Raw genomic sequence first — 138308 nt, 5'->3', positions numbered from 1 at the left:
GTGACATGTGGCCTGGTTTGTTAACCTGTGTTCATGCAAATAAATATCACACAAGTGACAGTTAACTGTGATGTTTAAGTGACAGGTGCTGAGAAAGGTCCCTGGCCACCTTCTCAGACAGGAATGTGACTTGATGATGACTGGCCAATGACATCCAAATTAAGGTCTAATAGAGACAAAATGATTTGTCCCAAGACCAGTGAATGCTCTTAACCTGTACATGTAGATGAAGCCCTTTGGTAAATTGTGTTTGTGTGCTGTATATGTGTATGACTATTATATAATGTCTGCTCTGCCCCTCAAACTAATTCATGCTAGGGGACAAATTGTTGATCAGATTCTTTACTGTCTTGTATCATTTTAAGAACATTATGACATCACATTGTTGGCTTTATGAAGAGGTACTCTTTAAATCAGTGATTCTTAAAGTGGGGTCCTGGGACACCCATAGGTCCTTGAGGGGGTTCCAGGTGGTCCACAGGAAAATGAAGAACAGTTTAATTTCAATATTATTTCAGTTTAGAAAACCTTTTCAAATCAGGCTCCGTGGCCTAATACCATTTTGGGGGTCCTTGACATGAAAATGTGTGAGAACCACTGCTTCAAACTGACTACAAAGTAAAAGGCCTTGGTACTAATTTAACTGTACAAATGCAGCCTTTTGTACACTCAATTAAAACTGAGGATTTGACTGTGCAGTGTGTATCGTGTCATACCTGTACAGTATGCTGATTAGTTGACAGTTTATCAATCACTGTACATTTTATGGGGTAACACGCCATTTAAAGTGGTGTACATAAGACTTACATGACACTGTCATAAACATGAAGCTTCATTAAGTGTCATTCTGTCATTTATGTCACTTTAAATGCAAAGTTGACAATATTTGGGAAGTCTTTGTTACGACAACATGATAACTAAGCCTGCTAGGTCATGTTTATGACAGGTGTTACTGTTGTCAGTAAAGTGTTCCCATCATAGACAGTCAGGAATCAATCTTCCTTTTGTGACATAATGCAGTAACTAGAAACAACCACCAGGTGTCTCATTCATCCAGTCTATGAAGAGCAGAGGATTTCTGACTGAGGGCCAGAAGATGCTTTTAGAACATCAATCACCGTCACTAAAATACATGTAGCATAATACTGTTACAATATATGGATGGAAATATGGATATCGAGTACTCAGATCTTTTACTAAAGTAAAAGTATTACTACTGCAATACAGAAATACTATGTTGCAAGTAACAGGCCTGTATTCACAATATACAATGTTGTCCTTGGCCTCAGCAATGAGCTTGTCCTTTAGTTCCTTGGACATCTGAGGGTAGAGGAACTGTTTGAGGGCTCTCTCTATGGTCAAGGTCCACTGGTGCCTGAATGAACCCCTGCAGAAGAACTGTTTGATCTCATCTAAGTATGTCTGGTCACCAGGACGCCCTTTGACACCAATCATATCAATACAGATGTCTATGTTGAGCAGCCCCTCCTCCTCAGCCAAGCACATCTTGAGGAACTCATCCCCATTCAGCTCTTTCACAGGCTTATTCTTCAGGTACTTGAAAGCGTAGGCAAAGTGAGCCTCGTCTCTGTTGACCTTCGCCCTCTCCTGGAACGTCTGCCTGAGAACTTGTCGAACTAGGGGCTCCCTGGCGATCTGCATGGCCACCATGTGTACCTTGTAGCTTCAACCACTGCCTCAGGAGTGGTGAACTGATTGCAGACATAATCTTTGGCTGGTAGCTGTGTCGCAAATTTTCTCCGAACTGCTCTGGTGTCAAGCCAAATTCTTTGGCCAAGCCATGAAGCCCCACTCTCTGGCAGAAGCTGTACATGTCCCTGTGTGAGGCCTGCTTCCGACGATCCTTGACCAGCTCACCTGATCCTTGAGCTGCTCTCCAGCTCACCAGGCTCATACAGCTCAAACACGCTCTTGCTGCTGTCAGCCACAACGTGAGCAAAGTCAAAGTCCCCACCAAAGGTCTCCTGGGCCTCCAGCAGGGCTGCATCAACCCTCTTCTTACTGGTGAGGGGTTGGTCGCCATCGTCCACAATGAAGTCGTCTAGGTCGGACTCCTCCTCCTCCTCCTGCTCCTCGTCATCACCGTGCTGAAGAGGCATATCAACGATCTCTTCCTCCTCCAGCTCGCCCTCACCATCCCTGTCACCACTCACTGAAGATCTCATCTGCGATCTGTTTCTTCAGATCATTGGATGAGGATGGTGATGAGGACAATGACCTCTTCCTCTTCTTCCTCGCCGTCTCCTCCTCCATGAAAACATCAATGATGTGGCTCCCTACAGGATGAGAAACCATGAAACCATGAACCTACAAGCAGTGGTGGATACAAGTACTCAATTTCTTTACTTAAGTAAAAATATCAATACCACAATGTAGAAATACTCTGTTAGTAAAAAAAAATTTGAGTAAAAGTACAAACGTACTGCATCAAAATATACTTAGAATACCAAAGTACAAGTAATCATTATGAATGGCCCACTTCACAATTTCTTTTTAAAAATTGCTTTCTTGAAAAAAAAACACACAGCGCACCGTGATGCGTTGTACATGTGAAGTTAAAATCAGGCCTTAAGTAATCAAAGGTTTTAAATAATTGTAGTTGAGTAAAAAGAACAATCTTTGTCTCTGAAATGTAGTATAATAGTATAATAAATTGAAATACTCAAGTAAAACTAGGCTACCTCAAAATTGTACTTAAGTAAAGTACTTGAGTAAATGCACTTAGTTAGTTTCCACCACTGATGGAGATACAAGGTTTCTGCTCAACAACAACAATATACTGTATGTTATGTTTTTTGGGCTGTCTTCAAGAAAAATATAATATGAACTATTAATTGAATTGTACACTTTATTCATAAAAGTACTACGGTATGGTAATTAGAGTTATTATTTACAAAGATTATTTGCAATGATTATTTACATTGATTAATGATGTATCCAGGGGTGGTGCAACAGGTCCTGTAATGTCGCCCTGTATGCTGGATCTTTGACTAGACAGCGGGTCAAAAAGTCCTGGCCACCTGAAAAGATAGAATTAAAAGTTAGTGAAAAGATGTGTGTGTGTACGCACGAGTGTGTACTGTGAGAGAGAGTGACAAAGAGACTGTGTGAAAGCAAGCATGTTTGCATACATCCATAGTTCCATACGCATGTCTAAATGTAACAGTGAGAGTGTAAAGTGGGTGAGTGCGGGTCTATGTGTACAATCATTTCATAGTTTATTTTATTGTATTGAATACTTTATTAGTCAGAAATGTAAACAGCAGTAAGACATTAAAGCTTAAAGGATAAGTGCAAATAAATAAAAGGAAGTATTTTGCTGTGTACTCGAGTGTGTGTGTATGGCTTACGTTGGGACAGCTGGTCCATCTCTAGCACTTGGAGGGTGATGTCAGCGTACTGGTCGAAGGGAAATTCTCCAAACAAGGTGACGTACGTCACCACTCCGAGTTGCCACACGGTGAATGGGACTGCCCTGTAGCGCGGCGGCCCATCTCCGTAGAACTCTGGAGGGTTGTAGAGGAGGGTTCCTAGAATCCACACAGACAGAAAGAAAGGTTAATAGCAAGCGAGACCTAACAAGCAGGCATTGTAACCTTATGTTATGCCCGTACAATGTCCAGAGCAGACAGAGGCAGAAATAGTCAAACAAAGAATATTGTGGGAGGGAAGCCAGTCTGTGTTTTTTGTCACTGCACTAGCAACTCCTACAGGTTGATCAAGAAGGACTCCTGTCAGCAGGCATGTTCAACTGTGAGGAATAGGGTGGTTCCTCCACACACACTACTTCCTCCCGGTGAAGCTTCTCACTGGCACATGAAAAGAAGCGGCAGGATTCAGAAATTTCTATTTTCTATGAATTGATTACAAAGGACCCCAATGGAAACAAGCCATAGTGCTTTCTTGGGTTTCAAATCTTCTTAGCAGATCTTGTATTGAACTGTACTTTCCTGTGCTTTTTTTTGTTGCAAACTGCTAATACAATATTCAATCAAAAAAGGCGATTCCATGTGTATAATAGGAGGAGGTGTGATATCATCCCTGGGACCAACCAGTAGGGGTCAGCAGTGACAAGATTACACACAAGTAAGTGTGTGGGATATCAGGGAATTGCCATAACGACTATATTGGCAGATAATGGGGAAAGTTGGCACACAAAAACATATTGTACCAGCGATGTCGGTATATTCCTCATCTGTCTGGGCACAGCTACAGCCAAAGTCAATGATCCTGACTACTGGACCCTGAGAGCCTGTCTGCACTACGATGTTCTCCGGCTTGATGTCCCTGTGAAAAACACCTTTATGCTGGAGTTCCATCAGTGCGTCCACCAGCTGCTTTATTATGGCCTGAGAGAGAGAGAGAGAGAGAGAGAGAGAGAGACACACAGGGCCAGGGGATATGACAGAGAAAGACATGTTATGGGACTGTTGGACTACTGTCATGACCTAGATTGATCTATTGAAAGGACATAGTACCTCCCCCAACACACACACACACACGGTTCTGCAAAGCAGTGTTCTTTTTTTTATCTAATTATCTACAGGGCCCCTGGGCCATCCATCCATCCTCTTACCTTAGCCTCATGCTCCGGCAGGCTGCCTCCTCTTTCCATGACGTAGTTCAACAGGTCCATGGAGGGGACAGGTCTCTCCAGGACCAGGACCACCTGCTGACCCAGGTCAACCCAGTCCAGCAGGGTGACGGCTGCAGACTGACCAACAGAGGTCCCTGCTACCTGTCTCTGCAGCAACACCTCCATGGGAATCCTGAGCAGGTTCCCGTTCACAGTCTGAAGTCACAGTAACAAAGACTCTATTACATCATGATCTACTAGTATATTTTATATATTTGACTGTAAAGGTGCATTAACTAACAATGGCCATGACAGTGACTGGTTTCAGGTAAATGTATTGTCTAGAATAGATTCTACCACATAATATGGGGAGAGACACTATATTATAGAGAGAGAAGAACTGGTGAACATTTCAAACAACTAAAAACAACTCACCACTACTGTGAAGGTCACCTCCTCCTTTGGGATGTACTTTATCACCACCTTGAGGAGAGAGACACAAATATATCAATCATGGCTTCATCGATGATAGGTCAATAAATAAGGTGTGTGTGACTGTGTGTGTGTGACTGTGTGTGTGTGACTGTGTGTGTGTGTGTGTGTGTGTGTGTGTGTGTGTGTGTGTGTGTGTGTGTGTGTGTCTGTGTCTGTGTCTGTGTGTGTGTGTGTGTGTGAGATCCTTACCGGTAGGCTGTCAGCTCTACGGTAGCCTCCAAAGACGGTCCCTTCCTCCAAAGGCTCTTGTTGGACATATTTATATGTCAAACATATATCTAAAAGAGCTAAACAGACATAAAAATACAAGTTTAATCAACCAATCAATCTCTCTATCTATCTAAATTATATGGGCTACCTGACACTATCAATAATTTTCTTAGCGATTATTCTATCGATTACTTTCTCGATGAATCAAATCGTGTTTTTTGCGCACAGCGGTGTCCTGCGAAAATGGTGAAAATAACAGATCTACAAGCTCATAACACATCACAATGTGACGTGTTACGAGCTTGTGGGGCGGCCATAGCTGAGTGGTTAGTGAGCCCGCCTAGGGAGCCAGAGGCCCTGGTTGCCCCAGGTACGATTCCAGGCCACGCCAGCATATGTGTCGATGAAATGAAATTTGTCCCTGAGCAAGACTCTTAACCCCTAATTGCTCACAGGCCCTCATTGGAAACAAGCCCGCAAGGACTTTCATGAACGTCCTGTTAAAAGGAATTATCCTTATCCTTTTTTTTGTAGATAGAATTTTTATCTTCTTTTGAAACGTTTAACCTATAAGTACATGCCCAAAATAGGGATCGATTATTAATAGATTATTTTTATTAAAGTATCCATTATCTACTTTTTTTATACAAGCGATTACTTGGATTAAGTGTTGTGCGCTTACATTCTATACTGCATAGCTTACCTTTAATGGATGTATCCATCTCTGGATATATGGAGTCTGGGCTGTGGCTGTGGGAGGATGACCACCCCGATGCCCATGATGAGGACGATGAGGACGACAATGAGCTGTAGCCTTGGGAGAAAGACTGGGAGGACGTCCTCTTCCTCTCGCACTTCCTCCTCTCTGTCTCCTCCAGAACTCCTCCAGAACTCACTACAGGATGAGAAACATGAAACCATGATGAGCTTTTACTGCATTTTAAAACTAACAACAATATAACAACGTGTTGAATATCTATCCATCTATCTATAGAGATGAACCCATACTAGTTTTTCCTTCCCGATACCGATTCCGATGCGTATCGGTCGATACCGAGTACCGATCCGATACCAGTGTGTCAAAAATAAAAAAGGTCTAGGACAATGGTTCTCAAACTGGGATCCGGGGACTCTGAGGGTTCCTTGAGGGGGTTCCAAGTGGACCCTTACAGGTCTGTAACTCTGAGTGTACAAATGGAACCAAATGGACCCGTAGGGTCCTTGAAGTTATACGTTTGAGAAGCACGGATCTAGGAATACATAGAAATTCTAATTATAATTGTTAAATTGCAGCTACAAGTTGGTAAAATAATAATAACGGAAAGAGTACAGTAAGAGTATAAAACAGTAGTGCAACATCAACTGAAACATTCAAAATATCTATCTATCTATCTAAGAGGTTATGTAATAAATCATTTGAAAACTGTAGCAATGCAGAATAGCAGGCAAATTTCAGACGATTAAAGAAATAATTTATTCAACATTGTTTAACAAAAAAAAAGAAAAAGAAGAAGAGGCCTAGTGGAAGGAACAGGTTATCACCTATTTCGAAATTGCACATTGTACACATATAAACACAACTCACCAGTGAAGGAAGGCTGGAAGATGGGGGCAGACAGCAACGTTGTCTCATTGTCCTCAGAGGGTTTGCTAGGTTTCCCCCCACAGCGGCCGTGGTCCAGTGTGAGAGGTCGCAGGTCACCGGTGGGTTCTGGCAAGGTGAAGTCTGCGTCCACGGTGGTGCTCTCCTGAGTGTACAGTAGAATTGAGTAGATTGAGAGATAACATTTTTGTTAGTCATGTTCTTAAAAAAAGCCCTACAGATGATAAACAAGTGAAATATCATGTTAATTCTGTTTCAGTTAGTTCTTCAGAGGATGGTCAAGTTCACTCTGAAGAAACAGAATTATTGGGTTTGTTGCTCATAAACACTTTTACACAACAAAGCAGTATGATGCAAAAGAAAATGTCCCCAAGGGGTACCTGGTGGTTCAGACAGCATGTCCATGCCTTGCGAATCCCACGGATCCGCTTTCCAATCCACCGTGCAACTTTAGCAAGCCTTTTCTTGCTCCGTCCTCCTGGTCTCTCCTCTCGCTGTCCTCCAGGCATCTCCTCTCTCTGCTCTAGGATCTAAATAAAGGATAAAAATGACAACAAATAAACCCCAACAGCTCATGCAACCTAAGTAGGAAAGTTCAGTTCAAGTCCTTCTGGTGTTAAATGTATTACATTATTTCAGTTTGAATGTTAAAACATTGTAAATCGTACAAAATTAGGATTGACACAGTATTTAAAAACCTAGAAGTCCCACTAATGAAACGTCTCTGTTGGGTTGGTTCAAAACTGTTACTTTTCAGGATTCTAATTAGAAAATAGCAAAAGCAGCAGATCTACAAGCTCAAAACGCGTTGCTTTGTGCTGTGTTTCGAGCTTGTAGATCTGCTACTTTTGATGCTTTTGTGTGACGCTGTAGTATTGTGAAGTGGGGATTTAATTTAAGAAAAAATAAAAAAAAGTTAGAATATGGAGATAAGAGGTTTCTACCCGACAGCAACGAAAAGCAAAGCAAGCAAATACATACAAAACGTAAAACATTCATATTAAAGTGCTACAGTGCAACACTGTACCCTTACATGCATGCCTGGAACGTTGTCCGCGAGGAACTGTGCACACCTATCACACAAACAAGTACAAAAAGTCATTGATTAGACAAATATTAACCGATAAAAAATGTTGTAATCAAATGAGTTAGTGATGTATCATGTAAACATTTGTTAAATGTACTACAACTTTATATATATCATGAAATAAAAAAAAGTTTGTGGGTAAATATCCCAATTTATTTTAAACAAATAACAGGTGATTATCATTAAATTACAACCATGGCCAATAAGCTGCCCTAATAGCATATACTTCAATAATATTTAGCAGAAATAGCATCTAACTGTGAGCTTGTAGATCGGCTATTTTCAGTGACAAGATTTGGTGTAGACTCTAGACTTTTCCCCCTCTACACTGTAGAAGTACTCTGTTACAACAAATTAACTTGATTAATAGTATAAAAGTACCAGTAGAAAGTACTCATTATGCAGAATGTTTTCAAATGTATAATTAATAATATCAAAAACATATTTTGAAAATAGCTGATCTACAAGCTCACAATGCATCACATCGCGACACATTGTGAGCTTGTAGATCGGCTATTTTCAAATGGCCAAAATGTATATAGGGCTAAAGTGGTTACTATTATGTTTTGTAATAATCAAAATCTACAAAGTAACAAGTAACTAAAGTTTTCAAATAATTGTAGTGGAGTAAAAGCACAATATTTGCCTCTGAGATGTAGTGGAGTAGAAGTAAAAGTATTGAAAATTGGAAATATTCCAGTAAAGTAAAAAATACCTCAAAGTTTTACGTAAGTAGGCTACATAGCCCCATTTGGAACCTCTCCCTTGGAGCTAAATAGCGGAGGGAGAGGATCCGATTGGAGCTATTAAGTACAGTACTTGAGTAAATGTACTTAGTTACTTTACACCACTGGTTGCAACAGAATATTTCTACATTTATATTATTTGTATTACTACTTTTACTAAAGTCAATCAAATCTGAGTAGGCCTGTTTCTCCCACCACTGAATTAAACATCTTGAACTGCTGGTACAACGGTGTCCTGTGCAAAAAAAAAGAAGGTCTAAAAGCTAAGCCCATACTACAGGTTGTTAGCTTGTAGATCTGTTCTTTTTTCAGCTAGCGTTCCGTTGATACATTCAATTGATTCAAACAAAAACAAGCTACAATCAGACGTTTTAAATGTAACTAGTACAATTATAGCATGTTGTAGTGAAAAGATAGTCTGTTAAAATGACATATCCCCCTGTTGAGAACGATATTTTTTTTTAAATCAACGTTGTTGATTAAAAAAAAGACGTTATAACGTCTACAAACAAGCTTTTTCTGACAAGCATATGGTAGCTTCTAGACGTTAACTCAAGCTGAGATGAAAGTTTTAAATGTTCAAGCTAGACTAGCCTTGGATCAACGGTCATCGGTCATATATAATATAATATATCACAGTCTTGTATCAATAAGGCTAAAACCTAGACTATGAAGCAGGTGGGTAAGGTAACAACACAACCAAAGTAAACAGATCTACAAACCAGCTGTCGTTTAGACAGCTAGTTTAGACAAGCACCACCATGATGATGACCAACGGCCACCGGGCATGTTATTATTGTTGTAGCTTCTAAAGACATATTAACTAACTAAACAATCAAACACACACAACAAAGGCATTTTAAATAGCATAACAGTTTAGGAGGAGATCTCTGATGGTTAAATCAAAGAAGAGGACCCGCACACTGTCAGAAACATGCAAAAAATGTAGCTTTTTATTCGACGTTTCGGTCGTTAGACCTTCATCAGGAGTCCTGAAGAAGGTCTAAACGACCGAAACGTCGAATATAAAGCTACATTTTAAGCTAATAAAAAGCTTTTTATTCGACGTTTCGGTCGTTAGACCTTCTTCAGGACTCCTGATGAAAGCTTGGTCAGCTTCATCAGTGGTGAAGGTCTAACAGCCGAAACGTCGAATGAAAAGCTACATTTTTGCAAGTGTCTGACAGTGTGCGGGTCCTCTTCTTTGATTTAACCGTCAGAGATCTCCTCCTAAATTGTTATGCTATTTAAAATGCCTTGTTGTGTGTGTTTGATTGTCCTTGATCTCCTAAATTGTGCATGTTTTACTTACACACCTGTCGCCAACCTTTGGCTTTGAGGTGTGCATCGGCCTCGTTTACAAAAAATAGCATAACAGTGACATTTCCCCTTAACCCCAAGACCCGAGCATCATCAAACTGAACTCACCTAGTTGTCGTTGAACGTTAGAAGTGAAGAAAGGCTGGAAAAAAGAAAGTGAACACCAAAAAGCCCAAAAAAATCTGGTAGTTGGTGAAATAAGTCCGTTGTGCGTTGTCGGTTGTCCGTTGTCCGTTGTCCGTGGTTCGTTGTTCGTTGTCCGTTGAGAAGATGTGTCTCGCAGGTGGAGATGCAGCCGATCGAAGTCAATGTCACAGAGCATCTGAGGATTGTTCGCGCTGCGGGACATTTAAACTCGGTGTCTTGCGCGAGCTGCGCGTCCATTGGTCAGCGTTCATAACAGCTCCTACGTCACATGTGCGTTCTGTTCCCGTGTCTCGCGAGAATGGTCTGAACTGGCAAACGACGCCCTGGCCGTTTTTCATTGGCTGCACGAAAGCACCGTAAGCCAATGAGAACAGCGTGTCTAGAAACTGCGTAGGCCGATGGACGATCCTTGTACCCAAGAGGACGGACAGGTGTTTGTTTTTGATGATTTTTCAAATCAAAGCAACTTTTCATCAACGTCACGAAAAGTACAAGCCTGGGATGAAGATTAGTCGTTACAGTCAGTGTTGCCAGATTCTGTGAGAGAAACAAGCAACCAGGTCTATGAAAACCAGCCCAAAAGAAGTGACTATAATGGGCCACACCACACATGTGCACTTTAACATGTACATACATCAGCTATTTGAAAATAGCAGATCTACAAGCTCTCAAAGTGTTGCATCGCGACGCGTTGCGAGCTTGTATATCTGCTATTTTCAAATAAAATCTTGCGAGGAAATTATAATAAGCAGATCTGGCAACCCTGGTTACAGTTACAACCAGACTGTAGAGATGCAGTGAAACAGTGTTTGTAACATCATTGACCAACAGTTCTACACAACTGAGTAAGTCATTTAAATGTAATGTTACTAATCTATGCTACATTATATCAGGATTATACACTCATTATATACGTTATATACACTCCTGTTTCAGTGACTGTGTTTTAAATCCATGTATCATCACCTGTCTCAAGAGACTTTTGGTATGTCTTGAGACAGGTTTATTGATCTTATCTTTCCTATATGCACCTGTCAGATACTTTTAATCTAGGTGTGCCAAAGCTTTTAGTTGTTATTTGAATGAACAAATGTATTGAGCAGTATACTGTAATGGAGATTATGGAGTAGGCCTACATCAACATCATAGAAAAAACAACAGGCCTAACGGTAGCTCTGGTGCAGAAGGAGTCCTCCTGCTTCTAATGCTATGGACCAGAGCCAGCCTAACAGATACATAACTAAAATTAAAACAAAATCAAAGGAAAGCAACATTCTAGTCCATTGGTTCTCAAAGTGGGGTCCGGGGACCCCCAGGGGTACTTGAGGGGATACCAGGGGGTCCCCAGCTAAATGATTTATAGGAACCAAATGGACCCTTAAGTGTCTGTAACTCTGAGAGTGTACAAATGGAACCTAACGGGTCCATTTGGTTCCATTTGTACACTCTCAGAGTTAAATTAACATTGCTTTTACAATGGGGGTCCGTAGCTTAATGCATGTCAAACTAGGGGGGTCCTTAAATTACAATGATTGAGAATCACTGCTAGAGCCGTAAAAATCTTCTCTTATGGGGGTCCCTGGCTTATCTTTTCAAATGGGTGTCCGCGGGCTAATATGTGTCAATTTGGGGGTCCTTGAAATGAAAACGTTTGCGACCCACTATTCTAGTCCGACAAAGCAAAGGAGCAAACGTTAGCCTAAATAGATTGAATGTAGTATTACTTAGGCTTATCCATTTTTTTATTCTAACTCTTTAAAGTTGACTTAACAAAGACTATCAACCTGTACATACTGTAAGCATTTGATCTATATCAGGGGTCTTCAACAGGGGGTGATGTTTTCATGGAGGAGGAGACAGCGAGGAAGAAGAGGAAGAGGTCATTGTCCTCATCCTTATCACCATCTTCATCCTCATCTTCATCCTCATCCAATGATCTGAAGAAACTGATCGCAGATGAGATCTTTAGCGGTGACAGGGATGGTGAGGGCGAGCTGGAGGAGGAAGAGATCGTTGATATGCCTCTTCAGCACGGTGATGACGAGGAGGAGCAGGAGGAGGAGGAGGAGGAGTCCGACCTAGACGACTTCATTGTGGACGATGACGACCAACCCATCACCAGTAAGAAGAGGGTTGATGTAGGCCTGCTGGAGGCCCAGGAGACCTTTGGTGGGGACTTTGACTTTGCTCATGTTGTGGCTGGCAGCAGCAAGAGCGTGTTTGAGCTGTATGAGCCCGGCGAGCTGGAGAGCAGCTACATGACCCACCAGGACAGCAAGATCCGCTCCACCGACATGCCCGAGAGGTTCCAGTGGAATCCCTGTGGAATCTGCTGAGGATGACAAGCTGGAGGAGGAAGCAGAATGGATCTTTAGACACATCTTCTCCACCCCAACTATTTCCAAGCAGGTATTGTATCAGCTGTAAAAACTGACCAGACATATGCACAAACGCACACGCGCGCGCGCACACACACACGCACACGCGCACGCACGCACGCACACACACACACACACACACACACACACACACACACACACACACACACACGTGTCATTGTGTGCTATACATTTTGTCTACCCAGTTGCACATCTTTGTTGAGACATGGAACGATATTACAATTCTTCATATGTAATAAAAAAGAATTGAGGCTAAACGTTTGTTCAGTGATATTGCATTAGCTTAAAATTAGTTACTGTACATATTAAAATATTTCCATTTGTATTGCCTAAGTAAATAATTACCAGTTTACAAAAACTTTTACTCACACACCATTTTCTTAACCCACAACATCTATTGATTAAAATATAATGCAAGTTTATGTACGTGTGTTTCTTAATCAGGAGAGCACAGATCACCTGGACAGAGAAACAACCACAAGCAGGAAGGAATAATAATAATAATAATAATGCTATTATCTTTTCCTGTCATTCTCAGGCTATTGATATATAAAATCTGAAGAAGTTTCTGAAATGCAAGAAACCTCATGTGGTCGCTGTTGCTGGAGAGAATAGGTGAGTGTTTGATTCCTTTCTTTGTTCTGTTTTGTTTTGTTTATTTTCAATCAGCTTTCTTATGAGTGGTTTTCTTAGTACTGATGCCAAACCAGTTTTTCGTATGTCTGCAGAGATGCTCTTATGATAACGGAGGACAACAAAATGACCATCAGTGAGCTTGCAAAACAAACCTCTCTGCCCCCCGTGGGAGTGGAGCTGGTCGACATTGAACTGGCTACACTGTACACGAACAGCAAGAAGTCTGAGGTAAATAATATATTTGTACATAGTGTTTTATTTGTTTGTGACATGTATTATCGTGTAAATGTTCTATGCTATGTTGATGAATTGAATACATAGGACCACAATGGAAACAAGTCCCCAGGACTTTTTGGGGTTATCGTTTTAGCCTTAATGTCTTACTGTACCATGTGCTGTTTACATTTCTGACTAATAAAAAGAACACACAGCACCAGTGTTTCCTAGGAGCCTATGTAAAGAGCCTATAACAGCAGGTTTTAACATGATAGAACTGTGCCCTGTATGTAGGCAGTCAAGTGGCTCACAGCAACTCACCATAACAATCTGCACCTGAACATCTCTACACTTTAACTGCTATGATTGTGTTTCATGTCGGCCCATCTTGATGAACACCAACATCCACAGCATAAACACACTGACACCGCTAAAGGAGAATCTTTCCAGATGTGTTGTAATAAATCTGTGTCCTCCGTCTGTCTGCCCCTGTGTTCAGGTTGATTTCAGAGACTACCCTCCCCTGCTGCGACAGGCTGTGTCCATAGCCAGGAAGCTCCAAGATCCTCTGGTGGAGTATGCTCAGGTCTGCAGCAGTGACGAGGACATCCTCTGCCTCAAACTGCACTCCACTACAGGTGAGAGATGGGGGAATGGTGGGTGGAGGGTCAGGAGCTGCAGTGAAATGTACAGTATGTCATGTGACATCACTTGGGCCATACCTGTGGTCTGGCATCTTTAGCCCACTGACTCCCAGTATGCTTGACATTACTGCACTTATTATAGCACTGACGAAGGTCCTGGGAGGACTGAAAACGTTTTGCTTTTTAATTCACTGAGCACCGAGCACACTATGGGCATCATAAAATAAAGAAAAACATTTTCTTTAAGTCTCGTCTAAGGAGTTTTTCCTATACTTTCATGCAGTGAGCGAGTCTCCTTGTCAGCCTATCTTTATGTTTTTCGAGACCACCGCACCTGCAGTTAATCTTTACCAAAAGGACAAAGCAAGGCGCAACAGTTCTCCTGTTCTTTTGACATTACTGCAGACCATTTTCCAAAGCTAGTTTGATTGATTTTAGAGGAAGCCAGTGGATTCCATACATTTCAGTACTATATAGAAATCAACGTGCAGAGACAAATAAAATGATAAATAATCCACCACACAAAATATCAATGATACAGATATTCTTTGTTAAATTGTTATTATAATAGTATTATTACCCTTGAATGCATTTTAAAAGGAGAATTACATTGAAAAGACAAGCTGAATATATAGTCCTTAGAGAAAAGATTGACTTTCAAAATTCAAATGTCCATGACTCGCAATGATCTTTAGCAAACATTAACTCAGTTATTCAGGTAAGCTCTGTAACGTAATAACTTTTGAAAAATGTAAACAAACGCGATGAGAGTCGATCTACAAGCCCACAACGTGTCGCAAAGTGTTATGAGCTTGTAGGCTATTTTTAAAGAATGGGTTAGGGAAAAAATTGGAATTTTTACAACACAAATCTTGTACAAGGATCTCAGGCACAAAATATTTTCAGATGGTGGGTCTTCGGCCAAATACATATTAATTTGTGCACTAACAACAATATCCAGTTAGACAAGAGGACAAACCAATAACTGTACTTCATTTGAAAGGGTGAACAACACTGACCATGAAACAAATACATTTCATCCAGGTTAATTGCACTCTTGACAAAAGCTTGCATTTCAAACCGGTATGATTTTGCTTGAGCGAGACACACAACCCCCAACATCTTTGGAGATCAATTGGAAATGATTGTAACAGGAGAGGATTAAAACATGTGACCACGCCACCACAGAGGTTGTGGGTTCAAATCCACGTGGTGCATCCGGCTTTGTGGAGCGTCTACACAAACACAATTGGCCTGTGTTCGGGGGAGGGAAGCCGGGCGGGGAGGCTGATATCTGTCATTGCATGTAATCCTACAGGCTGGGGCGGAACCTGTAAGCAGGGAGTGTTGGGCAGGAGGAGTAGGACAAAGGCTCTATGTCCTCCTGGTGGGGGCTCCTCGCTGGTAGCTGAGTCAGTAGGACGCAACAGCAATGACTACACAGAAATGTGTGAGGGAAGAAATCAATTGGCATAATGACTAAATTGCTCTTGTGGTCATGTGACCGCAAGAGCTGTAACTTATCTTTTGTCCCACATGTAGTTTGTGAAAATATTTCAGTCCAGCTTTAAACTAAAACATTGGTAGTAATTTAAAATGTGAATCTGCTCTTCATAGACTTGATGAATGAGGACACCTAGTGGTTGTTTCTAGTTACTGCATTATGTCACAAAAGGATGGTTGATTCCTGACTGGCTATGATGGTAACACTTGACTGACATGACACCTGTCCTAAACATTTCACAGAGGAGATTGTGTGCACATCTTGTACCTGTATTTAGGCCAGGTGCTGGACATCAAGGCAAGAATCATGGAGAAGAGGGTAAAGCATCCTCACACTGGTTTAAACTGGAGGACTTGATAACACTTGTTGTAATGGTGGATACAGACAAATCAGTGGGCTCAACAGAGATGGTGCTGGTAGACTAAATCATGTGGCTAATCTTTGGATAAAAGCGCTATATAAATGCACCATTTACACCCCCCCCACACACACACACACACACACACACACACACACAGGTGTAAAGTAACTAAGTACATGTACCCACAAGTGCTGTACTTAAGTACAATTTGTAGGTACTTTTCCTTTACTGGAGACTCCAGTAAAGGAGTATAGGCGCCGGTCTGGAGTATTTCCAATTTTCTATACTTTTACTTCTACTGGAGTAGATTCCACTCCACTACACCTCAGAGGCAAATATTGTACTTTTACTCCACTACAATTATTTGGAAACTTTAGTGACTAGTTGTAGACTTTGATTATCATTACAAAACATACATTTTAACCAGTAGAGATGAGAATTAAGTCTTTCCTTTAATCATGGTACACTTGAATTCCTTTCAGTGTGGCCTTTTATTCCATTTTGACATTAAATAAATTATTTATTGAAATCAATCTTTTGCAATGCACATACAATAGCAGTTAATACAAATTTAACAATTGTATGTCTCCACCTGGGATTTGTTGCTTTGTATTGTCATTGTAGAAAACTGGGGGGGGGGGGGACAGTAGCGCACTTGTTCTGGGCATGTCATAATAGGTTAAAATAGGCGAACATTCAGCGAAACTTCATCTTTCAACATGCATTGCGAGCGGGTTTAGACACAAACAAACCAAAAGCTAAAACCCAAGCGCTCCAATGCATAGCTCCACCTCCCGTATTTACAACATGATTGCTATGAACCTCCTTAAGTAGCTTTGACCAGTCGGTTCAGAAATGATCCAGTGACAGTTTTTGCTCCGTTTCTCAGACCTGCAGCCCCACAGCCCCTGGTCAGATGTTCTGTGCCTCTCTCTGGAGTCTCTGTGATGTTGTCCTGAGGTGGCTCGCCCCGCGCCGCCGGCCGCCGCCGGATGCTCCGCCAGGACGCAATGAGGTTGGCGTAACCCCGGGAGTGGGAGAAAGTGTAGGCGGAGCGCCGGGAACGTCTGCCTCGCTGGAACGCAGGCAGAGCCGCAGGCTTTCTCTTCTCCTCTTCCATCTCGTACTTCTTCCTGTTCCGCTGGACCTGGGTGTGCGTGTGAGATAATGATGATGATTAAATGTTACATATCGTTGCTTTCAGGTGGAAACAATGCATGTCCAAAACGGGTACTTTTCAGGAAATGTATTTTTTCCCCCTTATTAGTTCTTTTTAATACTTTTAATTGGTTCAATATTTATAAAACGCATAGAAACAATAAACCAATTTCACTTAAAAAATTTTCGGAAATAGCAAGAATATCAGATCTACAATATGACACGTTGTGAGTTTGTTTGATATGCTGCGTCTTAACTGAGCTTCTCAACTTCAATTAAGTTTACTTCAGTATGAAAACGTTATAATGAATATAAATGGTATACTATAGAACACTGGTTTTTAACGTGGTGTCCTCAAAATCCCCAGGTGTCCTTGAGGGAGTTCCACAGGGTCCCCAAGCTAAATCATTGATAGTTGAAACTAATGGACCCTTACAGAGTCTGCAAGTCTCTGAGAGTGTACAAATGGAAATAAATTAACACTTGAGGATTTTACAGTGTAGTTTGGGGTCCCAGGGATAGAAATTATCAAACTGGGGGTCCTTGACATTAAAAGGGTTGAGAATCACTGCTATAGAATACAGTTGGATACAGAGGACAGGGAGGCTGATCCCTACAGTCAGTATGATGGTCAGCCACAGGTAGGGCTGTCGGAGGGCGTTGGACGCTGCCCCTGTAAAACACATAAAAAGCATTTATATGAGCGTCACTGATAAATGTCACGAGACTGACACGAGTCCGCCTGTTCACATCGTCTGCTTCATTTAAAACAGACTTGTGTTTCTAGAACGGTCAAACAAGTGGAAACAAACATACATAGATTGCAATACAAGTTTGGAATAAAAAGAGGTTGCCTTTCTGCATTGCTCCAACTCGTTTTGTATGGTCTGTGCCATACCATGCATCGATGCCCCAAAATAGAACCGAGCTCTGAAAGACGCGTCAACAGGTTTGGGCGCACTCACTTGATGCCTCCAGTGTGGGCTAAGGCAGTTATAAACAATGTGTGAGTTTGATGACGCGAGTGTCTGCCGCTTTCAGTGTGTCAGGGGCTTTAGTTCTTTTAAATAAGTAATTTAATTTTAAAAAGTGAGTGGCTTCCTGTCGGAGTGGCTTCCGGTCGGTATTTATACAACATGACAACTGTTTTAAAGTATTGCACAGTGACAACTAAAGTCTCGTTGTTTACTTTATACTATTACTAAAGAGATATCTAAAATAAAGTGATTTAAGATCATTAAGGCTGGTCTGTGACTAAAAGCACTGAAGTGTTATTAGCAATTCACTGCGTCATAATGTAGGATTGAGGTTGTTAATCTGTTTCTCATCCGTCGGTCTCCACACCCAGCTTAGCGGTGGAGCTAGCAGGCTGCATCTGACTCTGGTAAGGGGAAAGGTTGCGCGAATAACAGTTGGTGTTTTTCTCCTACAGAGCAGCATTACACCACATATGATGAGGATCACCTGAAGCTGATAATAAAGCACATCGCTAAGAATGTCGTTGTCAACGAGGGGAAAACAAAGTTCCACATATGATATGATGTGGTGCAGACTCCTACAGAGCAGCATTACACCACGTGTGACGAGGATCACCTGAAGCCGATAATGAAGCACATCGCTAAGAATGTCGTTGTCAACGAGGGGAAAACAAAGTTCCAGGCGAGTAGGCAAACGAAGGCATTTGGAAGTTGATGCAGTAAGATGTGGATGTTTGAATAGATGAAAACTAATGCTAAGATTCCCTCCTCTAGGATTTAATAATAATAATAATGAATAGCATTTTTATAGCGCTTTTCCAAGTGCTCAAAGCGCTTTACAATGGTTCATTCATTCATACAGGTGGGGGACATTGGGAGGTGGAGCGGCGAACAGTCGACGCCAGCGTCCCCACTTTTCCCACATTCACACACCAATGGTGGCAAGCGAGCACCGACCGAATCATTGGAGGCAATGTAGGGTTCAGTGTCTTGCCCAGGGACACTTCGACATGTGGTCAGGAGGAGCCGGGATTCGAACCGCCGACCCACGGATCATTGGACGACCTGCTCTACCTCCTGAGCCACAGCCGCCCATGATTTAGGCTTAATTGCTTACTGTAAGTTGCTCTGGATAAAGTCTGCTAAATGCCTAAATTGTAGAATAGTCTAATGGAGTAAGATAGGGATGTTTGCATAGATGAATAGTGAATACTAATATAAATGTTCCCTCTCCACTAGGGTTAGTATAATGTAGCATAATATAATGGAGTGAGATATAGGGATGTTTAGATAGATGAATACTAATGCTAGTTTTCCCTCTCCACTAGGCCGTCAAGATGAAGTACTCAGGGAGCAAGCTGATGAATGTCACTCGCCTTTCTGAGCTGCAGTCATCTACTGTGAAGAGCCTGCCTTCTCCCCTGCTTGACAACCCCTGAGGTTGAATCAGGCATGCAGACTTGTTGCCTTTCAGCTACATTATCTTTTTTTTTTCCAGATGGGGTGACGATTGAGCCTGCTCAAAATGAAAGGATGCGTGTGACTCGACAGAAAATGGCCAATCTACAAGCTCACGTGTTGTGTTGGGACCTTGTACACAGCCTATGACAAAGGGTTGTCTACTGTTTGTCTGTCTACTTGTCATGTGAATATTTGTTTTTTGTACAAAAACAAATCATGCAACATCAATTCTGTTAATGTTGTGTGCCATCAAGTATGTGTATTATGTAAAAAGCAAACTAGCAAAGGTCTCATATATCCATCTATACATTATGTAAATATCCATTAGTATAATAAAATGATCAGTTTGAACCATGAGAATTGTTGGTCTGACTCTTGAATTGGAGGTCTAATATGACGAGGCGAGGCGGAGGCGCACCTGAAGCCAATATATGCAGCACATCACTAAGAATGTAGTCGTCGTCAACCAGGGGAAAGTTCCAGGTGCAGTTTTGGCAAACGAAGGCATTTGGAAGTTTGTTTTCTGGCCAAGAGAGATGTCGGCAGCTTTTATCATAGCTCTTAATAGGCTCTACGCACAGAAGCCATATTGTAAAGAAATTGGGCCTCTTTCTTACTTCCTTCACAGGTCTTACCAATGATACTAATGAAGGCTCTGTTACATTCTGGTCAAACAGAGTCAGGGTGCTGGTATTGTGCATGTTGGCTCACTAGAAACACTCTGGTGCACCAGTGGGTTCCTTGGGGGGGTTCCAAATGGACCCCTTATGGGTGTGTAACTCTGAGAGTGTACAAATGGATTTGGTTCCATTTGTACACAGAGTTATGGGGGCCTTGGAATTAAAACGTTTGAGAACCACTGTGCTACACTACAGTAAATGGAACAGAGCCTTCATTAGTGTCATTGGTAACACCTGTGAAGTAAGGAAGAGGCCCAAAATCTTTCTAATATGGCTGCTGTGCATAGAGCCTATTATGCTCCTCAAACGCCGGTGTCAGATGTTCGTACACCTCCCTCGTCTCCTCATCTGTCCTGAAGCTCCTACAGGCTGAGCTGCACAGATGTGGAGTAAAGGATCTGTGGGGAGAGGAAGAGGGGAGAAAAGAGGAAAAGATAAATCATGAAACCACCTTCACCACTTCAGAAACATATCACTATCATCATCGTGTTTTCTGTTATGATTACCATCATTATCATCATCTGAATGTTTAAAGCCTCCTGACACTCTTCTTGCTCTGAGCACTTCCTGGATCTGCTGTCGCTCTCTCTGGACGGGTGAAGTTCACACAGGCAGTCTGTGCAGAACTAGCCTCACTACCAGCTTGGCTGCTTGATGAGGATGCTGTACTATCATGAGCCAAGTCCATTGAACTAAAACGTGTGTCTAGTGAAGGCCAGGAGAGGCTAGAGATTTTGGTGGACACAGAGGCCTACATGGACGGGTTGATCTTTTGATATTTATGACAGCTGGTGTTGACTCTGGTAAACCATCCTGTTTACAAAAGAAAATCAATGTTGCACAGTAACGGTATATACGGCGGTATATACACCATTAGATATGTCCAGTAAACTATTCAACTTAAAAAATGCAGTATAATACATACAACATGATCTAACATGTGGCCCCTCAACCTCCCTTTCATTTGTGGACATCTCCAGGCTAGTTGATGCATACATACATCTTAGAACACATCATATGGAGATATACTTCAATAAAAGAGACATTTAAAATAAAATGGAGTGCATCTATATTGCCAGCATATAATTAAAAAATACCTTCTCTTGGTGAGCTTTGCTGATACCGTAGTATGTCCCCGATATGGATTGACATGGACGTGCCATTGATGAAGGAATGTCTTTTTCTGCAGGACTCATAATCGAGGCCAAAGTAGGAACATGCGTGTTTTCAGAACCAGGGATTTCCTGAAATAAACAGAGGATGGGTTATATATGGACAAACTGTACTGTATTCCAATGGTTCTCAAAGTGGGGTCTGGGGACCCCCAGGGGTCTTTGAGGGTGTTCCAGGGTGGTGAAATTGTTTAATATATAAAAATCTGTTTAACCACTTTAACTCTATATGGTTGGCTGTTTGAAAATAGCAGATGAACAAGCTCACAACACGTTGTGAGCTTGTAGGACGGCCTTTTTCAAAAATATCTTGAAAACATTTGACAAATAAGGAATATTTATTTAACAAATCTTGTATAGGGTCCCTGGCAAAACATGTTTTCAGATGGGGGTTTGCAGTCAGATATATGGTAGTCCTCAACATGAAAACGAGAACCACCGCTGGAGTGAAAATTATAGCTACATACCGGTACACATACTACATATTGTCTGGATACCTGATGCCAAGAGTTGAAGAGACGAACTGGCGTAACGCCGTAGTATGAGCCAGATCTGTGTGGTCGTGCCTGTGTAGAAGAGGCCTTTCTGAGCACTGGACTGTACAGCTCAAGATTTGGAATACAGGATGGGAATTCTTCAGATATTGACTGTAATGAAATAAACAAGAGAACAAGAAAATTAATCGAATTAGCAAACAAACACTATTAGGTTGTGTTTTACTGCACTATCATCATGTTATAATACACAATCACACTATAAGACACATTCAACTATGAATCCAGTACTAAACACTATGGATGAAGAATGACTGTATATGCTAAAAAGTGTTTGTGGTTCAGGAATTTCCTCAGTAATTTATGGCTGCTGTGAAAAAAACAAAAACAGAAAAACAACTAGTATTCAACTTATCAGGCTATAGGCTCCTTTGGCTTCCCCCACCCAAACATATTATCTAGCTAGCTATCTGCTTTTCAAAATATCTTCTTCTAGGATGTTCCTCAGGTTATTTTTTTTCTCTGCATTTTTTTGTTTTGTTTGTACATATAGTGTTATTTTTTCTGTATTTTTGTGTTGATATTTGAACTGTTTTGTTGCTACTATAAATGCCTATGAATTGAACACCAAGGACCCCAATGGAAACAAGACAGCAAGGACTTTTTTGGACAGACCTTTTAGGCAAAGTATTATAAATGTAATTGTGCTGTTTACATTTTTGCTTAATAAAATATTTAATCAATCAATCAAAAGGAACCAGTTTACAAATCTAGCCAAGTATATGAAGTTAGCTTAGATAAAAGTACATAAAATACACAAATCCAACAGTCCTGTGGAGGTGGTAGGAGAATGGAGAATGGACTGTGGACTGGCAACGTCCTGCTATGAACAGAGGGTGGGTTAACCAACTGTACTGTAATGCAGTGGGTTCCACATGATATACTATACAAAATTCTGTTTTTGAATGGGATGCTTTCCAAACATACACATCCACCCCTTAACTTTAGCCTTGGTCCTACTCCTTGAACCAGCTCAAATGAACAAAGATCATATCTGAGTACAATATAATGACAAATGTCAACTGGAACTACGGTTAATTTATTTACTACAAACTATATACTATTAGCATGTTAGCTAGCCATGGATCGCGTCATGGCTGAATTTCAACCTGGTGTTTGCACGTTCTCCATTTACAGCCCGTACATCTACATAAACGTTAAGATTTCAAATATAAAGTGCTTACCTCATGGCCACGGATGTTACAATACTACTCGGGCCCTCAAAAGTACTCGCATCTTCCGTATTGTTCAATAAAAAGCATTTGAATCCGATCGGTGGCCATTCTTTTCATATGCTTTCAACTGCGCGACCCTATCGGTTGGAAGGTGTATTGCAGTCTGATACATTATAACTCTATGAGAAATTGGCCACCGATCGGATTAACATGTTTCTTATTGAACAATACGGAAGATACGGGTACTTATACCCACCCGAAGTGAATTGAAACATTCATGGCCATGAGGTAAGCACTTTATATTTGAAATCTGAACGTTTATGTAGATGTACGGGTCGTAAACGGAGAAGGAGCGAAAACCAGGTTGAAGTTTCGTCATGACTGTCATGTTTCAGGGCTACATGTTAGCATGTCTTACCTGAGAAGCTGTTGATCGATCCAGAAGTAACATGCTCTCTGTCTGGAAAAACTGACGGTACGGCTGTACTTTTCAACAGTCGTCTCTTTGGAAGATACTTGTAGTCTGTCTTCAGAAAATGACCACTGCACACATACGTTTGGTACGCTTGCCTTGCGTCTGTAATGGCGTGGAGCGCGTAGGGTGTCTGTAGCGATCAACCATAACTTCCACAACTCTTTATTCTCGAAAGGAAAACGATGTAAAGTTTTGTCTCCACAAAAATCACGAGTCCACAAACTTGACTAAAGACACTAAAGTTAGTGTAGGTAGGCTGCTTGCTGTGGGTGTGTCAGTGAGTCAGGGAACAGCGTGGTGGGTGACTTTGTTTACAAACCAAACCTCGCGAGATGTGAAACGTTTCCCCCGCGAGAGTTGAGGCCGCATCTATCATTATATAATTTATATGTTTAATTATATATTTTTTAATCATAAAGTTGACAAAAACTCGTTTGTTCGCAAACACAATATATAGGTAAATTTAATATAACATACATTTTTGTTTATATTTTATTTTTGAAGTTTAAACCTACTGTATTGTGTGTATAACATTGTTAAATAAAGTTAAAACCTCTAAAATGCCACGGTTTCGCTGTGTGCGGGAAAGTTGCTGATCTACAAGCTCACGACATGACTCTGACATGGTGCTTTGTGAGCTTGTAGATCGGCTATTTTCCCACACGCAAACGCGCGCACCTTCAAATGACGCAATGTGCATCCCTTCAACCAATGAGCGGCGTGCATTCGGCGGGCAGCCGGCCAATCAGAGGAGGCACGTGCGGTCTGTGGGCGTTGAGGTAGGTAGCAGCTGAGAGACCAACCCCTCAGATGCTCTGTGACATTGACTTCGATCGGCTGCATCTCCACCTGCGAGACACATCTTCTCAACGGACAACGAACAACGAACCACGTACAACGGACAACGGACAACGGACAACGGACAACCGACAACGCACAACGGACTTATTTCACCAACTACCAGATTTTTTTTGGCTTTTTGGTGTTCACTTTCTTTTTTCCAGCCTTTCTTCTTGACAGTTGCTTACGGTTTTATCGTATCTTCGGTGGAGTTTAGCATTATGGTGAGTACAGTAATTATGAAAAATATCTAGAGTTAAGCTTGTTATTCTCCCGTTACTAAACGTTAACGTTGGTGTCGCTCGCCGAACTGATCTTCCAAGCTTATAACCGACGCTTTGTCAGCTTGAAGATCTGTTCTCTGCTGGTCGACAAGCGATGTTCATTGAGTTTCAGTCTTTTGCGTTGTGGTGTTTGTGGCTTATTTGACGTTATTTGGTTGTGTTCGTGCTGTTTTGGTTGCTGTTTGCTCATGTTTGCTGGTTCAACGGCTTTAAAACGTTGGTTGTTGAGAGCATTTTGAATATTTTGAACGTTGGTGAAGTGTGTTTTGAACCTTCGTCGATCGTTGCTTTTTAACTAAATTCAGAATTGAACGGTTTTATCTTATCTTCGGTGGAGTTCAGCGTTATGGTGAGTAAAATAATTATGAAAAAAAACTAGAGTTAAGCTTGTTATTCTCCCGTTAGGCTAAACGTTGACGTTATGGTGTTGGTGTCGCTCGCCGAACTGATCTTCCAAGCTTATAACGGACGCGTTAACTTGTCAGCTTGAATATCTGTTTTGGTTGCTGTTTGGTGATGTTTGCTGGTTTAACGGCTTTTAAACGTTGGTTGTTGAGTGAATTTTGAATGTTGTGAACGTTGGTGAAGTGTGTTTTGAACCTTCTAAATAGTGCTGCACGATTCTTGCTCAAATGTGAATCACGATTTTCCTCCATGAGAATTGAGATCACGATTCTCACACGATTCTCTTGTAAATATAAAAATATTAAGCACAATTTTTTTTTTTTTTTAATGTTCTTTTTTTTTTTTTTTTTTTTTTTATCGCCATAATTTAAAATCGAGATTGCATAGGTGTCTGAATCGAGATCACGATCTTTTTTTGATTAATTGTGCAGCACTACTTCTAAACGTAAAGTGCAGTTTGAACGTTGCTTTTTAACTAAACACGTTGTTTTTAATGTCTGTTCTGCTCGGCAAGCGACATGAATTGAGATTGAGTCTTTTGGGTGTTAATATGTGGCTTAATTTATGTTGTATTTGATCCAGTATTGGTTTTTGGTGAATCTTTTAAACCTCAAGTGCATTTTTAACGTTGCTCTTTGTAACTGTTTTTGTTTCTGTTTTTGAATGTTAGTTTCAACAGTGGATGAACGTGCAGAACCCTGCATACATGGGGAAGACCAACAATGCTCCAAAGAGAGCTGCTCTTGGAGACCTTTCCAACTTTGCCAACAAGGCTTCTAACACCAAGGTAATATTTAAACCCCTTATTCTCAACCTTTACAATTTCACAGTCCCCAATTTGATACTTTTTTTCAGATCCCTACACTGAAATCCTTTTGTTAATTTAAACTGACTGTTCATTTAAACAATTACGTTGTTTACATTTAATTTGTATACCTCTAATGTAAGGTTCCCTTTGTAAACTCTCAGTTCAAGACAGTACAACAGGACAAGGCCCTGGATGGTGTCTACACAAGAATCCTACAGAGGATCCCTGATGTACCATGGGTGAACGTGGACCACATCAGAAATGTGGACCTCTGCAGAGGCCTCCCGAGAGTCGCAGACAAGGTCAGGGAGAGAACGGTGGCTGGGCACTGTGGCAGGCACCTGAAACTGATGGCAAACAAACATACACAAGGCACAGCTAGGAGGGGAGAGAGGCGCACCACCTATGTAGACACACTGCAGCGTGACAGCAGAGCTAACAACACTGCAGAGCTCCTGACGGGGGACAGGAAGGTGTGGAGAGCGTCCATCCTGGAATCCCGAGTAAGTTTTTGCTAGTCTGCACTGTAGCACTGCATATCATCGCTGTCGGGTGGAAACATTCTATCTCCATATTTCAACTTTATGTTTTTATATAAATGAATGAATGCTCTACGTTGTCGTATCATGCAAAAGTAATTACTCGACTAGTCACAACGCGTTTTTGAAGATGGCCAAACCTATTTAGCCCTGAGGCAGATTTCTTTTATAAACGGCCTCTAAATGCTAACCTTCTGAAAAAAAAATCTTCTTTATTAAAAAAAAGAAAAGAAAACTAAAATCATTTTGTCAGTTGCTATACAGTACATGGAAACATCTAAAATGACAGATGCTTTCCCAGATTGAAAGGTATAACAATGTATAGGCTTTCCAAGTCTAAATGGGTTAAGTGTGTGTGGGGTTTTATAAATATTGAACCAAATGACAGGTATTAACAAGAGCTTGTGACTAAATAATAACTACATTGGAGCCATTGGAATTGTTTCTTTTTTCCATTTCCTCAAAAGTAACAGTTATGGACATACAAGGTTTCTACCCGACAGTGACGATATACACTCAGAGTTACAGACCTGTAAGGGTCCATTTGGACCCCTGGTGGTCTCTGGACCCGATGTTCAGAACCAGTGATTTAAACTATGTACAAGAAACACATTACCTACAGTTTAACTTCAAAGAAGAATGTGTTTTGAATTTATTTTTTATTCTTTTCTCCTTCTCAGAGGACTGGAGTTGCCAGAGTTCAGGCACCTCCTCAAGTGTCTCCCTCCACTGGTCCAGAACAAGCTGCAGATGTTTCCATGAAGGAGGCCTTCCCTGACCCGCTTCTCACAGTAGAGGACATTGATGCAGGAGACTCACAGTTGTCCCACCTATGTTCTGAATATGTCAAAGACATATATGCACATCTAATGGATCTAGAGGTATGTGATGCCAGAGGCATGTTTTCTTTACTACATGATGTGACTCACTTTTTACTTGACGATTCATTGTCATACAAATAATTGCGATTAACGATTTAATTGTGTTTTTCAATTGAACATTGGAACATAAAAATGTAATTTCTATTTGGCTTTTAGGCCATGTAAACATTATGTAATAATTGTGACAGGCTTAGATGTGACCTGGCGTCTTGCAGCAATGTAATGAAGTCTTTTGTTTGTACAGGTAAAGCAGGCTGTGCGACCCGGGTTCTTGAAGGGCTACGACATAACGGCAGACATGCGAGCTAAGCTAATCGACTGGCTGATCCAGGTTCATTTAAGTTTCCAGCTGCGGCAGGAGACACTCTATCTCACAGTTGCCATCTTGGATCGTTTTCTGCAAGTAAGGGCAACTTACAAATTAGTTTGCCATTTGATCTGCTCTTGTCTTTCTTTATTTTCTTTTCCTTTTCTTTTTTTAATGAGCTGTTGTGATGTATTACAGGTTCGGTCAGTTTCACCAAAGAAGCTCCAGCTTGTTGGTGTCACTGCCTTGCTGGTGGCCTCAAAGTACGAGGAGATGAGACAAATAGGTGCCCCAGGGATCCAGGACTTTGCCGACATCACAGACAACGCCTTCACAACCACTCAGATTAAACAGATGGAGCGTGTAATGCTGAGGTACCTCAACTATGAGCTGGGGTTCCCGCTGCCCCTGCACTTCCTCAGGAGAGCATCCAAGGCTGCAAGCGTGAGTCACTGTTCACATGGTTCACTAACATACAAGGTGTAGTGATCAGACTTGACCCTCTGCACCAAGACTTTGTCCAGACTGCAGGCAAAATCTGATCTTTAGGACTGACTGTCAACACTGTTATTTGCAAGTGGTTAGTTTGGATTTGTGTTGAAAATAGCAGATCTACATGTCACAATTTGACATGTAAGCTTGTGGATCGTCTATTTCCCACAAGCGCCATGATCGTTCACAGTTTCAGTGTTCAGACTGAAACACACATTTAGAAAATTAGATTTCCATGAGGTTTTATGCTGTTCAGACTTGATAAAACAACTCTGATTTCCAATCTGGTTAGGACAATTATCAGATTTGGCCTGACGGTGTGAACATAGTCTAAATGAACATAGGTGGTGACTGGTCAAATGGTGGTTAAAATAAAGCATGTAGAAGGGTATTTTCAATTTATTATGCAAGCATGCTTTTTAATAGTGTTGTTTGTTTGTTCTAGTGTACTGTGGAGAGACACATGCTGGCCATGTATCTCATGGAGTTGACACTCCTTGACTACGACATGGTTCACTACCGGCCCTCTGAGATTGCTGCTGCTTCACTGTGCCTCGCTCAGCTGCTGCAGGGTGGCCTGCCATGGGTGAGTTCAATAGAATCAATGTATATGTTGGCTTATTAGTACAGATGACTAGCTTGACATTTTGTCTTTGATTCTAGTTTTTTTCCCCTACAGAGCAGTATTGCACCACATATGATGATCCTAACGATTGTTTTTCATGTGTTGCAGACTCCTACAGAGCAGCATTATACCAGGTATGACGAGGCTCACCTGAAGCCCATAATGCAGCACATGGCAAAGAATGTCGTTGCTGTCAATGAGGGGAAAACAACGTTCCAGGTGAGTTGGCAAACAAAGGCATTTGGAAGTTGATGGAGTAAGATGTGGATGTTTGAATAGATGAATACTAATGCTAAGATTCCCTCTCCACTAGGGTTGGCGTTAGGATAAATATAGGTTAGCATGTTATTTAGACAGATGCTAGGTTCATGTGTTTATCTGGCATCCTATAGTTTCAATGTACAGATTATTTACGTTTTGATACTATATTATTTAGACTGATGCTAGGTTCTTAGTTTTCCTATGATCCTAGATTACTAAGACACTACACTGTCTCTCTGCATGTGATGTACAGTGTGTTTACCTGGCTTAATTGCTAATGCTTACTGTAAGTTGCTCTGGATAAAGAGCGTCTTCTGAATGCCTTAATTGTAAATTGTAGTATAGTATAATGGAGTATACTATAATAAAGGAATAATAGGGATGTTTGCATAGATGAATAGTGAAGTACTAATATAAATGTTCCCTCTCCACTAGGGTTAGGGTTAGTATAATGTATAAAGTATAATATAATGGAGTGAGATGGGGATGTTTAAATAGATTAATACTAATGCTAGTTTTCCCTCTCCACTAGGCTGTCAAGACAAAGTTTTCTGACTGCAAGCTGCTGAATGTCACTGAACTCTCCGAGCTGCAGTCCTCCATAGTGAAGAGCTTGGCTGCTCCCCTGCTGTGGTCAGTTTCTTCTGCATGATTGTGTCATTGCTGCCGTGGGTCTTATGGCATTATGTTGTAATGAGTCTATTTAGCTCCAGGTATTCTATCTATTGTGTCAGTGTCCTATTATAGTTTGTTGACACAGAGAGCGTTCTGCTTGGCTTAACTTAGTCAACGACTAGTCAGTGGACTTCTATCACTCTGAGTTGCCTGTGTTCATAAATGAACAATAACAAAAGGCATGTATATAAATCAATAATCTCTAACAGTTTTATTATTATTATTTTTTTGTCTGTGCGTATATAGGTATTTACATGTGTGTGTATATGTATATATGCATATTAGTTATTATTATTGCTTTCTTCTTTCCTTTTTTTTTCATTCTAGAATTCAGCTAACAGTCTTTGACACTAACGTACTATTCAGTAATGCTTCTTCTTCTTCTTTCGTGTGTCATCATCAGATTTCCAGTTCAGTAGTGTACAGCCACGCCCTCGTCTCAGGTCCCACATCGAAGAGGCCGGCCTCCGAGGGTGGTTTATACAGGGGACAGACTGTGATTATGTGCTCAGCGGTCTGCTCCGGCTCCCCACACTCGCATGCTGCTCCGTCCGCCAGGCCCCACTTCCTCATGGATGTTTTGAAGCATCCGACCCCGGTTCGCAGGCGGTTCAGCAGGGTCCATTGCCGGCGTGGCAGTTCCTCTCCTTTAATGCCGCCTCCCGGGTCCTGGATGTAACGGTGGATGCATGTGGGCCCGGCCAACTCCCACTCCTGCTTCCAGGCTGCCGCCAGCCATGCCTCTGTAGACAGGTCCTCAGGGATGGACCTGAGCAGCTCTTGTACCGCCTTGCTGTACGGGTGGCGGGACTTGAGCCTATCTAGAGGCAACACTGTTGTGGTGGTGTTGTGCAGGATATGCCAGTCATGTCTACGGGCTTTCCTTGCAAGGGATTCAGTAATGCTGTTGACTGTTGTGTATGTACAGTATGTTTAGGAGCCAGGGATTAATGTGTGTGTGTGTGTGTGTGTGTGTGTGTGTGAATATGTTTGTATATATCCATGTAAATATCTATGAATTATGTAAATATCATTAATATAATAAAATTATCAGTTTGAACCATGAGAATTGTTGACTCTTGAATTGGAGTTCTATTCTCCTTTCAGTAGTATGGTAATGTTTATGTTGAATTAAAAGAAAGTTATGGCACTAGGTGTAATTCTCACGCCCATGAAACCTCCACCCGGTTTACTATGTACTTTTTCATTTGTCTAAGAAATAATTGAATAGACAAGTGGTTCCTATTGGTGTGCCTTGGGATTGTTTGACAGTCACGCATTATTTCAAATACAACTATACAATTTTTTAATATACATAAGTATTTTGTGCACACCCATTTCCCAATACAGAGGCAAATTATATACCCACTAAGAATATTTTAACCACTTCAACCTGGCGTCCTTATTAAGGCAATCCTTTATATGCTCTAAGCTATATAATTTTTCCCAGACATAAAACAAGCTCATATTGCGCCATACTGAGCTTGTAGATCGGCTATTTTCGCTATGAATACAGGTGTGCCTTGAGATTTTGACTTGTCTGTTGGTGTTGGGCACACAAAGTGGGGAACCATATCGATGGACAAAATGCAAAACCTCCTATGTGCAAATTTCATGATTTTCGGATTTCACTGTGGATGAGTACTTTAGGCTATGCTGCACATGCTCAATCTGTCTGCAAGATAGTCCCGCCCCTCATTTTGTCAGAAAAAGTCATTTGACTAAAACCTCCTATCTTGTTCAGTGCCAATTAGTGCTAAAATGTTGAAGCGCAAAGCCTCTTATCTGCACCAGAACTAGTTGAGCAGCAGACAGAGCTGAAACTTGGGAATTCTATGTTATGTAGACCGTCTAAATGTCTTTCAGTTTGTAGTCATCTATTATTTTCAAAATAAAAAAGTGTCTTCCCCCCTTACTAGTTAAGTATTTGTTAGTAACTCTGTCAAGTTAATTGCATTGCCTTGTTGATTGCTAATGATTAGTGTCAGGTGGTGACACTTTTATCACACCAAGAGTGTGAGTTGATAAAAAAAATTAATGGTAATACTTCATACAGTACTGTAGAATGTCTTGATCTCAAAATGAGCATAAAAAATCACACCCTGTGTGAAGTGGGCGGTGTCTTGCTAGCTAATCACAATACTGAATGGAGTCGATCAATCATGTACAAAGGATAAATACATTTATTGAAACACTCTTTATGATGGACAAAACCATAACTTGAAAAAAACCAAATATTGGTTTTTTTCAAGTTATGGTTGCTTATATAGGGCTATGCACATGTGTCATGTGACACTGGCCAATCACAGTCCTGAATAGGCTGTGATTGGCCAATCACAGCGCAGGATAATTCTACTAATTTCCTGGGCCCAGATCACAGCGCAGGAAAATGTACATTTTTCCAAATCTCACTTATAGGGGCGGTTTCACCGCCCAAAAAAGCATTATTTAACAAAAATAATGTTTGTTTGTAAGCCTAACTATTTCTAGGTAAAAACCTCCTATGTGCATCTATGTAGATAGGAGGTCATTTTTAGGTATAGATAGGAGGTTTTGGCATTGAACATTTTGAACTTGTGGTTAGAGGTTGTCATTGCTGCTTAAATGTGAACGTCATTGTCGTGATTTTTTATTAATTGCAGATCAAAATCACACGTGAACACCGTGGCAGCCAACAACCCTGTGAAAATATTGTGGTGTGTCGGTTGGGGGGTATGAGGGTATGGGGGTGGGATGGGGTTTGGAGTTATAGGGTGTGGGAGGTGTGGGTGGTGGTTGGGGGGGTATGGGGTGGGGGGTGCATGAGGGTTTGGGTGGGTGGAGTTTGGGGGTTGTGGTGTGCTGGTTGGGGGCATGGGGACCGGGGGTTCTGGGAGTGGGGGTAATGGGTTGGGTGGGATTTGGGGGTATGAGGGTATGGGGTGGGATGGGGTTTTGAGTTACGGGGGTTGTGAGGTGTGGGCTGGCAGTTGGGGGGTATGGGGTTTGTGGGAGTGGGGGAGTATTGCAGGTGGTGGAGTTGGGGGGTAGAGGGTATGGGGGGGATTATGTTGAGGGGGGCATAGGCCAGTTAGGCCGGATCATACAGGATAGGGTCTTTGCGATGCGAGAGTGTGGTCTAGCCAACACCAACTCGGGACCCCTGAAGTGGGATGGGGTTTTGAGTTATGGAGGTGGAGAGGTGTGGGCTGGCATTTGGGGGGGGGGGGGTTGTGGGAGTGGGGGAGTATTGCAGGTGGTGGAGTTGGGGGTAGAGGGTATGGGGGGGATTATGTTGAGGGGGGCATGGGTCAGTTAGGCCGGATCATATAGAATAGGGTCTTTGCGGTGTGTGAGTGTGGTCTAGCCAACACCAACTTGGGACTCCTGAATCGCTGCCCTCCACACTCTCCTATCTAGCATCAGGGTATAGCTCTACAGTATTGTTGGCTAAGCTGTTACGCCGAAGTGCATCTACGTAGGTGGTGCACTTCTTGTCTCTCCTGGCTTTGCCCTGGGTTGGCTCTCATAGTGTTAGTTTGCTTGCCACTAGTTATGGGTCTCTGACGCAGTGCCCTGCCTCATCCTTCTCTCTCTGACTTTGTCTGTGACCCATGGTAGGTTCCTGTAGAGGACCACATTTCTGATGTGGTCCGTCCATGTGACTCCTAGTGCCATTCATAGCATTCTTGTGTAGACTCCATCCAAGGCCCTTTCCTGTTGTGCTGTGACGGTCCATGTCTCAGCCCCATACAGCAGTACTGACTCCACTGTAGCTATACAAACAGCCGCCTCTTGAGGTCTTCCCCCATGTCTGATTTCCACACTCTCCTCATCCCATGCAAGGCATTCCAGTCAAGTGCCCCCCGGACCTTCAGGTCCTGTTCCATTGAAGCAGTCCAGGCCCAGGTTATTAGAAGTCCTGGACTGCCTCGAGTAGCTTGTCTCCATCATCTGAACCATCTTCTCAGGAACTCCATAGGCCCGGAGAAGGTTCATCAGATTCCCCCGGTGGATGGTGCCAAAAGCCTTTTGGAAGTCATGAAGGTGATCACCACTGAAAGATTCCGCTCCTTACTCCTTCCAGAATCCTCCTCAGCACCAGTATCTGCCCGAGTTTCTCATTACAGGGTCTAAGATGGGTCTAAGACGGTTGAGGATCTTCCTGTTAGCCGTCTTGGCAACTTGTGAGCTCAGGCTAATGCCTTGGTGAGTTCGCCTGACTTTGGTACTGGATCGATGATCATTTTGCTCCACAGCTTCGGCAGCTTGCTAGACGTGTGTGCTTGATAAAATCCAACACCACCTCGTCTATGGGCACATACATCAGAACCTCTGCTGTCACTCCATCTTCCCCGCAGCTCTTGCCTCACTTGATAGTAGCCTTGGCCCTCTGGTACTCATCCATGGTGAACCGTCTGGTTTGGGAAGGTCATGGAAGACAGGAGCATCGGATCATCCTCTTCTTCGGTTGAAGGAGGATTTCCTAGGAGTGTTTTGAAGTGCTGGTACCATGTTTCAACTCGTTCCTCTGCGCTTTCTCCCCAGATCTTGGAAGTCTGAGAAGAGCTTCTGCCAGAAATGTCATTGATGAGCTCCCAGCTCTTGCCATGTTTCTGGTTAACATGCACCTCTTTAGGGGGCACGGTGGCACAGTCGGTAGTGCTGTCGCCTCACAGCTAGAAGGTCCTGCGTTCGATTCCCGCAGGGGACGCTGTGGGCGCTGGGGGTGTGTTCTCTCCTCCGCGTCATCAGTGCCCATACCCTAGGTGGGGTTGGCGAAAGGGCCTTTCTGTGTGGAGTTTGCATGTTCTCCCCGTGTCTCCTAGGGTAGGTACCCTCACAAAAACATGCAGTAATCCTGGTCACTATACTGCCTCCCCCTGGCCAGCCGGGGCGCCTGATGGAGGGGAAGGGAACTGGTTGGAATAACGTGTTCCTTCCACGCGCTACGTCCAACCAGGGAAACTCTCCCCTGTCAGGTGACAAGAAGGTAAGCAAAGCAAAGCAAAGCAAAGTTTGTTGTTTACCCAGGGTGTTGGACTAAGTTAACACTTATTTACAGCCAGGCCCTGCATGGAAGCCTTGCTCAAGGGCTATTCAGCGGTGATTCATGATTGATGTGATGAATTGGGGAATCGAACTAGGGACCTTCCGGTATCAAGGCCGCCCCTCTAACCACTAGGCCACCGCTGCCACAAAGGTCAGTTGGCTCTCATGCATTGAAGGAGGCATGAGCTCGGCCCTGGCCTCCCTAGGTCAGAAAAAAAAAAAAAAACATGCACCTCTTTAATGTCCCTGATCTTTTGGGTCAGCTCCCGTTGTTCCAGTTTCATACACTTGATATAGCTCCTCCTTCCTCCGCTTATATTCCTCCCTCAGACCCTCTCCTTTTTGGTCAGCGACAAAGTCCCTGTGTGCTGCTCTCATCTCCTCCCTGGCTGTGGTGATTCTAGGGTCAAGGCATCCGTCTTTCCTCCTTGCTTATAGGCTCTTTAAGACATTCAATGATCTTACATACTATTCCACTATCCACACCGGACACAAGGTTGGTGATCCAGTTGTATGAGTTAGGGGAGTTGGAGGGCATGAGGGTTTGGGTGGGTGGGGTTTGGGGGGTGTGTTGTGCTGGTTGGGGGGAATGGGGGTTGTGGGAGTGGGGGGGTATTTCAGGTGGTGGAGTTGAGGGTATAGGGGGGATTATGTCGAGGGGTGCCTGGGCCAGTTGTTTTGTAGTCCACCTAATGGGTGGGGTTTGGGGGGTGTGTTGTGCTGGTTGGGGGGAATGGGGGTTGTGGGAGTGGGGGGGTATTTCAGGTGGTGGAGTTGAGGGTATAGGGGGGATTATGTCGAGGGGTGCCTGGGCCAGTTGTTTTGTAGTCCACCTAATTGTTGTTGTTTTTGGAAAAAAGCGTATTAGTCGGGGATCCACAGGCCCAAAAGCTCTTGAAAATGGGTTGAACCTGTGATGTCATGCTATACTTTTTTTTTGTGTTTTTTCTATTAATTTGGTCATTAAGGTCCACAGAATGAGAGGCCTGCTCTGCCGGAAACATTGCGAAAAAAAGTTATGGCCATTTTTGTATAATGAAGCCTTTATTTTTTTGCCCATTTTCGCCTATTGTAAAAACTAGTTTATTTTCTTAAAGTGCTCAGTAGGTTGTGTAGGCTGTCAATAAATGATTCCCAGATACACAGAACACATATGTGAACAACACCAAGTCCAAAAATACACTCACAAAGCCTTTCCAAATGATTTATAGACATTTTTGGTACCAAAAATTCACCCGTTTTTTGCATTTTCCCCAATACTTTCATCTTTACTTCAATAGTAATCAACTTTTCCATGGGTTATAACATCAGCCAATGTCTCATTCTTTTCATCAATCTTTATAGTCATTCCACAATTTGTTTTATTAAAATCAACCCTAAATTAAAGGAACTGTGGTAACTTTATTACCCTTATGCTCAAAATTCCCAGAGCCTTTTTTTCTTCTTGAAAACACCTGTACCCCCACAAAAGAAACGTGTGCCATGGATACAGAGCCTAAGCCCATGTGTCTAGCTGAACCTCTTGACCACCTGAGCATGTTGTGGCATTTGGTTCATATCTGCCCTACTGTGCTCTTGGAGGACCTGAAACCAAGCTGCACTGCTCCAACATGGAGTTCATTCCATGCATTTCTCATCCCAGATGCTACCCCTGCAACTGTGATTGGCTATGGGCCTTTCTTTCCCAAGTCACCAACAGACCCAGATGTGGTTGAAAAGTCAGTTCAATACTGCATGGATGTGTCCAGAGAACAAGGCCAAGAGTTCACCATCATTACATGTGACCAAGCAATTTATGAAGTGGTTCTGGGTCTGCAAAAGAAGAACCCTCATATGTATGGGAAACTTATCTTGCGCATGGGTGGATTTCACATTGCTCAGAATTTCCTAAAAGCAATTGGGCATTTCATGCAGGCAACTGGAATCGAAGACATCATGGTAGAAGCTGATGTTTGTCTCCGTGGAACAGCAAACAAAATCATCAGTGGGAAAGACTACTACGCAATGCTGCGTGCCCACAGTATGGTACATGCAGCCATGTTTGCCCTACACTGGGAAGCATTTTCCAAATGGCTAATCATTGAAGAGAAGGACCTGGAGTGGATATCTGCACTTACCATCAATGTCCAGCTACTCCTAGATGCCCTTTCAGAAAAGGATGAGGAGAAGGCATCTTCTGCATGTGCTGATGCAACTGACCAGCTGAAGGAGCTGTCATGTTTGATGACTGAGTTTGATGACACATGTACTTCACCTACCTCAAAGCTCTGGCTACAGTACATGGACATGGTGATGGTGATGATTCTGAAGCGGTTCATCCATGCTGAGCGTGCAGGCCTGTGGGAGGAACACCTGGCTGAAGTAGAGAGGATGTTACCATACCTTGTAGCTGCTGGCCACTACAAGTATGTATCCTGCCTGCCCCACTACTTGGAAGCCATGAGAAGCCTACCTACACTGGCTCCGGACATCCATAGAGAATTCAAGGATGGGAAGTTTACTGTGCATCAAACTGAAGGTCGTTTCAATGGTGTCTGGACAGACATGGCACTTGAGAAAACATACAACCGTGATGCCAAAACAAAACTCTTCACTGGCATCAGTCAGCAGCCAGCAGCCATGGAGAAATTTTGCGCGCTCTTCCGTGTCTGACAGCGGTTTCATAGCAGACAAAGGCTATGGTACATCTGGACACCAAACACCATGAAGACTCCAAAAGCCAAGGACAAAAGGACACAGAAACTGTTCTGAAAATAACAGATGCAGTCAAAAACCAAATGATCAATCCCTTCATATATGAAGAAGAGGAGCTGCTTAACATTTCAACTGGCCACAAATCTGCATCTACAGACTTGGTGTACGCCCGTGAAAAAGGATTGGAGGCACTGGCTGCAGCAAGAAGAACTTACAGTGAGAAAATAGCCCCAAAGAAACTTTGCCACATTTGCAGCAAAGGCAAAAAAGCCAATGTCCATGGCGCTCAAAGCCAAGAAGGTCTACGAGGAAGAGAGTGCTGTTGTCCAAAACCTGTACTTTGTGCAGGACTTGGATGAAGACAAGAAGGTAGACGTCTTCGGTCATGAGTGGACAAGTTGCCCAGCCTCCCTGTTTGAGACAGATCCATCCCTTGACCAAGGTTATGCCATGCGAAAAGGGAATAAGGCTGACTACTTGGCTGCAATCAAGACATCCCTTGGCAGTTCATGGTGTGAAGTGGACAGATTGCCACCATTCGACTAGCCTGTTGTAATGGTGGTTGATGCCATGGCATTCATCCAGCGTCACCAACATCTTGGTTGCAGCACCTTCCATGAACTGCAAGTAAAATACCTGAAGCAGCTCCTTAGTAGTATCCCAGACAACTGTGACTGCATCCACTTTGTTGGTGATCGATATGATGTCTCTCCAGCTGAAAGTCTGAAAGGCGAGGAACGAGAGAAGAGAATGAAGACTTGCCCCAGCAAGATGAAGGAGTACAAGCCACATGATACTCTTGCCTTACCTGAATGGAAAGGCTTTGTTCAAAATCCACTGAATAAAGCAAACCTGTTGAACTATATGGGAGAAGCATGGGCTGCTCAGCACAAATCACTTCCTGCTGGATGCACACTTATTCTGTGTGATCCTAGTCACACTGTTCTGTTATCAGCAGATTGTCAGGTTGAGCTTCCAGAACTGTCCTGTGAGAAGCATGAGGAGGCAGATACCAGGATGTTTGCCCACATTGCATACTCAGTAGAACATCTGCACCACGAACGGGCTGTAGTTGTGGCTACTGACACAGATGTGATCATGATGTGCATATATTACATCACACACATGGATGGCCTACAGGAGCTATGGGTAAAGAAGATGGATATCTACCTACCTGCTCATGCAATTGTGGATGCCCTGGCAGTGAAGTATGATGTTGAAGCTTCCGATCTTTCATCCATACTCCTAAGCACCTACATACTGACTGGATGTGACACAGTGAGCTATCTTTACAGAAGAGGAAAAAGACGTGCCTACAAAGCTGCCGTTGATCACCTGAAAGACCTTCTGCCTCTGTGCCAATACAGTGACTCTGGGGAAAGTCTGGATGTTACACAAGATGTCGTGACAGCGGCTAGACGATACATGGCTTCACTGTATGAGAGGAGTGACTTCAGTGGTAACTTGGATGCACTGCGAGCCCATCTTTTTGGCAACATCAAAGGAGACATGCGTTGCCTTCCACCTACTGAAGATGCCTTCCAATTACACCTTCTCAGAGCCCTGCATCAGTTGGTTGTATGTAAGAGGGCACACATGTCTCAGCCAACCTACCCTGTGGCAACCAACTTTGGCAGAGAGCTTGTCAATGGTAAGCTGGTGGAAACAATGATGCTGAAGGATGCAAAACCTGCACAATACAAGCGCACCAAATATTGCCACTGCAAGAAAAGCAAGTGTGCCAGAGGATGCTCCTGTGCAAGAGCCGGTGTCAAGTGTGTCATTGCCTGTCTCTGCACTGGGGACCCCAAAAAATGTTCACAAGTTGAACTCACACTCGAAGACAGTGACAGTGAGTGAGTTGATTAGTTAGTTGTTTTCATATTCCTGATCATTTTCATTTTCGTGATATTAGGCAACATATGTCATAATCTTTATTTTATTCAGCCAATGTTTAATTTCCTTTTTTGAGCTGTGCTCCTGGAAGGAGTATAGCTCCAAGCGTCATGGGACGTTTAGCATGTATGTACGCCAATCAAGATCAAGGATAGCAATTTCATCACTATGACATCAAAACAGAGACAATATATATTAGTATTCATAAATAGCACAGCTCACTTCACACTAGGTGTGATTTTTCAACTAACATAAAGAATCAGCTGTGCACATCTGTTTATTTTATAATAAAAAAATACTTGTGTTGTGTTGTTTTGAATTTGTTGTGTTACATGTTTCTTTTGTGGGGGTACAGGTGTTTTCAAGAAAAAAAAGGCTCTGGGAATTTTGAGCATAAGGGTAATAAAGTCACCACAGTTCCTTTAATTTAGGGTTGATTTTAATATTTTTTTTTGTGGAATGACTATAAAGATTGATGAAAAGAATGAGACATTGGCTGATGTCATAACCCATGGCAAAGTTGATTACTATTGAAGTAAAGATGAAAGTATTGGGGAAAATGCAAAAAACGGGTGCATTTTCTGGTACCAAAAATGGCTATAAATCATTTGGAAAGGCTTTGTGAGTGTATTTTTGGACTTGGTGTTGTTCACATATGTGTTCTGTGTATCTGGGAATCATTTATTGACAGCCTACACAACCTTTTGAGGACTTTAAGAAAATAAACCTAATTCACATCACACGGTCACAAAATAAAGGCTTCATTATACAAAAATGGCCACAACTTTTTTTCGCGATGTTTCCGGCAGAGCAGGCCTCTCATTCTGTGGACCTTAATGACCAAATTAATAGAAAAAACACAAAAAAAAAGTATAGCATGACATCACAGGTCCTCTTAAATTTTCGGTGACTGGATCCCCGACTATATACAGTCTACTAACCATTTCATACCATTGAAAATGACCTAGCGTATACCCACGACCACACGCATCTCGTGCAGGGAATGATTATTGTATACCTCAGAAAACAAACCTAGACCACACCACTGATGCAACTGTTTGCAGCTGTAAATGTATGTATTTACAGCCTGTACTATTTATCATTATTTAGTTATGCAATCACTTAACATCACAGTGCAAAAGCTCCTATCTGCAGAATTATCCAGGAAAAGTGGGGAAAAACCTCCTATCTGCATTTGCAATATGAGATCAGTGTAATTAACATATAATATTGTAATATAATCCAGAAATCCAGAAACGGTGAATTATGTGATGGGTATCATAAAAAAATAGCATTGTGCAAAAAAGATACAACATTTTGTAGTTTTCTTTTTCATTTTCCCAACAATGTAATTTTTTCAGATAGGAGGTTTTGCGTTTTGGCCATCGATATGTGTTATACTGTCTATACCACCGTGCTGTATAGTAGTAGGCTACACTGGTTCTCAACGTTGGGTTCTGAGCCCACCAGGGGTCCAATAAATGAACCCTTACCAAATGCATAAATGGAAAGTATAGACTGGGGTCCCAGAGATAACAAATTGTATCAATGGGGGTCTTTGGCCTAATGTATATCAAACTGGAGGTCCTTGAAATGGAAAAAGGTTTAAGAATCAGTGGTATAGAATATCTGCCATAATCTGCAAGAAACCCCATTGGTTTTAGTGCAAAGTTTGAAGGCAAGACACTAGACTGCTCCTCAGGGGAATTTAGGTGTTCACTGTCTTAATGACCGCATTCAGTGTCTTGGAATCAATGCAGTTCCTTTATCTTTGCAACACCAAACCCATTCCTAAATGTAAACATTTTCTTATGTGGGCAACCCCACGTGTCGTGGTAGTACACTGCCACCTGGTGTCCAAAATACACCTCCTTGGTGTTACAAGAACTATTGCTGCACTATTATCGTAACAAACAGTGCAGAAATCAGTGCTACTGTACATGTTGATGTTAGTTAAAAGCTTAATATTTGTATCTAATTCCTGTTCTTCAAATCTCACTTAATGATCAGAAAGAGTGTTTTCTTTTGAATAATCAGAGGTGACATCATCAGTAGATCATGCCTCTATATTCTTTCATATCTCCTGAACATTCCTTCAACAAATCCTGAACAGAAATCATCAATTTTGACACTTGCTTTTCACTGCAAATTTTGATCTGTACAATGATGACTCCTCTATTCAGAAGATGCTTCATCTTGCGTGGGTCTACAATCTGTATGCTGTATGCTGTAAGTATGAGGGAAACATTTAGCAGCTGGTGATGACATGGGGTACTAAACACAACTACTGTAGCTGTTCTGTGGTAAAATGTATCGCTGGTAAATTCCATCATAAAGGGGTCACTAAATGTTACTGCTGCAATGGCGCCCTGGTACAACTTCCACTGCAAATACAGAGTACATAAATTTGCCTCAATATTATTTAGATTCATTAAGTGACAAAAAACACAGAATCCAACCGTGTGCACAAAGGAGATGAAATGTCTAAAAAAGCATGCTGAAGGTGCTTCTAGGATCAGGAGGAATGCAAGCTTAAAAATAAGAGGAGATCCGAGCACTGAGTTGAGGAGACCAGTTATGGTCTTCAGTTCTCGCCCTGTTGAAGACCGTAACTGGTCGAAACATGTTGGCATTTTAACTCCATATCCCTTACACTTTTTTGAGTGCTCGGATCTCCTCTTTGACATGTTAAGTTATTGTTTGTAAAAGTTCACACCATCAGACAAACTCACTTAAGCCAAACATGGTTCAGAGTCATATCAGCGATCTGGTTTTGAACAAAGAGCCTCCAAAGCAACACTTGCAGACAAAACATTATTGTCACTGATAAATCTATCAACTCTTAATAACCTTGCTACCTAATGTATGTGATTACAACATGTAGATTGTAGGTGTAGGACAACTTGACTCTTGAGCCCTGTTCCAGGTCATGGAATCTTTGCCCATGTTGTTCTGCAAAAAGCTTCAATCTCCACTCCACTGGAACCTGAAGGACATCTCTTAGTTGTGACTTGTGATGATTGTAGACTTATGACTGAATTGTAGAAAAGTGTGTTCCTTCCTGTGCCTGTGCATCTGTCTAGTGTCTCTTTCCCTCCGTCTCAGGCAATTTGCTAAATGTGTGCATGTGTTTGTATTTAGGTGCCAAATGTGTCAAATATATAAAATAATACAAATGCCAAACTGAACGCCTGAGCTGCCATTAGAAGTTATGTTCTTAAATATTCGGTTTAAGATGTTGTTTTATGGGGTTAAATAGACCATATCTCTCCATTATTTACTGGCACTCCTCAAATGTTTTATTTCCTCCACCATGTCTTAGCTTGTTTAGTTTTCATCTGTGTTCCACATAAGACGTAAAATACACAACCCACACTCTACCAAAGTGTAATTGATCTTTAATAGCACATCAATGGCCTCAAACTCACTTAAGCCAAACATGGTTAAGGAAAGTAAGGTTCAAAGTCATACCAGTGATCTGGTTTTGAACAAACCGCCTCCAAAGCAGCACTTGTCGACTCAAAATAAATACTTTGTGTGTGTTGATATGCCCAAATGTGATGACTGACATCAGTTCTTGTGCTATATATACAGTATCTTCAGATTGCAGTTCATTGAAAGGAGATGGGCACAGACTTTGGGGGGGAGGATCCTCCCTGGCTGGATGGGTTCTCTGCGGTTGGGTCTTTCCATAGAGCCATAACCCTCATCTTTAAAGAGGTCCAGGTAGTCTGTGTGGGGGGTGGACGAATTCACCTGGAAATCGACCTGGAAATTAAACAGAATATTGTTAACCATTATTTCAATATTTGACATTTGAATCTGGACAGAATACAGGATCAATGTCATGAATATAGATATTGTGCTCTAACCTACCTTGCAAGAAGCCTTCCAAGAGGCACAGGATCCTTTCTAGGACCACTTCTGCCTCTTTGGGGAGCTGGAAGGGGCAGATCATGTCTGCGCCCCAATTGCCACTATTGCCTTTTTTTGGCTCCCCCCACAACAAGAGGGGCCTTCATTTTCTCCATCTTAAACAATGAAAAGCATATAAGCAAACTTAGAAACATTTTCATGGCAGGGTTACAAAGGCTAATGAACGGCTATTTCAGTTTAATATCAAGCCTGATATTCTGTCTTAAGCTGGTGTCGCTCACTGAAAAAAGCAGATAAACATGCTCTGTATGCATCACTTCCAATATCGGCCAACAACACGGTCATACGTAAATAAACAAACATTAGTCCTGTCCAGATACATCTACCCTGTTCATTTGATATCCGAGTGCACAAATGTAACCTTTAGTGCAGGGTCTCTGCAAGTCGGTTTTAATACCACTTTCAATGAGGTTCAAGACCAATTTATCAATAGCAAAAATGTTCACAGTGAGGCCTACTACTCAGATTTAGAGTCAATCACGTACAGTATGTCCCAGTTTTTAATAAAGTTTAACAGTTAATGTAGGAGCCAAATGAGGATTGCATTTGTGCACTGGATGGGATTATTGATGTGATTGACAAAGGCACCGCATTGGCACATTGTTGATGGGTGTGTCTCTGTGGGTGGGCCTCAGCAACTATAAATAGTGGCTCTCACCTGCTCACCTTCATTAGTTGGTTTGCCCATTGGAGGCAGGGTGAGCTGGGAGAGCTATATTTTTGTTGACCGCATTTTTTGTATTATTGTTAATTGCTCACTGTTTAAGTTATTTGGTGCACATATTTATTACAGATCAATTCATTGTAAATTGTAATTTGGTGACACTGCACAGTAAACCCTTTTAAACTTGAGCATTTGTTTGGTATTGAGTTTTTACATTTTTAATGCGCGTCATACAGTTTTTAAATCTCCCAGGCTTAGCCTGCCGGCTGATTATTCATTGGGACTATTATCAGCCGCAACATAGTCAACAAAACGGTAGCTGAAGCGCAGATCCACGGAAAGAAGTTGGAACTCCTGGCTTCTTGCAGCGCTTCAAACCAGGAAATTGGAATGCGCATGGACGCGCAGTGCACCGGCAGCGTAAGGTTGCATTCATTCATTATTTTGACTCATTCATGCCCAGTCTACGTTACCCGCACGCATAGCCTTAACACAGCTGCTGTTCACACACATACACACGCTTCAAGCACACACACACACACACACAGCCTTTATTGTTCCCCGTAGGCAAAGCTGCTTTAGTCTATAGCTCCGGTTATAGGCTATTGGTTTGTTATTTTCTTGTGCATGAACGGGTTCGGCCCGCATTCTATGGCCCGTGAATTGGGTTGGCCCAGGATTGCCGTCTCAGAACTGAGATATCTAGGCATGTAAATACCTATCGTTCCATGCTGAAGACATAGGGTTGAATTGGATAGCTTAGATTTATTTAGGCAGTTTAGTGGGGAACAATAGGCCTAGGCGATTTTACTTAAGTTTTCTGTCGATTGAACACTGAATTACATTTACATTTTTACACACGCATACTAGGGCTGTGTTGTTTTTGATTTGGGTGTGAATGGCTTTTGTATTTCTTTTTGTTTGTTCATTTAATGCACAATGGAGTTACATTATAATGTCAGTGCAAATGAACAGGAAAAACAAACTAAGCTCATTGGCAAAGCATTAGTAAATAAAATTGAATATTTGCATACAGAACGAAAAGCTAAGGTTAACAAAATTGAAGGTGTTGTAAAAGTAATTAATGAGCTAATGCAAAGTTCTGATAATGCTCAAACAGTACAATCTCATCTTCACAATGTATCTGCACTGTATGATGAAGCAAGTCAGCTTCATGGCTCAGTCATTCCATTGTTTCCTCTAGAGGAACAAGAAAGACAAAATATTTGGTTTTCAAACATGCACAAACGCATAGTTGAATTCATTGAAAATGCAAATAAATGGCTTTCAGACATTAATGGTCAAATGCTAAATACTGTTACTTCTACTTCACATCAGTCACACCCACTTCATGTTGAAATGCCTAATGCAGTGAATAATGGCAATGTTTCCTGTGTTGCAGAACATCCTGAGGATGAGGTGCGAACCTCTGTTGATGATGTTAACCCCGATGACAGTATTTCTAATGTTGCAGTTGAAGCATCAAAGAAAAGGAGCTCTGTAGGGAGCAAGTGTAGGTCCACTGCCTCGTCTACTTTGTCTGCACGGGTACTAGCAGAGGCAGACATGGCAGCACTCCTTGCTCGTCAGAAGCTACTTAAGGAGAAACAGGCTCTGGAAGAGCAAGAGGCGCAGGTCAGAAAGAAAAGAGAACAGTTGGATTTGGAAATAGAGATAGCAGCATCAGCAGCTAAAATACATGTCTTGAAAGTTTCCGGCACCTCTCGAGTGTCTAGTGCTGTAGGCAGTGGAACAAATAACACTCAAGCACGTCCTCAGTCGCAGTCATACCAACCTGCACCTGTAACGCAAGGCAGCACCGATCATGGTCAGCTTATATCTATCTTGGAGAAACAAAACCAGATCACTTCTTTGTTGGTTGAACAGCAGTCACTGTTCTTTCTTCCACGACGTGACATTCAGATTTTTGACGGTGATCCTTTAGAGTACCAAGCTTTCATGAGAGCCTTTGAGCATTGCATCGAAGAGAAGACTCGCAGTGCTAAGGACTGCTTATACTATCTTGAGCAATATACTGAAGGGCAGCCTAGAGACATGGTTCGAAGCTGTCAGCATATGTCTGCTGAAAGTGGCTATGCCAAGGCCAAAACCTTACTGCAAGAACACTTTGGCGACCCATTGAAGATCACATCTGCTTACATGGACAAGGTCTTCTTGTGGCCAGCATTTAAGTCTGAGGACGTCAAGGCTCTTCAATCTTACAGCTTCTTGTTGCGGGCTTGTTACAATGCACTAGGAGAGTTTGAGTCCACACACGAGCTGGATGTCCCTGCTAACATGCAGACAGTTGTTAGGAAGTTGCCTTATAAGCTCAGGGAAAAGTGGAGAGATGTCGCCTACAGTTTGCAGGAAAGGTTCCATCGCAGGGCCACCTTTCGCGAGATTGTAGAGTTTATTGAAGGGCAGGTGAAAATGGCAAGCGACCCTCTGTTTGGGGATCTACAGGATTCTTCCCCTGCAGTACCGAGGAAGGAAGTGAGGCCTGCTAAACCTCAGTACTTTTCTGAAGCAAAAGGAAGTAGCTTTGCAACTACTGTCGCTACAGTCGACACGACTATTGACACTAGATTGAAGAGAGAACATGGCTCATCTGTTGCTTGCTTGCTTTGTGGAGCTGGGCATTCCTTGGACACATGCCGTCTATTGGAGAGGAAAACGCACCCTGAGAAGATGTCCTTCTTGAGAGAGAAAGGGGTGTGCTTTGGCTGTATGTGCATTGGGCACAGAAGCAGAGACTGCCACAAACGCCTCGTGTGCATTGTGTGCAGTATGAGACATCCCACCATGTTGCATGTGTACTCTACAGACGAGGAAGGTTCCATGCAAGCTCAAGGAGAAGCAGGGGCAGCAGATAGGAACACTTTGATCTCTGTGCAGTCCAGTGGTCTTACTGGGGCCGGAGAGAGTGACTGTACACTTGCCATACTTCCGGTTCGGGTGAAGTCCAAGATTGGTCACATATGCTTTTCTTGATCCTGGGAGCTCGGCTTCATTCTGCACAGAAGGGCTCATGAACAGGCTGAATCTCTCAGGAAGGAGGACTGATATTCTCTTAAGGACAATGGGTCAGGAGAAGGTGGTGGGCAGTCACATAGTGATAGATTTGGAGGTAGCTGGGCTGGACACAGATTTGTTCTGTGAGCTACCTACATTGTTCACACAGAAATGTATGCCTGTCCACCAAGGTAACATCCCTAGACAGGAAGATCTGCGTAAATGGCCGCACCTTGAACACCTCAAGATGACAGCGATCGACTCAGGGGTGGATCTTCTTATTGGAACCAATGTTCCCAAGGCTTTGGAGCCGTGGGAGGTGGTCAGAAGCATGGATGGCGGTCCGTATGCGGTCAGAACAATGTTGGGTTGGACCGTGAATGGCCCCCTGAGAGGTGACTGCACAGCTGACACCGCTCGTGTGAGTCATGATGTCACCGTCAACCGGATTTCGGTCGCAGGACTTGACCAGCTGTGGGAGCAGCAGATGAAGTCAGACGTCCCTGAAAGCGCTCACGATGGAGAAGACCACAACTTCATGGAGTCTGTTAACGGTTCTGTGCAGTTGGTTGACGTCAGGATGCAGAACAACAGGAAGGTTGATGAACATCTCAACCAATTCCTTGCACCTGTGGTGTTGGATGCGAAGAAATTCCTTTACTGCCCGTGCAGAAGTCAGCTGGGCTGGAGTGATGTTTTAACAGTCAGTGCTGCCCAGGAGTGTACAGTCTGGCTGGAGGAACATCATGAGGCCCACTGTTCTTTTGTATTGGGTAATGCACGTGTGGCTCCAGTGAAATCCATCACAAGTTCTGAGTTGACAGCTGCGGTGGTGGAGATGGCAGACAGAGGGGCCAGAGTGGAATCTATCTTGAGGTCTGATACTTGGGTGTCAGGACCTACGTTCTTGGATGAGCCTGAAATGGAGTGGCCAGCACAGCCTGATCTCTACGGAAAGGTCTCTCTAGGAGATCCTGAGGTTAACACCGAAATGTCTGTGAATGCAGTTCAGGCCGATGAGCGAGCAGACTTGGACATGCCATTCGTCAGTCACTTCCCGTCTTGGTTTTGGTTGAGAAAGATGGTTGGTTGGCTTCTCGTGTTCACAAGGTTGTTGGCTCTGGCTAGGAATAGGAGGCTTCTTGTTCAGTCGGGTCTGGATGAAGAGAGGCTGCACGAGGACATGCAGGCCTCTGCAGCTTCAGAAAGCAGAGGGGTCATGAAGTCTCACTTGGAGCACGCCCGCTCCGTGAATCCTTTGTCGCTTGGAGCTCTTAAGCTCTTTGAACTTTTCTCTCTCTCTCCTCGCTCCTTTATTTCTCTTCTTTGCAGACGGAGGGGAGAATATGGATGAAGATTCTATTGACACAGATTATTATGCATATGAATGAATTGTATTGATTTTTGAAATGTCGCTAAGGTTAATTGTCTCCTGCATACTAATAAGTGTGTAATTAATGCCCAGGCATAATTAGGGGCCGGAATGTAGGAGCCAAATGAGGATTGCATTTGTGCACTGGATGGGATTATTGATGTGATTGACAAAGGCACCGCATTGGCACATTGTTGATGGGTGTGTCTCTGTGGGTGGGCCTCAGCAACTATAAATAGTGGCTCTCACCTGCTCACCTTCATTAGTTGGTTTGCCCATTGGAGGCAGGGTGAGCTGGGAGAGCTATATTTTTGTTGACCGCATTTTTTGTATTATTGTTAATTGCTCACTGTTTAAGTTATTTGGTGCACATATTTATTACAGATCAATTCATTGTAAATTGTAATTTGGTGACACTGCACAGTAAACCCTTTTAAACTTGAGCATTTGTTTGGTATTGAGTTTTTACATTTTTAATGCGCGTCATACAGTTTTTAAATCTCCCAGGCTTAGCCTGCCGGCTGATTATTCATTGGGACTATTATCAGCCGCAACAGTTAAGACATATTTTGGCAAATCAAACAACTATTCATTACTATATTTTTCTACCAGACATAAGGCTGTTCAGTTCATAGAGTTCAGTTCAAGGTCCTGGTGCTCACTTTTAGAGCTCTGCATGGCCAGGCACCTGAATATTTAACTGACTTGCTTGAACCATATGTGCCCAGCAGGTCCCTGAGGTCAGCAGACCAGGGTCTATTGGTCATTCCTCGTACCTGGTTAATCACCAAAGGTGAAAGAGCTTTTCAGTCTGTAGCGCCTAGACCCTGGAATGCCCTTCCTCGTGGCCTGAGAGCTGCAGCTTCTGTGGTTATTTTTAAGAATCAGCTAAAAACTCTACTGTTTCAACATGCTTTCGCTCATTGTTTGGTAGCTCATTGTGAGCTACTGTACCAAAATATATGTTTTATTCTTTGCAGCCCATCCAAACAGTCTCTGGTAACATTAAGACAAGAAATAGGCTGTGCAGGTGCTACATTGTTCCATTTCTAATTTACAAGTAAGACGCGCGAACGCGGTAAGCGAACGCAGCTCGAAAACTAAGGCGTTTAAAAAAAAAAAAAACCCAAAAAATTCTGCGTTAAAAGGAGCATCTTAGAAAAATAAAAATTCACCCAAAAAAAACTTTGAATGTTTTTGAACAATTCAACAAAGTGTTTGAAGTGCCTGTTTCACCCACTTCCGGGGGGCGGAGCCAAAATCCGAGGCCGAAGTATTTGTTCGTAGACCCCGACTTAGGGGGGGTAGAAAAAGTTTCGGAGCGATTCGGGCACTTTTCATTTAACATGGGGTTTCAATGGGGAGTTTTTAGAAGCCTTCTCCGGGGCGTGGCTTCCGGGGGAAGGGGCGGGCTTAAACGCAACCTTGACAGGTGTGTTCAGTGTTCAAAGACCTTTCATTTGATGTATGGTACGTCTATATTGGACATTTACTTGGCTGCACACAGCTGCACATAGGCAGTGCACACAGACACGCAGACACACAGACAGACACACAGACACACAGACACACAAGCCAAGCACGGTTTCATAGTAAGCTCCACTTGCGCGGAGGCGCGCCGGCGCGCCTCCTTCCGCTGCGTTCGCAATAACATCAGTTTGAACGTGTCTTGTAATGATTGGATGCCCTTTGCTATGGGTCCATCTGATAGCACTGAAGAGAAAGGAAGTCTGAAGATCTTATTAGAGCTCCCAGCTATTCATTTAGTTGAGGTGGACGTTTCGAACCCACACTGGTCTTCACAACATCAGCGACATTTAACGTCAGGGTGAACATGGCCAAATAATAACAAACAGACAAACTAACTCTGGCGAAGCAGGCTATCATTTAGCTCTGGTCCAGAGCAAGCTCCTGCTACTAAACAAAAACAACATCATAGTCAATGAACCCAAGTCCCTAAACAAGACAAAAACATTCGTAGTCTACAACAAAACTGGTGTTTCACCCCCCACTGCACTGTGCAATATTATTTATAAGTGTAATGGATTAGAAAAGTAAAGACTGCTGGGTCTATATGTGAAAAGGCCCTTAAGACCCTTTCATACTGTATGATACTGTCTCATGTCCAGTCGGGGACATAGCCGAATATCTAACCTGGTAGATATTTGAAAATGGTCGGGAAGCCGATTGTTGTGCTAACTGGAACTAGCAATGGCTGGCAAAAATAGAAAGACAAAATGTTTATTACCGTACCTGTACCACACTGAGATCCACCACGTTTGACTGGTTGCTGCCATCTTTCATCTTCTTTGCCCAGGTTTGGGCCTTCTCTCTGAATTTCTTCAGGCTTTGGGTGTGCCTCTCTTTTCAATGCAACAGCTTCCCACACTGTGTAAGTGAAAGAGAGCAAGGATGAGAGAGCTATACAAATGGGTTCTAACTTAGCTGTGATACTAGAGACCCATAGTGTTTTTTCTTTCTAGACTTCTATGAAAAATAAACGTATATATGTTGTGTGTATACCTTTTATTGCATTTTCTAGATGTCGTTGCTGTCGGGTGGACACCTTGTATGTCCAAAACCGTTCCTTTTTTATTATTATATTAAAACATTTTAAAATAGTGAAAATAGCTCATCTACAAGTTTGATCTGCTATTTTCACTACCTTTGTGTGACACTCTTGTATGATGAAGTAGGGCATTCATTTACGAAAAAACTAAAAGATGAAACATGGAGATATAAGGTTTCTGCCCGACAGCAGCAATATACTGTATGAGTGTTTGTGTATAGATAAGTACCCCCCCCCCCCAATATTCTGCATGCTCACTGCAAAACAACTTTTACCATGTCTTTTTGTACCTGGACTATTGCCACCTTTATTCTATCTTATTTATATTACATCTGCATTGGCACAGGAGAGGGTGATCACTGGCACACTGGGATGCGAGTTTTTTTTCTTTTAAAATTAATGATTCCCAAAACACGCAAATGACGTCACATCCTGCACATAATTCTACATTCATTTAAACTCCTAACTGACTGGGGAGGGAGTCAGAGAGATAGGTGGGGTTATTGCTCTGAGTCTAATGATCATTACATCCTTTGGACAATCAAAATCAGTCTGTAATATTTATGTGGTTTCATAATTAAACTTAATGTTGATATGACTATCTACTTTATGGCACTTCATGTCATAAAGGTTGCAGACCCCTGACGTAGGGCATTCATTTCAATAAAAACATAAAAAGTTGAAATATGGAAATGGAAGGTTTCTACCCGACGGCGATGATATGCAATGCTACAGTGCAGACTGAGAAAAACGTACTTGGTGCCCTCCACAACTTCCAATCCCCCATCAGGAGCGTGCGTCTACATGGGTGGTGCGCCTCTCTCCCCTCCTAGCGGTGCCTTGTGTCAGTTTGTTGGTCATCAGTTTCAGGTGCCCGGGCACAGTGCCCAAGCCAGCGTCATCCTTCTCTCCCTGACCTTGTCCGTGACTCTCGGGAGGCCTCTGTAGAGGTCCACATTTCTGATATGGTCCACCTTGTGACATGTGTAGATGCCATCCAGGGCCTTGGCCTGTTGTACTGAGAGTGTTCAAACCCGTAGTGGGGTTTCCTAAACTTTAATTTTGAAGGGGTTACCTGCCCAAACGTCAGGTCTCTGAGTAGCATATGCTTGTCTCAAAGATTAAGCCATGCATGTCTAAGTACAAACGGCTTGTACAGTGAAACTGCAAAAGGCTCATTTAAATCAGTTATGGTTCCTTTGATCGCTCCTCAGTTACTTGGATGCGGTGAGTAAACTAATTGTAAAATAACTAGTTTGCTTGTTGTTCAGTTCTCCTGGTTGTGGCCAGTTGGCACTGATTGGAATGTAATCAAGTTCACCTGTGGTCCTGAAGCCCAGTATGGGGCTGCAGAAAGCAGCAGTACAATAAAACTGCCTTGGTGGTGGAGGAGCGAGGACGGCACCACTATGGGACCAGCATAAGGAAAATGTTTGTTTGATACAGGGCACGGACAGTCAAGTTCAAAAGACAGGTAAGGAAAGGATGGACAAACGTCAAACATGAATGAGACGTGAGTTGCCTTTGATCGTAAGTTGTCTGGATAAAGAGCGTCTGCTAAATGCCTAAATTGTAGAATAGTATAGAGTAAGATAGGGATGTTTGCATAGATAGGGACGGCAGTGGCTCAGGGGTAGAGTGGCCGGGTAGAGTGAACTGGAAAACCGCAAGGTTCCCAGTTCGATCCCGGGCGAACTGGGAGTTAGTGTCGATGTGTCCTTGAGCAAGACGCTGAACCCCTAATTGCTCCTGATGAGCAGGTTGGTGCCTTGCATGGTTTCCTCCGCCATCGGTGTATGAATGTGTGTGTGAATGGGTTAATGGCACAATCAATGCGCTATATAAATGCACCATTTACCATTTTTACCATTTAGATGAATAGCGAATACTAATATAAATGTTCCCTCTCTACTAGGGTTAGTATAATGTATTATAATATAATGGAGTGAGATAGCGATGTCTAAATAGATTAATACTAATTTTCCCTCTCCACTAGGCCGTCAAGACGAAGTTCTTTGAGAGCAAGCTGATGAATGTCACTCAACTTTCTGAGCTGCAGTCCTCTTATCGTGAAGAGCCTGGCTGTTCCCTGCTTGTCATAGCAAACAATCAAAGGAAAGATCCATTGCCTTCATCACTCTTCATGGCTGCATGAATGATACAATATATTTTTTGGAGTATGTATGCTAAACATGGATCGTCAAAGCATTATTAATAATAACATGATGTAATCTGCTAGAAGGTGCAATGTGTCCATTACACTCTCAGAGTTCATTTCTGAATTGTGGTGTGAAGGTTGGCCGATGGCTCGAGGCTACAAAAGGTGGACAAAGTCCAGAATGTAGGTTTGGGTATATTTATTTCTCCCAAACAACAAACACCAAAAGTCCTGTGCAGTATTTACAGTGCAGCTAGGCAAAATTCATAGGTTAACCGAATACGAATCAAAAATAATAAAGACATCAAAATGAAGACAGACAAACTGGATAACTGCAGACAAAGAGACAAAACAACTCAGGCAGTGCTATAGCAGGCTATACCTTCTAACTAAGGCCCTGCAGCTCTCTCCCCTGACTGTTGTATGTTGCTAGCCAAACACAGACTCAACTTGACTCATCCCAACCTGCCCTTTACACCAGGTGGATCCTACCAAGACAATGACCTGTAATGCGTAATCAATTAACTCAAATAAAGCTACATTATGGGCCATGAGTTACTTACCCAATTACATAAGGAATGTACCAACAATTCAAATACATTTCCCAAGCACCAATTAATTCCCCAAACTTAAACAGAGTACTCTTAAACATGGACAAAACACCCCTCCTCTAAAGCACTTGGCACCTCCCAATCAAACAGGGTTGCCAACTTGCCAGTACTGCAGAGGAGAGACAGGTGACAAACAATCGCTCATTTAACAGTTTTAAATAATAAATTTGAAAAAAATAAAACCTTTAAACTATTGAATAGTCCTTGTAATATTTATCAATGCACAGGTGTCCATGATGAGTGTAAGTAAACATGCAATACAGAACTAAGACACTTCCAAGCCGGCTTGATGATAACTGGAAGCAGTTGTATAGTTTGTGTGCATGCAAAGTTACTGTTCTTGTCTATAGTGCACAGGTTGCCCCGTGACATGTGGCCTGGTTTGTTAACCTGTGTTCATGCAAATAAATATCACACAAGTGACAGTTAACTGTGATGTTTAAGTGACAGGTGCTGAGAAAGGTCCCTGGCCACCTTCTCAGACAGGAATGTGACTTGATGATGACTGGCCAATGACATCCAAATTAAGGTCTAATAGATACAAAATGATTTGTCCCAAGACCAGTGAATGCTCTTAACCTGTACATGTAGCCGAAGCCCTTTGGTAAATTGTGTTTGTGTGCTGTATATGTGTATGACTATTATATAATGTCTGCTCTGCCCCTCAAACTAATTCATGCTAGGGGACAAATTGTTGATCAGATTCTTTACTGTCTTGTATCATTTTAAGAACATTATGACATCACATTGTTGGCTTTATGAAGAGGTACTCTTTAAATCAGTGATTCTTAAAGTGGGGTCCTGGGACACCCATAGGTCCTTGAGGGGGTTCCAGGTGGTCCACAGGAAAATGAAGAACAGTTTAATTTCAATATTATTTCAGTTTAGAAAACCTTTTCAAATCAGGCTCCGTGGCCTAATACCATTTTGGGGGTCCTTGACATGAAAATGTGTGAGAACCACTGCTTCAAACTGACTACAAAGTAAAAGGCCTTGGTACTAATTTAACTGTACAAATGTAGCCTTTTGTACACTCAATTAAAACTGAGGATTTGACTGTGCAGTGTGTATCGTGTCATACCTGTACAGTATGCTGATTAGTTGACAGTTTATCAATCACTGTACATTTTATGGGGTAACACGCCATTTAAAGTGGTGTACATTTTTTTTTATTTGAAATTTTTATTGGAGGATAAACCCCTTGAGATGCAGCATCTCGTCTTCCAGGGGGTCCTCAGGCACAACACACAAACATTGATACAAAACAATCACATAACATTCAACAACAACAACAAAACATACACATAAGGGCTCTCACACCATCCCAGACCAGTCTACATCTGTTACGCCATAATAAAAATAATAATAATAAAAATGAGAAAATTAGATAATAATAAAACAATCAATTATGAAATCAAAAGCAAGAACAGTTGGATTTTAGGGAATCAAGCAGAGATATTTTGAAAACAGAAAATGAAATAATTGATCTAAGTAAAGTGGATAAATTGTTCCAATCAGAAGGTGCTTTAAACTTAAAAGAACGTCTCCCAATTTCTTTGTTTATACCGACAGGTACCTCAAAAACAGGTTGTTGTGTATGTCTTAATGGGTATCTTGAACTGAACGGATGTAAAAGCTCTTTCAAATAAGAAGGATAATTAAAGTAAATACATTTAAAAACAAAAAGCAACCAATGAAAATGTCTCCTATCATGAGGAGATAACCAATTTAACGTATCATATAGAACACAGTGATGTGTACTAAGACTTACATGACACTGTCATAAACATGAAGCTTCATTAAGTGTCATTCTGTAATTTATGTCACTTTAAATGCAAAGTTGACAATATTTGGGAAGTCTTTGTTACGACAACATGATAACTAAGCCTGCTAGGTCATGTTTATGACAGGTGTTACTGTTGTCAGTATAGTGTTCCCATCATAGACAGTCAGGAATCAATCTTCCTTTTGTGACATAATGCAGTAACTAGAAACAACCACCAGGTGTCTCATTCATCCAGTCTATGAAGAGCAGAGGATTTCTGACTCTGTCTGAGGGCCAGAAGATGCTTTTAGAACATCAATCACCGTCACTAAAATACATGTAGCATAATACTGTTACAATATATGGATGGAAATATGGATATCAAGTACTCAGATCTTTTACTAAAGTAAAAGTATTACTACTGCAATACAGAAATACTATGTTGCAAGTAACAGGCCTGTATTCACAATATACAATGTTGTCCTTGGCCTCAGCAATGAGCTTGTCCTTTAGTTCCTTGGACATCTGAGGGTAGAGGAACTGTTTGAGGGCTCTCTCTATGGTCAAGGTCCACTGGTGCCTGAATGAACCCCTGCAGAAGAACTGTTTGATCTCATCTAAGTATGTCTGGTCACCAGGACGCCCTTTGACACCAATCATATCAATACAGATGTCTATGTTGAGCAGCCCCTCCTCCTCAGCCAAGCACATCTTGAGGAACTCATCCCCATTCAGCTCTTTCACAGGCTTATTCTTCAGGTACTTGAAAGCGTAGGCAAAGTGAGCCTCGTCTCTGTTGACCTTCGCCCTCTCCTGGAACGTCTGCCTGAGAACTTGTTGAACTAGGGGCTCCCTGGCGATCTGCATGGCCACCATGTGTACCTTGTAGCTTCAACCACTGCCTCAGGAGTGGTGAACTGATTGCAGACATAATCTTTGGCTGGTAGCGGTGTCGCAAATTTTCTCCGAACTGCTCTGGTGTCAAGCCAAATTCTTTGGCCAAGCCATGAAGCCCCACTCTCTGGCAGAAGCTGTACATGTCCCTGTGTGAGGCCTGCTTCCGACGATCCTTGACCAGCTCACCTGATCCTTGAGCTGCTCTCCAGCTCACCAGGCTCATACAGCTCAAACACGCTCTTGCTGCTGTCAGCCACAACGTGAGCAAAGTCAAAGTCCCCACCAAAGGTCTCCTGGGCCTCCAGCAGGGCTGCATCAACCCTCATCTTACTGGTGAGGGGTTGGTCGCCATCGTCCACAATGAAGTCGTCTAGGTCGACTCCTCCTCCTCCTCGTCATCACCGTGCTGAAGAGGCATATCAACGATCTCTTCCTCCTCCAGCTCGCCCTCACCATCCCTGTCACCACTCACTGAAGATCTCATCTGCGATCTGTTTCTTCAGATCATTGGATGAGGATGGTGATGAGGACAATGACCTCTTCCTCTTCTTCCTCGCCGTCTCCTCCTCCATGAAAACATCAATGATGTGGCTCCCTACAGGATGAGAAACCATGAAACCATGAACCTACAAGCAGTGGTGGATACAAGTACTCAATTTCTTTACTTAAGTAAAAATATCAATACCACAATGTAGAAATACTCTGTTACAAGTAAAAAAAAATATTGAGTAAAAGTACAAACGTACTGCATCAAAATATACTTAGAATACCAAAGTACAAGTAATCATTATGAATGGCCCACTTCACAATTTCTTTTTAAAAATTGCTTTCTTGAAAAAAAAACTCACAGCGCACGTGATGCGTTGTACATGTGAAGTTAAAATCAGGCCTTAAGTAATCAAAGGTTTTAAATAATTGTAGTTGAGTAAAAAGAACAATCTTTGTCTCTGAAATGTAGTGGAGTATAATAAATTGAAATACTCAAGTAAAACTAGGCTACCTCAAAATTGTACTTAAGTAAAGTACTTGAGTAAATGCACTTAGTTAGTTTCCACCACTGATGGAGATACAAGGTTTCTGCTCAACAACAACAACAATATACTGTATGTTATGTCTTTTGGGCTGTCTTCAAGAAAAATATAATATTAACTATTAATTGAATTGTACATTTTATTCATAAAAGTACTACGGTATGGTAATTAGAGTTATTATTTACAAAGATTATTTGCAATGATTATTTACATTGATTAATGATGTATCCAGGGGTGGTGCAACAGGTCCTGTAATGTCGCCCTGTATGCTGGATCTTTGACTAGACAGCGGGTCAAAAAGTCCTGGCCACCTGAAAAAATAGAATTAAAAGTTAGTGAAAAGATGTGTGTGTATGCGCGAGTGTGTACTGTGAGAGAGAGTGACAAAGAGACTGTGTGAAAGCAAGCATGTTTGCATACATCCATAGTTCCATACGCATGTCTAAATGTAACAGTGAGAGTGTAAAGTGGGTGAGTGTGGGTCTATGTGTACAATCATTTCATAGTTTATTTTATTGTATTGAATACTTTATTAGTCAGAAATGTAAACAGCAGTAAGACATTAAAGCTTAAAGGATAAGTGCAAATAAATTAGTATTTTGCTAGTGTACTCGAGTGTGTGTGTATGGCTTACGTTGGGACAGCTGGTCCATCTCTAGCACTTGGAGGGTGATGTCAGCGTACTGGTCGAAGGGAAATTCTCCAAACAAGGTGACGTACGTCACCACTCCGAGTTGCCACACGGTGAATGGGACTGCCCTGTAGCGCGGCGGCCCATCTCCGTAGAACTCTGGAGGGTTGTAGAGGAGGGTTCCTAGAATCCACACAGACAGAAAGAAAGGGTAAGAGCAAGCGAGACCTAACAAGCAGGCATTGTAACCTTATGTTATGCCCGTACAATGTCCAGGTGATTCCATGTGTATAATAGGAGGAGGTGTGATATCATCCCTGGGACCAACCAGTCCAACACACAGTAGGGGTCAGCAGTGACAAGATTACACACAAGTAAGTGTGTGGGATATCAGGGAATTGCCATAACGACTATATTGGCAGATAATGGGGAAAGTTGGCACACAAAAAAGAAAAAGACAAAAAAATATTGTACCAGCGATGTCGGTATATTCCTCATCTGTCTGGGCACAGCTACAGCCAAAGTCAATGATCCTGACTACTGGACCCTGAGAGCCTGTCTGCACTACGATGTTCTCCGGCTTGATGTCCCTGTGAAAAACACCTTTATGCTGGAGTTCCATCAGTGCGTCCACCAGCTGCTTTATTATGGCCTGAGAGAGAGAGAGAGAGAGAGAGAGAGAGACAGGGCCAGGGGATATGACAGAGAAAGACATGTTATGGGACTGTTGGACTGCTGTCATGACCTAGATTGATCTATTGAAAGGACATAGTACCTCCCCCAACACACACACACACACACGGTTCTGCAAAGCAGTGTTCTTTTTTTTAATCTAATTATCTACAGGGCCCCTGGGCCATCCATCCATCCTCTTACCTTAGCCTCATGCTCCGGCAGGCTGCCTCCTCTTTCCATGACGTAGTTCAACAGGTCCATGGAGGGGACAGGTCTCTCCAGGACCAGGACCACCTGCTGACCCAGGTCAACCCAGTCCAGCAGGGTGACGGCTGCAGACTGACCAACAGAGGTCCCTGCTACCTGTCTCTGCAGCAACACCTCCATGGGAATCCTGAGCAGGTTCCCGTTCACAGTCTGAAGTCACAGTAACAAAGACTCTATTACACAATTATCTACTAGTATATTTTATATATTTTACTGTAAAGGTGCATTAACTAACAATGGCCATGACAGTGACTGGTTTCAGGTAAATGTATTGTCTAGAATAGATTCTACCACATAATATGGGGAGAGACACTATATTATAGAGAGAGAAGAACTGGTGAACATTTCAAACAACTAAAAACAACTCACCACTACTGTGAAGGTCACCTCCTCCTTTGGGATGTACTTTATCACCACCTTGAGGAGAGAGACACAAATATATCAATCATGGCTTCATCGATGATAGGTCAATAAATAAGGTGTGTGTCTGTGTCTGTGTCTGTGTCTGTGTCTGTGAGTGTGTGTGTGTGTGTGTGTGTGTGTGTGTGTGTGTGTGTGTGTGTGTGTGTGTGTGTGTGTGTGTGTGTGTGTGTGTGTGATATCCTTACCGGTAGGCTGTCAGCTCTACGGTAGCCTCCAAAGACGGTCCCTTCCTCCAAAGGCTCTTGTTGGACATATTTATATGTCAAACATATATCTAAAAGAGCTAAACAGACATAAAAATACAAGTTTAATCAATCAATCTCTCTATCTATCTAAATTATATGGGCTACCTGACACTATCAATAATTTTCTTAGCGATTATTCTATCGATTACTTTCTCGATGAATCAAATCGTGTTTTTTGCGCACAGCGGTGTACTGCGAAAATGGTGAAAATAACAGATCTACAAGCTCATAACACAGCACAATGTGACGTGTTACGAGCTTGTGGGGCGGCCATAGCTGAGTGGTTAGTGAGCCCGCCTAGGGAGCCAGAGGCCCTGGTTGCCCCAGGTACGATTCCAGGCCACGCCAGCATATGTGTCGATGAAATGAAATTTGTCCCTGAGCAAGACTCTTAACCCCTAATTGCTCACAGGCCCTCATTGGAAACAAGCCCGCAAGGACTTTCATGAACGTCCTGTTAAAAGGAATTATCCTTATCCTTTTTTTTGTAGATAGAATTTTTATCTTCTTTTGAAACGTTTAACCTATAAGTACATGCCCAAAATAGGGATAGATTATTAATAGATTATTTTTATTAAAGTATCCATTATCTACTTTTTTTATACAAGCGATTACTTGGATTAAGTGTTGTGCGCTTACATTCTATACTGCATAGCTTACCTTTAATGGATGTATCCATCTCTGGATATATGGAGTCTGGGCTGTGGCTGTGGGAGGATGACCACCCCGATGCCCATGATGAGGACGATGAGGACGACAATGAGCTGTAGCCTTGGGAGAAAGACTGGGAGGACGTCCTCTTCCTCTCGCACTTCCTCCTCTCTGTCTCCTCCAGAACTCCTCCAGAACTCACTACAGGATGAGAAACATGAAACCATGATGAGCTTTTACTGCATTTTAAAACTAACAACAATATAACAACGTGTTGAATATCTATCCATCTATCTATAGAGATGAACCCATACTAGTTTTTCCTTCCCGATACCGATTCCGATGCGTATCGGTCGATACCGAGTACCGATCCGATACCAGTGTGTCAAAAATAAAAAAGGTCTAGGACAATGGTTCTCAAACTGGGATCCGGGGACTCTGAGGGTTCCTTGAGGGGGTTCCAAGTGGACCCTTACAGGTCTGTAACTCTGAGTGTACAAATGGAACCAAATGGACCCGTAGGGTCCTTGAAGTTATACGTTTGAGAAGCACGGATCTAGGAATACATAGAAATTCTAATTATAATTGTTAAATTGCAGCTACAAGTTGGTAGAATAATAATAACGGAAAGAGTACAGTAAGAGTATAAAACAGTAGTGCAACATCAACTGAAACAGACAAAATATCTATCTATCTATCTAAGAGGTTATGTAATAAATCATTTGAAAACTGTAGCAATGCAGAATAGCAGGCAAATTTCAGACGATTAAAGAAATAATTTATTCAACATTGTTTAACAAAAAAGAAGAAGAGGCCTAGTGGAAGGAACAGGTTATCACCTATTTCGAAATTGCACATTGTACACAACTCACCAGTGAAGGAAGGCTGGAAGATGGTGGCAGACAGCAACGTTGTCTCATTGTCCTCAGAGGGTTTGCTAGGTTTCCCCCCACAGCGGCCGTGGTCCAGTGTGAGAGGTCGCAGGTCACCGGTGGGTTCTGGCAAGGTGAAGTCTGCGTCCACGGTGGTGCTCTCCTGAGTGTACAGTAGAATGAGTAGATTGAGAGATAACATTTTTGTTAGTCGTGTTCTTAAAAAAAGCCCTACAGATGATAAACAAGTGAAATATCATGTTAATTCTGTTTCAGTTAGTTCTTCAGAGGATGGTCAAGTTCACTCTGAAGAAACAGAATTATTGGGTTTGTTGCTCATAAACACTTTTACACAACAAAGCAGTATGATGCAAAAGAAAATGTCCCCAAGGGGTACCTGGTGGTTCAGACAGCATGTCCATGCCTTGCGAATCCCACGGATCCGCTTTCCAATCCACCGTGCAACTTTAGCAAGCCTTTTCTTGCTCCGTCCTCCTGGTCTCTCCTCTCGCTGTCCTCCAGGCATCTCCTCTCTCTGCTCTAGGATCTAAATAAAGGATAAAAATGACAACAAATAAACCCCAACAGCTCATGCAACCTAAGTAGGAAAGTTCAGTTCAAGTCCTTCTGGTGTTAAATGTATTACATTATTTCAGTTTGAATGTTAAAACATTGTAAATCGTACAAAATTAGGATTGACACAGTATTTAAAAACCTAGAAGTCCCACTAATGAAACGTCTCTGTTGGGTTGGTTCAAAACTGTTACTTTTCAGGATTCTAATTAGAAAATAGCAAAAGCAGCAGATCTACAAGCTCAAAACGCGTTGCTTTGTGCTGTGTTTCGAGCTTGTAGATCTGCTACTTTTGATGCTTTTGTGTGACGCTGTAGTATTGTGAAGTGGGGATTTAATTTAAGAAAAAATAAAAAAAAGTTAGAATATGGAGATAAGAGGTTTCTACCCGACAGCAACGAAAAGCAAAGCAAGCAAATACATACAAAACGTAAAACATTCATATTAAAGTGCTACAGTGCAACACTGTACCCTTACATGCATGCCTGGAACGTTGTCCGCGAGGAACTGTGCACACCTATCACACAAACAAGTACAAAAAGTCATTGATTAGACAAATATTAACCGATAAAAAATGTTGTAATCAAATGAGTTAGTGATGTATCATGTAAACATTTGTTAAATGTACTACAACTTTATATATATCATGAAATAAAAAAAAGTTTGTGGGTAAATATCCCAATTTATTTTAAACAAATAACAGGTGATTATCATTAAATTACAACCATGGCCAATAAGCTGCCCTAATAGCATATACTTCAATAATATTTAGCAGAAATAGCATCTAACTGTGAGCTTGTAGATCGGCTATTTTCAGTGACAAGATTTGGTGTAGACTCTAGACTTTTCCCCCTCTACACTGTAGAAGTACTCTGTTACAACAAATTAACTTGATTAATAGTATAAAAGTACCAGTAGAAAGTACTCATTATGCAGAATGTTTTCAAATGTATAATTAATAATATCAAAAACATATTTTGAAAATAGCTGATCTACAAGCTCACAATGCATCACATCGCGACACATTGTGAGCTTGTAGATCGGCTATTTTCAAATGGCCAAAATGTATATAGGGCTAAAGTGGTTACTATTATGTTTTGTAATAATCAAAATCTACAAAGTAACAAGTAACTAAAGTTTTCAAATAATTGTAGTGGAGTAAAAGCACAATATTTGCCTCTGAGATGTAGTGGAGTAGAAGTAAAAGTATTGAAAATTGGAAATATTCCAGTAAAGTAAAAAATACCTCAAAGTTTTACGTAAGTAGGCTACATAGCCCCATTTGGAACCTCTCCCTTGGAGCTAAATAGCGGAGGGAGAGGATCCGATTGGAGCTATTAAGTACAGTACTTGAGTAAATGTACTTAGTTACTTTACACCACTGGTTGCAACAGAATATTTCTACATTTATATTATTTGTATTACTACTTTTACTAAAGTCAATCAAATCTGAGTAGGCCTGTTTCTCCCACCACTGAATTAAACATCTTGAACTGCTGGTACAACGGTGTCCTGTGCAAAAAAAAAGAAGGTCTAAAAGCTAAGCCCATACTACAGGTTGTTAGCTTGTAGATCTGTTCTTTTTTCAGCTAGCGTTCCGTTGATACATTCAATTGATTCAAACAAAAACAAGCTACAATCAGACGTTTTAAATGTAACTAGTACAATTATAGCATGTTGTAGTGAAAAGATAGTCTGTTAAAATGACATATCCCCCTGTTGAGAACGATATTTTTTTTTAAATCAACGTTGTTGATTAAAAAAAAGACGTTATAACGTCTACAAACAAGCTTTTTCTGACAAGCATATGGTAGCTTCTAGACGTTAACTCAAGCTGAGATGAAAGTTTTAAATGTTCAAGCTAGACTAGCCTTGGATCAACGGTCATCGGTCATATATAATATAATATATCACAGTCTTGTATCAATAAGGCTAAAACCTAGACTATGAAGCAGGTGGGTAAGGTAACAACACAACCAAAGTAAACAGATCTACAAACCAGCTGTCGTTTAGACAGCTAGTTTAGACAAGCACCACCATGATGATGACCAACGGCCACCGGGCATGTTATTATTGTTGTAGCTTCTAAAGACATATTAACTAACTAAACAATCAAACACACACAACAAAGGCATTTTAAATAGCATAACAGTTTAGGAGGAGATCTCTGATGGTTAAATCAAAGAAGAGGACCCGCACACTGTCAGAAACATGCAAAAAATGTAGCTTTTTATTCGACGTTTCGGTCGTTAGACCTTCATCAGGAGTCCTGAAGAAGGTCTAAACGACCGAAACGTCGAATATAAAGCTACATTTTAAGCTAATAAAAAGCTTTTTATTCGACGTTTCGGTCGTTAGACCTTCTTCAGGACTCCTGATGAAAGCTTGGTCAGCTTCATCAGTGGTGAAGGTCTAACAGCCGAAACGTCGAATGAAAAGCTACATTTTTGCAAGTGTCTGACAGTGTGCGGGTCCTCTTCTTTGATTTAACCGTCAGAGATCTCCTCCTAAATTGTTATGCTATTTAAAATGCCTTGTTGTGTGTGTTTGATTGTCCTTGATCTCCTAAATTGTGCATGTTTTACTTACACACCTGTCGCCAACCTTTGGCTTTGAGGTGTGCATCGGCCTCGTTTACAAAAAATAGCATAACAGTGACATTTCCCCTTAACCCCAAGACCCGAGCATCATCAAACTGAACTCACCTAGTTGTCGTTGAACGTTAGAAGTGAAGAAAGGCTGGAAAAAAGAAAGTGAACACCAAAAAGCCCAAAAAAATCTGGTAGTTGGTGAAATAAGTCCGTTGTGCGTTGTCGGTTGTCCGTTGTCCGTTGTCCGTTGTCCGTGGTTCGTTGTTCGTTGTCCGTTGAGAAGATGTGTCTCGCAGGTGGAGATGCAGCCGATCGAAGTCAATGTCACAGAGCATCTGAGGATTGTTCGCGCTGCGGGACATTTAAACTCGGTGTCTTGCGCGAGCTGCGCGTCCATTGGTCAGCGTTCATAACAGCTCCTACGTCACATGTGCGTTCTGTTCCCGTGTCTCGCGAGAATGGTCTGAACTGGCAAACGACGCCCTGGCCGTTTTTCATTGGCTGCACGAAAGCACCGTAAGCCAATGAGAACAGCGTGTCTAGAAACTGCGTAGGCCGATGGACGATCCTTGTACCCAAGAGGACGGACAGGTGTTTGTTTTTGATGATTTTTCAAATCAAAGCAACTTTTCATCAACGTCACGAAAAGTACAAGCCTGGGATGAAGATTAGTCGTTACAGTCAGTGTTGCCAGATTCTGTGAGAGAAACAAGCAACCAGGTCTATGAAAACCAGCCCAAAAGAAGTGACTATAATGGGCCACACCACACATGTGCACTTTAACATGTACATACATCAGCTATTTGAAAATAGCAGATCTACAAGCTCTCAAAGTGTTGCATCGCGACGCGTTGCGAGCTTGTATATCTGCTATTTTCAAATAAAATCTTGCGAGGAAATTATAATAAGCAGATCTGGCAACCCTGGTTACAGTTACAACCAGACTGTAGAGATGCAGTGAAACAGTGTTTGTAACATCATTGACCAACAGTTCTACACAACTGAGTAAGTCATTTAAATGTAATGTTACTAATCTATGCTACATTATATCAGGATTATACACTCATTATATACGTTATATACACTCCTGTTTCAGTGACTGTGTTTTAAATCCATGTATCATCACCTGTCTCAAGAGACTTTTGGTATGTCTTGAGACAGGTTTATTGATCTTATCTTTCCTATATGCACCTGTCAGATACTTTTAATCTAGGTGTGCCAAAGCTTTTAGTTGTTATTTGAATGAACAAATGTATTGAGCAGTATACTGTAATGGAGATTATGGAGTAGGCCTACATCAACATCATAGAAAAAACAACAGGCCTAACGGTAGCTCTGGTCCAGAAGGAGTCCTCCTGCTTCTAATGCTATGGACCAGAGCCAGCCTAACAGATACATAACTAAAATTAAAACAAAATCAAAGGAAAGCAACATTCTAGTCCATTGGTTCTCAAAGTGGGGTCCGGGGACCCCCAGGGGTACTTGAGGGGATACCAGGGGGTCCCCAGCTAAATGATTTATAGGAACCAAATGGACCCTTAAGTGTCTGTAACTCTGAGAGTGTACAAATGGAACCTAACGGGTCCATTTGGTTCCATTTGTACACTCTCAGAGTTAAATTAACATTGCTTTTACAATGGGGGTCCGTAGCTTAATGCATGTCAAACTAGGGGGGTCCTTAAATTACAATGATTGAGAATCACTGCTAGAGCCGTAAAAATCTTCTCTTATGGGGGTCCCTGGCTTATCTTTTCAAATGGGTGTCCGCGGGCTAATATGTGTCAATTTGGGGGTCCTTGAAATGAAAACGTTTGCGACCCACTATTCTAGTCCGACAAAGCAAAGGAGCAAACGTTAGCCTAAATAGATTGAATGTAGTATTACTTAGGCTTATCCATTTTTTTATTCTAACTCTTTAAAGTTGACTTAACAAAGACTATCAACCTGTACATACTGTAAGCATTTGATCTATATCAGGGGTCTTCAACAGGGGGTGATGTTTTCATGGAGGAGGAGACAGCGAGGAAGAAGAGGAAGAGGTCATTGTCCTCATCCTTATCACCATCTTCATCCTCATCTTCATCCTCATCCAATGATCTGAAGAAACTGATCGCAGATGAGATCTTTAGCGGTGACAGGGATGGTGAGGGCGAGCTGGAGGAGGAAGAGATCGTTGATATGCCTCTTCAGCACGGTGATGACGAGGAGGAGCAGGAGGAGGAGGAGGAGGAGTCCGACCTAGACGACTTCATTGTGGACGATGACGACCAACCCATCACCAGTAAGAAGAGGGTTGATGTAGGCCTGCTGGAGGCCCAGGAGACCTTTGGTGGGGACTTTGACTTTGCTCATGTTGTGGCTGGCAGCAGCAAGAGCGTGTTTGAGCTGTATGAGCCCGGCGAGCTGGAGAGCAGCTACATGACCCACCAGGACAGCAAGATCCGCTCCACCGACATGCCCGAGAGGTTCCAGTGGAATCCCTGTGGAATCTGCTGAGGATGACAAGCTGGAGGAGGAAGCAGAATGGATCTTTAGACACATCTTCTCCACCCCAACTATTTCCAAGCAGGTATTGTATCAGCTGTAAAAACTGACCAGACATATGCACAAACGCACACGCGCGCGCGCACACACACACGCACACGCGCACGCACGCACGCACACACACACACACACACACACACACACACACACACACACACACACACACGTGTCATTGTGTGCTATACATTTTGTCTACCCAGTTGCACATCTTTGTTGAGACATGGAACGATATTACAATTCTTCATATGTAATAAAAAAGAATTGAGGCTAAACGTTTGTTCAGTGATATTGCATTAGCTTAAAATTAGTTACTGTACATATTAAAATATTTCCATTTGTATTGCCTAAGTAAATAATTACCAGTTTACAAAAACTTTTACTCACACACCATTTTCTTAACCCACAACATCTATTGATTAAAATATAATGCAAGTTTATGTACGTGTGTTTCTTAATCAGGAGAGCACAGATCACCTGGACAGAGAAACAACCACAAGCAGGAAGGAATAATAATAATAATAATAATGCTATTATCTTTTCCTGTCATTCTCAGGCTATTGATATATAAAATCTGAAGAAGTTTCTGAAAAGCAAGAAACCTCATGTGGTCGCTGTTGCTGGAGAGAATAGGTGAGTGTTTGATTCCTTTCTTTGTTCTGTTTTGTTTTGTTTATTTTCAATCAGCTTTCTTATGAGTGGTTTTCTTAGTACTGATGCCAAACCAGTTTTTCGTATGTCTGCAGAGATGCTCTTATGATAACGGAGGACAACAAAATGACCATCAGTGAGCTTGCAAAACAAACCTCTCTGCCCCCCGTGGGAGTGGAGCTGGTCGACATTGAACTGGCTACACTGTACACGAACAGCAAGAAGTCTGAGGTAAATAATATATTTGTACATAGTGTTTTATTTGTTTGTGACATGTATTATCGTGTAAATGTTCTATGCTATGTTGATGAATTGAATACATAGGACCACAATGGAAACAAGTCCCCAGGACTTTTTGGGGTTATCGTTTTAGCCTTAATGTCTTACTGTACCATGTGCTGTTTACATTTCTGACTAATAAAAAGAACACACAGCACCAGTGTTTCCTAGGAGCCTATGTAAAGAGCCTATAACAGCAGGTTTTAACATGATAGAACTGTGCCCTGTATGTAGGCAGTCAAGTGGCTCACAGCAACTCACCATAACAATCTGCACCTGAACATCTCTACACTTTAACTGCTATGATTGTGTTTCATGTCGGCCCATCTTGATGAACACCAACATCCACAGCATAAACACACTGACACCGCTAAAGGAGAATCTTTCCAGATGTGTTGTAATAAATCTGTGTCCTCCGTCTGTCTGCCCCTGTGTTCAGGTTGATTTCAGAGACTACCCTCCCCTGCTGCGACAGGCTGTGTCCATAGCCAGGAAGCTCCAAGATCCTCTGGTGGAGTATGCTCAGGTCTGCAGCAGTGACGAGGACATCCTCTGCCTCAAACTGCACTCCACTACAGGTGAGAGATGGGGGAATGGTGGGTGGAGGGTCAGGAGCTGCAGTGAAATGTACAGTATGTCATGTGACATCACTTGGGCCATACCTGTGGTCTGGCATCTTTAGCCCACTGACTCCCAGTATGCTTGACATTACTGCACTTATTATAGCACTGACGAAGGTCCTGGGAGGACTGAAAACGTTTTGCTTTTTAATTCACTGAGCACCGAGCACACTATGGGCATCATAAAATAAAGAAAAACATTTTCTTTAAGTCTCGTCTAAGGAGTTTTTCCTATACTTTCATGCAGTGAGCGAGTCTCCTTGTCAGCCTATCTTTATGTTTTTCGAGACCACCGCACCTGCAGTTAATCTTTACCAAAAGGACAAAGCAAGGCGCAACAGTTCTCCTGTTCTTTTGACATTACTGCAGACCATTTTCCAAAGCTAGTTTGATTGATTTTAGAGGAAGCCAGTGGATTCCATACATTTCAGTACTATATAGAAATCAACGTGCAGAGACAAATAAAATGATAAATAATCCACCACACAAAATATCAATGATACAGATATTCTTTGTTAAATTGTTATTATAATAGTATTATTACCCTTGAATGCATTTTAAAAGGAGAATTACATTGAAAAGACAAGCTGAATATATAGTCCTTAGAGAAAAGATTGACTTTCAAAATTCAAATGTCCATGACTCGCAATGATCTTTAGCAAACATTAACTCAGTTATTCAGGTAAGCTCTGTAACGTAATAACTTTTGAAAAATGTAAACAAACGCGATGAGAGTCGATCTACAAGCCCACAACGTGTCGCAAAGTGTTATGAGCTTGTAGGCTATTTTTAAAGAATGGGTTAGGGAAAAAATTGGAATTTTTACAACACAAATCTTGTACAAGGATCTCAGGCACAAAATATTTTCAGATGGTGGGTCTTCGGCCAAATACATATTAATTTGTGCACTAACAACAATATCCAGTTAGACAAGAGGACAAACCAATAACTGTACTTCATTTGAAAGGGTGAACAACACTGACCATGAAACAAATACATTTCATCCAGGTTAATTGCACTCTTGACAAAAGCTTGCATTTCAAACCGGTATGATTTTGCTTGAGCGAGACACACAACCCCCAACATCTTTGGAGATCAATTGGAAATGATTGTAACAGGAGAGGATTAAAACATGTGACCACGCCACCACAGAGGTTGTGGGTTCAAATCCACGTGGTGCATCCGGCTTTGTGGAGCGTCTACACAAACACAATTGGCCTGTGTTCGGGGGAGGCTGATATCTGTCATTGCATGTAATCCTACAGGCTGGGGCGGAACCTGTAAGCAGGGAGTGTTGGGCAGGAGGAGTAGGACAAAGGCTCTATGTCCTCCTGGTGGGGGCTCCTCGCTGGTAGCTGAGTCAGTAGGACGCAACAGCAATGACTACACAGAAATGTGTGAGGGAAGAAATCAATTGGCATAATGACTAAATTGCTCTTGTGGTCATGTGACCGCAAGAGCTGTAACTTATCTTTTGTCCCACATGTAGTTTGTGAAAATATTTCAGTCCAGCTTTAAACTAAAACATTGGTAGTAATTTAAAATGTGAATCTGCTCTTCATAGACTTGATGAATGAGGACACCTAGTGGTTGTTTCTAGTTACTGCATTATGTCACAAAAGGATGGTTGATTCCTGACTGGCTATGATGGTAACACTTGACTGACATGACACCTGTCCTAAACATTTCACAGAGGAGATTGTGTGCACATCTTGTACCTGTATTTAGGCCAGGTGCTGGACATCAAGGCAAGAATCATGGAGAAGAGGGTAAAGCATCCTCACACTGGTTTAAACTGGAGGACTTGATAACACTTGTTGTAATGGTGGATACAGACAAATCAGTGGGCTCAACAGAGATGGTGCTGGTAGACTAAATCATGTGGCTAATCTTTGGATAAAAGCGCTATATAAATGCACCATTTACACCCCCCCCACACACACACACACACACACACACACACACACACAGGTGTAAAGTAACTAAGTACATGTACCCACAAGTGCTGTACTTAAGTACAATTTGTAGGTACTTTTCCTTTACTGGAGACTCCAGTAAAGGAGTATAGGCGCCGGTCTGGAGTATTTCCAATTTTCTATACTTTTACTTCTACTGGAGTAGATTCCACTCCACTACACCTCAGAGGCAAATATTGTACTTTTACTCCACTACAATTATTTGGAAACTTTAGTGACTAGTTGTAGACTTTGATTATCATTACAAAACATACATTTTAACCAGTAGAGATGAGAATTAAGTCTTTCCTTTAATCATGGTACACTTGAATTCCTTTCAGTGTGGCCTTTTATTCCATTTTGACATTAAATAAATTATTTATTGAAATCAATCTTTTGCAATGCACATACAATAGCAGTTAATACAAATTTAACAATTGTATGTCTCCACCTGGGATTTGTTGCTTTGTATTGTCATTGTAGAAAACTGGGGGGGGGGGGGGACAGTAGCGCACTTGTTCTGGGCATGTCATAATAGGTTAAAATAGGCGAACATTCAGCGAAACTTCATCTTTCAACATGCATTGCGAGCGGGTTTAGACACAAACAAACCAAAAGCTAAAACCCAAGCGCTCCAATGCATAGCTCCACCTCCCGTATTTACAACATGATTGCTATGAACCTCCTTAAGTAGCTTTGACCAGTCGGTTCAGAAATGATCCAGTGACAGTTTTTGCTCCGTTTCTCAGACCTGCAGCCCCACAGCCCCTGGTCAGATGTTCTGTGCCTCTCTCTGGAGTCTCTGTGATGTTGTCCTGAGGTGGCTCGCCCCGCGTCGCCGGCCGCCGCCGGATGCTCCGCCAGGACGCGATGAGGTTGGCGTAACCCCGGGAGTGGGAGAAAGTGTAGGCGGAGCGCCGGGAACGTCTGCCTCGCTGGAACGCAGGCAGAGCCGCAGGCTTTCTCTTCTCCTCTTCCATCTCGTACTTCTTCCTGTTCCGCTGGACCTGGGTGTGCGTGTGAGATAATGATGATGATTAAATGTTACATATCGTTGCTTTCAGGTGGAAACAATGCATGTCCAAAACGGGTACTTTTCAGGAAATGTATTTTTTCCCCCTTATTAGTTCTTTTTAATACTTTTAATTGGTTCAATATTTATAAAACGCATAGAAACAATAAACCAATTTCACTTAAAAATTGTTCGGAAATAGCAAGAATATCAGATCTACAATATGACACGTTGTGAGTTTGTTTGATATGCTGCGTCTTAACTGAGCTTCTCAACTTCAATTAAGTTTACTTCAGTATGAAAACGTTATAATGAATATAAATGGTATACTATAGAACACTGGTTTTTAACGTGGTGTCCTCAAAATCCCCAGGTGTCCTTGAGGGAGTTCCACAGGGTCCCCAAGCTAAATCATTGATAGTTGAAACTAATGGACCCTTACAGAGTCTGCAAGTCTCTGAGAGTGTACAAATGGAAATAAATTAACACTTGAGGATTTTACAGTGTAGTTTGGGGTCCCAGGGATAGAAATTATCAAACTGGGGGTCCTTGACATTAAAAGGGTTGAGAATCACTGCTATAGAATACAGTTGGATACAGAGGACAGGGAGGCTGATCCCTACAGTCAGTATGATGGTCAGCCACAGGTAGGGCTGTCGGAGGGCGTTGGACGCTGCCCCTGTAAAACACATAAAAAGCATTTATATGAGCGTCACTGATAAATGTCACGAGACTGACACGAGTCCGCCTGTTCACATCGTCTGCTTCATTTAAAACAGACTTGTGTTTCTAGAACGGTCAAACAAGTGGAAACAAACATACATAGATTGCAATACAAGTTTGGAATAAAAAGAGGTTGCCTTTCTGCATTGCTCCAACTCGTTTTGTATGGTCTGTGCCATACCATGCATCGATGCCCCAAAATAGAACCGAGCTCTGAAAGACGCGTCAACAGGTTTGGGCGCACTCACTTGATGCCTCCAGTGTGGGCTAAGGCAGTTATAAACAATGTGTGAGTTTGATGACGCGAGTGTCTGCCGCTTTCAGTGTGTCAGGGGCTTTAGTTCTTTTAAATAAGTAATTTAATTTTAAAAAGTGAGTGGCTTCCTGTCGGAGTGGCTTCCGGTCGGTATTTATACAACATGACAACTGTTTTAAAGTATTGCACAGTGACAACTAAAGTCTCGTTGTTTACTTTATACTATTACTAAAGAGATATCTAAAATAAAGTGATTTAAGATCATTAAGGCTGGTCTGTGACTAAAAGCACTGAAGTGTTATTAGCAATTCACTGCGTCATAATGTAGGATTGAGGTTGTTAATCTGTTTCTCATCCGTCGGTCTCCACACCCAGCTTAGCGGTGGAGCTAGCAGGCTGCATCTGACTCTGGTAAGGGGAAAGGTTGCGCGAATAACAGTTGGTGTTTTTCTCCTACAGAGCAGCATTACACCACATATGATGAGGATCACCTGAAGCTGATAATAAAGCACATCGCTAAGAATGTCGTTGTCAACGAGGGGAAAACAAAGTTCCACATATGATATGATGTGGTGCAGACTCCTACAGAGCAGCATTACACCACGTGTGACGAGGATCACCTGAAGCCGATAATGAAGCACATCGCTAAGAATGTCGTTGTCAACGAGGGGAAAATAAAGTTCCAGGCGAGTAGGCAAACGAAGGCATTTGGAAGTTGATGCAGTAAGATGTGGATGTTTGAATAGATGAAAACTAATGCTAAGATTCCCTCCTCTAGGATTTAATAATAATAATAATGAATAGCATTTTTATAGCGCTTTTCCAAGTGCTCAAAGCGCTTTACAATGGTTCATTCATTCATACAGGTGGGGGACATTGGGAGGTGGAGCGGCGAACAGTCGACGCCAGCGTCCCCACTTTTCCCACATTCACACACCAATGGTGGCAAGCGAGCACCGACCGAATCATTGGAGGCAATGTAGGGTTCAGTGTCTTGCCCAGGGACACTTCGACATGTGGTCAGGAGGAGCCGGGATTCGAACCGCCGACCCACGGATCATTGGACGACCTGCTCTACCTCCTGAGCCACAGCCGCCCATGATTTAGGCTTAATTGCTTACTGTAAGTTGCTCTGGATAAAGTCTGCTAAATGCCTAAATTGTAGAATAGTCTAATGGAGTAAGATAGGGATGTTTGCATAGATGAATAGTGAATACTAATATAAATGTTCCCTCTCCACTAGGGTTAGTATAATGTAGCATAATATAATGGAGTGAGATATAGGGATGTTTAGATAGATGAATACTAATGCTAGTTTTCCCTCTCCACTAGGCCGTCAAGATGAAGTACTCAGGGAGCAAGCTGATGAATGTCACTCGCCTTTCTGAGCTGCAGTCATCTACTGTGAAGAGCCTGCCTTCTCCCCTGCTTGACAACCCCTGAGGTTGAATCAGGCATGCAGACTTGTTGCCTTTCAGCTACATTATCTTTTTTTTTTCCAGATGGGGTGACGATTGAGCCTGCTCAAAATGAAAGGATGCGTGTGACTCGACAGAAAATGGCCAATCTACAAGCTCACGTGTTGTGTTGGGACCTTGTACACAGCCTATGACAAAGGGTTGTCTACTGTTTGTCTGTCTACTTGTCATGTGAATATTTGTTTTTTGTACAAAAACAAATCATGCAACATCAATTCTGTTAATGTTGTGTGCCATCAAGTATGTGTATTATGTAAAAAGCAAACTAGCAAAGGTCTCATATATCCATCTATACATTATGTAAATATCCATTAGTATAATAAAATGATCAGTTTGAACCATGAGAATTGTTGGTCTGACTCTTGAATTGGAGGTCTAATATGACGAGGCGAGGCGGAGGCGCACCTGAAGCCAATATATGCAGCACATCACTAAGAATGTAGTCGTCGTCAACCAGGGGAAAGTTCCAGGTGCAGTTTTGGCAAACGAAGGCATTTGGAAGTTTGTTTTCTGGCCAAGAGAGATGTCGGCAGCTTTTATCATAGCTCTTAATAGGCTCTACGCACAGAAGCCATATTGTAAAGAAATTGGGCCTCTTTCTTACTTCCTTCACAGGTCTTACCAATGATACTAATGAAGGCTCTGTTACATTCTGGTCAAACAGAGTCAGGGTGCTGGTATTGTGCATGTTGGCTCACTAGAAACACTCTGGTGCACCAGTGGGTTCCTTGGGGGGGTTCCAAATGGACCCCTTATGGGTGTGTAACTCTGAGAGTGTACAAATGGATTTGGTTCCATTTGTACACAGAGTTATGGGGGCCTTGGAATTAAAACGTTTGAGAACCACTGTGCTACACTACAGTAAATGGAACAGAGCCTTCATTAGTGTCATTGGTAACACCTGTGAAGTAAGGAAGAGGCCCAAAATCTTTCTAATATGGCTGCTGTGCATAGAGCCTATTATGCTCCTCAAACGCCGGTGTCAGATGTTCGTACACCTCCCTCGTCTCCTCATCTGTCCTGAAGCTCCTACAGGCTGAGCTGCACAGATGTGGAGTAAAGGATCTGTGGGGAGAGGAAGAGGGGAGAAAAGAGGAAAAGATAAATCATGAAACCACCTTCACCACTTCAGAAACATATCACTATCATCATCGTGTTTTCTGTTATGATTACCATCATTATCATCATCTGAATGTTTAAAGCCTCCTGACACTCTTCTTGCTCTGAGCACTTCCTGGATCTGCTGTCGCTCTCTCTGGACGGGTGAAGTTCACACAGGCAGTCTGTGCAGAACTAGCCTCACTACCAGCTTGGCTGCTTGATGAGGATGCTGTACTATCATGAGCCAAGTCCATTGAACTAAAACGTGTGTCTAGTGAAGGCCAGGAGAGGCTAGAGATTTTGGTGGACACAGAGGCCTACATGGACGGGTTGATCTTTTGATATTTATGACAGCTGGTGTTGACTCTGGTAAACCATCCTGTTTACAAAAGAAAATCAATGTTGCACAGTAACGGTATATACGGCGGTATATACACCATTAGATATGTCCAGTAAACTATTCAACTTAAAAAATGCAGTATAATACATACAACATGATCTAACATGTGGCCCCTCAACCTCCCTTTCATTTGTGGACATCTCCAGGCTAGTTGATGCATACATACATCTTAGAACACATCATATGGAGATATACTTCAATAAAAGAGACATTTAAAATAAAATGGAGTGCATCTATATTGCCAGCATATAATTAAAAAATACCTTCTCTTGGTGAGCTTTGCTGATACCGTAGTATGTCCCCGATATGGATTGACATGGACGTGCCATTGATGAAGGAATGTCTTTTTCTGCAGGACTCATAATCGAGGCCAAAGTAGGAACATGCGTGTTTTCAGAACCAGGGATTTCCTGAAATAAACAGAGGATGGGTTATATATGGACAAACTGTACTGTATTCCAATGGTTCTCAAAGTGGGGTCTGGGGACCCCCAGGGGTCTTTGAGGGTGTTCCAGGGTGGTGAAATTGTTTAATATATAAAAATCTGTTTAACCACTTTAACTCTATATGGTTGGCTGTTTGAAAATAGCAGATGAACAAGCTCACAACACGTTGTGAGCTTGTAGGACGGCCTTTTTCAAAAATATCTTGAAAACATTTGACAAATAAGGAATATTTATTTAACAAATCTTGTATAGGGTCCCTGGCAAAACATGTTTTCAGATGGGGGTTTGCAGTCAGATATATGGTAGTCCTCAACATGAAAACGAGAACCACCGCTGGAGTGAAAATTATAGCTACATACCGGTACACATACTACATATTGTCTGGATACCTGATGCCAAGAGTTGAAGAGACGAACTGGCGTAACGCCGTAGTATGAGCCAGATCTGTGTGGTCGTGCCTGTGTAGAAGAGGCCTTTCTGAGCACTGGACTGTACAGCTCAAGATTTGGAATACAGGATGGGAATTCTTCAGATATTGACTGTAATGAAATAAACAAGAGAACAAGAAAATTAATCGAATTAGCAAACAAACACTATTAGGTTGTGTTTTACTGCACTATCATCATGTTATAATACACAATCACACTATAAGACACATTCAACTATGAATCCAGTACTAAACACTATGGATGAAGAATGACTGTATATGCTAAAAAGTGTTTGTGGTTCAGGAATTTCCTCAGTAATTTATGGCTGCTGTGAAAAAAACAAAAACAGAAAAACAACTAGTATTCAACTTATCAGGCTATAGGCTCCTTTGGCTTCCCCCACCCAAACATATTATCTAGCTAGCTATCTGCTTTTCAAAATATCTTCTTCTAGGATGTTCCTCAGGTTATTTTTTTTCTCTGCATTTTTTTGTTTTGTTTGTACATATAGTGTTATTTTTTCTGTATTTTTGTGTTGATATTTGAACTGTTTTGTTGCTACTATAAATGCCTATGAATTGAACACCAAGGACCCCAATGGAAACAAGACAGCAAGGACTTTTTTGGACAGACCTTTTAGGCAAAGTATTATAAATGTAATTGTGCTGTTTACATTTTTGCTTAATAAAATATTTAATCAATCAATCAAAAGGAACCAGTTTACAAATCTAGCCAAGTATATGAAGTTAGCTAGATAAAAGTACATAAAATACACAAATCCAACAGTCCTGTGGAGGTGGTAGGAGAATGGAGAATGGACTGTGGACTGGCAACGTCCTGCTATGAACAGAGGGTGGGTTAACCAACTGTACTGTAATGCAGTGGGTTCCACATGATATACTATACAAAATTCTGTTTTTGAATGGGATGCTTTCCAAACATACACATCCACCCCTTAACTTTAGCCGTGGTCCTACTCCTTGAACCAGCTCAAATGAACAAAGATCATATCTGAGTACAATATAATGACAAATGTCAACTGGAACTACGGTTAATTTATTTACTACAAACTATATACTATTAGCATGTTAGCTAGCCATGGATCGCGTCATGGCTGAATTTCAACCTGGTGTTTGCACGTTCTCCATTTACAGCCCGTACATCTACATAAACGTTAAGATTTCAAATATAAAGTGCTTACCTCATGGCCACGGATGTTACAATACTACTCGGGCCCTCAAAAGTACTCGCATCTTCCGTATTGTTCAATAAAAAGCATTTGAATCCGATCGGTGGCCATTCTTTTCATATGCTTTCAACTGCGCGACCCTATCGGTTGGAAGGTGTATTGCAGTCTGATACATTATAACTCTATGAGAAATTGGCCACCGATCGGATTAACATGTTTCTTATTGAACAATACGGAAGATACGGGTACTTATACCCACCCGAAGTGAATTGAAACATTCATGGCCATGAGGTAAGCACTTTATATTTGAAATCTGAACGTTTATGTAGATGTACGGGCCGTAAACGGAGAAGGAGCGAAAACCAGGTTGAAGTTTCGTCATGACTGTCATGTTTCAGGGCTACATGTTAGCATGTCTTACCTGAGAAGCTGTTGATCGATCCAGAAGTAACATGCTCTCTGTCTGGAAAAACTGACGGTACGGCTGTACTTTTCAACAGTCGTCTCTTTGGAAGATACTTGTAGTCTGTCTTCAGAAAATGACCACTGCACACATACGTTTGGTACGCTTGCCTTGCGTCTGTAATGGCGTGGAGCGCGTAGGGTGTCTGTAGCGATCAACCATAACTTCCACAACTCTTTATTCTCGAAAGGAAAACGATGTAAAGTTTTGTCTCCACAAAAATCACGAGTCCACAAACTTGACTAAAGACACTAAAGTTAGTGTAGGTAGGCTGCTTGCTGTGGGTGTGTCAGTGAGTCAGGGAACAGCGTGGTGGGTGACTTTGTTTACAAACCAAACCTCGCGAGATGTGAAACGTTTCCCCCGCGAGAGTTGAGGCCGCATCTATCATTATATAATTTATATGGTTAATTATATATTTTTTAATCATAAAGTTGACAAAAACTCGTTTGTTCGCAAACACAATATATAGGTAAATTTAATATAACATACATTTTTGTTTATATTTTATTTTTGAAGTTTAAACCTACTGTATTGTGTGTATAACATTGTTAAATAAAGTTAAAACCTCTAAAATGCCACGGTTTCGCTGTGTGCGGGAAAGTTGCTGATCTACAAGCTCACGACATGACTCTGACATGGTGCTTTGTGAGCTTGTAGATCGGCTATTTTCCCACACGCAAACGCGCGCACCTTCAAATGACGCAATGTGCATCCCTTCAACCAATGAGCGGCGTGCATTCGGCGGGCAGCCGGCCAATCAGAGGAGGCACGTGCGGTCTGTGGGCGTTGAGGTAGGTAGCAGCTGAGAGACCAACCCCTCAGATGCTCTGTGACATTGACTTCGATCGGCTGCATCTCCACCTGCGAGACACATCTTCTCAACGGACAACGAACAACGAACCACGTACAACGGACAACGGACAACGGACAACGGACAACGGACAACGGACAACGGACAACCGACAACGCACAACGGACTTATTTCACCAACTACCAGATTTTTTTTGGCTTTTTGGTGTTCACTTTCTTTTTTCCAGCCTTTCTTCTTGACAGTTGCTTACGGTTTTATCGTATCTTCGGTGGAGTTTAGCATTATGGTGAGTACAGTAATTATGAAAAATATCTAGAGTTAAGCTTGTTATTCTCCCGTTACTAAACGTTAACGTTGGTGTCGCTCGCCGAACTGATCTTCCAAGCTTATAACCGACGCTTTGTCAGCTTGAAGATCTGTTCTCTGCTGGTCGACAAGCGATGTTCATTGAGTTTCAGTCTTTTGCGTTGTGGTGTTTGTGGCTTATTTGACGTTATTTGGTTGTGTTCGTGCTGTTTTGGTTGCTGTTTGCTCATGTTTGCTGGTTCAACGGCTTTAAAACGTTGGTTGTTGAGAGCATTTTGAATATTTTGAACGTTGGTGAAGTGTGTTTTGAACCTTCGTCGATCGTTGCTTTTTAACTAAATTCAGAATTGAACGGTTTTATCTTATCTTCGGTGGAGTTCAGCGTTATGGTGAGTAAAATAATTATGAAAAAAAACTAGAGTTAAGCTTGTTATTCTCCCGTTAGGCTAAACGTTGACGTTATGGTGTTGGTGTCGCTCGCCGAACTGATCTTCCAAGCTTATAACGGACGCGTTAACTTGTCAGCTTGAATATCTGTTTTGGTTGCTGTTTGGTGATGTTTGCTGGTTTAACGGCTTTTAAACGTTGGTTGTTGAGTGAATTTTGAATGTTGTGAACGTTGGTGAAGTGTGTTTTGAACCTTCTAAATAGTGCTGCACGATTCTTGCTCAAATGTGAATCACGATTTTCCTCCATGAGAATTGAGATCACGATTCTCACACGATTCTCTTGTAAATATAAAAATATTAAGCACAATTTTTTTTTTTAATGTTCGTTTTTTTTTTTTTTTTTTTTTTTATCGCCATAATTTAAAATCGAGATTGCATAGGTGTCTGAATCGAGATCACGATCTTTTTTTGATTAATTGTGCAGCACTACTTCTAAACGTAAAGTGCAGTTTGAACGTTGCTTTTTAACTAAACACGTTGTTTTTAATGTCTGTTCTGCTCGGCAAGCGACATGAATTGAGATTGAGTCTTTTGGGTGTTAATATGTGGCTTAATTTATGTTGTATTTGATCCAGTATTGGTTTTTGGTGAATCTTTTAAACCTCAAGTGCATTTTTAACGTTGCTCTTTGTAACTGTTTTTGTTTCTGTTTTTGAATGTTAGTTTCAACAGTGGATGAACGTGCAGAACCCTGCATACATGGGGAAGACCAACAATGCTCCAAAGAGAGCTGCTCTTGGAGACCTTTCCAACTTTGCCAACAAGGCTTCTAACACCAAGGTAATATTTAAACCCCTTATTCTCAACCTTTACAATTTCACAGTCCCCAATTTGATACTTTTTTTCAGATCCCTACACTGAAATCCTTTTGTTAATTTAAACTGACTGTTCATTTAAACAATTACGTTGTTTACATTTAATTTGTATACCTCTAATGTAAGGTTCCCTTTGTAAACTCTCAGTTCAAGACAGTACAACAGGACAAGGCCCTGGATGGTGTCTACACAAGAATCCTACAGAGGATCCCTGATGTACCATGGGTGAACGTGGACCACATCAGAAATGTGGACCTCTGCAGAGGCCTCCCGAGAGTCGCAGACAAGGTCAGGGAGAGAACGGTGGCTGGGCACTGTGGCAGGCACCTGAAACTGATGGCAAACAAACATACACAAGGCACAGCTAGGAGGGGAGAGAGGCGCACCACCTATGTAGACACACTGCAGCGTGACAGCAGAGCTAACAACACTGCAGAGCTCCTGACGGGGGACAGGAAGGTGTGGAGAGCGTCCATCCTGGAATCCCGAGTAAGTTTTTGCTAGTCTGCACTGTAGCACTGCATATCATCGCTGTCGGGTGGAAACATTCTATCTCCATATTTCAACTTTATGTTTTTATATAAATGAATGAATGCTCTACGTTGTCGTATCATGCAAAAGTAATTACTCGACTAGTCACAACGCGTTTTTGAAGATGGCCAAACCTATTTAGCCCTGAGGCAGATTTCTTTTATAAACGGCCTCTAAATGCTAACCTTCTGAAAAAAAAATCTTCTTTATTAAAAAAAAGAAAAGAAAACTAAAATCATTTTGTCAGTTGCTATACAGTACATGGAAACATCTAAAATGACAGATGCTTTCCCAGATTGAAAGGTATAACAATGTATAGGCTTTCCAAGTCTAAATGGGTTAAGTGTGTGTGGGGTTTTATAAATATTGAACCAAATGACAGGTATTAACAAGAGCTTGTGACTAAATAATAACTACATTGGAGCCATTGGAATTGTTTCTTTTTTCCATTTCCTCAAAAGTAACAGTTATGGACATACAAGGTTTCTACCCGACAGTGACGATATACACTCAGAGTTACAGACCTGTAAGGGTCCATTTGGACCCCTGGTGGTCTCTGGACCCGATGTTCAGAACCAGTGATTTAAACTATGTACAAGAAACACATTACCTACAGTTTAACTTCAAAGAAGAATGTGTTTTGAATTTATTTTTTATTCTTTTCTCCTTCTCAGAGGACTGGAGTTGCCAGAGTTCAGGCACCTCCTCAAGTGTCTCCCTCCACTGGTCCAGAACAAGCTGCAGATGTTTCCATGAAGGAGGCCTTCCCTGACCCGCTTCTCACAGTAGAGGACATTGATGCAGGAGACTCACAGTTGTCCCACCTATGTTCTGAATATGTCAAAGACATATATGCACATCTAATGGATCTAGAGGTATGTGATGCCAGAGGCATGTTTTCTTTACTACATGATGTGACTCACTTTTTACTTGACGATTCATTGTCATACAAATAATTGCGATTAACGATTTAATTGTGTTTTTCAATTGAACATTGGAACATAAAAATGTAATTTCTATTTGGCTTTTAGGCCATGTAAACATTATGTAATAATTGTGACAGGCTTAGATGTGACCTGGCGTCTTGCAGCAATGTAATGAAGTCTTTTGTTTGTACAGGTAAAGCAGGCTGTGCGACCCGGGTTCTTGAAGGGCTACGACATAACGGCAGACATGCGAGCTAAGCTAATCGACTGGCTGATCCAGGTTCATTTAAGTTTCCAGCTGCGGCAGGAGACACTCTATCTCACAGTTGCCATCTTGGATCGTTTTCTGCAAGTAAGGGCAACTTACAAATTAGTTTGCCATTTGATCTGCTCTTGTCTTTCTTTATTTTCTTTTCCTTTTCTTTTTTTAATGAGCTGTTGTGATGTATTACAGGTTCGGTCAGTTTCACCAAAGAAGCTCCAGCTTGTTGGTGTCACTGCCTTGCTGGTGGCCTCAAAGTACGAGGAGATGAGACAAATAGGTGCCCCAGGGATCCAGGACTTTGCCGACATCACAGACAACGCCTTCACAACCACTCAGATTAAACAGATGGAGCGTGTAATGCTGAGGTACCTCAACTATGAGCTGGGGTTCCCGCTGCCCCTGCACTTCCTCAGGAGAGCATCCAAGGCTGCAAGCGTGAGTCACTGTTCACATGGTTCACTAACATACAAGGTGTAGTTATCAGACTTGACCCTCTGCACCAAGACTTTGTCCAGACTGCAGGCAAAATCTGATCTTTAGGACTGACTGTCAACACTGTTATTTGCAAGTGGTTAGTTTGGATTTGTGTTGAAAATAGCAGATCTACATGTCACAATTTGACATGTAAGCTTGTGGATCGTCTATTTCCCACAAGCGCCATGATCGTTCACAGTTTCAGTGTTCAGACTGAAACACACATTTAGAAAATTAGATTTCCATGAGGTTTTATGCTGTTCAGACTTGATAAAACAACTCTGATTTCCAATCTGGTTAGGACAATTATCAGATTTGGCCTGACGGTGTGAACATAGTCTAAATGAACATAGGTGGTGACTGGTCAAATGGTGGTTAAAATAAAGCATGTAGAAGGGTATTTTCAATTTATTATGCAAGCATGCTTTTTAATAGTGTTGTTTGTTTGTTCTAGTGTACTGTGGAGAGACACATGCTGGCCATGTATCTCATGGAGTTGACACTCCTTGACTACGACATGGTTCACTACCGGCCCTCTGAGATTGCTGCTGCTTCACTGTGCCTCGCTCAGCTGCTGCAGGGTGGCCTGCCATGGGTGAGTTCAATAGAATCAATGTATATGTTGGCTTATTAGTACAGATGACTAGCTTGACATTTTGTCTTTGATTCTAGTTTTTTTCCCCTACAGAGCAGTATTGCACCACATATGATGATCCTAACGATTGTTTTTCATGTGTTGCAGACTCCTACAGAGCAGCATTATACCAGGTATGACGAGGCTCACCTGAAGCCCATAATGCAGCACATGGCAAAGAATGTCGTTGCTGTCAATGAGGGGAAAACAACGTTCCAGGTGAGTTGGCAAACAAAGGCATTTGGAAGTTGATGGAGTAAGATGTGGATGTTTGAATAGATGAATACTAATGCTAAGATTCCCTCTCCACTAGGGTTGGCGTTAGGATAAATATAGGTTAGCATGTTATTTAGACAGATGCTAGGTTCATGTGTTTATCTGGCATCCTATAGTTTCAATGTACAGATTATTTACGTTTTGATACTATATTATTTAGACTGATGCTAGGTTCTTAGTTTTCCTATGATCCTAGATTACTAAGACACTACACTGTCTCTCTGCATGTGATGTACAGTGTGTTTACCTGGCTTAATTGCTAATGCTTACTGTAAGTTGCTCTGGATAAAGAGCGTCTTCTGAATGCCTTAATTGTAAATTGTAGTATAGTATAATGGAGTATACTATAATAAAGGAATAATAGGGATGTTTGCATAGATGAATAGTGAAGTACTAATATAAATGTTCCCTCTCCACTAGGGTTAGGGTTAGTATAATGTATAAAGTATAATATAATGGAGTGAGATGGGGATGTTTAAATAGATTAATACTAATGCTAGTTTTCCCTCTCCACTAGGCTGTCAAGACAAAGTTTTCTGACTGCAAGCTGCTGAATGTCACTGAACTCTCCGAGCTGCAGTCCTCCATAGTGAAGAGCTTGGCTGCTCCCCTGCTGTGGTCAGTTTCTTCTGCATGATTGTGTCATTGCTGCCGTGGGTCTTATGGCATTATGTTGTAATGAGTCTATTTAGCTCCAGGTATTCTATCTATTGTGTCAGTGTCCTATTATAGTTTGTTGACACAGAGAGCGTTCTGCTTGGCTTAACTTAGTCAACGACTAGTCAGTGGACTTCTATCACTCTGAGTTGCCTGTGTTCATAAATGAACAATAACAAAAGGCATGTATATAAATCAATAATCTCTAACAGTTTTATTATTATTATTTTTTTGTCTGTGCGTATATAGGTATTTACGTGTGTGTATATGTATATATGCATATTAGTTATTATTATTGCTTTCTTCTTTCCTTTTTTTTTCATTCTAGAATTCAGCTAACAGTCTTTGACACTAACGTACTATTCAGTAATGCTTCTTCTTCTTCTTTCGTGTGTCATCATCAGATTTCCAGTTCAGTAGTGTACAGCCACGCCCTCGTCTCAGGTCCCACATCGAAGAGGCCGGCCTCCGAGGGTGGTTTATACAGGGGACAGACTGTGATTATGTGCTCAGCGGTCTGCTCCGGCTCCCCACACTCGCATGCTGCTCCGTCCGCCAGGCCCCACTTCCTCATGGATGTTTTGAAGCATCCGACCCCGGTTCGCAGGCGGTTCAGCAGGGTCCATTGCCGGCGTGGCAGTTCCTCTCCTTTAATGCCGCCTCCCGGGTCCTGGATGTAACGGTGGATGCATGTGGGCCCGGCCAACTCCCACTCCTGCTTCCAGGCTGCCGCCAGCCATGCCTCTGTAGACAGGTCCTCAGGGATGGACCTGAGCAGCTCTTGTACCGCCTTGCTGTACGGGTGGCGGGACTTGAGCCTATCTAGAGGCAACACTGTTGTGGTGGTGTTGTGCAGGATATGCCAGTCATGTCTACGGGCTTTCCTTGCAAGGGATTCAGTAATGCTGTTGACTGTTGTGTATGTACAGTATGTTTAGGAGCCAGGGATTAATGTGTGTGTGTGTGTGTGTGTGTGTGTGTGTGTGTGTGTGTGTGTGTGTGTGTGTGTGTGAATATGTTTGTATATATCCATGTAAATATCTATGAATTATGTAAATATCATTAATATAATAAAATTATCAGTTTGAACCATGAGAATTGTTGACTCTTGAATTGGAGTTCTATTCTCCTTTCAGTAGTATGGTAATGTTTATGTTGAATTAAAAGAAAGTTATGGCACTAGGTGTAATTCTCACGCCCATGAAACCTCCACCCGGTTTACTATGTACTTTTTCATTTGTCTAAGAAATAATTGAATAGACAAGTGGTTCCTATTGGTGTGCCTTGGGATTGTTTGACAGTCACGCATTATTTCAAATACAACTATACAATTTTTTAATATACATAAGTATTTTGTGCACACCCATTTCCCAATACAGAGGCAAATTATATACCCACTAAGAATATTTTAACCACTTCAACCTGGCGTCCTTATTAAGGCATTTCTTTATATGCTCTAAGCTATATAATTTTTCCCAGACATAAAACGAGCTCATATTGCGCCATACTGAGCTTGTAGATCGGCTATTTTCGCTATGAATACAGGTGTGCCTTGAGATTTTGACTTGTCTGTTGGTGTTGGGCACACAAAGTGGGGAACCATATGTGTTATACTGTCTATACCACCGTGCTGTATAGTAGTAGGCTACACTGGTTCTCAACGTTGGGTTCTGAGCCCACCAGGGGTCCAATAAATGAACCCTTACCAAATGCATAAATGGAAAGTATAGACTGGGGTCCCAGAGATAACAAATTGTATCAATGGGGGTCTTTGGCCTAATGTATATCAAACTGGAGGTCCTTGAAATGGAAAAAGGTTTAAGAATCAGTGGTATAGAATATCTGCCATAATCTGCAAGAAACCCCATTGGTTTTAGTGCAAAGTTTGAAGGCAAGACACTAGACTGCTCCTCAGGGGAATTTAGGTGTTCACTGTCTTAATGACCGCATTCAGTGTCTTGGAATCAATGCAGTTCCTTTATCTTTGCAACACCAAACCCATTCCTAAATGTAAACATTTTCTTATGTGGGCAACCCCACGTGTCGTGGTAGTACACTGCCACCTGGTGTCCAAAATACACCTCCTTGGTGTTACAAGAACTATTGCTGCACTATTATCGTAACAAACAGTGCAGAAATCAGTGCTACTGTACATGTTGATGTTAGTTAAAAGCTTAATATTTGTATCTAATTCCTGTTCTTCAAATCTCACTTAATGATCAGAAAGAGTGTTTTCTTTTGAATAATCAGAGGTGACATCATCAGTAGATCATGCCTCTATATTCTTTCATATCTCCTGAACATTCCTTCAACAAATCCTGAACAGAAATCATCAATTTTGACACTTGCTTTTCACTGCAAATTTTGATCTGTACAATGATGACTCCTCTATTCAGAAGATGCTTCATCTTGCGTGGGTCTACAATCTGTATGCTGTATGCTGTAAGTATGAGGGAAACATTTAGCAGCTGGTGATGACATGGGGTACTAAACACAACTACTGTAGCTGTTCTGTGGTAAAATGTATCGCTGGTAAATTCCATCATAAAGGGGTCACTAAATGTTACTGCTGCAATGGCGCCCTGGTACAACTTCCACTGCAAATACAGAGTACATAAATTTGCCTCAATATTATTTAGATTCATTAAGTGACAAAAAACACAGAATCCAACCGTGTGCACAAAGGAGATGAAATGTCTAAAAAAGCATGCTGAAGGTGCTTCTAGGATCAGGAGGAATGCAAGCTTAAAAATAAGAGGAGATCCGAGCACTGAGTTGAGGAGACCAGTTATGGTCTTCAGTTCTCGCCCTGTTGAAGACCGTAACTGGTCGAAACATGTTGGCATTTTAACTCCATATCCCTTACACTTTTTTGAGTGCTCGGATCTCCTCTTTGACATGTTAAGTTATTGTTTGTAAAAGTTCACACCATCAGACAAACTCACTTAAGCCAAACATGGTTCAGAGTCATATCAGCGATCTGGTTTTGAACAAAGAGCCTCCAAAGCAACACTTGCAGACAAAACATTATTGTCACTGATAAATCTATCAACTCTTAATAACCTTGCTACCTAATGTATGTGATTACAACATGTAGATTGTAGGTGTAGGACAACTTGACTCTTGAGCCCTGTTCCAGGTCATGGAATCTTTGCCCATGTTGTTCTGCAAAAAGCTTCAATCTCCACTCCACTGGAACCTGAAGGACATCTCTTAGTTGTGACTTGTGATGATTGTAGACTTATGACTGAATTGTAGAAAAGTGTGTTCCTTCCTGTGCCTGTGCATCTGTCTAGTGTCTCTTTCCCTCCGTCTCAGGCAATTTGCTAAATGTGTGCATGTGTTTGTATTTAGGTGCCAAATGTGTCAAATATATAAAATAATACAAATGCCAAACTGAACGCCTGAGCTGCCATTAGAAGTTATGTTCTTAAATATTCGGTTTAAGATGTTGTTTTATGGGGTTAAATAGACCATATCTCTCCATTATTTACTGGCACTCCTCAAATGTTTTATTTCCTCCACCATGTCTTAGCTTGTTTAGTTTTCATCTGTGTTCCACATAAGACGTAAAATACACAACCCACACTCTACCAAAGTGTAATTGATCTTTAATAGCACATCAATGGCCTCAAACTCACTTAAGCCAAACATGGTTAAGGAAAGTAAGGTTCAAAGTCATACCAGTGATCTGGTTTTGAACAAACCGCCTCCAAAGCAGCACTTGTCGACTCAAAATAAATACTTTGTGTGTGTTGATATGCCCAAATGTGATGACTGACATCAGTTCTTGTGCTATATATACAGTATCTTCAGATTGCAGTTCATTGAAAGGAGATGGGCACAGACTTTGGGGGGGAGGATCCTCCCTGGCTGGATGGGTTCTCTGCGGTTGGGTCTTTCCATAGAGCCATAACCCTCATCTTTAAAGAGGTCCAGGTAGTCTGTGTGGGGGGTGGACGAATTCACCTGGAAATCGACCTGGAAATTAAACAGAATATTGTTAACCATTATTTCAATATTTGACATTTGAATCTGGACAGAATACAGGATCAATGTCATGAATATAGATATTGTGCTCTAACCTACCTTGCAAGAAGCCTTCCAAGAGGCACAGGATCCTTTCTAGGACCACTTCTGCCTCTTTGGGGAGCTGGAAGGGGCAGATCATGTCTGCGCCCCAATTGCCACTATTGCCTTTTTTTGGCTCCCCCCACAACAAGAGGGGCCTTCATTTTCTCCATCTTAAACAATGAAAAGCATATAAGCAAACTTAGAAACATTTTCATGGCAGGGTTACAAAGGCTAATGAACGGCTATTTCAGTTTAATATCAAGCCTGATATTCTGTCTTAAGCTGGTGTCGCTCACTGAAAAAAGCAGATAAACATGCTCTGTATGCATCACTTCCAATATCGGCCAACAACACGGTCATACGTAAATAAACAAACATTAGTCCTGTCCAGATACATCTACCCTGTTCATTTGATATCCGAGTGCACAAATGTAACCTTTAGTGCAGGGTCTCTGCAAGTCGGTTTTAATACCACTTTCAATGAGGTTCAAGACCAATTTATCAATAGCAAAAATGTTCACAGTGAGGCCTACTACTCAGATTTAGAGTCAATCACGTACAGTATGTCCCAGTTTTTAATAAAGTTTAACAGTTAAGACATATTTTGGCAAATCAAACAACTATTCATTACTATATTTTTCTACCAGACATAAGGCTGTTCAGTTCATAGAGTTCAGTTCAAGGTCCTGGTGCTCACTTTTAGAGCTCTGCATGGCCAGGCACCTGAATATTTAACTGACTTGCTTGAACCATATGTGCCCAGCAGGTCCCTGAGGTCAGCAGACCAGGGTCTATTGGTCATTCCTCGTACCTGGTTAATCACCAAAGGTGAAAGAGCTTTTCAGTCTGTAGCGCCTAGACCCTGGAATGCCCTTCCTCGTGGCCTGAGAGCTGCAGCTTCTGTGGTTATTTTTAAGAATCAGCTAAAAACTCTACTGTTTCAACATGCTTTCGCTCATTGTTTGGTAGCTCATTGTGAGCTACTGTACCAAAATATATGTTTTATTCTTTGCAGCCCATCCAAACAGTCTCTGGTAACATTAAGACAAGAAATAGGCTGTGCAGGTGCTACATTGTTCCATTTCTAATTTACAAGTAAGACGCGCGAACGCGGTAAGCGAACGCAGCTCGAAAACTAAGGCGTTTAAAAAAAAAAAAAACCAAAAAAATTCTGCGTTAAAAGGAGCATCTTAGAAAAATAAAAATTCACCCAAAAAAAACTTTGAATGTTTTTGAACAATTCAACAAAGTGTTTGAAGTGCCTGTTTCACCCACTTCCGGGGGGCGGAGCCAAAATCCGAGGCCGAAGTATTTGTTCGTAGACCCCGACTTAGGGGGGGTAGAAAAAGTTTCGGAGCGATTCGGGCACTTTTCATTTAACATGGGGTTTCAATGGGGAGTTTTTAGAAGCCTTCTCCGGGGCGTGGCTTCCGGGGGAAGGGGCGGGCTTAAACGCAACCTTGACAGGTGTGTTCAGTTTTCAAAGACCTTTCATTTGATGTATGGTACGTCTATATTGGACATTTACTTGGCTGCACACAGCTGCACATAGGCAGTGCACACAGACACGCAGACACACAGACAGACACACAGACACACAGACACACAAGCCAAGCACGGTTTCATAGTAAGCTCCACTTGCGCGGAGGCGCGCCGGCGCGCCTCCTTCCGCTGCGTTCGCAATAACATCAGTTTGAACGTGTCTTGTAATGATTGGATGCCCTTTGCTATGGGTCCATCTGATAGCACTGAAGAGAAAGGAAGTCTGAAGATCTTATTAGAGCTCCCAGCTATTCATTTAGTTGAGGTGGACGTTTCGAACCCACACTGGTCTTCACAACATCAGCGACATTTAACGTCAGGGTGAACATGGCCAAATAATAACAAACAGACAAACTAACTCTGGCGAAGCAGGCTATCATTTAGCTCTGGTCCAGAGCAAGCTCCTGCTACTAAACAAAAACAACATCATAGTCAATGAACCCAAGTCCCTAAACAAGACAAAAACATTCGTAGTCTACAACAAAACTGGTGTTTCACCCCCCACTGCACTGTGCAATATTATTTATAAGTGTAATGGATTAGAAAAGTAAAGACTGCTGGGTCTATATGTGAAAAGGCCCTTAAGACCCTTTCATACTGTATGATACTGTCTCATGTCCAGTCGGGGACATAGCCGAATATCTAACCTGGTAGATATTTGAAAATGGTCGGGAAGCCGATTGTTGTGCTAACTGGAACTAGCAATGGCTGGCAAAAATAGAAAGACAAAATGTTTATTACCGTACCTGTACCACACTGAGATCCACCACGTTTGACTGGTTGCTGCCATCTTTCATCTTCTTTGCCCAGGTTTGGGCCTTCTCTCTGAATTTCTTCAGGCTTTGGGTGTGCCTCTCTTTTCAATGCAACAGCTTCCCACACTGTGTAAGTGAAAGAGAGCAAGGATGAGAGAGCTATACAAATGGGTTCTAACTTAGCTGTGATACTAGAGACCCATAGTGTTTTTTCTTTCTAGACTTCTATGAAAAATAAACGTATATATGTTGTGTGTATACCTTTTATTGCATTTTCTAGATGTCGTTGCTGTCGGGTGGACACCTTGTATGTCCAAAACCGTTCCTTTTTTATTATTATATTAAAACATTTTAAAATAGTGAAAATAGCTCATCTACAAGTTTGATCTGCTATTTTCACTACCTTTGTGTGACACTCTTGTATGATGAAGTAGGGCATTCATTTACGAAAAAACTAAAAGATGAAACATGGAGATATAAGGTTTCTGCCCGACAGCAGCAATATACTGTATGAGTGTTTGTGTATAGATAAGTACCCCCCCCCCCCAATATTCTGCATGCTCACTGCAAAACAACTTTTACCATGTCTTTTTGTACCTGGACTATTGCCACCTTTATTCTATCTTATTTATATTACATCTGCATTGGCACAGGAGAGGGTGATCACTGGCACACTGGGATGCGAGTTTTTTTTCTTTTAAAATTAATGATTCCCAAAACACGCAAATGACGTCACATCCTGCACATAATTCTACATTCATTTAAACTCCTAACTGACTGGGGAGGGAGTCAGAGAGATAGGTGGGGTTATTGCTCTGAGTCTAATGATCATTACATCCTTTGGACAATCAAAATCAGTCTGTAATATTTATGTGGTTTCATAATTAAACTTAATGTTGATATGACTATCTACTTTATGGCACTTCATGTCATAAAGGTTGCAGACCCCTGACGTAGGGCATTCATTTCAATAAAAACATAAAAAGTTGAAATATGGAAATGGAAGGTTTCTACCCGACGGCGATGATATGCAATGCTACAGTGCAGACTGAGAAAAACGTACTTGGTGCCCTCCACAACTTCCAATCCCCCATCAGGAGCGTGCGTCTACATGGGTGGTGCGCCTCTCTCCCCTCCTAGCGGTGCCTTGTGTCAGTTTGTTGGTCATCAGTTTCAGGTGCCCGGGCACAGTGCCCAAGCCAGCGTCATCCTTCTCTCCCTGACCTTGTCCGTGACTCTCGGGAGGCCTCTGTAGAGGTCCACATTTCTGATATGGTCCACCTTGTGACATGTGTAGATGCCATCCAGGGCCTTGGCCTGTTGTACTGAGAGTGTTCAAACCCGTAGTGGGGTTTCCTAAACTTTAATTTTGAAGGGGTTACCTGCCCAAACGTCAGGTCTCTGAGTAGCATATGCTTGTCTCAAAGATTAAGCCATGCATGTCTAAGTACAAACGGCTTGTACAGTGAAACTGCAAAAGGCTCATTTAAATCAGTTATGGTTCCTTTGATCGCTCCTCAGTTACTTGGATGCGGTGAGTAAACTAATTGTAAAATAACTAGTTTGCTTGTTGTTCAGTTCTCCTGGTTGTGGCCAGTTGGCACTGATTGGAATGTAATCAAGTTCACCTGTGGTCCTGAAGCCCAGTATGGGGCTGCAGAAAGCAGCAGTACAATAAAACTGCCTTGGTGGTGGAGGAGCGAGGACGGCACCACTATGGGACCAGCATAAGGAAAATGTTTGTTTGATACAGGGCACGGACAGTCAAGTTCAAAAGACAGGTAAGGAAAGGATGGACAAACGTCAAACATGAATGAGACGTGAGTTGCCTTTGATCGTAAGTTGTCTGGATAAAGAGCGTCTGCTAAATGCCTAAATTGTAGAATAGTATAGAGTAAGATAGGGATGTTTGCATAGATAGGGACGGCAGTGGCTCAGGGGTAGAGTGGCCGGGTAGAGTGAACTGGAAAACCGCAAGGTTCCCAGTTCGATCCCGGGCGAACTGGGAGTTAGTGTCGATGTGTCCTTGAGCAAGACGCTGAACCCCTAATTGCTCCTGATGAGCAGGTTGGTGCCTTGCATGGTTTCCTCCGCCATCGGTGTATGAATGTGTGTGTGAATGGGTTAATGGCACAATCAATGCGCTATATAAATGCACCATTTACCATTTTTACCATTTAGATGAATAGCGAATACTAATATAAATGTTCCCTCTCTACTAGGGTTAGTATAATGTATTATAATATAATGGAGTGAGATAGCGATGTCTAAATAGATTAATACTAATTTTCCCTCTCCACTAGGCCGTCAAGACGAAGTTCTTTGAGAGCAAGCTGATGAATGTCACTCAACTTTCTGAGCTGCAGTCCTCTTATCGTGAAGAGCCTGGCTGTTCCCTGCTTGTCATAGCAAACAATCAAAGGAAAGATCCATTGCCTTCATCACTCTTCATGGCTGCATGAATGATACAATATATTTTTTGGAGTATGTATGCTAAACATGGATCGTCAAAGCATTATTAATAATAACATGATGTAATCTGCTAGAAGGTGCAATGTGTCCATTACACTCTCAGAGTTCATTTCTGAATTGTGGTGTGAAGGTTGGCCGATGGCTCGAGGCTACAAAAGGTGGACAAAGTCCAGAATGTAGGTTTGGGTATATTTATTTCTCCCAAACAACAAACACCAAAAGTCCTGTGCAGTATTTACAGTGCAGCTAGGCAAAATTCATAGGTTAACCGAATACGAATCAAAAATAATAAAGACATCAAAATGAAGACAGACAAACTGGATAACTGCAGACAAAGAGACAAAACAACTCAGGCAGTGCTATAGCAGGCTATACCTTCTAACTAAGGCCCTGCAGCTCTCTCCCCTGACTGTTGTATGTTGCTAGCCAAACACAGACTCAACTTGACTCATCCCAACCTGCCCTTTACACCAGGTGGATCCTACCAAGACAATGACCTGTAATGCGTAATCAATTAACTCAAATAAAGCTACATTATGGGCCATGAGTTACTTACCCAATTACATAAGGAATGTACCAACAATTCAAATACATTTCCCAAGCACCAATTAATTCCCCAAACTTAAACAGAGTACTCTTAAACATGGACAAAACACCCCTCCTCTAAAGCACTTGGCACCTCCCAATCAAACAGGGTTGCCAACTTGCCAGTACTGCAGAGGAGAGACAGGTGACAAACAATCGCTCATTTAACAGTTTTAAATAATAAATTTGAAAAAAATAAAACCTTTAAACTATTGAATAGTCCTTGTAATATTTATCAATGCACAGGTGTCCATGATGAGTGTAAGTAAACATGCAATACAGAACTAAGACACTTCCAAGCCGGCTTGATGATAACTGGAAGCAGTTGTATAGTTTGTGTGCATGCAAAGTTACTGTTCTTGTCTATAGTGCACAGGTTGCCCCGTGACATGTGGCCTGGTTTGTTAACCTGTGTTCATGCAAATAAATATCACACAAGTGACAGTTAACTGTGATGTTTAAGTGACAGGTGCTGAGAAAGGTCCCTGGCCACCTTCTCAGACAGGAATGTGACTTGATGATGACTGGCCAATGACATCCAAATTAAGGTCTAATAGATACAAAATGATTTGTCCCAAGACCAGTGAATGCTCTTAACCTGTACATGTAGCCGAAGCCCTTTGGTAAATTGTGTTTGTGTGCTGTATATGTGTATGACTATTATATAATGTTTGCTCTGCCCCTCAAACTAATTCATGCTAGGGGACAAATTGTTGATCAGATTCTTTACTGTCTTGTATCATTTTAAGAACATTATGACATCACATTGTTGGCTTTATGAAGAGGTACTCTTTAAATCAGTGATTCTTAAAGTGGGGTCCTGGGACACCCATAGGTCCTTGAGGGGGTTCCAGGTGGTCCACAGGAAAATGAAGAACAGTTTAATTTCAATATTATTTCAGTTTAGAAAACCTTTTCAAATCAGGCTCCGTGGCCTAATACCATTTTGGGGGTCCTTGACATGAAAATGTGTGAGAACCACTGCTTCAAACTGACTACAAAGTAAAAGGCCTTGGTACTAATTTAACTGTACAAATGTAGCCTTTTGTACACTCAATTAAAACTGAGGATTTGACTGTGCAGTGTGTATCGTGTCATACCTGTACAGTATGCTGATTAGTTGACAGTTTATCAATCACTGTACATTTTATGGGGTAACACGCCATTTAAAGTGGTGTACATTTTTTTTTATTTGAAATTTTTATTGGAGGATAAACCCCTTGAGATGCAGCATCTCGTCTTCCAGGGGGTCCTCAGGCACAACACACAAACATTGATACAAAACAATCACATAACATTCAACAACAACAACAAAACATACACATAAGGGCTCTCACACCATCCCAGACCAGTCTACATCTGTTACGCCATAATAAAAATAATAATAATAAAAATGAGAAAATTAGATAATAATAAAACAATCAATTATGAAATCAAAAGCAAGAACAGTTGGATTTTAGGGAATCAAGCAGAGATATTTTGAAAACAGAAAATGAAATAATTGATCTAAGTAAAGTGGATAAATTGTTCCAATCAGAAGGTGCTTTAAACTTAAAAGAACGTCTCCCAATTTCTTTGTTTATACCGACAGGTACCTCAAAAACAGGTTGTTGTGTATGTCTTAATGGGTATCTTGAACTGAACGGATGTAAAAGCTCTTTCAAATAAGAAGGATAATTAAAGTAAATACATTTAAAAACAAAAAGCAACCAATGAAAATGTCTCCTATCATGAGGAGATAACCAATTTAACGTATCATATAGAACACAGTGATGTGTACTAAGACTTACATGACACTGTCATAAACATGAAGCTTCATTAAGTGTCATTCTGTAATTTATGTCACTTTAAATGCAAAGTTGACAATATTTGGGAAGTCTTTGTTACGACAACATGATAACTAAGCCTGCTAGGTCATGTTTATGACAGGTGTTACTGTTGTCAGTATAGTGTTCCCATCATAGACAGTCAGGAATCAATCTTCCTTTTGTGACATAATGCAGTAACTAGAAACAACCACCAGGTGTCTCATTCATCCAGTCTATGAAGAGCAGAGGATTTCTGACTCTGTCTGAGGGCCAGAAGATGCTTTTAGAACATCAATCACCGTCACTAAAATACATGTAGCATAATACTGTTACAATATATGGATGGAAATATGGATATCAAGTACTCAGATCTTTTACTAAAGTAAAAGTATTACTACTGCAATACAGAAATACTATGTTGCAAGTAACAGGCCTGTATTCACAATATACAATGTTGTCCTTGGCCTCAGCAATGAGCTTGTCCTTTAGTTCCTTGGACATCTGAGGGTAGAGGAACTGTTTGAGGGCTCTCTCTATGGTCAAGGTCCACTGGTGCCTGAATGAACCCCTGCAGAAGAACTGTTTGATCTCATCTAAGTATGTCTGGTCACCAGGACGCCCTTTGACACCAATCATATCAATACAGATGTCTATGTTGAGCAGCCCCTCCTCCTCAGCCAAGCACATCTTGAGGAACTCATCCCCATTCAGCTCTTTCACAGGCTTATTCTTCAGGTACTTGAAAGCGTAGGCAAAGTGAGCCTCGTCTCTGTTGACCTTCGCCCTCTCCTGGAACGTCTGCCTGAGAACTTGTTGAACTAGGGGCTCCCTGGCGATCTGCATGGCCACCATGTGTACCTTGTAGCTTCAACCACTGCCTCAGGAGTGGTGAACTGATTGCAGACATAATCTTTGGCTGGTAGCGGTGTCGCAAATTTTCTCCGAACTGCTCTGGTGTCAAGCCAAATTCTTTGGCCAAGCCATGAAGCCCCACTCTCTGGCAGAAGCTGTACATGTCCCTGTGTGAGGCCTGCTTCCGACGATCCTTGACCAGCTCACCTGATCCTTGAGCTGCTCTCCAGCTCACCAGGCTCATACAGCTCAAACACGCTCTTGCTGCTGTCAGCCACAACGTGAGCAAAGTCAAAGTCCCCACCAAAGGTCTCCTGGGCCTCCAGCAGGGCTGCATCAACCCTCATCTTACTGGTGAGGGGTTGGTCGCCATCGTCCACAATGAAGTCGTCTAGGTCGACTCCTCCTCCTCCTCCTCGTCATCACCGTGCTGAAGAGGCATATCAACGATCTCTTCCTCCTCCAGCTCGCCCTCACCATCCCTGTCACCACTCACTGAAGATCTCATCTGCGATCTGTTTCTTCAGATCATTGGATGAGGATGGTGATGAGGACAATGACCTCTTCCTCTTCTTCCTCGCCGTCTCCTCCTCCATGAAAACATCAATGATGTGGCTCCCTACAGGATGAGAAACCATGAAACCATGAACCTACAAGCAGTGGTGGATACAAGTACTCAATTTCTTTACTTAAGTAAAAATATCAATACCACAATGTAGAAATACTCTGTTACAAGTAAAAAAAAATATTGAGTAAAAGTACAAACGTACTGCATCAAAATATACTTAGAATACCAAAGTACAAGTAATCATTATGAATGGCCCACTTCACAATTTCTTTTTAAAAATTGCTTTCTTGAAAAAAAAACTCACAGCGCACGTGATGCGTTGTACATGTGAAGTTAAAATCAGGCCTTAAGTAATCAAAGGTTTTAAATAATTGTAGTTGAGTAAAAAGAACAATCTTTGTCTCTGAAATGTAGTGGAGTATAATAAATTGAAATACTCAAGTAAAACTAGGCTACCTCAAAATTGTACTTAAGTAAAGTACTTGAGTAAATGCACTTAGTTAGTTTCCACCACTGATGGAGATACAAGGTTTCTGCTCAACAACAACAACAATATACTGTATGTTATGTCTTTTGGGCTGTCTTCAAGAAAAATATAATATTAACTATTAATTGAATTGTACATTTTATTCATAAAAGTACTACGGTATGGTAATTAGAGTTATTATTTACAAAGATTATTTGCAATGATTATTTACATTGATTAATGATGTATCCAGGGGTGGTGCAACAGGTCCTGTAATGTCGCCCTGTATGCTGGATCTTTGACTAGACAGCGGGTCAAAAAGTCCTGGCCACCTGAAAAAATAGAATTAAAAGTTAGTGAAAAGATGTGTGTGTATGCGCGAGTGTGTACTGTGAGAGAGAGTGACAAAGAGACTGTGTGAAAGCAAGCATGTTTGCATACATCCATAGTTCCATACGCATGTCTAAATGTAACAGTGAGAGTGTAAAGTGGGTGAGTGTGGGTCTATGTGTACAATCATTTCATAGTTTATTTTATTGTATTGAATACTTTATTAGTCAGAAATGTAAACAGCAGTAAGACATTAAAGCTTAAAGGATAAGTGCAAATAAATTAGTATTTTGCTAGTGTACTCGAGTGTGTGTGTATGGCTTACGTTGGGACAGCTGGTCCATCTCTAGCACTTGGAGGGTGATGTCAGCGTACTGGTCGAAGGGAAATTCTCCAAACAAGGTGACGTACGTCACCACTCCGAGTTGCCACACGGTGAATGGGACTGCCCTGTAGCGCGGCGGCCCATCTCCGTAGAACTCTGGAGGGTTGTAGAGGAGGGTTCCTAGAATCCACACAGACAGAAAGAAAGGGTAAGAGCAAGCGAGACCTAACAAGCAGGCATTGTAACCTTATGTTATGCCCGTACAATGTCCAGGTGATTCCATGTGTATAATAGGAGGAGGTGTGATATCATCCCTGGGACCAACCAGTCCAACACACAGTAGGGGTCAGCAGTGACAAGATTACACACAAGTAAGTGTGTGGGATATCAGGGAATTGCCATAACGACTATATTGGCAGATAATGGGGAAAGTTGGCACACAAAAAAGAAAAAGACAAAAAAATATTGTACCAGCGATGTCGGTATATTCCTCATCTGTCTGGGCACAGCTACAGCCAAAGTCAATGATCCTGACTACTGGACCCTGAGAGCCTGTCTGCACTACGATGTTCTCCGGCTTGATGTCCCTGTGAAAAACACCTTTATGCTGGAGTTCCATCAGTGCGTCCACCAGCTGCTTTATTATGGCCTGAGAGAGAGAGAGAGAGAGAGAGAGAGACAGGGCCAGGGGATATGACAGAGAAAGACATGTTATGGGACTGTTGGACTGCTGTCATGACCTAGATTGATCTATTGAAAGGACATAGTACCTCCCCCAACACACACACACACACACGGTTCTGCAAAGCAGTGTTCTTTTTTTTAATCTAATTATCTACAGGGCCCCTGGGCCATCCATCCATCCTCTTACCTTAGCCTCATGCTCCGGCAGGCTGCCTCCTCTTTCCATGACGTAGTTCAACAGGTCCATGGAGGGGACAGGTCTCTCCAGGACCAGGACCACCTGCTGACCCAGGTCAACCCAGTCCAGCAGGGTGACGGCTGCAGACTGACCAACAGAGGTCCCTGCTACCTGTCTCTGCAGCAACACCTCCATGGGAATCCTGAGCAGGTTCCCGTTCACAGTCTGAAGTCACAGTAACAAAGACTCTATTACACAATTATCTACTAGTATATTTTATATATTTTACTGTAAAGGTGCATTAACTAACAATGGCCATGACAGTGACTGGTTTCAGGTAAATGTATTGTCTAGAATAGATTCTACCACATAATATGGGGAGAGACACTATATTATAGAGAGAGAAGAACTGGTGAACATTTCAAACAACTAAAAACAACTCACCACTACTGTGAAGGTCACCTCCTCCTTTGGGATGTACTTTATCACCACCTTGAGGAGAGAGACACAAATATATCAATCATGGCTTCATCGATGATAGGTCAATAAATAAGGTGTGTGTCTGTGTCTGTGTCTGTGTCTGTGTCTGTGTCTGTGTCTGTGTCTGTGTCTGTGAGTGTGTGTGTGTGTGTGTGTGTGTGTGTGTGTGTGTGTGTGTGTGTGTGTGTGTGTGTGTGTGTGTGTGTGTGTGTGTGTGTGTGTGTGTGTGTGATATCCTTACCGGTAGGCTGTCAGCTCTACGGTAGCCTCCAAAGACGGTCCCTTCCTCCAAAGGCTCTTGTTGGACATATTTATATGTCAAACATATATCTAAAAGAGCTAAACAGACATAAAAATACAAGTTTAATCAATCAATCTCTCTATCTATCTAAATTATATGGGCTACCTGACACTATCAATAATTTTCTTAGCGATTATTCTATCGATTACTTTCTCGATGAATCAAATCGTGTTTTTTGCGCACAGCGGTGTACTGCGAAAATGGTGAAAATAACAGATCTACAAGCTCATAACACAGCACAATGTGACGTGTTACGAGCTTGTGGGGCGGCCATAGCTGAGTGGTTAGTGAGCCCGCCTAGGGAGCCAGAGGCCCTGGTTGCCCCAGGTACGATTCCAGGCCACGCCAGCATATGTGTCGATGAAATGAAATTTGTCCCTGAGCAAGACTCTTAACCCCTAATTGCTCACAGGCCCTCATTGGAAACAAGCCCGCAAGGACTTTCATGAACGTCCTGTTAAAAGGAATTATCCTTATCCTTTTTTTTGTAGATAGAATTTTTATCTTCTTTTGAAACGTTTAACCTATAAGTACATGCCCAAAATAGGGATAGATTATTAATAGATTATTTTTATTAAAGTATCCATTATCTACTTTTTTTATACAAGCGATTACTTGGATTAAGTGTTGTGCGCTTACATTCTATACTGCATAGCTTACCTTTAATGGATGTATCCATCTCTGGATATATGGAGTCTGGGCTGTGGCTGTGGGAGGATGACCACCCCGATGCCCATGATGAGGACGATGAGGACGACAATGAGCTGTAGCCTTGGGAGAAAGACTGGGAGGACGTCCTCTTCCTCTCGCACTTCCTCCTCTCTGTCTCCTCCAGAACTCCTCCAGAACTCACTACAGGATGAGAAACATGAAACCATGATGAGCTTTTACTGCATTTTAAAACTAACAACAATATAACAACGTGTTGAATATCTATCCATCTATCTATAGAGATGAACCCATACTAGTTTTTCCTTCCCGATACCGATTCCGATGCGTATCGGTCGATACCGAGTACCGATCCGATACCAGTGTGTCAAAAATAAAAAAGGTCTAGGACAATGGTTCTCAAACTGGGATCCGGGGACTCTGAGGGTTCCTTGAGGGGGTTCCAAGTGGACCCTTACAGGTCTGTAACTCTGAGTGTACAAATGGAACCAAATGGACCCGTAGGGTCCTTGAAGTTATACGTTTGAGAAGCACGGATCTAGGAATACATAGAAATTCTAATTATAATTGTTAAATTGCAGCTACAAGTTGGTAGAATAATAATAACGGAAAGAGTACAGTAAGAGTATAAAACAGTAGTGCAACATCAACTGAAACAGACAAAATATCTATCTATCTATCTAAGAGGTTATGTAATAAATCATTTGAAAACTGTAGCAATGCAGAATAGCAGGCAAATTTCAGACGATTAAAGAAATAATTTATTCAACATTGTTTAACAAAAAAGAAGAAGAGGCCTAGTGGAAGGAACAGGTTATCACCTATTTCGAAATTGCACATTGTACACAACTCACCAGTGAAGGAAGGCTGGAAGATGGTGGCAGACAGCAACGTTGTCTCATTGTCCTCAGAGGGTTTGCTAGGTTTCCCCCCACAGCGGCCGTGGTCCAGTGTGAGAGGTCGCAGGTCACCGGTGGGTTCTGGCAAGGTGAAGTCTGCGTCCACGGTGGTGCTCTCCTGAGTGTACAGTAGAATGAGTAGATTGAGAGATAACATTTTTGTTAGTCGTGTTCTTAAAAAAAGCCCTACAGATGATAAACAAGTGAAATATCATGTTAATTCTGTTTCAGTTAGTTCTTCAGAGGATGGTCAAGTTCACTCTGAAGAAACAGAATTATTGGGTTTGTTGCTCATAAACACTTTTACACAACAAAGCAGTATGATGCAAAAGAAAATGTCCCCAAGGGGTACCTGGTGGTTCAGACAGCATGTCCATGCCTTGCGAATCCCACGGATCCGCTTTCCAATCCACCGTGCAACTTTAGCAAGCCTTTTCTTGCTCCGTCCTCCTGGTCTCTCCTCTCGCTGTCCTCCAGGCATCTCCTCTCTCTGCTCTAGGATCTAAATAAAGGATAAAAATGACAACAAATAAACCCCAACAGCTCATGCAACCTAAGTAGGAAAGTTCAGTTCAAGTCCTTCTGGTGTTAAATGTATTACATTATTTCAGTTTGAATGTTAAAACATTGTAAATCGTACAAAATTAGGATTGACACAGTATTTAAAAACCTAGAAGTCCCACTAATGAAACGTCTCTGTTGGGTTGGTTCAAAACTGTTACTTTTCAGGATTCTAATTAGAAAATAGCAAAAGCAGCAGATCTACAAGCTCAAAACGCGTTGCTTTGTGCTGTGTTTCGAGCTTGTAGATCTGCTACTTTTGATGCTTTTGTGTGACGCTGTAGTATTGTGAAGTGGGGATTTAATTTAAGAAAAAATAAAAAAAAGTTAGAATATGGAGATAAGAGGTTTCTACCCGACAGCAACGAAAAGCAAAGCAAGCAAATACATACAAAACGTAAAACATTCATATTAAAGTGCTACAGTGCAACACTGTACCCTTACATGCATGCCTGGAACGTTGTCCGCGAGGAACTGTGCACACCTATCACACAAACAAGTACAAAAAGTCATTGATTAGACAAATATTAACCGATAAAAAATGTTGTAATCAAATGAGTTAGTGATGTATCATGTAAACATTTGTTAAATGTACTACAACTTTATATATATCATGAAATAAAAAAAAGTTTGTGGGTAAATATCCCAATTTATTTTAAACAAATAACAGGTGATTATCATTAAATTACAACCATGGCCAATAAGCTGCCCTAATAGCATATACTTCAATAATATTTAGCAGAAATAGCATCTAACTGTGAGCTTGTAGATCGGCTATTTTCAGTGACAAGATTTGGTGTAGACTCTAGACTTTTCCCCCTCTACACTGTAGAAGTACTCTGTTACAACAAATTAACTTGATTAATAGTATAAAAGTATTGGTATCGAAATGTACTCAAAGTACCAGTAGAAAGTACTCATTATGCAGAATGTTTTCAAATGTATAATTAATAATATCAAAAACATATTTTGAAAATAGCTGATCTACAAGCTCACAATGCATCACATCGCGACACATTGTGAGCTTGTAGATCGGCTATTTTCAAATGGCCAAAATGTATATAGGGCTAAAGTGGTTACTATTATGTTTTGTAATAATCAAAATCTACAAAGTAACAAGTAACTAAAGTTTTCAAATAATTGTAGTGGAGTAAAAGCACAATATTTGCCTCTGAGATGTAGTGGAGTAGAAGTAAAAGTATTGAAAATTGGAAATATTCCAGTAAAGTAAAAAATACCTCAAAGTTTTACGTAAGTAGGCTACATAGCCCCATTTGGAACCTCTCCCTTGGAGCTAAATAGCGGAGGGAGAGGATCCGATTGGAGCTATTAAGTACAGTACTTGAGTAAATGTACTTAGTTACTTTACACCACTGGTTGCAACAGAATATTTCTACATTTATATTATTTGTATTACTACTTTTACTAAAGTCAATCAAATCTGAGTAGGCCTGTTTCTCCCACCACTGAATTAAACATCTTGAACTGCTGGTACAACGGTGTCCTGTGCAAAAAAAAAAAGGTCTAAAAGCTAAGCCCATACTACAGGTTGTTAGCTTGTAGATCTGTTCTTTTTTCAGCTAGCGTTCCGTTGATACATTCAATTGATTCAAACAAAAACAAGCTACAATCAGACGTTTTAAATGTAACTAGTACAATTATAGCATGTTGTAGTGAAAAGATAGTCTGTTAAAATGACATATCCCCCTGTTGAGAACGATATTCTTTTTTAAATCAACGTTGTTGATTAAAAAAAAGACGTTATAACGTCTACAAACAAGCTTTTTCTGACAAGCATATGGTAGCTTCTAGACGTTAACTCAAGCTGAGATGAAAGTTTTAAATGTTCAAGCTAGACTAGCCTTGGATCAACGGTCATCGGTCATATATAATATAATATATCACAGTCTTGTATCAATAAGGCTAAAACCTAGACTATGAAGCAGGTGGGTAAGGTAACAACACAACCAAAGTAAACAGATCTACAAACCAGCTGTCGTTTAGACAGCTAGTTTAGACAAGCACCACCATGATGATGACCAACGGCCACCGGGCATGTTATTATTGTTGTAGCTTCTAAAGACATATTAACTAACTAAACAATCAAACACACACAACAAAGGCATTTTAAATAGCATAACAGTTTAGGAGGAGATCTCTGATGGTTAAATCAAAGAAGAGGACCCGCACACTGTCAGAAACATGCAAAAAATGTAGCTTTTTATTCGACGTTTCGGTCGTTAGACCTTCATCAGGAGTCCTGAAGAAGGTCTAAACGACCGAAACGTCGAATATAAAGCTACATTTTAAGCTAATAAAAAGCTTTTTATTCGACGTTTCGGTCGTTAGACCTTCTTCAGGACTCCTGATGAAAGCTTGGTCAGCTTCATCAGTGGTGAAGGTCTAACAGCCGAAACGTCGAATGAAAAGCTACATTTTTGCAAGTGTCTGACAGTGTGCGGGTCCTCTTCTTTGATTTAACCGTCAGAGATCTCCTCCTAAATTGTTATACTATTTAAAATGCCTTGTTGTGTGTGTTTGATTGTCCTTGATCTCCTAAATTGTGCATGTTTTACTTACACACCTGTCGCCAACCTTTGGCTTTGAGGTGTGCATCGGCCTCGTTTACAAAAAATAGCATAAAGGTCCTTGCACACTGGTGCGTCTTTTCGTTGCGTTTTTTTTTTTTCATTGTTTTTTCAATTTTTTTCATTGTTGTAAAAAAAACGCAACGAAAAGACGCACCAGTGTGCAAGGACCTTAACAGTGACATTTCCCCTTAACCCCAAGACCCGAGCATCATCAAACTGAACTCACCTAGTTGTCGTTGAACGTTAGAAGTGAAGAAAGGCTGGAAAAAAGAAAGTGAACACCAAAAAGCCCAAAAAAATCTGGTAGTTGGTGAAATAAGTCCGTTGTGCGTTGTCGGTTGTCCGTTGTCCGTGGTTCGTTGTTCGTTGTCCGTTGAGAAGATGTGTCTCGCAGGTGGAGATGCAGCCGATCGAAGTCAATGTCACAGAGCATCTGAGGATTGTTCGCGCTGCGGGACATTTAAACTCGGTGTCTTGCGCGAGCTGCGCGTCCATTGGTCAGCGTTCATAACAGCTCCTACGTCACATGTGCGTTCTGTTCCCGTGTCTCGCGAGAATGGTCTGAACTGGCAAACGACGCCCTGGCCGTTTTTCATTGGCTGCACGAAAGCACCGTAAGCCAATGAGAACAGCGTGTCTAGAAACTGCGTAGGCCGATGGACGATCCTTGTACCCAAGAGGACGGACAGGTGTTTGTTTTTGATGATTTTTCAAATCAAAGCAACTTTTCATCAACGTCACGAAAAGTACAAGCCTGGGATGAAGATTAGTCGTTACAGTCAGTGTTGCCAGATTCTGTGAGAGAAACAAGCAACCAGGTCTATGAAAACCAGCCCAAAAGAAGTGACTATAATGGGCCACACCACACATGTGCACTTTAACATGTACATACATCAGCTATTTGAAAATAGCAGATCTACAAGCTCTCAAAGTGTTGCATCGCGACGCGTTGCGAGCTTGTATATCTGCTATTTTCAAATAAAATCTTGCGAGGAAATTATAATAAGCAGATCTGGCAACCCTGGTTACAGTTACAACCAGACTGTAGAGATGCAGTGAAACAGTGTTTGTAACATCATTGACCAACAGTTCTACACAACTGAGTAAGTCATTTAAATGTAATGTTACTAATCTATGCTACATTATATCAGGATTATACACTCATTATATACGTTATATACACTCCTGTTTCAGTGACTGTGTTTTAAATCCATGTATCATCACCTGTCTCAAGAGACTTTTGGTATGTCTTGAGACAGGTTTATTGATCTTATCTTTCCTATATGCACCTGTCAGATACTTTTAATCTAGGTGTGCCAAAGCTTTTAGTTGTTATTTGAATGAACAAATGTATTGAGCAGTATACTGTAATGGAGATTATGGAGTAGGCCTACATCAACATCATAGAAAAAACAACAGGCCTAACGGTAGCTCTGGTCCAGAAGGAGTCCTCCTGCTTCTAATGCTATGGACCAGAGCCAGCCTAACAGATACATAACTAAAATTAAAACAAAATCAAAGGAAAGCAACATTCTAGTCCATTGGTTCTCAAAGTGGGGTCCGGGGACCCCCAGGGGTACTTGAGGGGATACCAGGGGGTCCCCAGCTAAATGATTTATAGGAACCAAATGGACCCTTAAGTGTCTGTAACTCTGAGAGTGTACAAATGGAACCTAACGGGTCCATTTGGTTCCATTTGTACACTCTCAGAGTTAAATTAACATTGCTTTTACAATGGGGGTCCGTAGCTTAATGCATGTCAAACTAGGGGGGTCCTTAAATTACAATGATTGAGAATCACTGCTAGAGCCGTAAAAATCTTCTCTTATGGGGGTCCCTGGCTTATCTTTTCAAATGGGTGTCCGCGGGCTAATATGTGTCAATTTGGGGGTCCTTGAAATGAAAACGTTTGCGACCCACTATTCTAGTCCGACAAAGCAAAGGAGCAAACGTTAGCCTAAATAGATTGAATGTAGTATTACTTAGGCTTATCCATTTTTTTATTCTAACTCTTTAAAGTTGACTTAACAAAGACTATCAACCTGTACATACTGTAAGCATTTGATCTATATCAGGGGTCTTCAACAGGGGGTGATGTTTTCATGGAGGAGGAGACAGCGAGGAAGAAGAGGAAGAGGTCATTGTCCTCATCCTTATCACCATCTTCATCCTCATCTTCATCCTCATCCAATGATCTGAAGAAACTGATCGCAGATGAGATCTTTAGCGGTGACAGGGATGGTGAGGGCGAGCTGGAGGAGGAAGAGATCGTTGATATGCCTCTTCAGCACGGTGATGACGAGGAGGAGCAGGAGGAGGAGGAGGAGGAGTCCGACCTAGACGACTTCATTGTGGACGATGACGACCAACCCATCACCAGTAAGAAGAGGGTTGATGTAGGCCTGCTGGAGGCCCAGGAGACCTTTGGTGGGGACTTTGACTTTGCTCATGTTGTGGCTGGCAGCAGCAAGAGCGTGTTTGAGCTGTATGAGCCCGGCGAGCTGGAGAGCAGCTACATGACCCACCAGGACAGCAAGATCCGCTCCACCGACATGCCCGAGAGGTTCCAGTGGAATCCCTGTGGAATCTGCTGAGGATGACAAGCTGGAGGAGGAAGCAGAATGGATCTTTAGACACATCTTCTCCACCCCAACTATTTCCAAGCAGGTATTGTATCAGCTGTAAAAACTGACCAGACATATGCACAAACGCACACGCGCGCGCGCACACACACACGCACACGCGCACGCACACACACACACACACACACACACACACACACACACACACACACACACACACACACACACACACACACGTGTCATTGTGTGCTATACATTTTGTCTACCCAGTTGCACATCTTTGTTGAGACATGGAACGATATTACAATTCTTCATATGTAATAAAAAAGAATTGAGGCTAAACGTTTGTTCAGTGATATTGCATTAGCTTAAAATTAGTTACTGTACATATTAAAATATTTCCATTTGTATTGCCTAAGTAAATAATTACCAGTTTACAAAAACTTTTACTCACACACCATTTTCTTAACCCACAACATCTATTGATTAAAATATAATGCAAGTTTATGTACGTGTGTTTCTTAATCAGGAGAGCACAGATCACCTGGACAGAGAAACAACCACAAGCAGGAAGGAATAATAATAATAATAATAATGCTATTATCTTTTCCTGTCATTCTCAGGCTATTGATATATAAAATCTGAAGAAGTTTCTGAAAAGCAAGAAACCTCATGTGGTCGCTGTTGCTGGAGAGAATAGGTGAGTGTTTGATTCCTTTCTTTGTTCTGTTTTGTTTTGTTTATTTTCAATCAGCTTTCTTATGAGTGGTTTTCTTAGTACTGATGCCAAACCAGTTTTTCGTATGTCTGCAGAGATGCTCTTATGATAACGGAGGACAACAAAATGACCATCAGTGAGCTTGCAAAACAAACCTCTCTGCCCCCCGTGGGAGTGGAGCTGGTCGACATTGAACTGGCTACACTGTACACGAACAGCAAGAAGTCTGAGGTAAATAATATATTTGTACATAGTGTTTTATTTGTTTGTGACATGTATTATCGTGTAAATGTTCTATGCTATGTTGATGAATTGAATACATAGGACCACAATGGAAACAAGTCCCCAGGACTTTTTGGGGTTATCGTTTTAGCCTTAATGTCTTACTGTACCATGTGCTGTTTACATTTCTGACTAATAAAAAGAACACACAGCACCAGTGTTTCCTAGGAGCCTATGTAAAGAGCCTATAACAGCAGGTTTTAACATGATAGAACTGTGCCCTGTATGTAGGCAGTCAAGTGGCTCACAGCAACTCACCATAACAATCTGCACCTGAACATCTCTACACTTTAACTGCTATGATTGTGTTTCATGTCGGCCCATCTTGATGAACACCAACATCCACAGCATAAACACACTGACACCGCTAAAGGAGAATCTTTCCAGATGTGTTGTAATAAATCTGTGTCCTCCGTCTGTCTGCCCCTGTGTTCAGGTTGATTTCAGAGACTACCCTCCCCTGCTGCGACAGGCTGTGTCCATAGCCAGGAAGCTCCAAGATCCTCTGGTGGAGTATGCTCAGGTCTGCAGCAGTGACGAGGACATCCTCTGCCTCAAACTGCACTCCACTACAGGTGAGAGATGGGGGAATGGTGGGTGGAGGGTCAGGAGCTGCAGTGAAATGTACAGTATGTCATGTGACATCACTTGGGCCATACCTGTGGTCTGGCATCTTTAGCCCACTGACTCCCAGTATGCTTGACATTACTGCACTTATTATAGCACTGACGAAGGTCCTGGGAGGACTGAAAACGTTTTGCTTTTTAATTCACTGAGCACCGAGCACACTATGGGCATCATAAAATAAAGAAAAACATTTTCTTTAAGTCTCGTCTAAGGAGTTTTTCCTATACTTTCATGCAGTGAGCGAGTCTCCTTGTCAGCCTATCTTTATGTTTTTCGAGACCACCGCACCTGCAGTTAATCTTTACCAAAAGGACAAAGCAAGGCGCAACAGTTCTCCTGTTCTTTTGACATTACTGCAGACCATTTTCCAAAGCTAGTTTGATTGATTTTAGAGGAAGCCAGTGGATTCCATACATTTCAGTACTATATAGAAATCAACGTGAACGAGACAAATAAAATGATAAATAATCCACCACACAAAATATCAATGATACAGATATTCTTTGTTAAATTGTTATTATAATAGTATTATTACCCTTGAATGCATTTTAAAAGGAGAATTACATTGAAAAGACAAGCTGAATTTATAGTCCTTAGAGAAAAGATTGACTTTCAAAATTCAAATGTCCATGACTCGCAATGATCTTTAGCAAACATTAACTCAGTTATTCAGGTAAGCTCTGTAACGTAATAACTTTTGAAAAATGTAAACAAACGCGATGAGAGTCGATCTACAAGCCCACAACGTGTCGCAAAGTGTTATGAGCTTGTAGGCTATTTTTAAAGAATGGGTTAGGGAAAAAATTGGAATTTTTACAACACAAATCTTGTACAAGGATCTCAGGCACAAAATATTTTCAGATGGTGGGTCTTCGGCCAAATACATATTAATTTGTGCACTAACAACAATATCCAGTTAGACAAGAGGACAAACCAATAACTGTACTTCATTTGAAAGGGTGAACAACACTGACCATGAAACAAATACATTTCATCCAGGTTAATTGCACTCTTGACAAAAGCTTGCATTTCAAACCGGTATGATTTTGCTTGAGCGAGACACACAACCCCCAACATCTTTGGAGATCAATTGGAAATGATTGTAACAGGAGAGGATTAAAACATGTGACCACGCCACCACAGAGGTTGTGGGTTCAAATCCACGTGGTGCATCCGGCTTTGTGGAGCGTCTACACAAACACAATTGGCCTGTGTTCGGGGGAGGGAAGCCGGGCGGGGAGGCTGATATCTGTCATTGCATGTAATCCTACAGGCTGGGGCGGAACCTGTAAGCAGGGAGTGTTGGGCAGGAGGAGTAGGACAAAGGCTCTATGTCCTCCTGGTGGGGGCTCCTCGCTGGTAGCTGAGTCAGTAGGACGCAACAGCAATGACTATACAGAAATGTGTGAGGGAAGAAATCAATTGGCATAATGACTAAATTGCTCTTGTGGTCATGTGACCGCAAGAGCTGTAACTTATCTTTTGTCCCACATGTAGTTTGTGAAAATATTTCAGTCCAGCTTTAAACTAAAACATTGGTAGTAATTTAAAATGTGAATCTGCTCTTCATAGACTTGATGAATGAGGACACCTAGTGGTTGTTTCTAGTTACTGCATTATGTCACAAAAGGATGGTTGATTCCTGACTGGCTATGATGGTAACACTTGACTGACACGACACCTGTCCTAAACATTTCACAGAGGAGATTGTGTGCACATCTTGTACCTGTATTTAGGCCAGGTGCTGGACATCAAGGCAAGAATCATGGAGAAGAGGGTAAAGCATCCTCACACTGGTTTAAACTGGAGGACTTGATAACACTTGTTGTAATGGTGGATACAGACAAATCAGTGGGCTCAACAGAGATGGTGCTGGTAGACTAAATCATGTGGCTAATCTTTGGATAAAAGCGCTATATAAATGCACCATTTACACCCCCCCCCCCCACACACACACACACACACACACACACAGGTGTAAAGTAACTAAGTACATGTACCCACAAGTGCTGTACTTAAGTACAATTTGTAGGTACTTTTCCTTTACTGGAGACTCCAGTAAAGGAGTATAGGCGCCGGTCTGGAGTATTTCCAATTTTCTATACTTTTACTTCTACTGGAGTAGATTCCACTCCACTACACCTCAGAGGCAAATATTGTACTTTTACTCCACTACAATTATTTGGAAACTTTAGTGACTAGTTGTAGACTTTGATTATCATTACAAAACATACATTTTAACCAGTAGAGATGAGAATTAAGTCTTTCCTTTAATCATGGTACACTTGAATTCCTTTCAGTGTGGCCTTTTATTCCATTTTGACATTAAATAAATTATTTATTGAAATCAATCTTTTGCAATGCACATACAATAGCAGTTAATACAAATTTAACAATTGTATGTCTCCACCTGGGATTTGTTGCTTTGTATTGTCATTGTAGAAAACTGGGGGGGGGGGGGACAGTAGCGCACTTGTTCTGGGCATGTCATAATAGGTTAAAATAGGCGAACATTCAGCGAAACTTCATCTTTCAACATGCATTGCGAGCGGGTTTAGACACAAACAAACCAAAAGCTAAAACCCAAGCGCTCCAATGCATAGCTCCACCTCCCGTATTTACAACATGATTGCTATGAACCTCCTTAAGTAGCTTTGACCAGTCGGTTCAGAAATGATCCAGTGACAGTTTTTGCTCCGTTTCTCAGACCTGCAGCCCCACAGCCCCTGGTCAGATGTTCTGTGCCTCTCTCTGGAGTCTCTGTGATGTTGTCCTGAGGTGGCTCGCCCCGCGCCGCCGGCCGCCGCCGGATGCTCCGCCAGGACGCGATGAGGTTGGCGTAACCCCGGGAGTGGGAGAAAGTGTAGGCGGAGCGCCGGGAACGTCTGCCTCGCTGGAACGCAGGCAGAGCCGCAGGCTTTCTCTTCTCCTCTTCCATCTCGTACTTCTTCCTGTTCCGCTGGACCTGGGTGTGCGTGTGAGATAATGATGATGATTAAATGTTACATATCGTTGCTTTCAGGTGGAAACAATGCATGTCCAAAACGGGTACTTTTCAGGAAATGTATTTTTTCCCCCTTATTAGTTCTTTTTAATACTTTTAATTGGTTCAATATTTATAAAACGCATAGAAACAATAAACCAATTTCACTTAAAAATTGTTCGGAAATAGCAAGAATATCAGATCTACAATATGACACGTTGTGAGTTTGTTTGATATGCTGCGTCTTAACTGAGCTTCTCAACTTCAATTAAGTTTACTTCAGTATGAAAACGTTATAATGAATATAAATGGTATACTATAGAACACTGGTTTTTAACGTGGTGTCCTCAAAATCCCCAGGTGTCCTTGAGGGAGTTCCACAGGGTCCCCAAGCTAAATCATTGATAGTTGAAACTAATGGACCCTTACAGAGTCTGCAAGTCTCTGAGAGTGTACAAATGGAAATAAATTAACACTTGAGGATTTTACAGTGTAGTTTGGGGTCCCAGGGATAGAAATTATCAAACTGGGGGTCCTTGACATTAAAAGGGTTGAGAATCACTGCTATAGAATACAGTTGGATACAGAGGACAGGGAGGCTGATCCCTACAGTCAGTATGATGGTCAGCCACAGGTAGGGCTGTCGGAGGGCGTTGGACGCTGCCCCTGTAAAACACATAAAAAGCATTTATATGAGCGTCACTGATAAATGTCACGAGACTGACACGAGTCCGCCTGTTCACATCGTCTGCTTCATTTAAAACAGACTTGTGTTTCTAGAACGGTCAAACAAGTGGAAACAAACATACATAGATTGCAATACAAGTTTGGAATAAAAAGAGGTTGCCTTTCTGCATTGCTCCAACTCGTTTTGTATGGTCTGTGCCATACCATGCATCGATGCCCCAAAATAGAACCGAGCTCTGAAAGACGCGTCAACAGGTTTGGGCGCACTCACTTGATGCCTCCAGTGTGGGCTAAGGCAGTTATAAACAATGTGTGAGTTTGATGACGCGAGTGTCTGCCGCTTTCAGTGTGTCAGGGGCTTTAGTTCTTTTAAATAAGTAATTTAATTTTAAAAAGTGAGTGGCTTCCTGTCGGAGTGGCTTCCGGTCGGTATTTATACAACATGACAACTGTTTTAAAGTATTGCACAGTGACAACTAAAGTCTCGTTGTTTACTTTATACTATTACTAAAGAGATATCTAAAATAAAGTGATTTAAGATCATTAAGGCTGGTCTGTGACTAAAAGCACTGAAGTGTTATTAGCAATTCACTGCGTCATAATGTAGGATTGAGGTTGTTAATCTGTTTCTCATCCGTCGGTCTCCACACCCAGCTTAGCGGTGGAGCTAGCAGGCTGCATCTGACTCTGGTAAGGGGAAAGGTTGCGCGAATAACAGTTGGTGTTTTTCTCCTACAGAGCAGCATTACACCACATATGATGAGGATCACCTGAAGCTGATAATAAAGCACATCGCTAAGAATGTCGTTGTCAACGAGGGGAAAACAAAGTTCCACATATGATATGATGTGGTGCAGACTCCTACAGAGCAGCATTACACCACGTGTGACGAGGATCACCTGAAGCCGATAATGAAGCACATCGCTAAGAATGTCGTTGTCAACGAGGGGAAAACAAAGTTCCAGGCGAGTAGGCAAACGAAGGCATTTGGAAGTTGATGCAGTAAGATGTGGATGTTTGAATAGATGAAAACTAATGCTAAGATTCCCTCCTCTAGGATTTAATAATAATAATAATGAATAGCATTTTTATAGCGCTTTTCCAAGTGCTCAAAGCGCTTTACAATGGTTCATTCATTCATACAGGTGGGGGACATTGGGAGGTGGAGCGGCGAACAGTCGACGCCAGCGTCCCCACTTTTCCCACATTCACACACCAATGGTGGCAAGCGAGCACCGACCGAATCATTGGAGGCAATGTAGGGTTCAGTGTCTTGCCCAGGGACACTTCGACATGTGGTCAGGAGGAGCCGGGATTCGAACCGCCGACCCACGGATCATTGGACGACCTGCTCTACCTCCTGAGCCACAGCCGCCCATGATTTAGGCTTAATTGCTTACTGTAAGTTGCTCTGGATAAAGTCTGCTAAATGCCTAAATTGTAGAATAGTCTAATGGAGTAAGATAGGGATGTTTGCATAGATGAATAGTGAATACTAATATAAATGTTCCCTCTCCACTAGGGTTAGTATAATGTAGCATAATATAATGGAGTGAGATATAGGGATGTTTAGATAGATGAATACTAATGCTAGTTTTCCCTCTCCACTAGGCCGTCAAGATGAAGTACTCAGGGAGCAAGCTGATGAATGTCACTCGCCTTTCTGAGCTGCAGTCATCTACTGTGAAGAGCCTGCCTTCTCCCCTGCTTGACAACCCCTGAGGTTGAATCAGGCATGCAGACTTGTTGCCTTTCAGCTACATTATCTTTTTTTTTTCCAGATGGGGTGACGATTGAGCCTGCTCAAAATGAAAGGATGCGTGACAGAAAATGGCCAATCTACAAGCTCACGTGTTGTGTTGGGACCTTGTACACAGCCTATGACAAAGGGTTGTCTACTGTTTGTCTGTCTACTTGTCATGTGAATATTTGTTTTTTGTACAAAAACAAATCATGCAACATCAATTCTGTTAATGTTGTGTGCCATCAAGTATGTGTATTATGTAAAAAGCAAACTAGCAAAGGTCTCATATATCCATCTATACATTATGTAAATATCCATTAGTATAATAAAATGATCAGTTTGAACCATGAGAATTGTTGGTCTGACTCTTGAATTGGAGGTCTAATATGACGAGGCGAGGCGGAGGCGCACCTGAAGCCAATATATGCAGCACATCACTAAGAATGTAGTCGTCGTCAACCAGGGGAAAGTTCCAGGTGCAGTTTTGGCAAACGAAGGCATTTGGAAGTTTGTTTTCTGGCCAAGAGAGATGTCGGCAGCTTTTATCATAGCTCTTAATAGGCTCTACGCACAGAAGCCATATTGTAAAGAAATTGGGCCTCTTTCTTACTTCCTTCACAGGTCTTACCAATGATACTAATGAAGGCTCTGTTACATTCTGGTCAAACAGAGTCAGGGTGCTGGTATTGTGCATGTTGGCTCACTAGAAACACTCTGGTGCACCAGTGGGTTCCTTGGGGGGGTTCCAAATGGACCCCTTATGGGTGTGTAACTCTGAGAGTGTACAAATGGATTTGGTTCCATTTGTACACAGAGTTATGGGGGCCTTGGAATTAAAACGTTTGAGAACCACTGTGCTACACTACAGTAAATGGAACAGAGCCTTCATTAGTGTCATTGGTAACACCTGTGAAGTAAGGAAGAGGCCCAAAATCTTTCTAATATGGCTGCTGTGCATAGAGCCTATTATGCTCCTCAAACGCCGGTGTCAGATGTTCGTACACCTCCCTCGTCTCCTCATCTGTCCTGAAGCTCCTACAGGCTGAGCTGCACAGATGTGGAGTAAAGGATCTGTGGGGAGAGGAAGAGGGGAGAAAAGAGGAAAAGATAAATCATGAAACCACCTTCACCACTTCAGAAACATATCACTATCATCATCGTGTTTTCTGTTATGATTACCATCATTATCATCATCTGAATGTTTAAAGCCTCCTGACACTCTTCTTGCTCTGAGCACTTCCTGGATCTGCTGTCGCTCTCTCTGGACGGGTGAAGTTCACACAGGCAGTCTGTGCAGAACTAGCCTCACTACCAGCTTGGCTGCTTGATGAGGATGCTGTACTATCATGAGCCAAGTCCATTGAACTAAAACGTGTGTCTAGTGAAGGCCAGGAGAGGCTAGAGATTTTGGTGGACACAGAGGCCTACATGGACGGGTTGATCTTTTGATATTTATGACAGCTGGTGTTGACTCTGGTAAACCATCCTGTTTACAAAAGAAAATCAATGTTGCACAGTAACGGTATATACGGCGGTATATACACCATTAGATATGTCCAGTAAACTATTCAACTTAAAAAATGCAGTATAATACATACAACATGATCTAACATGTGGCCCCTCAACCTCCCTTTCATTTGTGGACATCTCCAGGCTAGTTGATGCATACATACATCTTAGAACACATCATATGGAGATATACTTCAATAAAAGAGACATTTAAAATAAAATGGAGTGCATCTATATTGCCAGCATATAATTAAAAAATACCTTCTCTTGGTGAGCTTTGCTGATACCGTAGTATGTCCCCGATATGGATTGACATGGACGTGCCATTGATGAAGGAATGTCTTTTTCTGCAGGACTCATAATCGAGGCCAAAGTAGGAACATGCGTGTTTTCAGAACCAGGGATTTCCTGAAATAAACAGAGGATGGGTTATATATGGACAAACTGTACTGTATTCCAATGGTTCTCAAAGTGGGGTCTGGGGACCCCCAGGGGTCTTTGAGGGTGTTCCAGGGTGGTGAAATTGTTTAATATATAAAAATCTGTTTAACCACTTTAACTCTATATGGTTGGCTGTTTGAAAATAGCAGATGAACAAGCTCACAACACGTTGTGAGCTTGTAGGACGGCCTTTTTCAAAAATATCTTGAAAACATTTGACAAATAAGGAATATTTATTTAACAAATCTTGTATAGGGTCCCTGGCAAAACATGTTTTCAGATGGGGGTTTGCAGTCAGATATATGGTAGTCCTCAACATGAAAACGAGAACCACCGCTGGAGTGAAAATTATAGCTACATACCGGTACACATACTACATATTGTCTGGATACCTGATGCCAAGAGTTGAAGAGACGAACTGGCGTAACGCCGTAGTATGAGCCAGATCTGTGTGGTCGTGCCTGTGTAGAAGAGGCCTTTCTGAGCACTGGACTGTACAGCTCAAGATTTGGAATACAGGATGGGAATTCTTCAGATATTGACTGTAATGAAATAAACAAGAGAACAAGAAAATTAATCGAATTAGCAAACAAACACTATTAGGTTGTGTTTTACTGCACTATCATCATGTTATAATACACAATCACACTATAAGACACATTCAACTATGAATCCAGTACTAAACACTATGGATGAAGAATGACTGTATATGCTAAAAAGTGTTTGTGGTTCAGGAATTTCCTCAGTAATTTATGGCTGCTGTGAAAAAAACAAAAACAGAAAAACAACTAGTATTCAACTTATCAGGCTATAGGCTCCTTTGGCTTCCCCCACCCAAACATATTATCTAGCTAGCTATCTGCTTTTCAAAATATCTTCTTCTAGGATGTTCCTCAGGTTATTTTTTTTCTCTGCATTTTTTTGTTTTGTTTGTACATATAGTGTTATTTTTTCTGTATTTTTGTGTTGATATTTGAACTGTTTTGTTGCTACTATAAATGCCTATGAATTGAACACCAAGGACCCCAATGGAAACAAGACAGCAAGGACTTTTTTGGACAGACCTTTTAGGCAAAGTATTATAAATGTAATTGTGCTGTTTACATTTTTGCTTAATAAAATATTTAATCAATCAATCAAAAGGAACCAGTTTACAAATCTAGCCAAGTATATGAAGTTAGCTAGATAAAAGTACATAAAATACACAAATCCAACAGTCCTGTGGAGGTGGTAGGAGAATGGAGAATGGACTGTGGACTGGCAACGTCCTGCTATGAACAGAGGGTGGGTTAACCAACTGTACTGTAATGCAGTGGGTTCCACATGATATACTATACAAAATTCTGTTTTTGAATGGGATGCTTTCCAAACATACACATCCACCCCTTAACTTTAGCCTTGGTCCTACTCCTTGAACCAGCTCAAATGAACAAAGATCATATCTGAGTACAATATAATGACAAATGTCAACTGGAACTACGGTTAATTTATTTACTACAAACTATATACTATTAGCATGTTAGCTAGCCATGGATCGCGTCATGGCTGAATTTCAACCTGGTGTTTGCACGTTCTCCATTTACAGCCCGTACATCTACATAAACGTTAAAATTTCAAATATAAAGTGCTTACCTCATGGCCACGGATGTTACAATACTACTCGGGCCCTCAAAAGTACTCGCATCTTCCGTATTGTTCAATAAAAAGCATTTGAATCCGATCGGTGGCCATTCTTTTCATATGCTTTCAACTGCGCGACCCTATCGGTTGGAAGGTGTATTGCAGTCTGATACATTATAACTATGAGAAATTGGCCACCGATCGGATTAACATGTTTCTTATTGAACAATACGGAAGATACGGGTACTTATACCCACCCGAAGTGAATTGAAACATTCATGGCCATGAGGTAAGCACTTTATATTTGAAATCTGAACGTTTATGTAGATGTACGGGCCGTAAACGGAGAAGGAGCGAAAACCAGGTTGAAGTTTCGTCATGACTGTCATGTTTCAGGGCTACATGTTAGCATGTCTTACCTGAGAAGCTGTTGATCGATCCAGAAGTAACATGCTCTCTGTCTGGAAAAACTGACGGTACGGCTGTACTTTTCAACAGTCGTCTCTTTGGAAGATACTTGTAGTCTGTCTTCAGAAAATGACCACTGCACACTAGCCCTGAAACAAGCGTCATGTGAACCATGGCTAACTGCACACATACGTTTGGTACGCTTGCCTTGCGTCTGTAATGGCGTGGAGCGCGTAGGGTGTCTGTAGCGATCAACCATAACTTCCACAACTCTTTATTCTCGAAAGGAAAACGATGTAAAGTTTTGTCTCCACAAAAATCACGAGTCCACAAACTTGACTAAAGACACTAAAGTTAGTGTAGGTAGGCTGCTTGCTGTGGGTGTGTCAGTGAGTCAGGGAACAGCGTGGTGGGTGACTTTGTTTACAAACCAAACCTCGCGAGATGTGAAACGTTTCCCCCGCGAGAGTTGAGGCCGCATCTATCATTATATAATTTATATGTTTAATTATATATTTTTTAATCATAAAGTTGACAAAAACTCGTTTGTTCGCAAACACAATATATAGGTAAATTTAATATAACATACATTTTTGTTTATATTTTATTTTTGAAGTTTAAACCTACTGTATTGTGTGTATAACATTGTTAAATAAAGTTAAAACCTCTAAAATGCCACGGTTTCGCTGTGTGCGGGAAAGTTGCTGATCTACAAGCTCACGACATGACTCTGACATGGTGCTTTGTGAGCTTGTAGATCGGCTATTTTCCCACACGCAAACGCGCGCACCTTCAAATGACGCAATGTGCATCCCTTCAACCAATGAGCGGCGTGCATTCGGCGGGCAGCCGGCCAATCAGAGGAGGCACGTGCGGTCTGTGGGCGTTGAGGTAGGTAGCAGCTGAGAGACCAACCCCTCAGATGCTCTGTGACATTGACTTCGATCGGCTGCATCTCCACCTGCGAGACACATCTTCTCAACGGACAACGAACAACGAACCACGTACAACGGACAACGGACAACGGACAACGGACAACGGACAACCGACAACGCACAACGGACTTATTTCACCAACTACCAGATTTTTTTTGGCTTTTTGGTGTTCACTTTCTTTTTTCCAGCCTTTCTTCTTGACAGTTGCTTACGGTTTTATCGTATCTTCGGTGGAGTTTAGCATTATGGTGAGTACAGTAATTATGAAAAATATCTAGAGTTAAGCTTGTTATTCTCCCGTTACTAAACGTTAACGTTGGTGTCGCTCGCCGAACTGATCTTCCAAGCTTATAACCGACGCTTTGTCAGCTTGAAGATCTGTTCTCTGCTGGTCGACAAGCGATGTTCATTGAGTTTCAGTCTTTTGCGTTGTGGTGTTTGTGGCTTATTTGACGTTATTTGGTTGTGTTCGTGCTGTTTTGGTTGCTGTTTGCTCATGTTTGCTGGTTCAACGGCTTTAAAACGTTGGTTGTTGAGAGCATTTTGAATATTTTGAACGTTGGTGAAGTGTGTTTTGAACCTTCGTCGATCGTTGCTTTTTAACTAAATTCAGAATTGAACGGTTTTATCTTATCTTCGGTGGAGTTCAGCGTTATGGTGAGTAAAATAATTATGAAAAAAAACTAGAGTTAAGCTTGTTATTCTCCCGTTAGGCTAAACGTTGACGTTATGGTGTTGGTGTCGCTCGCCGAACTGATCTTCCAAGCTTATAACGGACGCGTTAACTTGTCAGCTTGAATATCTGTTTTGGTTGCTGTTTGGTGATGTTTGCTGGTTTAACGGCTTTTAAACGTTGGTTGTTGAGTGAATTTTGAATGTTGTGAACGTTGGTGAAGTGTGTTTTGAACCTTCTAAATAGTGCTGCACGATTCTTGCTCAAATGTGATTTTCCTCCATGAGAATTGAGATCACGATTCTCACACGATTCTCTTGTAAATATAAAAATATTAAGCACAATTTTTTTTTTTTTTTAATGTTCTTTTTTTTTTTTTTTTTTTTTTTATCGCCATAATTTAAAATCGAGATTGCATAGGTGTCTGAATCGAGATCACGATCTTTTTTTGATTAATTGTGCAGCACTACTTCTAAACGTAAAGTGCAGTTTGAACGTTGCTTTTTAACTAAACACGTTGTTTTTAATGTCTGTTCTGCTCGGCAAGCGACATGAATTGAGATTGAGTCTTTTGGGTGTTAATATGTGGCTTAATTTATGTTGTATTTGATCCAGTATTGGTTTTTGGTGAATCTTTTAAACCTCAAGTGCATTTTTAACGTTGCTCTTTGTAACTGTTTTTGTTTCTGTTTTTGAATGTTAGTTTCAACAGTGGATGAACGTGCAGAACCCTGCATACATGGGGAAGACCAACAATGCTCCAAAGAGAGCTGCTCTTGGAGACCTTTCCAACTTTGCCAACAAGGCTTCTAACACCAAGGTAATATTTAAACCCCTTATTCTCAACCTTTACAATTTCACAGTCCCCAATTTGATACTTTTTTTCAGATCCCTACACTGAAATCCTTTTGTTAATTTAAACTGACTGTTCATTTAAACAATTACGTTGTTTACATTTAATTTGTATACCTCTAATGTAAGGTTCCCTTTGTAAACTCTCAGTTCAAGACAGTACAACAGGACAAGGCCCTGGATGGTGTCTACACAAGAATCCTACAGAGGATCCCTGATGTACCATGGGTGAACGTGGACCACATCAGAAATGTGGACCTCTGCAGAGGCCTCCCGAGAGTCGCAGACAAGGTCAGGGAGAGAACGGTGGCTGGGCACTGTGGCAGGCACCTGAAACTGATGGCAAACAAACATACACAAGGCACAGCTAGGAGGGGAGAGAGGCGCACCACCTATGTAGACACACTGCAGCGTGACAGCAGAGCTAACAACACTGCAGAGCTCCTGACGGGGGACAGGAAGGTGTGGAGAGCGTCCATCCTGGAATCCCGAGTAAGTTTTTGCTAGTCTGCACTGTAGCACTGCATATCATCGCTGTCGGGTGGAAACATTCTATCTCCATATTTCAACTTTATGTTTTTATATAAATGAATGAATGCTCTACGTTGTCGTATCATGCAAAAGTAATTACTCGACTAGTCACAACGCGTTTTTGAAGATGGCCAAACCTATTTAGCCCTGAGGCAGATTTCTTTTATAAACGGCCTCTAAATGCTAACCTTCTGAAAAAAAAATCTTCTTTATTAAAAAAAAGAAAAGAAAACTAAAATCATTTTGTCAGTTGCTATACAGTACATGGAAACATCTAAAATGACAGATGCTTTCCCAGATTGAAAGGTATAACAATGTATAGGCTTTCCAAGTCTAAATGGGTTAAGTGTGTGTGGGGTTTTATAAATATTGAACCAAATGACAGGTATTAACAAGAGCTTGTGACTAAATAATAACTACATTGGAGCCATTGGAATTGTTTCTTTTTTCCATTTCCTCAAAAGTAACAGTTATGGACATACAAGGTTTCTACCCGACAGTGACGATATACACTCAGAGTTACAGACCTGTAAGGGTCCATTTGGACCCCTGGTGGTCTCTGGACCCGATGTTCAGAACCAGTGATTTAAACTATGTACAAGAAACACATTACCTACAGTTTAACTTCAAAGAAGAATGTGTTTTGAATTTATTTTTTATTCTTTTCTCCTTCTCAGAGGACTGGAGTTGCCAGAGTTCAGGCACCTCCTCAAGTGTCTCCCTCCACTGGTCCAGAACAAGCTGCAGATGTTTCCATGAAGGAGGCCTTCCCTGACCCGCTTCTCACAGTAGAGGACATTGATGCAGGAGACTCACAGTTGTCCCACCTATGTTCTGAATATGTCAAAGACATATATGCACATCTAATGGATCTAGAGGTATGTGATGCCAGAGGCATGTTTTCTTTACTACATGATGTGACTCACTTTTTACTTGACGATTCATTGTCATACAAATAATTGCGATTAACGATTTAATTGTGTTTTTCAATTGAACATTGGAACATAAAAATGTAATTTCTATTTGGCTTTTAGGCCATGTAAACATTATGTAATAATTGTGACAGGCTTAGATGTGACCTGGCGTCTTGCAGCAATGTAATGAAGTCTTTTGTTTGTACAGGTAAAGCAGGCTGTGCGACCCGGGTTCTTGAAGGGCTACGACATAACGGCAGACATGCGAGCTAAGCTAATCGACTGGCTGATCCAGGTTCATTTAAGTTTCCAGCTGCGGCAGGAGACACTCTATCTCACAGTTGCCATCTTGGATCGTTTTCTGCAAGTAAGGGCAACTTACAAATTAGTTTGCCATTTGATCTGCTCTTGTCTTTCTTTATTTTCTTTTCCTTTTCTTTTTTTAATGAGCTGTTGTGATGTATTACAGGTTCGGTCAGTTTCACCAAAGAAGCTCCAGCTTGTTGGTGTCACTGCCTTGCTGGTGGCCTCAAAGTACGAGGAGATGAGACAAATAGGTGCCCCAGGGATCCAGGACTTTGCCGACATCACAGACAACGCCTTCACAACCACTCAGATTAAACAGATGGAGCGTGTAATGCTGAGGTACCTCAACTATGAGCTGGGGTTCCCGCTGCCCCTGCACTTCCTCAGGAGAGCATCCAAGGCTGCAAGCGTGAGTCACTGTTCACATGGTTCACTAACATACAAGGTGTAGTGATCAGACTTGACCCTCTGCACCAAGACTTTGTCCAGACTGCAGGCAAAATCTGATCTTTAGGACTGACTGTCAACACTGTTATTTGCAAGTGGTTAGTTTGGATTTGTGTTGAAAATAGCAGATCTACATGTCACAATTTGACATGTAAGCTTGTGGATCGTCTATTTCCCACAAGCGCCATGATCGTTCACAGTTTCAGTGTTCAGACTGAAACACACATTTAGAAAATTAGATTTCCATGAGGTTTTATGCTGTTCAGACTTGATAAAACAACTCTGATTTCCAATCTGGTTAGGACAATTATCAGATTTGGCCTGACGGTGTGAACATAGTCTAAATGAACATAGGTGGTGACTGGTCAAATGGTGGTTAAAATAAAGCATGTAGAAGGGTATTTTCAATTTATTATGCAAGCATGCTTTTTAATAGTGTTGTTTGTTTGTTCTAGTGTACTGTGGAGAGACACATGCTGGCCATGTATCTCATGGAGTTGACACTCCTTGACTACGACATGGTTCACTACCGGCCCTCTGAGATTGCTGCTGCTTCACTGTGCCTCGCTCAGCTGCTGCAGGGTGGCCTGCCATGGGTGAGTTCAATAGAATCAATGTATATGTTGGCTTATTAGTACAGATGACTAGCTTGACATTTTGTCTTTGATTCTAGTTTTTTTCCCCTACAGAGCAGTATTGCACCACATATGATGATCCTAACGATTGTTTTTCATGTGTTGCAGACTCCTACAGAGCAGCATTATACCAGGTATGACGAGGCTCACCTGAAGCCCATAATGCAGCACATGGCAAAGAATGTCGTTGCTGTCAATGAGGGGAAAACAACGTTCCAGGTGAGTTGGCAAACAAAGGCATTTGGAAGTTGATGGAGTAAGATGTGGATGTTTGAATAGATGAATACTAATGCTAAGATTCCCTCTCCACTAGGGTTGGCGTTAGGATAAATATAGGTTAGCATGTTATTTAGACAGATGCTAGGTTCATGTGTTTATCTGGCATCCTATAGTTTCAATGTACAGATTATTTACGTTTTGATACTATATTATTTAGACTGATGCTAGGTTCTTAGTTTTCCTATGATCCTAGATTACTAAGACACTACACTGTCTCTCTGCATGTGATGTACAGTGTGTTTACCTGGCTTAATTGCTAATGCTTACTGTAAGTTGCTCTGGATAAAGAGCGTCTTCTGAATGCCTTAATTGTAAATTGTAGTATAGTATAATGGAGTATACTATAATAAAGGAATAATAGGGATGTTTGCATAGATGAATAGTGAAGTACTAATATAAATGTTCCCTCTCCACTAGGGTTAGGGTTAGTATAATGTATAAAGTATAATATAATGGAGTGAGATGGGGATGTTTAAATAGATTAATACTAATGCTAGTTTTCCCTCTCCACTAGGCTGTCAAGACAAAGTTTTCTGACTGCAAGCTGCTGAATGTCACTGAACTCTCCGAGCTGCAGTCCTCCATAGTGAAGAGCTTGGCTGCTCCCCTGCTGTGGTCAGTTTCTTCTGCATGATTGTGTCATTGCTGCCGTGGGTCTTATGGCATTATGTTGTAATGAGTCTATTTAGCTCCAGGTATTCTATCTATTGTGTCAGTGTCCTATTATAGTTTGTTGACACAGAGAGCGTTCTGCTTGGCTTAACTTAGTCAACGACTAGTCAGTGGACTTCTATCACTCTGAGTTGCCTGTGTTCATAAATGAACAATAACAAAAGGCATGTATATAAATCAATAATCTCTAACAGTTTTATTATTATTATTTTTTTGTCTGTGCGTATATAGGTATTTACATGTGTGTGTGTATATGTATATATGCATATTAGTTATTATTATTGCTTTCTTCTTTCCTTTTTTTTTCATTCTAGAATTCAGCTAACAGTCTTTGACACTAACGTACTATTCAGTAATGCTTCTTCTTCTTCTTTCGTGTGTCATCATCAGATTTCCAGTTCAGTAGTGTACAGCCACGCCCTCGTCTCAGGTCCCACATCGAAGAGGCCGGCCTCCGAGGGTGGTTTATACAGGGGACAGACTGTGATTATGTGCTCAGCGGTCTGCTCCGGCTCCCCACACTCGCATGCTGCTCCGTCCGCCAGGCCCCACTTCCTCATGGATGTTTTGAAGCATCCGACCCCGGTTCGCAGGCGGTTCAGCAGGGTCCATTGCCGGCGTGGCAGTTCCTCTCCTTTAATGCCGCCTCCCGGGTCCTGGATGTAACGGTGGATGCATGTGGGCCCGGCCAACTCCCACTCCTGCTTCCAGGCTGCCGCCAGCCATGCCTCTGTAGACAGGTCCTCAGGGATGGACCTGAGCAGCTCTTGTACCGCCTTGCTGTACGGGTGGCGGGACTTGAGCCTATCTAGAGGCAACACTGTTGTGGTGGTGTTGTGCAGGATATGCCAGTCATGTCTACGGGCTTTCCTTGCAAGGGATTCAGTAATGCTGTTGACTGTTGTGTATGTACAGTATGTTTAGGAGCCAGGGATTAAGGGGTGTGTGTGTGTGTGTGTGTGTGTGTGTGTGTGTGTGTGTGTGTGTGTGTGTGTGTGTGAGAATATGTTTGTATATATCCATGTAAATATCTATGAGTTATGTAAATATCATTAATATAATAAAATGATCAGTTTTGAACCATGAGAATTGTTGGTCTGACTCTTGAATTGGAGTTCTAATCTCCTTTCAGTAGTATGGTAATGTTTATTATGTTGAATTAAAAGAAAGTTATGGCACTAGGTGTAATTCTCACGCCCATGAAACCTCCACCCGGTTTACCTGTACTTTTTCATTTTGTCTAAGAAATTAATTGAATAGACAAGTGGTTCCTATTGGGATTGTTTGACAGACACGCATTATTTCAAATATACAGTATAATGTACAACTATACAATTTTTTTTAAATATACAAAAGTATTTTGTGCACACCCATTTCCCAATACAGAGGCAAATTATATACCCACTAAGAATATTTTAACCACTTTCAACCTGGCGTCCTTATTAAGGCATTTCTTTATATGCTCTATAAGCTATATATTTTTTTCCCAGACAAAAAACAAGCTCATATTGTACCATGCTGAGCTTGTAGATCGGCTATTTTCGCTATGAATACAGGTGTGCCTTGAGACTTTGACTTGTCTGTTGGTGTTGGGCACAAAAAGTCTGAAAAGCTGTGGAATAGACACAGTGGGGAACCATATATGTGGTATACTGTCTATACCACCGTGCTGTATAGTAGTAGGCTACACTGGTTCTCAACGTTGGGTTCTGAGCCCACCAGGGGTCCAATAAATGAACCCTTACCAAATGCATAAATGGAAAGTATAGACTGGGTCCCAGAGATGACAAATTGTATCAATGGGGGTCTGTGGCCTAATGCATATCAAACTGGAGGTCCTTGAAATGGAAAAAGGTTTAAGAATCAGTGGTATAGAATATCTGCCATAATCTGCAAGAAACCCCATTGGTTTTAGTGCAAAGTTTGAAGGCAAGACACCAGACTGCTCCTCAGGGGAATTTAGGTGTTCACTGTCTTACTGACCACATTCAGTGTCTTGGAATCAATACAGTTCCTTTATCTTTGCAACACCAAACTCATTCCTAAATGTAAACATTTTCTTATGTGGGCAACCCCATGTGTAGTGGTAGTACACTGCCACCTGGTGTCCAAAATACACCTCCTTGGTGTTACAAGAACTATTGCTGCACTATTATCGTAACAAACAGTGCAGAAATCAGTGCTACTGTACATGTTGATGTTAGTTAAAAGCTTAATATTTTTATCCAATTCCTGTTCTTCAAATCTCACTTAATGATCAGAAAGAGTGTTTTCTTTTGAATAATCAGAGGTGACATCATCATCAGTAGATCATGCCTCTATATTTTTTCATATCTCCTGAACATTCCTTCAACAAATCCTGAACAGAAATCATCAATTTTGACACTTGCTTTTCACTGCAAATTTTGATCTGTACAATGATGACTCCTCTATTCAAAAGATTCTATTCTTCATCTTGCGTGGGTCTAGAATCTGTATGCTGTAAGTATGAGGGAAACATTTAGCAGCTGGTGATGACATGGGGTTAGGGTACTAAACACAACTAGCTGTTCTGTGGTAAAATGTATCACTGGTAAATTCCATCATAAAGGGGTCACTAAATGTTACTGCTGCAATGGTGCACTGGTACAACTTCCACTGCAAATAGATACAGAGTACATAAATTGCCTCAATATTATTTAGATTCATTAAGTGACATGTTAAGACACAGAATCCAAGCGTGTGCACAAAGGAGATAAAATGTCTAAAAAAGCATGCTGAAGGTGCTTCTAGGATCAGGAGGAATGCAGGCTTAAAAATAAGAGGAGATCCGACCACTCAAAAAAGTTGAGGAGACCATTTATGGTCTTCAGTTCTCGCCCTGTTGAAGACCGTAACTGGTCGAAACATGTTGGCATTTTAACTCCATATCCCTTACACTTTTTTGAGTGCTCGGATCTCCTCTTTGACATGTTAAGTTATTGTTTGTAAAAGTTCACACCATCAGACAAACTCACTTAAGCCAAACATGGTTCAGAGTCATATCAGCGATCTGGTTTTGAACAACGAGCCTCCAAAGCAACACTTGCAGACAAAACATTATTGTCACTGATAAATCTATCAACTCTTAATAACCTTGCTACCTAATGTATGTGATTACAACATGTAGATTGTAGGTGTAGGACAACTTGACTCTTGAGCCCTGTTCCAGGTCCAGGACATGGAATCTTTGCCCATGTTGTTCTGCAAAAAGCTTGTTTTATGGGGTTAAATAGACCATATCTCTCCATTATTTACTGGCACTCCTCAAATTTTGTATTTCCTCCACCATGTCTTAGCTTGTTTAGTTTTCATCTGTGTTCCACATAAGACGTAAAATACACAACCCACACTCTACCAAAGTGTACTGTAATTGATCTTTAATAGCACATCAATGGCCTCAAACTCAAAGGGATACTTCACTCTCGGGCCGGGGACACATTTAAAAAAAAAATTAAAAAAAAATGAAAAAAGTTATGGAAAATTCATGGCCCCCTCACGCATTAGAGTGTCCTACTAATGTGTGAGGGGGCCATGAATTTTCCATAACTTTTTTCATTTATTTTTAATATTTTTTTTAAATGTGTCCCCGGCCCGAAAGTGAAGTATCCCTAAGCCAAACATGGTTAAGGAAAGTAAAGTTCAGAGTCATACCAGTGATCTGGTTTTGAACAAACCGCCTCCAAAGCAGCACTTGTCGACTCAAAATAAATACTTTGTGTGTGTCGATATGCCCAAATGTGATGACTGACATCAGTTCTTGTGCTATATTGGGCACAACTAACCTTTGTCTGTAACTAGCAACCAGGTGGCACACACACACTGCACTGAAACACATGACTGTGATCTGTGTGTTAGATACCATTTATAAATACGATAGATAGAGAGCTAGAGAGAGTGAGTGAGTGAGCAGAAGTATACATGTGAGAACATTAAACATTGTTACTAACACAGTAGGCCACAATCCTGGGCACTTTCACTGCTGGGTGTCAAGTAGCCCCAATTTGGTGGTATCAGGAGAACTTGGCCTGGGTGTTGATGGTAGAACTGGGCCCATGAGAAAAACCTGTAAGAAGCTATATTTTGTAAACTGGATTTTGTGCTCAATTTAATTATGACAACTTGCCACTTATGATACAATTATATAAATGATTCCTAGTGTTTAAGAATCTGAATTATGATAAAGATGAACACTACTGTATTGGGTTATGTTTTTATAACAAGGAAAGCTAAAGCAGTGGACCACCTTGTGTGCCTAATATTAAAGAATTAAACTTAACACTTTAATAAGACAGTTATATACAATTATACTTGATGATACTTAAATCAAATAATGAAATACAATGCTTAAGGCAAAGGCACACAGATATAAATATGTACTGGACCCAGTTCACCTCCATCCAATTCGGTACTCTGCTGGACGTTTTGCAAGAGGACCTTTCTGTGCATCAAGTCTTAATTCAGAAACCAATAAGACCAAAAAGTGACTTTAGTTCAATCCAAGTACATTTCTTTTAAACGTACATTTGCCATTGCAAAGGCCCTCAACGTCGTTCACCATTTATGTTCATCACCCATCATCCAGTGCCCTTTGAACAGTCAAAATACATGTAAAGAATGTGATTTAAGTTACAAAAGTCACATTAGTTATTTGTAATGGTGTTTCTTTTAATACAGTATATGAGTGGGTGGAGGCACTGTACTGTAAAGTGTGATGCAAGATTGCTGTCCTTGGATTTTTCACAAATAAAAGAGACCATAATTGTTCTTAATATTTTATTTTCAAAAAACAATTAAGCACATGAACAGGGCCTTTAGTTACTTGTTACTTTGTATATTTGGATTATTATGACAAAACATGCATTAGCCACTTCAAATGGAAAATAACCCTAAGTAACTGAACACAAAATATCCAGAGTGACACAAAAAAAAGGTGTCTTCAACAACTCCATCTCTCTCAAACACCACTTATCTGAAATGAGAAAGAGATACTGTATTACTTCATTATTCATCTTTATGACCTTATTGGAGGCTACAATTGCAAGTGTTTCAGAAACTTTCAGTGCTGATTTAGAGCACATTATATAGTGAAGTGCAACAGAGCCATATAAATATATTTTTTAACATTTTAAAGCAATGATTCCGTTAACTACATGACAGCTTATTTTACATTACTGTATCAAAGAGCTATGTTGCAGATCCAGTAGTCGCTGGTGCAAGGCAAAATAAATGACAGTAAAGAGAAAAGACCGAAATGTTGTGTACCTGAGAATTGCCAACTGTCAACTTTTTATCAGAGCTACAGTTGTTTCTTTACCGCAGTGGTGGAAAAAGTACTCAATGTTTTTACTTAAGTAAAAGTATCAATACTGCAATGTAAAAATACTCTGTTACAAGTAAAATGTCAGAATTCAAACTTGAGTGAAAGTACAAAAGTATTGGTATCTAAATGTACTTAAAGTACCAAAAGTAGAAAGTACTGATTATGCAGAATGTCCCATTTCACAAGTTTTCAAATGTACAAAATGTATAAAAATCTTTTTGAAAATAGCAGATCTACAAGCTCACAATGCGTCACATCGCGACGCATTGTGAGCTTGTAGATAGGCTATTTTCAAATGGCTGAAATGTATATAGGGCTGAATTGGTTAGTGTATGTTTTGTGACAATAATCAAAATACAAGGTAACTAGTAACAACAGTAAAGCTGTCAAATAATTGTAGTGGAGTAAAAAGTACAATATTTGCCTCTGAGATGTAGTGGAGTAGAAGTAAATCACTTCTACTTCCACTTCTACACTAAATTGGAAATACTTCAGAAAAGAAAAAAATACCTCAAAATTGTACTTAAATACAGTACAGTCTATTTACAGGAAGTACAGTAGATGGGCTAAATTAGAACTACATGACACACCAGCGCCTCCGCACCTACGCTAGTAACTGAAGCTTTAAAAATAATTTACCAAAAAAACAAAACAAAAACACAGACAGCTCGAATCAAATCATTTGCATCGACTTAGGGGGTCTCGACCAAGGGGCCAGCTTGAGATTTTTACATTGACTCCGATACGGAAGAGACAGTTCATATGAATGGCCTGTAGTTTCGCTGTTCTACCCCTGCTAGTGTCAGAAAGAATTCATCTTAACGCAAGCAGATGTTTTTTTTTTTTTTTTTTTTTTTTATCCCACGATTTTGTAACCCTATTTTTTACACCCAGTGCCAATTGTCTATGTAATCCTGGGCACTACCTTCCCTCTGCCAACCTAGGGAGGCCAGGGCCGAGCTCATGCCTCCTTCAATGCATGAGAGCCAACTGACCTTCTTGTCACCTGACAGGGGAGAGTTTCCCTGGTTGGACGTAGCGCGTGGAAGGAACACGTTATTCCAACCAGTTCCCTTCCCCTCCATCAGGCGCCCCGGCTGGCCAGGGGGAGGCAGTATAGTGACCAGGATTACTGCATGTTTTTGTGAGGGTACCTACCCTAGGAGACACGGGGAGAACATGCAAACTCCACACAGAAAGGCCCTTTCGCCAACCCCACCTAGGGTATGGGCACTGATGACGCGGAGGAGAGAACACGCCCCCAGCGCCCACAGCGTCCCCTGCGGGAGTCGAACCCAGGACCTTCTAGCTGTGAGGCGACAGCGCTACCGACTGTGCCACCGTGCCCCCGTAGCAGATGGGTTTTTGACAAACTTTAGACTAGATTTTATTACCTTAATAAAAATGGTCATAAATACTATATGCTTCCAGTCGCTAGTTTAAAGTCTCCTTTCAATCATCATGATATGCGTTTTGGTAAACTATGGTCCCAAGCTACACAACCAATAGCATTCATTCCCCGCCCCCGCTCTTGATTGACAAGCTACCCAACCAATAGCATTCTTTGGGGATTGTTTTCCGGTTCCTGTTCCCGGCGTGTTGTTTGGCATATATTAAAGATGGCGGATTTGAAATTGCTGAACAATCGGCTTCATTTATGGTCTGTAGAGTCTAGGGGCTCTACAGACCGTTAGACCATAGACTGTAAAAAGAATGGACAGCGTTACGCTGTCCATTCTTTTTACAGTCTATGGTCTCGACTGACTGGTCGATTTATCGACTTTCAGGGGACAGGCCTAGTCATAACATGTCGTAATAACAACATACCCAAGCAGGAAAAAAACTCCCACGCGGCAGCAATTACCCACCGTAAATTATAATGCTGCATTTGATAGAACAAAACATTTGAGGATCTATTTTGTTAATTATTTGTATTAATAAAAATGTCTGTTCAGTTTATAAGAAATGATGTTAAATGTAGGAGCTCCCTACACTTACAGTGTATAAAGTTTTTTTTTCAGTTGATAAATATTTTTAAATGCATTTAAAGAACGCTGTTTTGTGTTACAGTAAATTTTGACTTAAAAAAAAATCGTCTCTTAATATCGGCCTCTTTGATCACTACTAATCGGTATCGGTATTGAACATGAAAAACCCATATTGGTCGGTCCCTAACAGAAGGAGTATATATTTCAAGAGGGAGCGATCACAGTAAACATCCTAAGCCTGCTTCCTCCACACTGGGAGAAAAACTGCATCTGAAAGTTTGATGGAATGCATTTTTACTCGTGCATCTTATGAGCGGTTGGGTTCTTTTGAATGCAGCCTGCCCTGCGTGCGCATACTGGCTGTTATCAGTGTGACATTGTCTGATCTATATTTGAAAAGTGGTCTTAAGTAATCTAAAGTATACATGATGTGATGTGGTCTATATTTTTGGCTCTAACATGCGCTGTGACCAAAATAAAATACAAATTAGACTTACGGGTGAAGAGGTTTCCTCCAAGCGCGCATAATTGTGAACACTGGAAACCATAGCGGAGGAGGGAACAAGTCGACCATCATAATGGTGGGGTGGGGTTGGCCTGGTCTTGTAGAATATACCTTTCTCAAACGAAATTGACCTATTTGCGGAATCCAAACATGCATGTAGACATCCTGTGAAGAGGATTGATATGTTTAATTCTAAGTCACACATTTATTTCAGAAGTCTTTTTTGCTGACACCTACTGGCACAGCGTTACAGAAGGAACCCTTATAGTTTTATTAATCCATCCACGCTGTGCATGAACACAACCTTCTGCCACTCCGGAAAACAAAACCACCCAATATTCCTTTTTATCGATATAGCTATACATGTGTTTAATAGACGATTAATTATTGAATTAACTAATTAACACATCAAAAGATCCAGGCTATTTAATTGTTCTATTTGGGCAATTTGGTAAAAGTAACAAAAAGTAATAAGTAATACTTACTACAGCAATATTGTAACATAACATGTTACTTAAAGGTAACTAGTATATAATATATTTCATTTTGAAAGTAACTTTCCCAACAACACTGGTCCTATAGCGCTCAAGGATATTTTGGAACACATAAACTGTATTTATTAACACTAAAATACATAAATACATTTCCGGTACATTTCCAGAAATGTATTTATTATTCCATTTTCATGCGAGTGTCGCCAACACTTGCAAAAAAAATAATATATATTTAAAATAGATTAAATAAATAAATAATTGATAAAGTCAATATTATTGTTTACAATATACACTGTACAATGTATTATGCTATGCCAGATATGCTATGCCAGATTCATGTTATTGTCCTACAAACTACACATTGCTCTGAACCATTTGGTAAAACACACCTGGTGTGGCTCGTAGTCTCTCATAGTAGGAGGAACCGGCAGATTTAGGCCTCCTGGATAGGCAGTCAGCAGGATCTGGATCACGTCTTTAACCTCACTGGCCATGATCAGACCATGCGGAACAGTCTGGACATTCTGGACATTTCCATTCGGGCCGGGCAGTTCCCCAAAAAATTGGGTCCAAGAGTCATCAAATACGACCCTGAACTGGTTCATACCTGCAGATTACACAAAACACACCAACCAGTAGATTACGAAAAGAATTGTAATAGAAATCTAAAATGAACAATAATCAGGAAATTATAACATTATAGCCCACCCAGTGCAACATTAATTGTAATATCTGGTTATGGTAATGATTTGAAGTTAAGAAACTGGAAACATTGTTACATTTTCTTTACTTCAAGAAACATGTATTGCATACATTGTACATGTATTTATAAAAATACAAATTTGCCACACACACACCACCAAATCTCACTCCAAGGTAGTCAGAAAAGTTAGCAGCCATGATTCAATGCATGTTACAACAACAATTAGCTAGCTTAATTGGGTCCAAGCTAATGATGAACTTTCTAACTAGCCTGTGACACATTTCATCAAACTTACATAAAGTGATGGTCACAAACATCTAATAACGTTATTTCCACAGTATATATATTCCCAACATCATCAGCTCACCTGCAAGACGACTTTGTTGATGTTTCGTTGTTGTTCGCGCTGTTCTGTTTGAAACACCGTAAAGACGATGGTTAACAGGTAATAGGAGAAAAAGAATCGTGGTTCCGGTGGTTGGTTCCGCTTGGCGTCGCATTGTTTTTGTTCCCCACATAATGCAAATCAATTCGTTTCTCGCTAGTCACGCTGCGAGTTAGAATAAAATATGGAAATACCAAACCATTATTATATCAAAAGAAAATAAACCATTATACCAAACTAAACAAGTTTTAAACTGGGGGAATCATTTTGGAGGTGCACGGCGGCGGTGCTTCCGGTCACTGTTCTGGTCACCTATTTCCGTCTAGATAGGTGATGATGGATGGATGGAACTGGAAGGATGTAGATACAGTAGATAGATAGATAGATAGATAGATAGATAGATAGATAGATAGAGAGAGAGAGAGAGAGAGAGAGAGAGAGAGAGAGAGAGAGAGAGAGAGAGAGAGAGAGATAGATAGAAAGATAGACAGACAGACAGACAGACAGACAGACAGACAGACAGACAGACAGACAGACAGACAGACAGACAGACAGACAGACAGACAGACAGACAGATGAAGAAGATGGATGATGATAGATAGATAGATAGATAGATAGATAGATAGATAGATAGATAGATAGATAGATAGATAGATAGATAGATAGATAGATAGATAGATAGATAGATAGATAGATAGATAGATAGATATGTCTGATAATGATGTACCGTGCATGTTCACATCATGTATACTTTAGATTACTTAAGACCACTTTTCAAATATATTTTGTTTTTAACATTTTGGACAAAAAGGCCAATTTTACATTGAGGTGCCCAGATGTGCCCAGTGCGTGAGTGACAAATATGAGGTGCCCTGGACAAAGGTCAAATGAGTATGCTCCCTTTCCCATCTCTCCCTCCGTACTGTGATTTGGCTTTTTTTGTTCAGAACAGTTTGGAAAGATATCACATTTGAGGCTAATTACCAAGTAAAGGTGAAGGATACTAGCAAGCCCATAATGAAGACTGTAGGCCTACCTGTCTTTTCTAAAGCTATAGCAACAATGCTTGAACTGGAACAGTTCTCTGTTAGATTAAAAAACACAAAGGCCAGCATGTGAATACTGCAGTGATGAATATCTGATATTTCACTTGTAATAAGAAAATAAATATTAATAGAATAGAATAATAAATGTGAACCTCTGTGCTGTTTTGTTTATTTTGTCCATTGCCAGCCATTTTTGCAACTTCATCTCGTCAAACCTTCTGTTTAGCTACTCCCTCGCTAGATATTGAAGGTAATAGGGTGTATAACAAAAACCTGATTGCAAACCACTTTAACTCTTTTTTCACCTCTATTGCCATGAAACTTGTTGCTTGTCTGCCTGCAGGCCCTGTTACCTACGGGCAAAAAGAACTGCAAGCTTTCTATGACCGTCGCGGTGTCACTCCTAACAGCTTTTCTTTCAAGCCAGTCACTGTTGTAAACATAAATAAAATGTGAAAGAGCCTTAACACCAACAAGGCCACTGGGCTTGATAACATCTCTGCAAGGTTCCTAATGGATGCAGCGGACCTGATTGCACCATGTGTCACACACATAGTTAATTTGTCCCTAGAGCAAGGAACTGTCCCCTTGGACATGCCAAAACAATCCCTCTTTTTAAGAAGGGTAATAGGTCTGACCCGGGAAACTACAGACCTATCTCCATACTCAGTGTCACTTCCAAAGTACTGGAGAAAGTAATTCATGAACAACTTTATGGGTACCTTAGTGACTCCAAACTACTGTATACTTTCCAGTCTGGTTTTAGGAAGTCCCACTCAACTGACTCATGTCTTCTCTACCTTACTGATTTCATTAGATCTGAAATGGAAGCTGGTAAGCTAAGTGGAATGATCCTAATTGATCTCCAAAAAGCCTTTGACACAGTACACCACGGCTTACTGTTCAACAAACTTTCAGCCTTAGGCCTGAGCTCTTCTAGCTTAAATTGGTTTATGTCGTATCTTTCAGACAGGGATCAAATCACAGACTTTCAAGGCCATCTCTCAAAGGCTCTGCCTGTGACCTGCGGCGTCCCGCAAGGGAGTGTTTTGGGCCCCCTGTTGTTTCTAATTTTCATAAACGACCTCCAAGCTGCCTGTACTGTTAATTTGTTCTTGTACGCGGATGATTCAGCCATCCTGGCCTCAGATGAGGATGTAGACAAGTTGAATGACACCCTTGTCAAGGAATTCAGTAGTATTAAGACCTGGCTTTCAGACAATAAATTATCCCTTCATATGGCCAAAACTGAATATATTTTATTTGGTTCTCAGCCCAGGTTGCACAAACTGGCCTCTCCCAGTATCACTCTTGGGGGCCAGTCCTTTCCGGCTAAACCCTCAGTCAGCTACCTTGGTTGTCTGCTTGATCGCAGCCTGGGTGGTGAAAACATGGCTCTTAAGACCATTAGTAAGGTAAATGGTAGAACCAAATTCTTAGCCAGGAAAGCGCAGTTTCTGGACTCTGCCTGTCTTCGTTTATTATCAAACTCACTGGTTTTATGTTGTTTTGACTATGCCATTGGCTCATGGTACGGTGGCCTAACCAAAGCCCTAAAAGAGAAGTTGCAGGTTTCTCAAAATAGGTTGGTCAGGCTTGTCTTGGGGCTGTCTGCAAGGGACCATGTTGGAAATCATCATTTCCAGCAGTTGGGTTGGCTCCCTCTGGCAGCCAGGTCAGTTCAACTACAGCTGAACCTGGTGCATAACATCTACATAAACAGCGCCCCTGTGTACCTATGGAATCTTTTTCAGAAGCGTAGCGAAGCCCATTCCCACCTAACCAGAGCCAGCATAGCAGACCTGACCATGCCCACGTTCACCACTGAAATGGGAAAACGCTCATTTAGATTTGGAGGAGCAGTTAACTGGAACTCGCTACCCCTGACCATAAAGAGCACCAGCAGCCATCTCCTTTTTAAGACAAGGGTCAAAGCATGGCTATTAGAAAATGTTGCCGAATAGTAGGGTCACTTATGTTAGCAATGTGATTATATGTATTTATGCTGTAGGTAGTGTAGCAATTGATTGTTTTATTTATTATTGTACTGTTTACCTGTATGTATTTTGTTGCAGTGTTGTTTGTCTCAGACCAAGGACCACAATGAAAACAAGTCGCAATACTTTTCTGTGTCTGTATCCTTGACGTTTCTATGATGAACATGATGTAACATGTGTTTTTCTCCTGTATAACGTCTAATAAAATCAAATCAAATCAAAACTCTCCAAGCTCTAACATGGCAAAAATTAAGGTCACCATATCAAAGAAAATCAAGATGCAATCAATCTCAACCAGCAATCACAATGAATAGCAAAACATTATTGTCACAAGTTAAACAGGTTTAAAGCAGTACCTCAGTAGATGAAGCATAGGTAAAGTTGGTTTTCCAGCCAGAGACTATTTTCATGTCTGTTCAAACTGATTTATACAGTTAGCATAATAGGAGGATTCTTTTTTGTTGTACTTTTTACCCCCAAATTTTCTCCCCAATTTAGTTGTTATGCCAATTGATTCCTCCCCAAACACATTTCTGTGTTGTCACGTTTGTTTGTTTTTCTCTGTTGTGTTAATCTTCTCTTTTGTTTGTTTTCTCGTTTGTTTGTTTGTTTGTTTGTTTGTTTGTTTTTTCTTGTTTTTGTAGTTTTTCTTTTTTCCTTTACGTCAATTTGTTTTGTGTGAAAAAGGATAGGCAAAATAAGCCATTGGCTTCAGCCTAAACCTTTTTGGTCTAAACCATATATGATATGATATGATGATATGTTGAATATATTGAATTTGTCCTGCTAAGACCAAAATAAAATGCTACTATTACTACTACTGCTTTTGTAATCCTACTGACTCACCTACCAGTGAGGAGCCCCCCACTGGGAGGACGTAGAGCCTTCGTCCTACTCCTCCCGCTCAATATTCCCTGCTGACAGGTGCCGCCCCAGCCCGTTGGATTACGTGCAGTGTCAATGATCACCTCACCAATTAATTCCTCCTGGACGCTATTGGTGGATCGATTGTCTAGGCCGAAGTCTTGTTGTGATGCCAATTCCCAATTCCCGCATGTAGCCCCTCCCTGACCACTGCTGATTGGTTTTGGGTATTAGATGAGTCACAGTCACATCTAGCTTGTTGTCTCCCCCAAAGACCCCATGTGGTCAAAGGGAATTACATTATGTATTCCCTGTGAGTGGTATACAGACTCAGGCAAACATTCAGCAGAATAGAAGATCTTTAAGTTCATAATGTGTCGCAGTGTGACACGTTGTGAGCTTTCAGATCACTTGTTTGGTGTAGATGGAAAAAGGAAATGACCAAGTATAGACTCCTTGGGGTTAAGTATATAGGGTTGAAGTGGTTAGCCACTATAACATATATATTTTGTTGACTGGAGTCCCCAGGACTCTATAGGCCCCCTCCTGTTTTCGCTTTACACTAAACATATTAAAATAGGCCCTCACAACGCATCACAACACAAGGTATTGTTCCCTTGCCATTGCATTTGAACCCTAGGGGCCCTTTAGTGGGCGAACATTCTGCGTAAATAGCCGATGTACAAGATCACAACACACACACACACACACACACACACACACACACACACACACACACACACACACACACACACACACACACACACACACACACACACACTCACATTCTCTCACACACACACACACACACACACACACACACACACACACACACACACACACACACACACACACACACACACACACACACACACACACACACACACACACACACACACACACACACACACACAGCGTGAGTGCAATGTAAACATGGTGATCTTTGGTCTTTGACGGTCACAGCAGGGGGCTCAGCTGCTCTTTAGAAACTCTTTGCCTTGCATTCGACT

General features: G+C 41.5%; 5 protein-coding genes across 5 annotated transcripts; 3 read left to right on the top strand and 2 right to left on the bottom strand.

The window, feature by feature from the left end:
* Positions 1–19972: 19972 nt before the first annotated feature.
* On the bottom strand, positions 19973–23876 carry LOC308101156 (uncharacterized protein). The gene is made up of 4 exons (XM_080450520.1): positions 23561–23876; positions 21911–22060; positions 21339–21485; positions 19973–20639 (listed from the first exon to the last, which is right to left on the bottom strand). Exons 1-4 carry the CDS (start codon positions 23591–23593, stop codon positions 20604–20606), a joined length of 366 nt encoding a protein of 121 aa, XP_080306646.1. The 5' UTR covers positions 23594–23876; the 3' UTR covers positions 19973–20603.
* Positions 23877–24309: 433 nt separating this feature from the next.
* LOC308095512 (G2/mitotic-specific cyclin-B2-like) lies at positions 24310–73781 on the top strand (the record flags this gene model as incomplete). Its single annotated transcript, XM_080442569.1, has 9 exons — positions 24310–24396; positions 25817–25933; positions 26116–26256; positions 27174–27374; positions 27619–27777; positions 27880–28125; positions 28619–28759; positions 28907–29017; positions 73671–73781. 9 exons carry the CDS (start codon positions 24310–24312, stop codon positions 73779–73781), a joined length of 1314 nt encoding a protein of 437 aa, XP_080298695.1.
* Positions 73782–74214: 433 nt separating this feature from the next.
* On the bottom strand, positions 74215–78117 carry LOC308100248 (uncharacterized protein). The gene is made up of 4 exons (XM_080449219.1): positions 77802–78117; positions 76153–76302; positions 75581–75727; positions 74215–74881 (listed from the first exon to the last, which is right to left on the bottom strand). Exons 1-4 carry the CDS (start codon positions 77832–77834, stop codon positions 74846–74848), a joined length of 366 nt encoding a protein of 121 aa, XP_080305345.1. The 5' UTR covers positions 77835–78117; the 3' UTR covers positions 74215–74845.
* A 433-nt stretch (positions 78118–78550) lies between these two features.
* LOC308095502 (G2/mitotic-specific cyclin-B2-like) lies at positions 78551–113731 on the top strand (the record flags this gene model as incomplete). Its single annotated transcript, XM_080442559.1, has 9 exons — positions 78551–78637; positions 80076–80192; positions 80375–80515; positions 81433–81633; positions 81878–82036; positions 82139–82384; positions 82878–83018; positions 83166–83276; positions 113621–113731. The coding sequence occupies 9 exons, from the start codon at positions 78551–78553 to the stop codon at positions 113729–113731; spliced, it is 1314 nt and encodes a 437-aa protein (XP_080298685.1).
* A 4804-nt stretch (positions 113732–118535) lies between these two features.
* LOC308095491 (G2/mitotic-specific cyclin-B2-like) lies at positions 118536–123937 on the top strand (the record flags this gene model as incomplete). The annotated part of the gene is made up of 9 exons (XM_080442548.1): positions 118536–118622; positions 120043–120159; positions 120342–120482; positions 121400–121600; positions 121845–122003; positions 122106–122351; positions 122845–122985; positions 123133–123243; positions 123818–123937. The coding sequence occupies 9 exons, from the start codon at positions 118536–118538 to the stop codon at positions 123935–123937; spliced, it is 1323 nt and encodes a 440-aa protein (XP_080298674.1).
* Positions 123938–138308: the final 14371 nt, after the last annotated feature.

The sequence above is a fragment of the Gymnoscopelus braueri genome, assembly GCF_963280865.1.
Source record: "Gymnoscopelus braueri genome assembly, chromosome: 2".
Classification (NCBI taxonomy): domain Eukaryota; kingdom Metazoa; phylum Chordata; class Actinopteri; order Myctophiformes; family Myctophidae; genus Gymnoscopelus; species Gymnoscopelus braueri.
This window is presented reverse-complemented; position numbering and strand designations above follow the sequence as displayed.

Bases quoted from the DNA above. Each gene is read 5' to 3' on its own strand.
- LOC308101156 (XM_080450520.1), bottom strand. From the start codon at position 23,593: ATGTTACTTCTGGATCGATCAACAGCTTCTCAG. The intron at 22,061-23,560 runs GTAAGACATGCT...ATTTCATTACAG, and splicing joins ATCGATCAACAGCTTCTCAG to TCAATATCTGAAGAATTCCC. The intron at 21,486-21,910 runs GTATCCAGACAA...TGTTTATTTCAG, and splicing joins TCTTCAACTCTTGGCATCAG to GAAATCCCTGGTTCTGAAAA.
- LOC308100248 (XM_080449219.1), bottom strand. From the start codon at position 77,834: ATGTTACTTCTGGATCGATCAACAGCTTCTCAG. The intron at 76,303-77,801 runs GTAAGACATGCT...ATTTCATTACAG, and splicing joins ATCGATCAACAGCTTCTCAG to TCAATATCTGAAGAATTCCC. The intron at 75,728-76,152 runs GTATCCAGACAA...TGTTTATTTCAG, and splicing joins TCTTCAACTCTTGGCATCAG to GAAATCCCTGGTTCTGAAAA.